Raw genomic sequence first — 128,699 nt, forward strand, 5'->3', positions numbered from 1 at the left:
GAAGTTGGCTCAAGCTCGACTTGAGTTCGATTTCATTAGCTCGAGCTCAGCTCGTTTGTCTTGAAAGGAAGTTGGCTCAAGCTCGACTTGAGTTCGATTTCATTAGCTCGAGCTCAGCTCGTTTGTCTTGAAAGGAAGTTGGCTCAAGCTCGACTTGAGTTCGATTTCATTAGCTCGAGCTCCACTTGAGTTCGATTTCATTAGCTCGAGCTCCACTTGAGTTTGATTTCATTAGCTCGAGCTCGACTTGAGTTCAATTTCATTAGCTTGAGCTCCACTCGGTTTGAAATTCTTCAAACTCGAACTCGACTCAATTAAACTCGAGTATACCCATTTGACCGACCAATCCTTTTTTTTATGATTTTATAAAACGTATTGTATATATTTCCTTTTTCGAGCTTAGCCTAGTTTAACCGAGTCGAGCTCACTGAACTCGAGCTCTACTCATTTAGGTTGCCGAGTTCGAGTCAAGTTTATCGAGCGAGTTTGAGTCTAGCTAGAGTTAGCTCGACTCATTGAACAGCCCTACCTAAATCTCCCCGCATAAATCTCAAGGTTGGGAAGTTAATGGAACCAGAATTTTCAATCAAGAATGCTGCAACTTCTTCCAAACCAGTGTATAGCCATCCGTCCAAAGATCAACATAAATCTGAATTCCATGAGTTGGACTTGCTCAAGAAAACATGATTCTATTGCTGACCAGTTGTTGGAAAGAGATTCGGTTCGATTGCAATGCATTTTTACATTCAAATCTCTGTATGAGTCGGAACATAATGCAAGTCCTACCAAAAAACTGAATTTTCTTGCACGTAGTGCACTTCAATTATGGTGAATCCAAAATAATACAAGCTACTTAGATCAAATCTGACCCAGACCCATTTTTTCCCAATGGGAAACACATACGGCATCCAGGTAGGTTCGAATCCCAGCAAGCAACATAATATTTTATGTCAAGTACCCATTACCCCAGGTGTTGTTCGAAGTGATGAAAGGGGGAAGGTGAATGGTGTCATCAAGTTGACAACCCAAAGATCCAACTTGTTTGGGCAGGTAAGAGGTAAGAAGAAGAGATATTTTGAAGAGTCCGAAGTTTCGTATCTTCTCTTCTATTTTCGAGTTCAGGGCTTCTTTGGGGCCTAGGTGAGGAGCAGGATACTCGTCAATTAAAATGTCGTGCATCCATCATTTGCACCGTGCATCCATCATTTGCACCTGGACTTTTACTGATCCACTAGCCTGACTAGTTATGTAATGCCCATCGAAGCTGGTCTAAGACTCTAGCTCAGACTTTTCCAACTTATTCTGACGTTTGTTAATCTAGCAATGGAAATGTTTAAAACAATATTATTGCCTTAGAAATCGCTTAATCTTAAACCAAATCGGCTCATCGGCCCCCTCCACTGGTTCAGCTAAGTCAACTATGCATCAGTTTAAAATATTGAAGAAACACGTAAAATCAGTAACTAAGCTACATATAAGCTGACGTGGGAAGTTGCAGTTGCCCACACCAGCAACAATTTTTTTTTATATATATTGATGTCTTACAATTATTTACGTATTTATATGTATTGTGTCCCATAAGAAATGAAAATTTCTATGCCCTAACCAAAAAATTCTAATATATTCTTATCACAATCAGACAAAATTATGAATATGTCAGGTGCTACAGGGAAAGAGTGAGTAAGACTTCACAGTATGTGCTATTCTTTGCATAAGCAAAGAACAGGCAGTAGCCACTCAAATCAAAAGGTCCATATCTTAAGTGTCGTCACCTTGTTAAGGGAAAATTCATGCACTTCTTCAGGAAACAGTGACGGAAAGAATTACGTGACAAAAGGCTTAGACATAGTATCTCTCCCTTTGCTGCCTCTCTCTCTCTCTCGATTTTACGTTATCTTGCTTTCATCAGCAGTTCGCCATGCTCTTAAGTAGTTCATAAATTTGTGACCGACATTTGTTTTCTGTATGCACGCGCAATATTTGGTTCATTCGATGCAGTTCTGCTAACATCATTCACGCATACATTTCGTCACGCGGCAGGTAAGAAAGGTAAACGAAATTTGCTTGATTTTGCATCCCTGCTTTTTAGATTTTTTTTTTTTTTTTTTTGCCGTTTTTTTAGGTCATGAATGGGAAGTAAGTGATTTCTTAGTATAGTTGGCAAACTCGCCGACGATTGAAGTTGAAAGTTAGCTGATCGTTCATTTACTGGGTCACGAGTTAGGGTTCGCCAAGTCACCTGAGATTATATGTTTTCTTTGCCATGCATTGTTGAATTTTGGTGTTTATTGATTTCCAAATTATGAAAATATTGTCACAAACCTTATTAAATATACATAAATACTCAATTACATGTTATCCAGTTTTAATTAAAGGAAAAATAAAATATGAAGTCCTGATAAACTTACCTTCCTCATCTAATTAGAGAAAAAATGTACCATAAAAATGTAGGAGATAATTCCCCAAGTCGACGAGATCAATTCTGTGACCCGGCAAACCCAGTCTTATCAAAAGTTTTGCCGTCTATGACTCTATGTTTAATAATGCCCTTCGATCTTTGTTTCATTCACAAAATTTAGTGATCTAAGTTCCTGCTGAATATTTCTTTACGGGTACGTAGTGAATTAATATATGTAATAGTATCTTATATATGGCCGATGATTTTTTTCATAAAAAAGGACGCTCGAGATTTGGGCAACTTAACAAAAAGGCGATTAACTTTTAAGAGCTTCGCAAAGAACAGTCTACTGACGGAAAACGTTGATTTTTTTATATAAAATGACAAAAGTTAGAAACCCACTCCTTCCCTGGTCGACAAATGGGTATTTTTTGTCATTTAAAAGTTTAAAAGTGATTTGTTATTTTGTTAAACATTAGACACCTTTTTGTAAATTTTTTTCCCCAAATATTTCATCCTCCAACACAACAAAAAACTAAGAATGTATGTCAAACTTTTCCATCTTAGGGTGCATTTGTTTCTTCACGGAAATGAGTTTTCCAGGATCTTAAATCCATGAATTTAAGGTTGGACCTTAAATCCAAGATTTTAACATATAACCTGGATTTGATCTACATTAGAGAGATCTTCGGATTCATTAAACTGAAAATCTTGGGAAGCACATCTTTTAATGCATCCTTGGACTAGGAGAAGCAACGAAACCGACACCTGATAAAATAAGGTGATCCGAACTTACACGAGTCCATTTAAGGGTGGCTGGTTTAGATCCAAATATGGATCGTTTCTTAATGAGAAGCGAAGAATCATACTTTGATCTACTCTTTTACTTGTTTAGACCCAAAATTTGCAAAGCTTTATCAGTTTTAGATCTGAAACGATTTCCTTAAACTAAATCCAGTCCATTTAGTACTAACCCATTCTTGTAACCTGAACCAAGTTCCTAAAACCCTCTATGAAAGAAGATACCTTTAAAACTTTTCATAGTTTACGACGTTTTCCATCCAACTTGATTCTATATATGTTATCTGTGCCTGTGCAGGCCTAATTTGGTTGATGTACATATCTAACATGCAGAAATATACAAAAAGATTTCGAACTACAAATTTGGTATTCGATCTACGGCGAATGGTATTCGGTTATTTGAAATACTATGGAAATACGGACCAAATTGTGGTGAGTTGAAATTTGATCATTACAAAATCAACTATATATATCAAACACCACACTTTCATGGGTAAAGATAGGTAGAATATTTATGGGCTGCTCTCGAATCCACACTGGTTTCCATATCTTATCTTGATTCTAAGTCTCTTGTCCAATCAGATCGATTGGTGCCAATAAATTTATGTCAGTCTTGATTTGAAACTTCCTTTCTAGTTTGTATATCAACTAACGCCTACAGCGTTGGCAGTATAAGTTATTATGAGGTCTATTCTTATATAGTCATGCCAAGTCCTTTGTAATATAATATGAGAATACTTATATGTTAACAGTCTGGTTTCTCAGAGAATCGGCTTTACAAAGTGGTGTTGCTTAAGATGATGAAAGGCATCGTTTCCTTAAGATATGCTTCAAGCTTGTACCAGAAAAGATTCCTAATATTTTTCACTTCTTCTCTATACGTTGCAAGAGAATCGGAACCTTCGGTGCCTTGCTGAGTGAATCATTCCCATTTCACGTGATGGCTATGAAGCTTCGCCTGATCGCTTTGTCCAGGTTGTAACCATAAAGAAACACAATCAATTCAAGTCCCGACTGATCCCAAGCTGTCTACATGATTTGATTCTTTAACAAAACTGGTTTCCTGTTGACCGTTAACCTTTCTTATGAGCAACGGTAAAATCCCTAGATTGTTACAAGTAAGCCTCGTTGCAGGTCCGGAAACAGCTCTGGACTTCGGGGTAGGGGAAGCTTTGGCTCTCACTCACTTGGGCAGGTGGGTTTCCTTCTGCTCACCCGATAAGTATATGTACAGAGAGAGGGAGATAGAGAGAGAGAGAGATGTTTTACCTGCAGAGCACTGCCATAGAACTAACAAGATCACAAATTTATTCCAAATTATTGCCTCGTGGACGAGTAGACAATCAATTGAAGTTTTAGCCCTGCTCTTCCAAAAGAAAAATGGACCTGTTATCCTGTGATGGAAGATAGAATTTTAACACAAGATAAACTTCAAAGGCTTGGTTTTCAATTTGGCAAACAGATGTGCCAATTGTGAAATTGAAATAGAATCTAGTTGTCGTTTGTTTTTACAATGCAGTTTGTGGTTCAATCTTGTATAGCTATGTTCACAGGGTTTGTGGTTAAATTTTGTAATGTTTTGCCATTTGTTCATGTTAATAATATGGATGGGAGCCTACCTCCCAGCAGTGTTGAACTTTAAGCCTCTCTTTTGCCTATGGAAGTTTTCTTCAACCCTATTTCCTTCACACTACCTATGGAAGTTTTCTGTCTCTAAAGTGTTCAGCATCATCCGAAAGCCCTGCCCAATCATCTAAAGCTTCATAAACATTGGATTGCTCAAGAGTCTTTCATCTAGACAGCAGCTTTTCGCAAATGTACCAAAGTCTAGTTTAGAAATCAATGTTTCTAGACGATGTATTAATTTTGATCCCCTTTTGTATTTACAAAAAGATATAATCTGGCACTCTACGCTTTCAACCTTCTTGCCCTTTCCCAAGTTACCAGGGTTGAGTTCTCTTTTTATCCAGAGCGATCGACTCATTAAGCATTCTGGTCCTTTATGGTTGGTCGCGTCCCTACCTAAGTAATGAAGTAAACTGATGCCAAGAATTTAGGATCCTGGTCGACCTTCGATTCGATGCTCTTATTATTGGTGTTTCGTCTGGTGGGCAGAGCCATTTTACAGTTTTACTGCTTCGAAACCAAAGAACGTGAAGGAAATATCAGCAGTAAAGATCTCAGAGGCACAGGTTGGGATAATCTCCCATTTCGCAAACGACGGAAAGTCTTTCCTCGAAAGCTTTCTACGGTTAGTTCCAGTTGGTAAGAAAAAGAAATCGCTCGAAGGGTTGAGAAAGAAAAGGCTTTTTCTTTTCTTTCTTTTTTTACGCGTCCGTTCGCCTTCTTTGACTTGGGTTGAAGGTCTCTGACACCAACAAACTATCTGTGTAGGGACGAACGCAATCAAAATGGGCAATAAGCAGAAGTGAGAACCATACCTTCTTCACATACCGAGTCAACCTTTTTCAGTTTTAATCAATTTTATGCAAGAATAGAAGGAGAAGGAAACGATGGAGGAGGTAGTTGGCTTCTCGTCCCACCAGTGTTTGTATGTCTCACCTACTCCCTCTGCCTCCTAAGTTCTTTTTTCCACCAAGATAGATCAGTGTTTCGGTTCTTTTTTTCTTGTTCCTCTTCTTTTTTTTGGGGAGGAGGCGGCAATTTTTTCGTCCTGCAATTATCACTTCTGTCGATTGCTCGATATTCGTCAGTTTTTTCAAGATAAGAAGAAGGTCTTCTGGTTCCGGGAATTCTAGCCGTGCGATCGATGAATTGGCCTTGTTTTTTTGTTGGGGTTTTGGTCGAAGAGTTCGCGGCTTATGGAATTTGGAATCTGGGCTCAGTTGTCGTTCTTCAAAAAATCGAATCGCGTTTGATATTTCGTGTGAATTCATTCTGCAATTAAACTAAGCTCACTCTTCGTACTCTGTTTGGGTTTTTTACTTTATAGGTAGCCTCTCTTTTTAGTTTCCTGAACTGACAAATCCTCTGGCAATTTAGGGAATTAGTTATTAGATTTGAGTTTGGTAAAAAGGAAATAGAGAATGGCCTCAAACGCGGATGGCAAACACTTGGATGTTGTTCAGGAGGAAAGTGAGTTCGTTATTGAGAACAAGACCCAGATTCCCTCTCATGCTTCAACATCAAACGGAGAACCCTTCCTCAGTGATCAGGAGACACTGGACGTATCCAATATCAGAAAAAAGTCTCATGGATTTGCGTTGAAGTTTCCGAAAGCAATGGAGATTGTAAGACTAGATTCTTCTCGCGTGCTAGCTTCGCCGTCTGCTAAATTCAAACGATTTGCAGAACAGAGGGATGAATTTTCTCGCTCAGTTTCATTCATTGGCGGCGATGAGGATAAGGATGGACGAGTACTGAGCGTGCCCTTTCTTGGAAAGATCAGTTGGGACTCTGTGGCGTCCGCTTCTAATAAATGGATAAGGGACCCCATGAACATGGCGTTGTTTGTATGGATTATAGGAGTCGCCGTGTCTGGTGCTATACTTTTTATGGTCATGACCGGGATGTTGAACCATTCATTACGGAAGAAATCACAGAGAGATGCATGGTTTGAAGTTAACAACCAAATTCTCAACGCACTATTCACTCTAATGTGTCTTTATCAGCACCCAAAAAGGTTCTACCATCTTATACTCCTGTGTCGATGGAACCGTGAAGATATTTTGAAGCTTAGAAAGATCTACTGCAAAAATGGCACTTACAAGCCTCATGAATGGGCACATATGATGATTGTGGTACTTTTGCTTCATCTTAACTGCTTTGCTCAGTATGCTTTATGTGGTCTTAATTGGGGATATAAGAGATCACAACGACCACCAATCGGTGTTGGTCTGTGTGTCTCTGTTGCAATTGCAGCTCCTGCAATTGCTGGCATATACTGCATTGTTAGTCCACTTGGAAAGGAATACTTATATGAAATGGATACTGAAGCACAAACTGTTTCCCAAGGCAGTCCCCCTAGTGTCAAGTCCCTTGAGAAAAAGTATTCTTTTGCTTCACAGGGTGATCAGAGTATTCCAGTGACGAATCCAGAATGGACAGGAGGTTTATTTGATCTTTGGGATGACATTTCAGTAGCATATCTTTCTCTGTTCTGCAGCTTCTGTGTCTTTGGATGGAACATGGAGAGGCTCGGGTTTGGAAACATGTATGTTCATATTGCCACATTCATTTTATTATGTTTAGCGCCTTTCTGGATCTTCAATTTAGCTGCCGTCAACATCGATAACGAGTATGTCAGAGAAGGCTTGGGAATTACAGGTATCCTACTTTGTGTCTTCGGTTTACTCTATGGAGGGTTCTGGAGAATTCAAATGAGAAAGAGGTTCAATTTTCCTTCCAATGGCTTCTGCTGTGGAAAGCCTGCAGTGACAGACTGCATGCAATGGCTATTCTGTTGCGTTTGTTCCCTGGCACAGGAGGTTCGAACAGGTAATTTTTATGAAATTGAAGAAGATAAATGTTGCAGAAATCATATTGAGGATGGCAGCCAATTTAATTTTTCACCTGTAACTCCTGAAGATGGTTTAGTTCCATTGTTCAGATCTGGCCCCAGTTCACCACTTTGGGGTGGTATTCCCCTGTCTGAGATGAGGGCTTCAAGTCCTAATCTTGTCCAGAAGAACAGTCCAAGCACCGCGCATTCTTCAACGTCTGATGTTTTACACAGCAAATTTCAAAATGATACCACTATGAGAGCTCCTGTTCCTAATTTGATTGAGAAGGAATAGAATCAGTCTCATTTGTTTCTACAATGCAAACGGAATCTAAAAGAACAAATTGCTCATTCATGGCTTTTTGGTTTCATGTACAAAGTTCACCTCACTACTCTGGCATTTGTTTTTCCCTCCTGTAATATTTTTATCTTGTATGTTTGGATTTATTAGATTCCATTGGTTGTTGCTCATCTCTTATGGTTTACTATTGAAGACCAAGTATACATTGAACGGGAAAAGGGAGTGTCATCTTTCGGAGGGGTCCCCATTCCTTAACAGAATCCTAGATACGCCCTCTAGGGCACCTGAAAGCCCATACAGTAATACATTGTCACTGAATTTATCAAAGGTTTCCTTTCTTATATGCATGGTGAAAAGCATAAGTAATCATCTTTTAGTTTGATGCTTTGGTTTTATGTCCCTCGGTGTGTTATCCCATTGAAAATTTGGGACCTGGTCAGGTATCAAAGTCATGTTTTGGCAATGATTAACCTTCAAGACAAATAAATGGAAGTTACTTCTATTCTATCCTATATTTTTCTTTAATCTGCAGTTTGGTGTATCATGCTACACATCTTCCACTAGATATTTTATGTAGAACTCTGTATTCAACAGGTACGACATCTCAGTCAAATTTTATTATTTTCTTCATATCTATTGTCTAGAAGATAATATATATTATTCATATATATTATGTATTTACATGTGTCATCTCTCTCTCTCTCTCTCTACATATATATATATATATATATATATATATAGAAAGAGAGAGAGAGAGAGAGAGAGTATATATGCACACACACACACATAGAAAGAGAGAGAGAGGGTCTTTCCCTATGGTTGGTGGCATTTAGTTGGCAACTTATTGGGGCTGTTTTCTCCCACTGGAGATTGTATATTCATGTGAAGAGCCTATTCCTGCTTCTTGTTTAAACCTCTTGACTGTCAATTGACACTTTGAGAGCATGTGTTGAGGGATGAAATTTGTCTTTCCTTGCGCTTCCCAGGAGTTGAAAAAAGATCAGGTTCTGGTTATACTATCGAGATCCCAAGGATCCTATAAAATGTTTGACAAAAACTGGTTTTTTATATCATGGGGTACAATTTCTGAACTTAATTGTGTGGATTTTCTAATATTTGATCTTTAGCTTTTTGTCATTTTGAGCTTTCTGTATCTTTCTGACTAAGGATAATTATTTTTTATATTTGAGGCAAAAAAGCAAGGTCCGGGTTGCAGCATTAAAACGAACTGCAGTTTGGTGAAAAGTGTCATCAACCTGTTTAAATCCTTACAATGTCAGGCTGTTAGAAAATTTTGAGGTCTAGACATGAACTTCCAATTTATGTTTAGCTGATCTAACCGCAGGAATCAGTATCTTGAAAGATAGCTGTTTCTAAGCTTTTATCCCCATTAAACGGAACTATATCAGGGTTTGCTTCGTAGCTAGCCAAAAAACTGAAACAGAATTTGTTTATTCACACACACACACACACACAGAGCACCTTAATATTGTGTTAAAAAAATTTTGTATTCACCATGTTTGCGAAAAAAAAAAAAATCATCTGTACTATAATATTTTTTCTATAAAGTTCCCCACATTCAGTGCCCATGATATACAAAAATTCAAGGAAGATCAAATTATGGCCTTTCCTCTTTTTCTTGGTGTTGGCAGTTTCGAGTACCTTCTCCTCCAATTGCAGCAGATCGTTGGTGAAGTTCTGGAGGCTATCAACCAATCAGTGTTTTCATTAGAAGGAAAACAGAGAGATACAAATGTTATCAAAATCGGGCTACCAATCAGTGACAAATTCTTTCAATTCAAGCCGCTAATCCAAGCATGCCACCAATCAGTAGCAAACTATTTACATTTAAACTTTTTTTTTATGTTTTTTCATTAAAAATAATTGTTCTAATTCATTCACAACCAGTTCAGCTGAATCAGTAAATCGGCCAATTGACAGAATCGGCAGCTCCGACCATTCAGTTCACAAACTAATTGAATGCTGATTGAAAAAGATCAAAATGTGTGGAGCATTCATTCACAGAGGCACGATGGCTTGAAAGGAGGAAGCAGATTCACGTGGAGGAGAGGACGCACCTCCGTGAGTGAATGCTGCGCGGACATTTTGATATTTTCCCATTTGGCGCAATTTGGTTCACAAGTGAAGGCATCCTTATTATTGCAATAATGCAATCAATGATTCTAGCAGGTCGCAGTCTTCTGTGGCTACCTTCGCACAGATTCACAACCTTATTATTGCAACAAATAATGCAGTCAATCATGCTCCAGTCTTTTCGTGGCGTGCCCATTGCACAGAGCCACAAACATTTATCACGACCTCTCTCAATCTTGATGAGGCTTCCTGTTAAGCCAAAACCACCACCAAAAACCGGGAAAAAGAAGGAGCAGATGCGCCAAAAGAGCTTTGCATTGTCTTGTCCCTTAAAGTTGATCGATGATCTGCTTTACTCTTTCTTTTGATGCCAAAATCCTTAATCAACACCAAGGCAATCGAAGCACTTAAATCAAATATTGATTATTAATCACAACGGATACTTAAAGGCAAGTGCAATTAAAAAACTGAACCCCAAACGTCACCCCTCCTCAATCAAAGGCTTTGATTTCGGTATATCTTCACACTGAAAAGGTGAACACCCCAAAAAAGGGAAACAAAAAGAAAAGTTATCCTCTTAATTGATCTGTAATTTGTTCATCATCTTCTACTTTGCTAATTCTTGCGAGGGAGCAGTTAAGCGGCCAAACATGGAGAACACAAGACCCACTGTGCCAAGCACTGCAGCTTACTAGCCTTTGCGGATTCAGTGGGCTTGGTGTGAGCCATCGGGCTCGTTGCCATCAGGTCATATCTTGTGGGGGTCACTGTCTTTTTGTTTTTATCTCTTTCTATTTACTGGGATGGAGATGGTGATGTAATCGTCAAGAACGTCGCATTCATGGTGTTTTTAGATGTGGTTTGGCATCAAGAACACCTTGTGAGCTTTCCATGAATTTGGTTTATATATTGTTACTAATGCCAAATGAAATGTATGACAATAAGAACACTGGTACAATGTTTCTTCATTAAGCACTATAGAGAATGGCTCTATCACGAAAATTGAAGTAAATTCATTAAGCACTGTAGAGAAAGTAGGTGTTTCTTTTACGTGGTTAATATAGTTGGCAACTCTATGACTCGAACTCAAATCGGCGGCCAAGTCACGGGCAAGTCATGGGTGAGACAGACCAACTTTGACTAGTGGTCAGGTTTTCTAACGATTTAGGTTGACTCGAGCAATTTCAAAACTAACTGGTTTCGAAACTAACCAGATGAGTCTGCCAACTAAGATGTCTAAGTTTTTAAAAGGCAAAAATTTTAAAAAATAAAAAAGTTGGCCGCCATGGAAGGGCTAGTGGGAAGGAGAGCCCACTGGTTTCCCACTCGCCACCAGCCGCCCGACTCTTTGGCTTTTCCGGAGCACCATGGTGATCACGTGGGCACGTTTTACATTTGATAAGCTCAATTAGGTGGGTAGATCAGAAAACTAAATCGGGTTTGGACAAAGTTTATTATTTGATGTGCACCTGCCCATGGATTATGATGTTATTTATTAAGCATTTGCCTCAACTTTGAATTCTCTTTCTTTACCGGAGTTTGTGGCTCGTCTTGTGCAGGAAGATGTTCATTTTGTCATTCGGCTACAGCGGCGTCCTCCTTCTGCGGCTGGATGATAGTGTCTTTCTGTTCTTCCAATCTCTCTCGCCCCCTCTTATTTCGTTTTTTGTGAGTTGTAATGTATATTTTATCTTTTGCTTTTGTCTTGCAATTTGTTATTGTAATTAGGGGACTTCTTGTCTTTAATTTTTGTAATTAGAAGACTTCTTGTCCCTAAATTTTGGTATATATTCTCATTTTACGGGTTCAACTCTGAATTCTCATGTAAAAAATCAAAATCGGGTAGAATATCAAACGTGAGTTGCATCCTTAGCATGTTACACATTAAAAGACATGAAAATTATGGTTGTAGAGGGAGAAGGCCACATTGCATATATCCACACAAGAAAAAACGAGCTCTTAATTGCGTTCTTTCTTTACTTTTTCTTTTTTCTTTTTTTTTTTTTTTAAGTTGGTGAGCCAGACGTAGAATTACCACTTGCTACTTAAAAAAAGAGAACCCAAACCCCTTCATGTTTCTTGGGACAAGGACTAAATTGGAGCCTCAACATAGTGCCAGTGTTTTGTCAACTCAGTTCACTTATTAACGCTCAAAAACATAATATCCATATGAATCAATTTAATGAGCCCCAACTTGGCAGCTTTACATGAAAACATGATTTAAAAAAAAAAAAAAAAAATCAAAACCACCTACCTATTAAATTTTTAGCCATATGAACATTTTTTAAGCCACCGGAATTTGCAAAAAGATTAATTATATGAAACAAATTTGATCAAGTATTCTTCCTTTGAAACCTCGTTCATTGTGGCATGCTTGTGATAGAGCCATTAAAAGGTAGATGACCCTCGCGTGATTAAAGGAATAAATTGATTAGGATTATGTTGCGATGTGACTCTTTTGGAAAGGTTGAACCAAAGCTCTCCCATTCTTTGTTTTGATTTATTTTCCCCATGCCATAATGCAATGCCCATTGCCCATTCAAAGTGTGGTGGGCCGCCTTGCTTTTGCTTCTTCTCGAGAGTTCTACTAATATGGAGAGCCAAGCAGCATTGATGGGTAGGCGCCATACGTTGGACATGCTTTATTGCCAATAATACAGATTGTATTTTCAAAGCAAACTGTTGCTTGATTTTGCATTATATATGTTTGGGATGGACCATTGTTGCCGTAATTCCGATGCAAATCGGCCGGAAAAGCTCACAATTAACAACTCAGGCACCAACCCCGTTCTTTTGTTGCCTGAGGTTTTTTTTTTCTCCTTTTTATTGGTTCATAAGTTTGCGGTCTAATCTCGCTTTCCATTAAAGTGAAAGTGCACAACACTAACAATGGATCATTGTTGCCGTAATTCCGATGCAAATCGGCCGGAAAAAGCTCACAATTAACAACTCAGGCACCAACCCCGTTCTTTTGTTGCCTGAGGTTTTTTTTTTTCTCCTTTTTATTGGTTCATAAGTTTGACGGTCTAATCTCACTTTCCATTAAAGTGAAAGTGCACAACACTAACAATACTATTAAAATCCAAGCACTTCAATGAGGAATCCAAGTAGGGGCAAAGCTAAGATTTTTTTTTTATGAGAGGGGTTGAATTATACTTTTTAAATTTTGACATGAGCAGAATATTATTTTTAAAAAAATTTATAATAAGATAAATAAATTTTTTTTAAAATTTACATTTAAATGTTTTTAAAACAAAAAGGTTTTGAGGAGTGGCCAAAGCCACTGCTCACCCCACCTTGGGTCCGCCCCTGAATCCAAACACTTAGCACAATACTAAAGAGAGCCCTAAATTATTGTGTCATGTGTTCTACCTTAAGAGGCGTTTGATAGCGATTTGAAATCTTCAGGATTTGAAAACCATAGACTTAAGATCTGACCATCTCTCTCGAACATTTTCTCAATGTAAAAAGGTAAAATAAAGATTTTGAGTGTTGAAATTAGGTTTGACTTGGGACCCTTTAGTTTAATGAACCATGAATTTTACATGACATATCTATGGATTCAAATATGGAATAATCAAATGCGTCCTTATCAAAATGAGTTAAACATTGTGCTTTTGAAAACTATAAGGAACTTTCATTAATATTATCTACAAGTACTTATTATCATTATTATTGTTATTTAAAAAGAAAAAAATATATGAAAATGAAGGGAAAAGTGTCATGTTGATGTTTATCACTTTTGAAGCCACTATATAGGATATACTCAGTCTAAATGATGTGAGGCACATATAAAAACCATCAGAAGTATTCAACAGTTAAAAGAAAAAAAAAATCACATATGTGAATTAATTTGATAATCAAGTAAACAAAGTTAATGTCGTATTAAGTAGTAATTTACTATCGAAACTGTCCATTTCACCTTTCTTGTTTTTTCCACCCGCAGTCGTTTTCCACCTACCCAACTTTCAATTATTAAAGGCTGCAGAAATGACCCGTTCTACGACCTTTATCCATTAAATTAAAAAGTTTGATGCGTGCACAATGTCCAAAAGCCGGTTCTTGCTTTATTAGCAAATATTAGGTAATATTCTTTAAATAAATTATTTTAAAGAGTAAAATAACTACTTTAGAACAAACTCATTATTGAAATTGCAGGATTTGTCAACGTAAATAACCCATTTGGAGCTTGAGAGAAGAAAACTAAGTTTTGGCCTTCAAAATGTCATTTTTCTTTTGGATGACATAAAAATTAGGTTTTGCCAAATCCAATTTTTACAAAACCTCATCAATTTCATAAAAAGAGCATGAAAAACCTGCCTTCTTCTTCTTAGTTTCTCACACAAAACTAACCTTTACCCCCCAAATCAAGAATTTATCTTCTCATTTAAACGTCCGAACCAAGTTTTAAAAACTGGTTCTTTAGCTAGATTTTTTGAAGATGTCATCCAAACACCAACTAAAGATGTTGCATACAAAAAAAAAAAAAATACTTCGTTTATTCGATCTAATCTGCCAAACAATGTCTCCTTGATTTACATAATGTTAAATATCAATTGTTGCCAGCGACAATAATGAAATTCCGTCCGAAGCTTGCTTTTCATTTATTAAACTCACTCTGTTTGTTCCTCTGTGTCGTTGAGCTTTGCTTTTTTCAAATGATCTTTGCGCTTCTTTTGATGGTTTAAAGGCTGACGGCAAATAGGTTCTTATCATGCCGCATGGATTGAAGGAGTCTCTTACCATGCCGCATGGATTGAAGGAGTCAGCCTGTGACACCACTCATCTCTTCTGAGATCATGTCGCCGTAAAAAGTTTCGTAGCAAAAACGAGTGAATGCTTGGCTAATAGACTTGTATGAGTTTGGTTTATAACGTATCCCCACAGCTGCTTTCAAACACAAAGGAGGAGTGTTGAGATACAAACGCAGACATTAAAGAGGGTCAGAGAGATAGAGGCAAAGCTCGGGTCCCTCCCTCCATTTCCCTACCAAGCTCATAATGCATATTGGTCACATAAGATTCTCAAAATTCGGATTCACCTCCACACCAGGGCCCTACCTGGATGAGTTCTATCACACATATCTTATTTTTAGTTCATTTTTTTGGAGTTCTTTTGGTCGGACTTGGTAAGTAATCATATACCAATAAACAATCTTGCAACTGAATAAATTTGAATATCAGTTGTTATAGAAGGGTATGTGTTTGCCTTGGACTTGAGAAGTGAGGTGTTCTCGTATCATTGAATGTTACATAGGATCTAAAATACATGGGTACTTCAATAAGATTCATGTACTTGTGTCATCGTACCGGTATCTAAAGTGAGTACTTTTTAGCTTGAAATTGATCCAAACTGTTTAATTATACGTGATTTCATATACCACACTTTCAATACAAGCTGAGTCCTCCCAACTAGAAGCTAAATCGTTTACATCACTGACCATAACCCAATAAAAACAAGGAGACCTCATGTTGGTTAATCCAAGATTCGACGGACTTTTAAATAAGACTAAAATCCAAGGCATTCGTCACCATACAAATTCTATCCAACTGGAGGAAAAAAATTGGCAGCCATGACGAACCAGATCGGCCGGCCTAGAGGGGGATCGACCTACTTAAACACCAAATTTGCTTAGTTTTGTTTGGATGGAGAGAATGAAAGGAAAAGGATGGTTATTTTTATATTTGGTTCGCTAATTAACAAGGAAAATGAACAGAATGCCGAAAAAAAACTTGTTTGAATGCAACCTAAAAAAAAGATATGACAAATAAGATAAAAAAAAAAATCAAATGTAAATCCAATCACTCTAAAATTGGTCATTAACGATTCCTCCAAAAATAAAGAGATTAGAACATTAATTCTTTCCTTTTTTTTATTTCTTTTCCTTTTTCCTTTTTCCTTTTTCTTTTTTTTTCCTCCTTGAGCAACACCTTCGCGGCTCCTTCCTTCGGACGCGGGCCCCAAGCGTCGCCATCCTGATCCGAACACTCAACGTCCATCGCTGCAGCAAATCGAGGGAGATGCTGACACGTGGAAAGTATCGTCTCCCCGGCTCTCCGACAAATGGACAGCTGGAAAAGGCGAAACGTAACGAAGAGGTCAAACCCGGGGACGCTTGACCTGATGTGGGGCCACCCGAGTGGGACCCGCACCACTATGGCAGAGAAAATGGGGCCCGCCGCCGCCATGTCTATATAAGCGACCCCCCGCCTTGCCTTCCACCTCCATTGCGGCATTGCCATTTCCATTCTCAAGCTTCGTCGTCTCGAAGCACAGAACAGGCGGCCTTTCCGATCGAGTCGTCGTCTTCTTCTTCTTCTTCTTCTTCTTTCTTTCTTTCTCCAAGAACTGGCTAACTTAGCGTGTGAATCGAGTCTGGAGGAGGGCAACCGGGAGAGGGTGCGAGCGCTCTACGACGCGTTGAGCGGCGGCGACGCGGAGGCGGTGCAGCAGTTGCTGGCACCTGACATTGAGTGGTGGTTCCATGGGCCGCCGGCTTGCCAGTATATGATGCGCATGCTCACCGGCCAGCAGCAGAGCGACGAGTCTTTCCAGTTCGAGCCGTCGTCCGTCACTGCGATCGGCGACTGCACCGTCGTCGCGGAGGGGCGGAACGCCAGCCTCGTTTGGGTGCACGCCTGGACGGTCGCGGATGGGGTAATCACCCAGGTGCGCGAGTACTTCAACACCTCGCTCACCGTCACCCGCTTCGCCGCCCCGTCCTCCTCCTCCACCTCCTCCTCGTCCAAGCGGTCGGCTCATTGCCTGCCACTGTGGCAAAGCAGTTCGCCGAGGGGTACGGCCAAGTCCATGCCCGCCCTTGTTCTCGCCATCTAAGGAGAAGACTGGAATCTCTATCTGTCGCTTGCGCGTGTCTTTCTGAGAGACGGTCGTAAACCGGCAGTTCCTCCGATGGGATAGAACCCCCTTCTTTTCTGCTTCCTCTGTTGGTTGATTCTGCTTTTGTTTTTGTTAAGGATAGTTAGGTTGCTTTCGCGTCCGTTGGTTGTTTTCTCATTTTCCTTGTTCTGCTGTCCCCTGTGTTTTTGCGTCTTCCTTTTTCGTGTCTTATGGACAGAAGTTGGATTCCTGTCGATGTTTGGTGTTGTAGTATTGTTTCTCTGAGTTCAATGAAAGGCTTTCATGGCTTTGTTTTAAACATAACGAGAAGAGAGAGAGAGAGAGAGAGAGGTGTGGTGTGCTGTGGATGGGGTCCTGGGGAGCAGGACGGAAGAAGACAAGAGTCGTCTTCAGACCTGTCTTCCCTATCATAAAAGAATTGCAGATTCCATTTATGAAATGGGTAGAGAGAAGCACGAGCTTGCCACAATTTGCTTTTTGTTAATTTGAAGTGGTTGGATTCTTTATTCGACTGGTTTCTGGTGGTCGGGGAAACAGGGGGATTTCACGGGAGGGAGGTGATGGTGTTCATAGTTCAGATTCTCTCTCTCCCTCGTACCGGAGACAGGGGAAGAAAGCCGCCAAGAAGCAGAAAATGGGAAAACGAAAAGTCACTACCCAACTCCCGAGGAAGTGGATGACTACTGAAAACGACTCTCTCTCCCCTCCCTGCGTCTGGACTTTACAGTGGTGGGGACAGAAAAATCCGAATCGCAGATTCTTTTAGTCTGATGTCTGGTCATTTTGTTCGTTTTTCTCTTGACATTTGGCCGAATACTTCAGCACCCAATGTTCGATTGCGTAATGATCATTGACAGATTATCATGGAACATTTTTCTGTCGTGGCCAACATAATTCGTTTTCGACTTCGAAAGCGTACCAAGAAATGATACGCCAGCATCGTCCTTCGAATCGAATTCGTCTTCTCTAAAGTTAAAAAATTATCCAAAAGATGGAATCTCGAATCGGTGGTGTCAACCTAGGCAAGTTGTAGTTTGGTATATAAAACTTGAATGGCGAAAGAAAATGTCAATATGAATCCTGCGCATTGGCATCAAGCAGCGGAAAAGCCAGCCGAATTCTTCTGAATTTTTTGAGTTGATACTTGTTAGTATCAATATTTTTGACAAATGGGTCTACAAGATGGTATGTGAAATTGTGAATGATTTTAAACAATCGGGTGCGGTAAAATGGACGGAATATGTAAAGGGTGTGGACTTGAGTACCGAAACGGCGAAACCCTCAGATCAAATTTACAGGAGACATTTCCTTACCGCTGATTTTGTTTGATCTTTCAGGGATTTAAGATTTCTTTATTTGCTCTGCTCTGATAGCATAAGTTTCATAGTAACAAAAAAGCAAGACGGAGACTCCAAAGTTAGAGACTAAAAGAAAAATGTAATGACAATACTTCACCAAACCCAAGTCACATCAAACTGATGAATTCAAGATCAAAGAAAATCAAACGGACATTATAATGCTGTCGGTGAAGGTGGGGAGAGTTTTGGCAGCAATCAAGGCAAGACCTTATAATCAAGCTTAAACAATATCTCGCACGCATCTCAAGGACGCTGGCCTCTGGCATGACGGCTGCAGCCTGCTCCAGGTGCAATCACCCCCGAGAGAAGCCAAGGCATGTTCTGGTTTGAAGGTGTTACAAAAACAGGCTTCACTTCGCAATTTAAGGGCCTAAAAATTAAGTGTGAATAGACCATTAAATAAATAATTCAAAGGACAAAAAAGAAACTACAACTCAAGCTTGTACGCAAGTTAGCATGCCTTAAAATTCTTGGTTCCTTACTATCATTTTCAAAAGAAAATATCAAACAGATAACAAGATCACAGAAAGTGAGACACATGTCGCGTGATGAATAACTCTGCTCTTAGATATAAGTTGGGCCAATCGATTTTACCAGCTGGGTGATTTGGCTTGCAAGGTGACTGATTATCTTTCAGCATCATCGCCCATCTCTGTCAGCCTCCTATACAGATCTGGAAAACAGCTGTTTGGGGAGGCTTACGGATGGTCTGGTGGTATCTGGAGTGTAGTCGGATTGACGGAACAATCAGCTTTCCGGTCATTATATCTCGACGGAAATGGTCCATCTTACTCCTTCAATATCCACTTCTTTTGCTTCGTCTTCCTCCTTCCATCCAACTGATGGTCCACATGACCAGAACCTGTAATTAAGCCAATTATAGAATATTTGCTATTTTCTTATGTTTGCCGCCACGTTCATGTCAAACTCATCCTGGTTTTATAGTAACATAAAGTTCGCACCAAGAGTGGTCCACTAGCCTGTTTTAGATTGTTTACAAAAGTCTCTGAGTTGATGGAGCATTAAAGAAGTTCAGGATGCGATCCTGTGATGTTGGTTGTGCTAGATAAATCGAACTTGGTGTCATTCGATTTTGGGATTTTTCCTGAACTGTTGCTTCTTTTCTTGTTTTCTGGTTGCAGAAAGATGCAGAGATATATGTACCTAAAACTTTTGTTGGCAAATCGACTCAAAAGGTTTCCCACAAATGTGTCATTCTTATCCGGTTGTTCTGATTTGGCATTTTACGTTCTTTAATTGGTTTCTTTTCTTTGCCATACTTTGGTTTGTGAAATTGCGGGACGTGATAGCAACTGATGCTAGCAGGGGCAGCCATGAACAGAAAGTGGAAGCAGCTCCACGTCATTCCCACAAAGTAAGGCTGCCCAAGGCCCTGATACAGACGGCCGTTCCAATTGTGCTTCCCCCTTCACCAAGCTACCTCTATTATTGGTTCTTTTTGCCATTCTTTTCTGCAGGGATGCTACTTCTTCTTCGGTTGATGTTGAAAGAGGGAAACTGCAGAATAGAATAGTTCTACCAAAAATTTGGCCATCAATGTCCTGTCAAGAATGGTGCTGCTGCTGGGAGCTATTTGTACCATTTTCTGTTTTTAATGCGAGCAAAACCTGGAAATGAAAAGGGCTTCTTGATGGCCTACGCCATGATTGTCGTTTTCAAGTTTCACCTATTCCTTTTCAAGTTTCAAACTTGAACCAGAACGGTCTTGCCTTTAAAATTCTGGGGACGATGATCTTAGACATAAATCGAACGGAAGGTATAGTTTTGACAGTTGACTGGGAAACAAGATATTACTAGTGTTATATGCAATCGCCATGCTTTGGAAACCTAAGAAAACGGGATTTCAAGAGAACTGAAAAATCAAAGGCTCATCGTTTTCTAGCATCCACATAATGGGTGAAGACTTTTATGTGATCAGTTCCTAGGATTTTGATATGACGATCATACTTTTGTGACTAGGTTCATGAAGAGGAAAAAAAAAAGAAAAAGCACTTGCAGAGCTGAAGAAACTGCTTCTCATTTGTTAAGGCATGGGTAATGGTGGGAGGGCAGATAAAGGGTGGTTCTGAACCTTGAACATGTGGTTCTCTCAAAGAAGCGGCCAAACATCCCAGTAGTTTATTTCTCTGTGGGCAGCCCTGGCATTTATTTAACTTCGATTCCCAAAGATATCTACGACTACTCTCTCTAAACATTAATTGAAAAGGGAGATAAAAGCAACTAGGAAGGCAAAGTAGATTTTGGACTACTCTTAGTAAGACACTAAATGACTATTCTCTTCAACTTTTTCTTCTTGGAATGTTCTTATTTTCTATCATTTAGTCCATCTGCCATTTCATATATTCGTTCAGAAATTACTATCAATGGGCATTTGGTCCACCTCTATTTCTAGATGTAGCTGTCATATTCTGTATAGTTTGCGTAATGTGCTACCATTTTAACATGATATTCGAGTACCAACATTGGTAGCTTCGGCATCTATTAATTGGTTTCATCTCTCTCACCTTCATTTATGTTCTGTTCTTATCCCCATCTATTGAATGAATATCGCATATTCTTCCAAACCGGTGTGCAGATGAAATGTGCTTTTGAAAATCGAGGTTGTGAGCGCAGTTGCAGATGAATTTATGTGTATGTCCCAGACTGTTTGGCATCCTTACGAGAGGCAATTGTGGCATCATAGCTGCTGCCAAACAACAATTGGATTTGGGAAAACTGCAATTCACTGCTCCCAAACAGCAGTGTTGTCTGGACTTTGGACATTCAAAGAAAATACACTAGAGGCTCCCCAAAAAAATGCGTTGGACGGGAAGATTCATGCACCAAATGCATCATACATACCAAAAACTGAACTTTCTTTTACTTTTTGTTTTGTAATAAGCAGGGACCATGATCGGATCGGAAATGTCATATAGGCACCAGAAAGGGTGGAAGAAAAGACAAAATGTAGAGTTGCGTAGATCAATGAAACACCATCAATGTCCAAACTCCCCTTGACCCATCGACTGTCATCCCTTCCAAGTCTTCAAGTCAGTCAACTGTGGACCCGAACCAGACAGAAAGACTGATGCAGAGGGTGAACCCGAATGTGCCTTGCGCCCACACGATTCGTTTGGACCTATTTTAGCTTCAAGAACTAGTATTTTTTGTCTGTATTCTACTTGGAGACTGGGTCTAAATGATAGACCCATTAGTTGGAAAACTACAAGCCTATTTTGATATTTATTCTTTATGTAGTGAGAAATTACCTATTTAATTAACAAATTTTTGTGGGCACTCTTTCTACGGCTCTCATTCGAATGGTGGGATGAAATACTTTTTTCCCGACCCGCTACATAACCCAACTTTCTATAGATTCCCCATCCTTGGAAGCAACTTGTTTCCCTGATGCCAAGGCGCGGTGCACATGCAACTATCCTGTTCATTACCTTAACGCCCTTGACATGTTGTTTGGCCTTGTATTCCTTTCTCCAGTTGAGACACAATGCCCAATACGTACAGAAAAGGAATATAAGGAGGCAAAAGAAGTTGAGAATGATGATGATAATGAGGCCATATTTTAACCACCTTCAACAACATGGCCATAATTCTTTATGCCGAACTGCTGCAAGGGCACAATTAGATTCGTCTGGTGGACACTGTTCAGGATGCAAATGGGGCGCTTTTCCATATAGGAGAGAGCAAATTTGTTCCTCGAATGTGCCTTCCAAGTAGACACATTCTTATACTCGAATCTGGTTGGTGATCTTGTGTAGAACTAAAGCACATCTTGCCCTCAACTTTTTGTCACGAAACGACCGTGACTGCCAACAAAAAAGTTTTGGCATCTTATCTGCAACTGAAAATGGAACATTCTGGACCTCATATTGACTCTGTTTATGAGCCAATTTCATAATCAATACCCAACATCCTCATCTTTCTTCACAGATAAGAATTGAGTGAAAGCCTCTTTTTCTCTCTCGATCACCTAATATCCTTATTTTGTTTCACAGATAAGAATTGAGTGAAAACCTCTCCCGCTCTCTCTCTCTCTCTCTCTCTCTCTCTATAGCACCATCTGGAGAAGGGGTTCCTGATGGCCGATGGGGACAGGTTATTTCTTGTATTACACGTTGATGACATGGTCATAATTTGGATGAAGTAAGGGACGTCGACGGCCAGAGGGACTTGTTTTTTTCTTCTGCTTTTAAACATAGGTGAACAGAAAAGATATTTGCAGAATTTCAAAGTGATTTGCTTGGAAAGGACGACAAAGAATGGGCGCTTTCTTCAGTGAATCAGCCGTTTGGCAATAGAACGCTGACATAGTATTTTCATGAGTATGTTCCAAATATTAGGACAGATTCATAAAACTGTTATCAAATTCCTACAAAAGAGAAACACTATTAGCACGTTTTTAGCTGATTCTCCAAATCTTTTTGCTAGTAAATTCGATCGACAACCAATTTAAAAACATAAGTCTAAGGTTGGACACGAAGTTTGTACCCCGCCCGAGCTAGCTAGACTGACCAAAGAGAGAACAAATGCACCATATGGACATGTTTGTTACTGCAGTTCATCAAGGTGTGGCGTTCAACTTTGAACAGTCACAGAGGTGCATTTCAGCAACACACCCAACGATACGAAACTATTTTTCTGAAATCATCAAACAAGGCACACGTGTATTAGACGATTTGATTCTTTCAAACTAATCTCTAATAAAATTTAAAAATAATCTGTACCATCACATGGTCATACGTGCCTGACATGCCAATGGCCAAAGTCCATGGCTTGTACTGCTGAATTAAATTTAGTTACCTCGTGTATACATGGTTAACATCAAACCGGTGCACAATACACATAGAAGCATATAGAAATTAGTGGAAGGAAAGCCAGAAATTCTAATGAGCAGAGACTAATATAGTTTTAAAATTTTAACATGAACCAAAATATAATTTTTCAAAAAATTTATATAAGATAAAGATTTTGTAAAATAAATTTACATGTAAATTTATTTTTCACACTTTTAAAAAATGTTTTTCATGCTTTTTTCTTTTTTTTGTTAATATCAGGATATACGTGACACTGAATCAAACAACCTTCTTCATCGTTGAACATTCAACAAGAGATAGACCCAACCCAATTTCAGGTCGTGTCAAGAGTAACGTCATCCCAGATTCCATACACCCAATGAGCTACTTCAAATGAACCAATTTGAACCCCTGCTTCGAAAATATCATGCTGGACCTCCCATTCTCCTCCTGGAACTTGTCCATCCAAAGAGCTAGCAGTTGTTATCTGACCCTTTAGGAGGCCTTTGATAAGCCTGAAAAACATTCGGGGTGAACTGAAAGGGTGAAATTTCACCTGCACAAACATTTTGATATCATATACGCTTTGATATATTTTCCTGGAAAAGATCCTACCTCTGTCCACATGGAAAGATTGATCTGTAAAGACGACAATACATGTTAAACTTGGGTGACTTTAGAACAGTCCAAGTCGTCGAAATTGGAAACAAGAGAGATCATTCAAAATCCTAACAAGACTGACTATTCAGGACTAGTCGGTCCGACAGGGTCCAAGTTGATCGTATAAATAAATAAATATATATATTTATACGGAAAATAAAATAAACCAATCAATGTACATATGTATATATACATATATATATATATACAAGTTGGTCGATAAATAAATAAATACATAAACACAAGTTGGTTGATAACCCACTCGACTAGTCAGACTAATCAGCCGATTAGTCAGGATCTCAACAAGAGAAAATTACAGCAAAGTTTTGTCTCTTCTTTAACGGAATTTTGCACTTTCGGAAAGCAAAGTACCATCACTCACATTTAAATAAGCAACAAGCAATAATGTTCTAAGCACAAGTACCACCAACAACATCAATGTCCCTTTCTCAATAAGGTTCGACACAGTTTCCTGGAAAGCAAAACCATAAACACATGAAGAGCCAACCAAAAGAAAGTTTAGACAGATCTCTGCATAGCCAAGTCAAGCAAGGTGCGGAAGAACTGCTGCGGGAACATAGGTGGATTCTCTGCCAATGCCTGGAAGGTTCATTTTAAGGTCAATGGTATGAAACTAATAGCACTCAAGTAGTCACTTAAAATATCAGCACCCAAAAGGAAAAAAGCTATGGTGGAGTTTTTGCTCTTGCCTGGTGGATAAGAACTGTGGAAGGAGTCATACCAGGCACAGTGTTAACCTCTATGATCATGACCTAAACATTATGACATGGAAAAGGAAAGGAAAACGAGGCAATGAGAGAAAATATGGAAAAATTCAGATAGCCAATAGTTATAAAACTGAAAATTAGACAACAATAGAACACTAAATCTAACTAGTAATCAGATATCTAGTTGGTTTACGTTCTTTCACTCATGCAACCAACCCAATGGATATCTAGATCTAGATCTAATTACATTTAAACGTCCTGACACCATCTTCCAAATCTAACGCCACATTTTTAAATCTCTTACATGATACTTGATTGATTTTAGGTGATATGAACAAGATCAACATAAATATACACTGTTTAAAAACCTAAACGCAATTGTGTACGTTTTTTTGTGTTGCATGTGCACGATATTTTGTGAAATTAAAAATAAAAAAATCAAGCAATCTATATGCTTTTTCTCAAAATAAATTTAGAAAACCTTCTTCTGTTGAACATACCAGCAGAATAACTGCAGCTTTGAACTTATGTTTCATGAAACAAACATCAGGACCACCAGTGCATGGTATGAGTTTTTTTCTTTTTTCCTTTATGATTACTATAATCTTTAGGTGGATTTAAATCTCATGAAAATAGATCTGGTATTGCAATATACATGTCAACCACAACCTATTAGAAGTAATGAAGTAACTTTGTTCAGATAAAACAAATTTGGTAGTCGCACTTTAACAAACATAAGCAACTTTCAATAAATAGTCAGTTTTTATCTCCTTATGCTTGACTTGATTATTTTTTCCACAAGAATAACTAAAAAATGTCAGACTCACAGCCTTGCCACAACGACATCCAAGCTTTTAAGAAACCAGATTGTGACAGCCCGCTCTACCTTGCACCACATTGAATACTCACTACTAGGCACTCTACTGGGAACGAGGTAGATTCAAGTGTTATGGTTGTTAGGATTATTGAAGTCAGGATCTAGATTCTAACACACATACACAACTGCATTAAAATGTAAACAATTGGCAAAGGGCTTGCAATTGCTTGTCCCACCCATAAACATGAATATGACTACATCAAGAAAAAGTTATTCCCTTGCTACTTTTCTGATGTTTGAACTAATTGCAGTGACCATGTAATCAAATTTTGACAGTACATGCATAAGGCAGTAGAGTATTAAAGGAGAAATGAAAAGTAAATTTCAGTAGTAAGCAAAATTTACTTCTCCAGTGTCTACATGGACAAAAGCATCAATCCTAGAAAACCCTTCCAGACCCAGCGTATTAGCAATGAGCTCGATGTGTTCCTTACACCTTGCCAAGGCTTCATTTCTGAAATGTATACACATATTTCAGGCACATTTTATAAGAAAAAATTCATATTTTGTCAGACGACAAAATTTTGATGGGATCTTGACACACCATAAAAGCATCCATAAAGCAGTTTTTTTCCTAAAAGAATGCTCAAGCTTATCGCCTAAGGAAAAGGTGCTCTTACCAGCTGATACTAGGGCGCTCTTCTTTCCAGTGTACACGATACATGATAAGCATTCAAGAGTCACTAATTTTGAAGATTGCAGAGGAAAGACAAAGTTGTATGTGAAATACAAAGAAATATGCAAGTTGCCCAAATTGACTAGCATAAAGCAGTTAAGAGAGTAGTTAATTTCATAAATTGCCAAAATCCATATGGTGATTGATGTAGAATGTAGATCTATGTCACATGACACAAGTGCTGGTGCAGTATTTTCCCAAAAGAGCTTGGATGTGAGACATGTAGCGTTGCCACAATGACATACAAGCTTTTAGGAAAGTATGTGCTGACAAACCTCCCTATCTTGCTCCACATTGAATGCTCACAGTTACGCATTGAATGAGGAAAGAGATAGATTCAAATGTTACAGTTGTTAAGATTATTAAAAGCCAGGGTTCTAGATCCCAACGCACATATGCATATATACAATTGCATTAGAGTGTACAGAATACATACATCAAATGACAAGAGCCCCACCCACACTGTCCCTATACCCAAATCAACTCAGGTGCAGCAGCCTGTCTTGCCATGTCATATAGAATTTTAGAGTAAGACATTATTACCGATCCCCTTCTCACCAAACTGTCATTCAAAATAATGCAATAACTATTTTCCAGGAACATCAGCTTTATATCCATTTAGATGCCATTTCTGTTTCACGGAAATGGCAACAAAAGCTGTTCTTCTAATGTGAAGTGGAAAATCCAAAGACAAAAAAGAAGTATTATGGACACACTTGTAAGAGAAATTAATGAAAACAATTAATGAGAATAACCAAAGGTCAAATAGCAACCACCACAAGGAAATAATACATATATGAAAGGAGCAATGGAACAACAGCTTTCGCAGACCTGATTATTGACTCAGGAGGTGGTGTAAGGTTTATGCCAGTGCCTCCTGTTAAAAAGCAGTATCACGCTTCAGATAGAGACAAAGGACAGCTAAACTTTTCAGGAGCAAAAGGATCATTTTCATTGGAAAATTAAAATTTGAAACCATCATTGATGGCAGTTACAAGAAATCAATGATGAAAACTTATCATATACTTGATAACAAGGGAAAGCACATACAAATGGTCAGTGAACATATTTAATCCTATTTGACAGAGATATGGTTATGATCATACGGTAGGATAATGTATAATGATATAAATAATAACAGCTTTCAGGTGCATCATAAATAATAAATTTAACATTTGGACAGCTTTCAGTACCATTTGCTTGAATATCAGAAATCAAAGAGAAAATTAATGAGAAGATTAAGGCTTACCTTGAAATTTCTCCTCCAGTGACAAAATATCCCCAGATTCTTTAACAGTGATGCTAGGAGTCAGAGAGTGTACAGCTCCACGCTTTCCAACAACACCAACCGTGATTTCAATCCACCTACTATGTCCTTCCCAATTGAGAACACAAGAATTAGCATCCTCCCGCTTGTAAGAAACAGTAATCTCATTGGTCTCTATGAAAGGTTCAAAGATTAAGAACTCAGGTGGCGGATTTGGCATCTCAATAACCCCATGTGCCTAAAACATAAACAATGATGTCAATGAACCAAGAGTAGGAACAGAAGAGAAATCTTCTCTGAAAACATTAGACAGCGGTATGCATGATAGTTGCTGCCTCCAATAAAGCCAGTTATGAATGCATAACAGAAGTCAGTTATGAATGCATAACAGAAACATTAGGAGGAAAGTCCACCAATCATTTAAGAAATCCCAAATTCACTAGTTGATCAATAGGCTATGACCTTAAATGTAACGAAGAACCTGAACATAAAATATTTTTTTCTATCAAGATGTTAGCAAGGTAACTAGACAAATCTACAGCTTTAAGACATTACTGAGGTGAAACATTTTAAGCACCTCATGTTTCTGCAACACCCGTATCATACAGAATTCAAGCAGTGGATGCAGTAATCCACATCATAACTGGAGCAGACAAGTTAATACTTGATTCATAGAGATTAGATATCAAAGACTCAGTCTACATTATAGCCATGAATACAGTTCCTTGCTTTATATGTGAGATTTCTATCAGGTATTTTTCAGCAAAAGATAATTTCTTGGGAAAAATCTCAGGACTAAAAAAATTAATTACAAAAATGAAAAAAGGAGCTTGTCCTATTTTTATAACCTATATACCAATAAAGGTTCAACATAGTTTAAAATGAAGAACACAAAAAGGAAACGTACACTAATTTACACTAAAAACTGACTTTTTATAGAAAAAGGGAAAATATTGTGATATAGTTATAATAAATATTTTTGGCAACAATTTGAAACCATTGAGAGATTTCATCTAAAACCATTTGGTGTTGTTGATGCAATAAAAACACAATTTTTTCAAAATATCGATGATATTTGTAACTTTATATAAAGTTGCAATTACCAAATAGACCAGCTTACAAAGACACCTAAAAGCAAAGCCAAAGCAGCATTTATTTTGAGAGTTCATAGTAAATGAGTGGACATTAGCCAATTGCTACTTACTTGCTGCACAAAACACTAATGATACCTGAATTTCCTTACTTTTAAGTCATAGTTATTAAGGGGAGAAGCTGGAAGTTACTCATGCAGAAAATAAGTTGGGTCTGAGATACCCCTGAGGAAGTCATGAATGACTTGGTTCCAGGAAAAAGGTGATCAGAATGAGCGTCCTTTGCACGTAACAGTAAAGAAATTCACTCCTTGTAAATGAAAGCTAGCTACATAAAAATAGCATTATTCTTTCACATTTGACCACAATCCTATATGATACACATTCAACTCAAGCTGAAGCTCATTTTTACAACACCAGCATTTTCTTTCTTGTATGCTGGTGGTACCCAATTCACTCCCCTGAGACAATCCACACAGGCAGATCCTATAACCAAATTTATGACAAAGCTCATCACTCCATCTTGCAGTGCTTGATGCCTAAACAACTACATTCCAGACAGAACCATAGGGAACATAAACCACCACTGCTACATCATCGCGGAGCCCCTTTTGAATGACAAGAAGAACCACCATGTCAACACATGTAACACCTCCTCTGGCAGGAGCTTGTACCCACAAAAGTTTCTGGCTAAAGGTTCATATACTATCAGTTATCCTGGACTAAGACTCTGAAAGAAGACATAAAGAGGGGATTGTTCACAACATTGCACAGCTCATCTAGGTCTGCTGTGGAGACCCGAAGTCTTTTTAGTCTGTAGTAGTTAAATATACAATACAAAAAAGCCACCCAGCCAAGATGGCCGCTCAAGTGCTCAAAGTCACAAATATCATTTTCGGGTATAAAACGATGAAGTTTTTCTCTTATATAATACAGCAAAGTTGTTTTTCTAAGGAAACTCTCGACAAATTTTAAAAATTAAAAAATAAAAAACTGGTAACCAAAAAATGTAAAAATTGAGAAAAAAAAGAAAGAAAAAAGGCAAAAAAACGTGAATAAAATGCATTTTTTTCATTTTGGATTTTTTTCAAAAAAACATGATTTTTTCCCCTTTTTTCAGCTGACTTGTTTTTAACATTTTATTTTGCGTTTTTTCCGAATAAAATATGTTTTCTGTGACACTGCTTTAATGAAACCATTTTCACACTGCACGTGATGAATCTTCTCAACATGACACTTATGCCCAGGCAGGAGTTACTTCAGCACCATAGCACCTAGTACTTGAGCATTAGGTCGGAACCAGGATAATAAGAAATATCCAAAATGGTAGTTTGGGGATCAAGTCATCTTTGTTCTTTTGGTTTAAAGAAAGGAAGGATATCTGAGAGAATAAATCTAATAGTTGTTGAATCTTTGTTTAAGTGATCAATATCTGATATTTATTTCAATAAGCTCAGCCACGAAAGGATTAATCATGTCAATTGAAAGGTGTTGCATGTCACCTATCAAACATGCAAGTTGAAGAGTGTAACACTGTGAATGTGTAAAGTTCATCCTCTCCTTACTATACCATAACAACTGATCATCCCGCTCAGCAAAAGTTGATTTACCACCTCCACTATAAGAAAAAACAACGGAAGGGCCCTCAGCATCTGGAAGGATGTGTCCCTCAATATTAGGTGCAAATTGGCTTGAGTACACCATAGCTCTCTCCTCTTCTATCCTCACCAATTAGTATGCCCAGTATATCACTTCTCCATTACAAAATTTGGTCTGCTAAATTCAACCAATCTTCAAATAGAAGTAGACACAGACATTTACACATTTGTTTTCTATTCATCCTACCAAGTCGCTTCATCTCTGCTACAATATTGCTAGAATATGTCCACCACTCTCTCAAATGATCAAATCCCAGCTGGATAAGATTCAGACTGATCTGAAGTCTGCTTTCTTATGGATTTGGCTTTGATGCCATATAAAATGGAAAATAGAAAGTAAAACACAAGCACTGTAGGCTGGTTTCATCTTCCTTAGTTGAAGCAAGCAGTAATAAGCCATGAGAAAATAGAAGGAATATATTAGAAACATATGAACATAAAGGTACATAAAAGGAATGCCAAAACAGCACAATCGATGACCTTATGAATTCAAAATTTTCCAAGAAAGTAATATCAACATTTCATGCAGATGGAAACAAATGCTACAACAGCACAATTGATGACCTTACAACTTAAAAGAATCCAAGAAATTAATATCAATATTTCACAATCAATAACTCTATAAATTCAAAAACATCCAAGAAAGTAATATCAACACTTCATGCAGATGTAGTAGAGAATCATACTTCACCTTAGACAAACAGTTCTTGGGCAATCGTGGCAAACAACTCTTTAATGCATCTACATAAATTATCAAATCCTCCGAACAGCTGAAAAATATATTTCCATAACATGTAACACTCAAACAATCAAGCATAAACAGATGCCACAGGAAATCACGCTGGTTGGATGACAAATACACGCCCACTTTCAAAATCACTTTTCTAATCCTTGAGACTTGAAAATTTGTAAATATTAGAAAGTGAACGATCAAGCAAGCAGTTGAATCAACAATTTCACTAGTTTGCTTACCATAACCTGGCAACTCCTGTTGAGCAGCCATCTTTAGCTGGCTTGACACATAATGTTTCAGACTGAAGCCTTGTTGTCAAATCATGCCAGAGTTCAGACAAAGCACCACTGAGAATGTCCTCTTTTCTTCTGACATCTTTGCATATTGTGAGGACTCCTGAATTTGCCAGCTGTAAGTAACAAGGAAGTTCAAATACGATCATAGGAAGAGAGAAGAAAAAATAATCAGAAGCCTCTATCTCTATCTAGTGCATTAGAAGAACTCTGCATGGAGATCCTCCAGCTGTCTAGCTCCATGCCACTTCAGAGCTAAAAAGCTCAATCTAGAACCTCAACATGGTGCATCAGAAGAAAAATATCAGCTAGGCAAAAATGGCATCACTTCAGCATAAAGCAGAAAATGAGTCATCTAGGCTGATTTTGAGTTCAATAGAAATTAAAAGCATTTTTCATCTGTGCTTGGAGCCAGAAACTCAGATTTGTATGAAGATATTGAAGCCTCATTGAAGTCCATTCAGATGTAAAGAATCCATATAAAACATTAGTGCAAAACAGGAATCAAATCGCTTACAGTGTACTGGTGAATTTTATATACCAAATAGAAGATAGATCAGGTTCGCCTACATGAAACATTAAAACTCAAATTCATGTCCAAAGCTGAAATGAGTTTTATATTTGATGAATATTGGAAATTGCAGGTGACTAAGCTAAATCTAGGTAAGTTACTGATCAAATTTTTGCTAAAATAAAGCACCCACACCCTTCACCTGCAACGTGCACCATCAGTCACATGACATCCTAATGCTTCCATATTTATTTCCTAGGATAAGAAAAAATAGTTAAAACTCAGTTCACAGGATATGCACGAAGAGGTTCAAGACCATCACATGGTTCTCACTGAAGGGGGGAAAACCTCAGACAGAGGATCCATCAACACTTAGACCCATGCACTCTTAGAAGTTAAATGTAAATTTTAAGTTTAGACCATGTATGCAAAGCCTTTGAAAAAACAATTCTGCAGCAAAACTAACCATGAAATTGTGAAGGATATAATCGTTTGCAGAGTGATGAACCAATAGCATCATAGAAAGCTAATGGTTTCTTCAGCTACAAGACTCCCAAAAATGATAGAAAAAATGTAGAAAACTAGCTAGCTATGTGCTCGAAAACCAAAATCTCATTTTGCATGAGTAAGTTGCCCAACAGAAATACAATTAGCAGCTGCTACATAAATTGCTCTATTATATCATTCCTAAGACTGTAATAATAGTCAACACTCCTTTATGGCTGTATCTTCTGTTGCAGCGGAGAAGAAGAGAGTGAGAGAGAGAAGCTGCCGTGAGATTGAACCTTTTGATCTTTTCATTACGATAACCCTCATCTCTCTTATAAAAGAGATTAGGGTAAAAAGGGATTTACAAAATAACTCAATGGAAAATAAGGAAAATATTAAAGAGATCTTATAACTCTTTAATATTACAAGGAACCTCCTAAAACATAAAACTTTTCTTGTTCAACACTCCCCCTCAAGCTGGAGCATACATATTAAACATGCTCAGCTTGTCACAACATCTAGAGAAATCACTAATAGGAAGAGCTTTGGTGAAGATATCTGCAGCTTGATCTTCTGAAGGAACATGAACAGTGGCAATGGTTCCTGCTTGAACGAGATCTCGAATGTAATGGCAATCCACCTCAATATGTTTAGTTCTTTCATGGAAAACTGGATTGTTTGCAATGTGTGTGGCTGCTTGATTGTCACAATACATCTTCATGGGAAGTGTGATTGACACACTTAAGCTGGATAGCATGGATCTAGCCCACGTCATTTCTGTTGTTGTTTGAGCCATAGATCTGTATTCGGATTCTGCACTAGATCTTGACACCACACCTTGTTTTTTGCTTCTCCACGATATGAGATTGCCTCCCACAAATACACAAAATCCTGTGGTAGATTTTCTGTCCTCTACTGAGCCAGCATAATCAGCATCACTATAGGCTTCCACTTCCAGAGTCTTGCCTTTTGTGAACAAAAGGCCTTTGCCAGGAGAAGATTTCAGATATTTAACCACCATCAAAGCAGCATCCCAATGAACTTTCCTTGGTTTTTCCATAAATTGACTTAGTTTTCCAACTGCAAAACTAATGTCTGGTCTTGTCACGGTAACATAGAGAAGTTTTCCAATAAGGGATCTGTAAGATCTAGAATCCACTAATTCTGTTTGGTCATCATGAAGATGTATACGTGGATTCATAGGTAAATTTGCTGGTTTAGCTCCTAGCATCCCTGTGTCCTGCAATAAATCAAGAACATATTTCCGTTGAGAGAGAACAACACCCTCCCCATTGCGAGCAACTTCTATTCCCAAGAAGTATCGTAGAGGACCCAGATCTTTCGTCACAAAGTGTTTTTGAAGAAACAACTTTGCATCAGAAATTTCTTGATCAGAATCACCCGTCAGGATAATATCATCAACATAAACCACGAGAACAGTTATACCTCGGGAAGCCTTCTTGATAAACAAGGAATGATCAAGAGGAGATCTCACAAAGCCACACTGTGAGACTACCTCGGAAAACTTGTGAAACCACGCACGAGGACTCTGTTTGAGTCCATAAATAGCTTTCTTCAGCTTGCACACTTTTCCACACTCCCCCTGTCGTTCAAATCCTGGTGGTTGTTGCATATAGACAGTCTCATCAAGATCACCATACAAAAAGGCGTTTTTGACATCCAGTTGATACATGTGTCAGTCATGGTGGACAGCCACAGAAATAATAAGACGAATGGTTCCCAACCGAGCAACTGGAGAGAAGGTCTCAAAGAAATCCACACCGTAGGTCTGCGTGTAGCCCTTAGCAATCAATCGAGCTTTGTATCGTTCCAAAGAACCATCAGAATTATACTTAACTGTGAATACCCACTTTGAGCCAACAATATCACATCGAGGAGGAGGATCAACAAGTTCCCAAGTGCCCCTCTGCACTAAGGCATCCATCTCATCTTGCATAGCCCGTCTCCATTGGGTGTCTAATAAGGCCTGCTGGTGACACGTAGGAACTGTATGAGCAGCCAAAGCATGAATGAATTGTTGCATATTTTTACTAACCCCATCAGTAGACACAAAATGAGATATAGGATGTAAAGTACATTGCCGTCTGCCTTTGCGAAGAGCAATAGGTAAGTCTTGACAAGGATCAGAATGAGTAGGGCTATGCGCTTCAGATGTACTTACCTCCTGAGAAACGGTTGGCAAAAGATTATGAGAAGGGTCCTGTCGACGTGTGTAGACCAGCGGTGGATCACGAAACTTGGACACAACAGACGAAGGAGATTCAACAGGGAACGACTCCAAAGGAATAGGAGGAATAGGTAGTGGGTCTGGAGACCGTGGCATCTCAGTAGACATAGGAGTGAGGCTATAATAAGGTTGAGACTCAAAGAATGTGACATCCGCACTGATATACTCTTTTTGAGTCAAGGGATCAAAGCATTTGTAGCCTTTATGGTTTCTGGAGTAGCCAATGAAAACGCATTTAATGGCTTGGGCTCCCAATTTGTCACGTGTGGGTCCAAGAATGTGAACAAAGCATGTGCAACCAAATACTTTGGGAGCCACTGGAAACAAAGATCTTTGTGGGTGCACAAGTTTAATGGGGATCTGGTTATCAATGGAGGATGAGGGTAAACGATTGGTTAAGTAGCAAGCAGTAAGAATAGCATCTCCCCAAAAATATGCAGGGAGATTAGTATGAAGCATAAGGGAACGAGCCACATTTAAAAGTTGACGATGTTTTCGCTCAACTATTCCATTTTGCTGGGAAGTATGGGGACATGTAAACTAAGGAGAAATGCCATTATCTGAGTAAAACTTCATTAAGGTAGATGCCTTAAACTCAAGAGCATTATAAGTGCGAATGTTTTTAACAAGAATACCAAACTGGGTCTTTATTTCAATAATAAGGTTTTTGAGAGTACATACGACTTCAGACCTTTCCTTCAAAAGAAAAACCCAGGTGACTCGAGAATAATCATCTACGATGACAAGAAAATAACGAAATCTTGACCTACTAGCAACTCTGCTAGGACCCCACACATCAACATGAAGAAGATCAAATAGTCCACAACTGGACGTACTAAGACTTGATGAATAACTACTACGAGTGTGTTTGCCAAGTTGACAAGCTTCACACTGGAACGACTCTGGTAAGGAGAGATGTGGAAGGAGATGACGGAGCTTGGAGACAGATGGATGACCAAGTCTGAGATGCCACTGGAACGAGGAGGACAACGATGTGATCGATGATGCTGCAATACCCACGGGATCCGACAGGAAGTAGATGTCCCCTTTCTCATAGCCTCCACCAATCGTCTTCCCAGTTGGCAAGTCCTGAAATGAACATAAACCAGAGTCAAACGTAACACGACAATGTAAATCATTAACCAATTGTCCAACAAATAACAAATTTGTGGGAAACTTAGGAGCATATAACACATTGGGAATAGTCATAGATTGAGAGATCTTGATATCTCCATATCCCATAATGGGTGACAATCTACCATCTGCAAGTCTCACATGACGTATCTGAGGTAGTGAGTGTAGCACAGTAAACATAGAAGGCGTACTACAAAAGTGCCTCGATGCCCTGAATCAATAATCCAAGTAGTACATATATCATGTGAGATAGTGTCAACAGACATAGCGCTGTCAGTCATAACTGTGGAGGCCGATGGCTGAGTAGATCTGTGTGCTAGAAAGTCCTCATACTCTGACTTATTGATACTCACAGTCATTGTCTCAGGCTGAGAAGAAGATAAAGACCCATTTACTACTGATGACGCTGCTTGGGCCGCTCCAATAGAAGACTGTAAAGAGTTCTTCTCCAGCTTTGATGTAACATTTCTTCCTAAGAATGGCGCTGCAGTAGGACGACCATGTTTATCCCAACATCTGTCTTCCAAATGACCTATTTTCCCACAATAAGTGCACTGAAATCTCCCCCGACCTCCTCCTGACCCACGGCCCATGCCTCTTCCCCTGAAGAAACCGCGTCCACGTCCTCCTGAAGCTGCTAAGGCAGAGGCATGGATATCACTGGCCGGTGAAGAGAGGGTCACAGCAAGACGACTAAGCCTGTTGTAGGCTTCAGCTAGATCAGGAATTTCTACTCCAGTCAACATCTGAGCCTTTGCTACTGCATATTCAGAGGAGAGACCCTGTAGGAATTTCGCAACCATAGACTGTTCACCATGGGTCTTATAACATGTTGGACATGGAGGACGTAATGCTTTAAGTCACTCAGAGATGGACTTAAGGGAAGCGAAGTACTGAGCAAGACTTTGGTCACCCTGTTGCAGATTAAGTAGTTCCTCCTCTACCTGCAATATTTTGCTAATATTCCTGTCATTCGAGTAAGTCTGTTTCAAGAAATCCCACATTTGCTTAGCCGAGGTGTAGTATGCAATAGTTGATGCAATTTGGGGTTGCACACTATTCATGATCCATGACATGACAATATTATTATCTCCCTTCCATGAACTATATTTTCCACTCTTTTCAACAGGTTCGTTTTCTTCTATAACATGCTCCTTTTGATGTCCAATCACAGACATCATAAACACACGAGACCAAATCTCATAGTTAGATCCATCTAACTTTACAGTAGAACCATACGAAAATGGATTTCCTCCACTTTTAACTTCATGAGAAAAATCAGATTTATTACTTTCAGCCATCATAAATCTGTCCACAAGAGATCAACCACCAATAGCGAGAGAATATATATATATTTCTATTGAAAAAGAAACTGATCAACAAGAACAGACGTCCCACACGGCAACGTTAGATGCGCAGAAACAATCAACCTGCTGTCCAACTGTTGACAGCAATACCACAACAAAGAAGACTGCAATCTGAAGACAGAAAAACGCTGCTACCAGCAAGCCCACAACTGAAAACGAATCCCCACTGTTTGTATTGTTTGCGCTGACCAACGACTTATCTATTTATGCATCTAACGCTGTTGTACCACAGTTTATCCTTCACAGATCATGAATAACGACAGCAAATAAAACCATCAACATAAACTTGCCATAGACGTCCTAGATAGCAGTCCTCCACTTGGCTGCGTTGATCATTTAACATATCAAATCATAGGCGATTAATCAGCGCAGACTCCCACACAGCTGCGATACTATATACACTTCTGAAAAATCCACGGCTGGAGTCTATTCACGCATCTCTCCTAGCGTGAATAGACTCCTCCACACTGTTCCGTTGCTGGAAAACAGCAACTAGAACAGGCGAGAGGTGAAGGAGAAAGAAAACGGAAGAAGTAGAAGAGATCAAGCCTGAAAGGAGACGGAGGATCGCCGACGGTGTGCGTCACGTCCGCGCGCTGGCTGTGTGCTTCAAGTCTCCAGTCACGTCCGTAGCTCTGATACCATGTTGCAGCGGAGAAGAAGAGAGTGAGAGAGAGAAGCTGCCGTGAGATTGAACCTTTTGATCTTTTCATTACGATAACCCTCATCTCTCTTATAAAAGAGATTAGGGTAAAAAGGGATTTACAAAATAACTCAATGGGAAATAAGGAAAATATTAAAGAGATCTTATAACTCTTTAATATTACAAGGAACCTCCTAAAACATAAAACTTTTCTTGTTCAACATCTTCTCCATGCCATGAATGTTTTTTTACTGTAGTTACATGTAGATTCAAATGCTGACTGCCCTATGACTGATTCCAAAAAGGGATTTTATGGCACCACTTCAAATTATCAATACGTGTTCAATCAGGAAGTCACAAATAACAAGGTGGTGCAGAGGTACGGAATGTACAATAAACAGAAGGAAAATAAACTATATCGTTTTGCCAACTTTCGTACATGAGAAAGACATAAGGATGTAGCCACTTTGTCCATGCAAGTCTTAGAAGCCATGACACCAGGACCTGCAGGAAGAGGAAGTAAGGACTAGAGTTAAGAACAAATTTTAAATGTTGCAGCATAACAAGGTTGAAATGTGTGCAAAATCTCTCACCTGTATAAGGTACTCCAGCAGCTGCCAGCATAGATTGAAGTGTACCATCCTCACCAATTCCACCATGCACTGTTGAAAGAGCAGATGAGAAAGTTGGATCAGACCATCCAAAGATCCACAATAGGACATCTTAAAACGTGACCATAAATTGAAGGTCCAAACTCCAACTGATGCAAATTATCATTACCCAGAGATACAGGATTGTCTGAAAAACGGATACAACTGTCAACACCAATCAACATATATCCAAAAAGAGTGTTGCCAAGAAACAGGTGAATAGAGTTACCTAAAAATTCTCCAGTAAGATTCCACGACTACATAATAGTAGGGTAATGGTTATGGCCCATTTACATAAAGCAGCCCTCCATGCCATGCATTCAGCATACAAATCATTGAAGATGACAAGAATGAATCCATCATTTACATTTTCCTTTACTCATAAAAGTTGCTACTTGAGGCCTAAGAGAAAGAAGCATCAGGAAGTTTATACTGGATTCATCATAAACCTTTCTCTGTTGACCTAGAGATTGGAAATTATGGTATCAGACATAGAGAAGCCATCCTTTATGCTATGCATGGACGTTATCATGTGATCTCCTACAGTAATGTTGCAAAGAATCTCCAAAGAAAAGAAAATCAACCTTTTAGATATTGAGTACGTTAGAAGGAAATTGACCTCTTGGAGAATACAAAAAACATGCACTAGAGGTCTATAACAAAGAAGCAATCTGATTTCAAGGCATTCATATCATACATCACTCCCATGTTGGTTATGCTTCACATTTCCTTTTGGCAGGACGAGTGGCAAAACTTCTCTACACCAACTGGCATTTTATGTGTCCACCACATAGTACCTTTCCATAGAAGATCAACTCTTTGGAAAGGGCACTTTAACTCAAACCAAGTGTCTTAGAAGACGCAAACAAACGTACTAAAGATTTTTGAAAAGTCAACCTGAAATGAATATGGTAGCATTTAGATCTTTTGCTTGCTGAATCCACTTTTCTAGGGTTAGTTGCTTTGGCAGATCATCAGATATATCAAACCCATTAAACCAATTGTGCTTTTGTAAACCTTCTTCAAGTTCAGTCATGACTTTGGCTTTCAACTGAGATGTCATTGCAGCTCTAACTGGTTCTAAAGCTTCTAAACATGCCTCAAGAACCTCTTCAGTGGTATGCCTCAGCACAAGAGGATAGCTGCACCCAAAAGACAGTGAATTGAACAACATCACATTAACTACAGAGTACCAACAAATTACCAATTTGCAAATGAAGACATAAAACAGCATACAGTAAGTAGTACCAAGAAGAATGAAAATAAAAACAATAGCAACACGAGCATAATTTCTGAAGAGATTAACTCAAACACCAATTTGTAGCTCAGCATTAGAAATTTATTAGAATAGAACATAAGAGAACACATTATCATGCTCTCCTATAATCTAACTTACAATATTTTAGGTAGTCTTGCTAAGTGATCATGCAAATGAAGCCTCCATGCTCCATAATATTTACTCAAGTTACAAATTATAAAATACTGAAGCAAACTGATCAATGATTTGATTGTAACATAAGCCCTGTATCTCCACTAAGGATTTCAATGGTACAGCTTAGGTAGGAACGTAAAGTCATTCAGTTGTGTTGAATTAAACACTTTCTTCTGACCTTGATATCAAATTTTCAGACATAGCTTTGGCCCATTTTCATTGGAAACAGAAAATCCAATCAATTATTTTCATGGATGTAATTAGTGGGAAAAAAAACCAAAAGCTTAAATTGGAAATGATCTGGTGCACCAGTTCCAAGACCTGCAACAAATGCAGTGAAGCATAGTACTGCAGTCATGGTAAGCGGAGGTATAAACATTCAACTGGGTACTTATCAGGCTTGCAGATATCCAGCCTAGGTCAAATCCTGCAGGGATCCAAAAGCTGGGAGGTTGCACAAATAAACCCAGGTCCAGGCTTTTCTGGCTTAGCAATCAAGCCTGGCTCAGTTGCATCTAGCAAAAATTAGTAGGCCAGACTGCTGAAACTAGTAAAACATTGCTAATATCCTGCAATGGCTGAACTACTAATTTAAAGTCTTATCAGACATTCAAATTTCTTGAATAATTCAAGCAACAAATGACAGCTTAACAAATATGAAATGTTGAAGACAATAAATTTATGCAGTATAGTAGATTAGATGAACTGCATCAGTTAAGGAACCACATAAAACTCACGGTAGCTTCCACACGGTTCTCAAGTTTACATCATTGCTTCTATGTTGGTAACCTGCTGTGAGACAACCATCTGCTGGGGCAAGCAAACAAGGAACTACATCAAGCTGCAAAATCAAATTTACAGACATGAGAATTAGATTCTTGACATGCTCCAGTATTCAAAAAGGGAGCAGTTATTCCTTGCACCAGAAGTATTCAGGCAAATTTTTACCATAATTTAGGATCCTAAGACATTGATCCAGTATGCCTCACTGTTAAATTTTGTTATAATCAATGGAAAAAAATTAATTATCCTAAAAAATGATCAGGAAGCAAGATATTTCTTCACAATATTTGTGAAACAGGAATGGCTTAAATAGGCAGTAATAGAATGTCAGAGCATGTATCACAGAGTAAATACTTCAGACTGGTTAACAATTTGTTGAGACTCCTTAAAATCATATTACCCCTATGTAAGGCAGAACAAATGGGGTAATGAGAAGTTTGATAGAAGTTCTATGCAAAATTTGCTACGAATGCATACAACCTAAACAAGAAAAAACACAAAAGGTACATAAACACAAAATGGTTTCTGAATATGATTGTGCAAGCATACCCTATCTTATAAGGATACACATATTGAATGTTAAGGTATTAGCATGCAAATCATTATTAATTATTGACATACAACCAAAGCTATTCTGCATCAATAATCTAAAAGCAAAAAAGATGTATGAAACTGAACATTCTGGTTTAGTCACTTATCTTTCCAAGGATAGCCTACCAATGTCGCTTCCATGTTTCATTAGCAGATGCAAGTTAGTGACTAACTTATGACTATGAATCATAGATAATGACCAGAAGTACAGACTTTGTAAAGATAGGGCAATTTGAATTATGCAGACCGAAAAATATAAAATATTTTTTTAGCAGCTTTTAGATTTAACAACTGTTGTTCTTCTCTTCTAAACTTGGCCAGTCATTAACTTGTTTCTGCTACATTTTCATTGTTTGTTGCTGCGAATGAGGGTTCTTTTTTCACAACACATTGGATTATATCAGGCAAGATAAAACAAGCATCTGGAATGAACATAATAGAATAATAATATAATTATCAACTTACATCATTGAATGACTGAAGGTTTAGCCAAACATTTGTTCCGCTCATGAGAGACACTTGACGCTCGGATGTTTCCCCACCAAAGATTACAAAAACCTTGTGCCTGATTTTGCCTTCATGTCTAGTTTTACTATGCTTCACAGAAGCAAACCTTTTAGCTATTGACTTCTTCTCATTGAACAGCAAGAGGGAAGGGAACCTCAAGCAAGCATGATGGATAATAGTGCGGAGGATATTTGAGTGAGAGAACCCGACCTGATATGTAAGACAATCACATCACCAAACATGATCAATCTCAAAACCAACAAAATGAAGAAAAAGGACTTCAACAAAAGTGCATTTCATGAAACAAAGTTCAGTTCTGATGCGATTTCTCTACAAAAAAGGGGGAAAAAAAAAAAGCAGCTGAAGTCTTGTCCAACAACTAGCCGTTCACCTAATCACAAATTTACTATTGAACAGAACACCAACCAACTAATCGCAATGATGAGGTGGTTTAAGCCCCTTTCTTATGAAAAAGGGCCTCTTTCTTACTGGAAATGACCAAAAAAATGCAGCAAAACCCATGTCTCATAGTTCCCCTGCACTAACAGGGGATTCCCTTTTCTCACAGATGCATCCTCCTACTACATGGAGCAGTTTTCTAAATGAGAGCAATTTTTTCAAAGTAGCCTTCCCATGAGCAGATATGAGAAAAGACATTCCTACAGGTAGGACAGTACACAACCAGAAAGTGTGCCGGCTTGAAAGACATGACCAAGTCCACAGGACTGTTGGTTCACTGTGGCACTATATCGTGACAAAAAGTTAGACAACAGATTATAATTGAAGAGTGTACCCAAAAGAGAGGGCACAATTTCCAAACATGTGAAACTTAACAAGCTAACATAGTGCATCAACCGTTTGGATGTTTTTTCCTGCTCATTGTAACAACCTCTCTCATAGGCTTGGATGCTGGCTTGGCAGAAAGCAATTACATAATTTGTTGACAGGTAGGAAGTCCTCTCTTTCCAGAAGTTATCAAACCTGGATAGGAGACTATACAAGCCAGGAATCTATTTTGGCCCAATTAAGGCCAATCATTACCATGACTCAAGTCTTAGGCTTGAGAACGATACAAGCCAGGTGAACTAGATGAGATAACACAAGCCAGGACCAAGTCAAACCAGCTCAGGACTGACCTGTTTAGATCCAAATGTGTGGTTATGCAGCTTATGCTGATCCAGTTTCAACAAAACTGCAGCTTAGTGGAACCTGATATCCAGGTCAGGATGTCCTAAATCTGAGTTACAACTTACAAGCTTCCTTTAGGATTGAGAATCAGAACAAAGCCTGGGCGACAGCATACTTAGGTCTGATTAAATAAGTACTGCCGCTGTGTCTATATCTGGCCTGCTTATCATCCCATCTAACTAATCAGACAATTCATAGTTGTTCCCATCTTCCCACATTCCAGGAGCCTGTTTTAGTGATGTAACTTATAAACCCAATGGCAAAACTATGTTAAAACTCATGATGTTTGCTGGGACAAGAAACTGGTTTATTTTTACTTGATGATTCTTGTTTTAGTCTGAATAAGCAAACCAATGAAGGTACCTTTGAAGCCTGCTGGAATAAGAAACTGGTTTGCTCCATCCCACTTATCTAGCAATAGAAGGAAAACACAGGAATCAAAGCAGTAGGTACCAAATCCAAGCATCAGTGATATATTAGCACAAAGAAGCTGGTAGTTTACCAGATTGATGTCAGTGAAAACGACCACGCCCGATTTACAATGTCCAAACTTATTTTTGTTTGATGAAGACAAGTGAGAAGAATGTGGCAAGAACCAACCATCTATGCGTGCAAAGTCAAGTAAACCAAACTTTTGAAACAGTAATGCTGCGCCTTTTCGTATACAATCAATCACATCATCTGGAAAGCGAGGTGGCATGTGATAAGCAACCTGAGAAGAAGTAACTGTTACTTCAGAAAAAGGAAGTTATATGCCAAGATCATTATTCTAGCAGTCTAGGAAGGATTGAAGTGAATAGTCACAAATAACGTCTCGGAGTTTTAAACAGCGAGGTTTTTCTCGGGTATAATACAGGGAGCTAAAAAAAAGGAAAAATACGGGAAAGATGCGGTAAATTTTTAAAAAAATTTAAAACCAAAAATGGGGGAAAATAAAACAAGTGAGAAACTAATAACACAAACATCAAAAGATAAGTACATTTGAAACAAATAAAAAATAGAAAATGAAAAGAAAACTGTTTTGACATTAAAAAAACTGAAAAAACCGTGAAAACCGCTTTAAAAATGAGTTTTTAACGTTTTTTCAAAAAAATGCGTTTTTTTTTAGTTTTAAACGGCCAGTTAATTTACCACGTTTTTTTCGCATTTTTTTCGAAAAAAACGCGTTTTCTGTGACTATTTAATTTAGGATTCACAGAATCGGCTGAATTAAATTATCTGAACAATAGTTTTGTATTTTAAAAATTTAAGATTGTTAAAAAAGATCTACAAAGAAAAAAATTAAGAAAATTTAACAACATATGTTAAAAGTTAAGGAATTAAAAAGTGATCAATTTAAAAATTAAAAAATAATTTACACTTACTAAATAATAAAAGTTCAAAACTTCAAATAAATCACAAAAGATAATTCAACAGTGGTAGCTGAATCAGCGCACCTAGCTAGTATCCATCAATTTAATTTGAATGAAGCAACTCAAGGCTATTTAGATAGACTTTAACAATGCTGATGTAGGAAGACCCCTTTAACTACTGCAACAGTCTCAACCAATATGAAGTGAGATTAGGTAATAATGCACAGATTTAGATATGAGGATTGTGATTAGCCTAAGAACTAAGTAGTGTTCAATTAGTGAAAGAAAGGAAAAAGAATAGCCAGCTGAAATTGACAGCCATACATAAGAAATGGATTATTTGATGCAAAGTAAAATATGACTTTAAAAAGCAAAATTATGTCTACCTTTTCAATCATTGTCATGTATGACACTGACCTGAAGTATTTAAAACTGACACTCACCTTAGTGTCCATGCAACATAGCACCAATAACATGAAGTTTAAAAAAATGGAAGAGGAATGAAGAGAAGTAGTAGATGCTTTTAAACGTGGAAAATGAATTTTCATATGGTAAGCAAATAGAGATTTATTGAGTAAAAATACTTATAATGGCTCCACAAAGATCAAGAGGAAAGGATAAATAAAGTTCAGATCATAACAAAGGGAAAGACTTCCTAGCATCTACCATCAAGACATTGAAATTTAAAAGAGAAAAAGTAGTGGAGAAACATAATGAGAAGAGATCAGCAATCTACCCAATGGTCATGAAAATGGGAAAATGCAAACTTAAACAGATAAACTGCTCAACGTCTTCCAGAAGATTGGTCCAACTATAAAGCTATGAACAGCTTTCACAACAATGGTCTAAAAAAGTTAATCATAATGTGATTTTATCTTGAAAAAATCTGAACATGTTAAACACCAAAACTATCTTGATGTCACACGAAACTGATGTATGATAAGCTAAGTAAGACACAAGCTTAGTGAAAATTAGTCTTTGGCCTCAAACCAGAAATTAGTCTTTGACATCAAGCTGCAGAATGTCTCCACACAATGTGCTCATAAGAAATCAACACTCCAATATCTACCAAATAATGGGTGATGGATATGATATAATCAAGACCCTTTATGACAACAGAAATCACTTTCCTCTCAGCCGTCCAATAGATCTCATTATCAGAACTATTTCCAAACCGCCAAGAGAGACATGCAGCGACACTGATAGCCTAGTAACAGCAAAGAAATCGCCAATTTGCCATTGTTCCTCCATGACATACATGTGGCAATCTTGATTGCAGAACCTTGTGACTGCACAACCCTCTTTTCTCCTTGCATAGTGAATTTGTAGGCACTAATAGGGACTCATTTAGTGCCCTATCAAATCCAAACTGCCACGGATAGAACTATTTGTTCCTTCAAATTGACGTGGATGGATTAATCTAATTTGGGTTTCACATAAATCATTTAACAATTGCTTCACTACTTAATCACAATGAGGGAAAACAATAATTTGTTCATGCTAATGCCAAAAATAAGATATTAGTATAAAAAGGGAAAGCTTAAGATGCTGATCATGCCTGCCGTGTTGGAAGGTATTTACGTCGGTAGTTGAAGATCGCATCTTTTTCTGCACGACTCTCACTGTCAAGAAGTTGAAGCTCCACCTGTTTAGCAAACAGCATGGTGAAAAGTAAATTCACTTTTTCCCAGCATAGCACAGAATAATTTCTAAATGTCATTTCAAAAAGATTCTGATATTCATAACCATTAGAATTGAAGCGCCAACTCATGCTTGCAGAGTTTGGTTCTGAAAAACAGAATTCCCAAATGCAACCAGATTTTGCCTATCAGATTTATGTGCTTGGTGAGCCAAGAGATTTACATACTGTAATCCCTTGTCAGGCTCTCCGAAATCTGGTAAAAACAAGCCTAGCTTATGCAAGCTGGAAAAACTGCTCCCTGCAGATTCCTAAAATCCATGTGTTTATATGCGCAAATATCTGAAGTCTAATAGCAAATTAGCAATTAACAACTCTCATGTTTCATTAATTCTATTTTTTGAAATTAACAGGTACACCTTGAGCAGTTAATGCATTTTAAAGCTAAACATGTCACAACTAAAAATCCAAATCCAAGGAGCGTAAATCAAATTATGAACAAAATATGGTTACTATAAAAAATTAAAGCAGCCAAGTTGGGTCTGTTATATAATTTAAAAATAAAATCTACAAGTAAATAGCAGGTACTCATTTGAAGGATACTTGAGAACAATAGACAACTTACTTCTGTAGGAAGAAGAGCTACAGGTTGTGAGTTGAAACCAGTGCCAACATCAAGAACAATGGCTGTAAATTCATGCCCTCCATCAAGAAAAATCTCAACTAAAACCCTGTCATCTATGCCCTACGGCAAAGAATGCAATAATTAAAAATAACAGTTTATACGAAAGAAAACCTACAGAAACTTTCACATAACAAAATACCTCTGATATCAGAGCACAAGTTTTCTTCATGCAATCATGAACACCATAAGCAACACAGACACCTATGCTTGAACCTGACCGCACTGGCTTAACCTTCAGTTAAAGCAACAACCCAGCATCAGTTTCTAAACCTGTTATGCTTCTTTACCCAAATATGTATCATGAAATATCATCCACTTACAGTCTTACCACAACTTTCCCGCGGATGGGATCCAACTGATTATCTGCAAACCACTTTGACAACCCAAGTATTTCATATTTGTATCCCTGTGAAAATTAAATTTAAGAAATCTATAAACATTAGTAAAGGACTAAGAGACTTTTTGATGTAGGTAATCAGGCAAATCAGAAGGCTAGCATTATACACTTCTACTGCTAGTTGCGCACTGATCCGACCTCTTTGAACCTGAATTAACAGCTATTAGTCCAACTTCCACTAGAAAAGAGTCTTTTGGGCAGATATCACAATCTTGAGTGAAGGAGATTCTGTCACAAACTCAGGCAAAACTGTGGGGTCAAACAGGCTTCCTACTCTTTCGTTCAGAGGTTTCTGATGGAGGTCCAAAAACAGACTCAAAGAAACATGTGGTTGGGTCCTGTACAAGTCAGGTTGATTACTCTTGCCTGTTTATAGAAAAGGTAGATGTAGCACACGCATGCATCCACACACACACATATATATTGCTAACATATCTACAATTACTACTTTAATAGAGAACACATTTAAATTCAAGATACTTTTACGAAAATTGTTTTTTTTTCTACTACAATATTTTAGTATCATGAGAGCTGTTAATTTTTTTATGATCAAATTCACACATCTAAAACCCAAAAAATCATCAACTTATATTTATATATATATATATATATATATATATATGCATGTATATATATAGTTGCTGAATTTTTTTAGATTATTTATTTATTACTATTTAAATAAATATTTGACAACTTAAAGCGATGAAACTACCACTTTACCTTATTCATGTAAGAGTTACTTTGCATGGGTTAGCTTGTGTTGTCATAATGAGGACATTAACACGCTAACAACACCATCCAAATAATTAAGTTTTTCTTAATTTTCTTCCAAAAGATGGTGGCAGTTAGATATGCATTTCACAATGTCCATTGAACTCAAATATATAACAGGCCACTAGTATCACAAAAATGTGTCTTCACCTGTCATCCACGATATAATACTAACATGCCCTGTCTAAATTTCTGTGTAATTCAAGAGGGAAAATATTTTCACATGAAGAAACTTGGTCCACTACTACAGTTCTCCCATGTATAAAGGTGGATAAAAGGAAAAATCATCTGGTTTTACTGTAGCAAATAAATGTTTGAGAACTTCTAGAGAGGTCACGCACTGATTGCAAGTCCATCATGGATATTTGCAATTTTAAATAAGAATCAATTAAAAGACTTTTAGAACAACCATAAAGTTATAGAAGATTAGAGGAGTGTGTTTCTTGTATATGAAAGTAAGGTGCATAGGTCCATGGACCTTGTGATGGAATTCATACAGAGGATCCTGTCATATAAGCCTATTAAATGCTGTAGTTTCTTGGTAAACTTTATAGTTCATGGCTTTGATTGAAAATTGAAATTACCTATTATGAAGATCACTTTCGCGATCTGAGTGCTAGACAATCTACTTGAGATGGTCAAATGATGAATAGATAGTGAAATTGAAATTTAAGGCACTTAGTTTTGTCATCTTCCAATTCTGGGTTGGACAGAGAGATAGAGTTATATCAGCAACTAACAAAATCAAAGAGCACAAATACCAAGAATGACTTCATATATTTAAGCACAAAATAAGAGAGAGCCAGAGATTGTGCATAGACATAAAGACACTTGAAGAAGAGTAACATGAGTAACTATTGCTACATCAAAAGAAATCTTTCCACAAAATGGTTCAACACGACCAAAAGCCATGCTGGCAACCACTTAGAACCCTGAAACACTTTTAATGCCCAAATAAATATATCATGAAAAAAGAAAAATACTGATTATTACTTATTTAAATGGAGCAACTAAACACATCTGAGAAAATTTCTTACCTGCAGTAGGATGCTAGGAACAGTCAAAAAGCCTTGTTTCTCAAGCTCCAAAGAGGCATTGTACTGCAAATTGTATGCAAAAAAGGGAAACTAGGAATAAGATGCAATATCCATAAAACAGGCTACATTGGAAAAAACCATTTTACAAGTTTCTCTCATACCAAAAAGGTTCAGATTTCACAATACTGAAAACAGGGAATGATGACAATCAATTGTTTCCTGAGCAATACTGGACAGCTTGATAGATGTAAAATTAGAAGGATTTAGATGCCATTGGTGCAACTTTCACTAATATAACTCATCAGCAGTTAGCATATGCCTCAGGCACTAGAAGTCTCATAAGGTATGCACTGTGTAAACTACAACATCGAGCGCCATATTTTCTTTTGGAAATGAAACATCTGAATATCTGATCAATTTGTACAGAATATTCAGATAACCAATAAAGGTAGATGAATAGGAAATAGTTAGCAAGTGAGAAAATTTATTCATAAGAGAGTCGGCAAATCAAACATTATGGACAATGTTTCAATCCTGCACATATCCAAGTCAAATTTTTACAACGGTAAGAGTACCTTGTCAAAAGCATTTTGACATGCCTGTGATCCTGTACCAACAAACGGAATATATGCTTTCTCTAACAGCTCCTGGAAATACAATTAACAATTATTTGGGGAGCTGACATTGTATTCTGTAGAGTCTAGTATCAATGCTGAAAACTGAAAAGGATAACTAAGATTATTGGAAAACCTGAATTCTACCATCTTCACCAAAATGACCATGTATGACAGGAAAGACTATATCCACATTGACAGCAAGATGCTCCACAAACTCGTTCAAAGAATTGAAACTTTGGGCAAGGCTGAAAATCAAACTAAAAATGAATGCCAACAGTAAAGCATTGTGGACAAAACATTTTGGTAGAGCTGCAGACCTTTCTAGCTTGAAATCAAAATCTGCTGGTGTGTTGGAGTACATCTGCAAAAGTTAACTAAAAAAAAAGAATAAATGGATATGCACATTTCCAGCTCTCTGCTGCAACATGACTAGCAAAGGCTATATCCACATCATATAGTTTAATCCTGGTTAGCAACAGAAAGAAAATGAACTCACAGTGGTTTGCAGTAAGCACAAAGGCACCAGCAAATATAAATCTTTCACTTAACAAGCTCAATCACTTCCTGATTGATAATGGAAATAACTACATTTTTAATATTTTGAACACTACCTGCAACTTTTAGTTGCTTGAACTCTGAACTTAATGTAAGAAGAGATATGTGCTTGAATGCTTCCGTAGTATTTTACTAGTTAATTGAATTTAACACGAGAACACTTTGGGGTCTGGATATCTGAAATAACATTGATTTTAGGGATTTAACATGATTTATAGCTAATCTATGATTGTTTCTTAAACTTTTCACTGAGTTATCCATATACCATGCCCATGTTGATATTATGCTAAATTGCTAGTGTATATGGACAGGCCTCACAGTTTTTTGTTTTTGGCTTTTTGCTGTTAACAGACTGCACTATATACATAAATCCTGTTGCACGTAGAAATATGCCTGGTACTATTCTCTCCCATGTATCTTGTCAAAAACGAGTTCTTAGTCTTTGGTTTTTTTTCTTTCTCCTTTAGGTAACACATTTCATTGGAGTATTGGACCAACTAAACAAGCACATCTTGTTCAGTCCAGAATTAGCAAGTCGGGGAGGTTACTCTACCAGCCTTAGAATTTTATATAAACATGAAAGATTATAGGATGCTTTCTTGCACATGTTTTTTTTTTCGCCATATCATGGATATGGCATTAGGCAGGTAAGGATCGCGACTGAAAGTGAAAGTCGGCATTAGAGGTTATGACATAGACCAATCTCAGGCAATTTTACCGTTCAAGAAGGACCCCTCTGCTTGGACATGCATAACAACCACAACTTCGCATGACGTAATACTCAAAGCGACAAGCAGGGCACATGGACTAAGCTGTGTGTGCAATACGACTTCCAACACCCTGCATCTCATGCCCTGGGCAATTTTTGACAGGACAACGGAAACTGTAGCTTCTTTGTGCTTTATCATAAAAATTATAATAATATATGGATTTCACAATAGAAAAGAAGTAGTGAAATTCTGCACAGGAGCTTATTAAGCGATGGTATCAAACAAAATGGTAACGAATTGTATGAACTAAACCTGCGGAGCGGAGATTCCATACGCTTTCAAGTCTCTGTCAATGTAATAGCATTTAACGTCCACATCATCTCCCTGAAAAGACAGAATTACGATATTAGAATCGCCATGTTCGGCCAATGTCCGTATAAGTCACTTAACTGAAAAGTAATTTATTTTTTCCTGACTTTTGGAAAAGAACCATTTGCGCCGATCCGATATGACATAACAGACTGCTTCCTTTCGTCCATTCGTAAAACGAATCACATTCGATAAACATTGACCAGAGTGTCCCCAATCGGATACTTACTGACATACAAACATGTTAAAACTGAGGGTTAAATGCAGTTATTCGTATTTTAACCAGTTGCTCTCTTGTTTAACGATCCTATGAAATGAATGTTTCTGTTTGACGGTTTGTTCTTCGCTCACTTCTTGTCAGCGAATAATCTAGTAACGTTGTTATTATTCTCTCTATGGGGAACGTAGAAAACGATAAAAATTCAGCGCCCATACAATAGCGATGTCGGGTCAACCATGCCGGGACCCCATGATAGAGCCTCCAGCGGAGAGAGATAGAGGGCAATCGGTTAGCTTCACACGATGGAGCGATAAAAGGAAAGAGATGCATCAGAGTCCAACAACAGGAGAAAAAAAAAGCTACGTAAAACTTTCGAGAAAATAGTAGTGGTTTTTTCTGCGTATATATTATACATCCGATAGGCAATAAAACGTGTAAAGTGGTGATGAGAGGGCGAACAACGAAGATGACTAGTTTTCCTTTTTCCAGTATCCTGTATCAAAATAATCAATGAGCTATAAAGACATCTTGAAGGTTTTGGATGCAGACCTACTTCTGGCACTTTCTTACCATCGAAAAAGAGAGAAACGAAACCAAGAGTTCTGCAATCCTAATGCAATAATCACACGTTTATTGATTTCATTGCAATCATCTTCGAAGTCAGCGCACTGTTAATCGGAAACAATGCTATACTAGAACAACGGATGGAGCCAATCACAGCAAGGAATATTGATGGTTCAACGACAGCACCTGTATGTGATCCAAAACCGATCTTGCCGAATTAAGCGAAATGCCTCGCTCGGAAGAAGGCCCACCGCATATCAACCCGACTCTTAACACCCTCCCATTCTGCTCCTTGCCGTCGGAGACCATGGTATCGAGAGCATCGACCGACGATCTTGGAGTCTGTATCCCGTAACCGCATCTCTTCTGGGTCGAAACGTCTGACATATTCTTGGAGGAACGGCTTAAAGGGGACGACAAACCTGAGGTTCTTCTGTTGAGAGGCGCGGGAAGAGTTTCTTTAGCGCGATTTCCGCAAGGGAATCGGCCATCAGCGACCGGCATAAAAGAAGGGAGCCGGAAAGTGGACATTGGGAGCACCGATCAGACGAAGTTTCCCAGTTCGGTGTGCTCTGGGAGGGGAAGAATAGGATAAGCGCGCGAATCCTCTCTTTCCGTCTTCTCCCTCTCCCTCGCTCACTCTCTCTCTCTCTCTCTCTGAGCGAACACTCGGTTCTTGAAGCCGAGAGAGTGGTGTGGCAAGTGGCAACGGCCCTTTTGAGGGAGATCGTTTCGGAGGAAATATTCAAAAATGCTCTAAACACGCAAGCTGTGCGATGTTGAAATGCATTTGGATTTGTTTGGAATTTGTCATAAGGCTAAGTGGTTGTTCTTCTTCAAGTGTTCACTTGTAGATCAGATGAGTAAGGTTTTGTCACAGATAAAATGAACGGATATCTTTATCTAGCTTTTAATTTAGATGATGAAGTATTATTCCAAAAAGTACGTTGGATGTATGAAACAAAGCCATCTATAACAACAGGTAGGATAACCCCTAACCATGCTCAGTTATATTTTTCAAAACATGTGTAGGGTATTGAACTACTCGGTATTTAAATTCCATATTGGTGAGACATGACTTTACTACAAAATATTAATAGTAAAATGAATTATCCATTAAAGTAAGAATTTAGATCAGATTTAATATTTATAATTAAATTAATACCCCTATTTTATTTTTTTTTATGTTGGAAAGATGTTGGGTTTAAGATTAAAGGAGGGAGGGCATGGACATTAAGTAAGCTTAGGCATTAGGCCAGACTCACCGAGTATCCGATACCCACTCCGACTCTCAGGCTCGGGTCCAGATTTGGGCTTGAAAAAAATGACACTGATAAGCTTGGATAGGCTTGATAACAGTTTTTTAATATATATTTTAATATATATATATAATATTTTATTGTGAATTTTAATATCTTATATATTAATTTATATTAAAAATATATATGAGCTAAGGCTCGGGTTTTGGGTGTCAAGCCGAGCTGAGCCAGCCCGATGCCCAGTCCTAACTGGAAGTCCTTTTATCAAAAATTGAAATAATCAATATTTTACTTATAACTTTTATGAAATTCGATTTACTATATAAAAATTTTGAAGTCCTCAGTAAAATTTTGAAGCTATAATTGAACAAAAAAAAGGAATCTATCTATGTTGTTCGAAAGGTTATATCTTAAATTCATGGTTATCATGTCTGGAAGATCTTAAATTTAAGGTTGGCAAACGCCTTACGAAAGTTTACAATTGAACGGCTTAAGAAAGTTTACAACGGGTTGTACTATCTCATAATTACTTGCTTTTAGATTTACATTTTATTTATAATAGCTTAAAAGTTTAGCCATTCGTTGAATATTGTGAAATATCTCACATCGCTTACAAAGGAGTTGTTAAAGTGGTTGATTGTCATGATTCATGGGTTGAAACCGAATTTATTAATGATTGGGTTGCGACCCGTCGAACTAAAGGCCCGAGGTATGATGTAAGAGTGGTTGAGTTTTTATTCAACTCTAGACTTTATGCCACATGTGCAAACAAGTGTGCGTTAAGATGAATGGACCGTAATACTCTAAAAGTTTAATTTCATATTTAAGGTTATGAGATATCTTAAATAGCTTGTAAAATATTTGTTGAAATGGTTGGTTGTCATGGTTCTTTATCATTTTTTAGTTAGAACTAAAGTTGCAAGAGATCGGTTGTGATGAATCTAACAAAAGGTCTAAACTAGGTTAATTATGCACGACATATTATTACTAAGTTACCAAATAATTGAAGTGTAATGGATCTCCATCTACTTCTTGTAGTAGTTTAGGCCATTCAATCAATGGGACGATCCCATGACGTCAGACTGTTATTGAATAGTTAAAAATAAAAAAATTATCACTAAAACAATCATTATATTGACAGTAATAATGGTTTACAATGCAATGACAGTTTATGATAATTTATAACAACGATTTATAGTCTGAAATTTTAAATTGTATGAATCTGACGGCATCTAAAATGATAGATTTTATGCGAGACCAACCCAAAAGAAAATAATAAACGAATGTTACTTGAAGTGTTTTGAGTTCCAACCTCAGGGAAGTTTTAGATTGCTGGGGGCACACAAATAACAGCTTGCCGCTTAAACGTTTGAGTAGAGCATGAGCCCACCCTTTCCCCTGTTTCTTTCCCACTGATCGTTGCCCTCTTCGAGAGATGCTGCGCGCCGTCATCCAGCGTGCTCGCTGCGCGGTCGCCGTCACTCGAATTCCCACAAATCATTCACCTTTTTTTTCCGTCCCTCGCGTCATCGACCCAAAGTTCGACTGCGGCCAATCTCCTCCTTCCTCCCATTCTCATCCCTTCTCCTCCGCTTCCAAATCCACTGGAGCCAAAGGCTCCAAGGCCAAGCCCAAAGAGAAGACCAAGGGCGAGTCTCCTGCGAAATCTGAAGATGCCGCTGCGCTTGACGACCTCGACTTCGATCTCCCATTGGATGATCACGAGAGAGCCTACGACGAAGACGATAAGAGCTTGGACATTGGGCCGAAGGGGCTGCCACTTTTCACCCAGGCGACGTCTATCGCCGAACTCACCCGAAAGGACGTGTGCAGCTACATGGATTTTAGGTCGTCATGTTTGCCTCTACGTACCCAATTCATTTTAGTAGTTCTACTGGGTTTCTATCTCAAGGTTGGTCATTTTCTTCGGTTTTTCTTTCCGTTATTTTTTTCATGGGCAGCATGGACGAGTTGATTGGAGTGTTGGCGGAAGGATTGCCTCTTGGGATAACGAAGGAATTCGAGGAAACAAAACGAAGTGCTCTGCTAATTAGGCAGAGCTTCCTAGACCTTCGAGACAATTTCAGACGCGTGGTTGATCCGCCAATTCAGCAAGATAGTAAATGTCAGTCCTCCATTTTCTTTATCTTATTCTGGTAGTTCTTTTCTTTCTGGTTTTGCTTGCTTTATCATGGATCATGTCATCACGATTGTCACACGGTACTTCGTGTTCAAATTCACCAGCGGGACGGGAAAGCTTGGGTAAGTAAGAAAAAAGGTTGTGAAGAGCGAAAGTGGAAAGGCATACTAACAGTTAAGAAGTCGGGGTTGCGACTCTTCGAGAACACGGATCAAAATGATTAAAAGGCAGTAAATATGATAAAAAGCAGATATCACACGTAAAACAAGCACCTGAGGTAATGGTTCCAGACGTGTTACGGTTTACTTGCTGATGCAGCTAAAGGGAAGCTGATAGAAGGGAGAAAAAACCGTTGTACCTTTTGTTTGTCATATTACTTTGCGTTGATCATAGAAATCTGATCCGCGGTATTCGACAACATGGCAAGATGAATCTTTAGAACAAATAGCGCAGAAAGTAAGAAAGCATGGATGCGGTATGCAGCTGTGAGCGGATGAAGTTGTGAGAACATGTACTGTTGGAAACAAAAGGATCACAATGACTAACTTATAAAACGGGCTACAGTACACAGAGTTCAGTTTAGTTTTATGAGTGCATTTTTACTAGTTTGTTCCATCACTGCCTATGGCTCTAAAGACGACTTTAGTGTTGCCACTAGTATGGCACAGCATTTGGTAGACTACTTTACACTATTTAAACCAATGTACTTACTGTGTTACTCATGATGTCAAGAGTCCTTTACCCACCTGTTTTGTCATTCCAACAAGTCTTGAACTAGCTTCAAACTGACCCATGGTTGGACACATGATCAATAACCCATGGTTTCACTAGGGTGTTTGCTTCTTGTATATTTTGCAAGTCAATGAAAAGTGGCTCATATATCTATTGCATGGATAAAAGTTACTAGGGCAAGCTACAGGAGAGATCAAACAGGGGAAAGAAAAGGGAACAGTTGAAATATAACCTACACATATGACAGATCTGTTTGGAACTGAAAACCATAGCACTTATTTGAAGTGGACTACTGCCTGCTAGACTTGATGTGGATCTGGGAAATGATATGTACTATAATCTGTTAATATTTAATATTCTGGAACTTATGGAATTGTTCCATGACTAAATATGTACTCAACTGCCCCATTTTTATGTCTACTTCATTTTCACCAGCGCTAAAAGTAAGGAAACAGATTGTCTTGGATGGTCCTATTAGCTGTGGAAAAAGTATTGCCCTTGCTATGCTCGTGGCTTGGGCGCGAAGCCAAGGTTGGATTGTTTTCTATGTCCCATATGGAAGGAATTGGACCCATGGTGGGTTTTTCTACAAGAATCCACAGACCGGCTTGTGGGACACACCTATTCAGGCTACAAAAATTCTCCAGGTACATGTTTATTTATGAATATTTTTATTTCAAACTTGGCATTGTTTGATGATCTAAAAGTGGATGCGATGTGCACTTTATAGGATGGCTACATGATATGTATCCATGTAATGTTCTCAATGTTACTAACATGCGTCACATTCCAGCTTTTCCAGTGTTTTTTCTTATGTTATTTTCATGTACATGGACTGCTCCCGTGTTGCGTTGTAACTCTTATCAATAATTTACTGCTTATTTCCTGATGTTATTTGTGAACACATAAATTAATGACATGATGCCTTCAATTTTAATTTTTGATAATGTTTTTTTTCAGGATTTTCTTAAATTCAATGAAGCTCAGATGCAGAAATTACTTTGCCAATATTTAGAACCTATTCCCTTGGGTGAGGGTGCTGGTGTTGGAATGATGAAAGGTGTTGACACGATGGCAATGCCAGAAGGTTCTACTTTGTATGATTTAATTCAAACAGGCCTTACATATTCACATGCTTCTGTTGGAGTTGTTGTGCACTTGAGGAAGGAGTTATCCCTTATTAAAGATATCCCAGTGCTTATCGCTGTTGATCAAGTAAGTTACATGTATCATCATTAGTGTCCTTGATGTTTCTTAAATATTTACCAGTCAAACAACGCTATCCTGCAAAAGCATATGTCATTGTAAGTGCTGCTGAAGTTGCTAAAGGCTCCTTTGATTTCTTAGTCTTATCTTATTTCTGCTGTACTCCAATAATGTTGAGAAGATGTGGCTATAGTGGCAACACTAGGTATATGGTATACCAATACACAGACACTACAACAACAACATCATCATCATCATAATAATAATTATAACAATAATAAATAATAAATTGTGCACTAAAAAACCCTCTCTTTGGGCAAGTCTGGAGATTTACAAAATAGAAAAAAAATTCACTAGATTGAATGTGGGTCTGACCTGGATCTAGTCCGCTCCATATTCAGGGTGTGCCCTCCTCCTATACCCATGTCTAGTGTTTCACTTATTTGCACCCATACTGAATTATGCCCAGGGAACTAACCACTGTCTCAATGTCAAGTATCCTAGCACTCAGTGACTTGATATGTGGGCCTTTATGGCTGTATCTGAGGTGAGTCAACTACTGTATTATAGTTGGGTCTTTCTCTGAGGTGATAGTATCTGAGACAATAATTTGTTGCAGTATTGAAAATCTATATTATCTGACCACTCTAATGATACCTAGACAGTTTAGTGATGATCTAAAATCCTTTTTGTTTTGGGTTTCATTCTGCAGTACAATAATTGGTTTACATTTAGTGAGTATCAAGAGCCAGTAACAGCCCGTTCTTGTCGGCCAATCCATGCGAAAGAATTGTCAACAGTCAGTATCATTTGAATTTTCGATTCTTTTATTCTGACCTCTGGAGTCTTTGTTCTTTTTTATTGATAACAAACATTATTTTTCCTCCAATTGTCTTTTTTTTTTCCCAAGGTAAATGCTTTTCGATCTATGATGCATGAGGATATGATGGTCGGTGCATTTTCCCATTCCACAGCAGTAGGCAAACTGAGGAAAGACTTACCAGATGTTCCACTTGATGCACGCATATTCTTTCCACGTTACAGCTTGGATGAAGCTGCTGCTGTATGTCATTATTACCGTAGGTATGCTAGTTATCTAGTTGAGATAAAAACTTTTTTGACAACATTCTGTAGAAGGTGCTTTTTCTCATTTTGTCTCTGTTCTTTTTTGTTTGTCATACTGCTTACTTTCATATATCAGCTGAAATGAGTACATTTTCCTGTTCTTGCTTGTATGGCACTTGCCTAATTTTGTTGTTTATTGGTTTTTGCTTAACCTAATTCTTGTCTTGAGAGAGTGTTTCTATCATGTCAATTTTTTTCGTTTGTGCTTAATTCTTTTATGTGATCCCTAGAATATACGGCTGAGGAAAAGTTATGAACCGCATGGACTATTGTCTGTCGTCCATTGGCATTGGATTTGATGGACAAGATATTAGGAGTGGGAGACATGAAAAAGGAGATTTATTGACATTCAAATCTGCAGCATGTCTGAACTGCACATACCTTTTTTCCTTCTTGTACTCTTGAGAGGGGAGGTAGTTCAGGCATGCAAAAATATTATCTCCTTGCTCCTTTTTAGCTTTAACGACTTCTTAAAGCTTAGCCATCAGATCTTAAGAGATGGATGATGGATAGTGGTCCACACAGTCCACACCTTTTTCCAGTCCGTATACACACACACACACATATATAATATAAATAAGACTTGTATATATAATTATATAGTATATACATATATTTGCATATATACGTAAGATATGCTGAATATATACATGATAAACAGAAAGGCATAGTATAACAAATACAGAGTATGTAGATTGTAGAGTACACAAATACAGAATACAGAAATATATGTATGTATATGCACTTGAACACAAATATATTATAAACACAGACAGAGATTCATGTTTTAGAGAGCTAGATTAAAGGAAGCTAACTAAAAAACAGAGGATGCAAGTTGGTTAGAGGAAAACTGTTAACAAGGAAAGACGATTTTTTGTAAACTCTTACATTTGATGGTTCAGAACAGTCAGCAAATAGTCATTGACTAAGTTGACCAAGTTGGTCGACTAGCCCCTATCATGGGTGCGACAGACTAATACCTAGAGATGAGTGCGTCCTGGGATGAGAGGAACACTAGTTGTCCATCCTGTTGGACCGACTAGTCCGTAGGTCGACAATTAGGGATAATTTTGTGTTAAATAGTATAGAGAATTGTTACTATCCTAATGGAGGGTATATGCTGGATAGTACATAATGAGTATTATAAACCTGACTAACAGATTAGGGAATGAAACATTGCAAACAGATCTTGGGATCAAGTGCGTATATTTTCCTTAGAACTTAGAACATATTTTGACTTATGCTTATTCATTATGTCTATTTTAAAGGAATCATGTTTATGCCTTTTTCAGTATTATCCATGTAATGTTCTTTTGGACTTTTGTTGCTCATTGGCAGGCAGCGACTCATTCGTCGGGATGGATTCTCGGAGGATAAGTGGAAGAGAATATACTATCTAGCAAATGGTAATGGTGCAGAAATGAGGTGGTTGGTTCCCTTTATGTAGGACTGGAGCTCATAATTTTGAAGTTCAACAGAGGTGATGCATTTTTACTTTCAAAGTTAACATATTTATCTTGTCTCTTCCTGCCCAGCCCCACCCTCAAAAACCACTTTTACACACCGACGCACATGTATAAATCTTATTTTTTATAACAGTTTATGATGAATTATGATTGTTTAGATTGAAACTGTCACCTCAAAGTCATCTTTTATTTTTATGATGGGGGCATATAGGAGCATGCCTTTATCGAAATTTGAATTAGTTATGGAATTCTAATTTTTTATTCTGCAGTTTTTTTTTTAATTTTTTTAAAACTTTTATGTTCTTGAATTTTGGCCATACATGATGTGCATATTTTGCGATCATTAAAATAAAAGTCAAGATATAGATGGTACCTACTTTTGAACCACCTACTTTGAACACAAAGGCATATGTTCAACTTCTCACAATTTCTTTAAGGATATTTTGAAGTCCTCAGAATCATGTTTTTCCTAGGAAAGCATAATGAGTTGATTGGTTTCCAAGGACTACAATGAAAACAACAGCCAGGGTTAGATCTGAAAGGTAGAAAACCAACAGTGCGATCTATGTTATGTGTGTGTGAACTAGTTTTTATTAAAAAAAAAAAATCTGAATCTGGTAATGCAGGAGCGATAAGTATAAGTTGACAATTTTGGTCATCAGATACATCTTTGCGGATGCTTCATCATCTTATTCGGATCTTTCCTGTGGCTGAAGTTCTTGGCGTTTAGAGCTGCAATTTTTCTTTTTGCTTCCCCCCTCTTCCACTAGGCGAGTCATCATCAGATCAATTTTGTTGTATTTCCATGAGCTTCAGCGCTTCTTTGCTTCCTTCATATTTCATATTCTATCAGATTCTCGGATCAGTCAATCTTGAATATGTTCAAACTCCTTCTGTGTATGTCTCATCGGCCATCTGGAGAAAATTGTATTTGGTTCCTTTTTTTTCTTTTGATAGTCAAGCTGCAAAGCTTCCTCTGATTTGTATGTGAACTATAGGCTCTTTGGTTAATGTGGCGGGCTCCAAGCAATCCGGCTGCCTTATTCAACTCACTTTCATCACAAATTTAACGTGCACTTTTAGTTTAACTTGCGCCATTGAATCTATATGGATGTAAATGAACATTACACAGTATTACCAGCAATGAAGCCTTTGATGAATGCAATGTTAATGTCATTCAAGTGGACATGTTGATGTGCTGTTGTCATTAAAATGAGAGTCATTCGTTGTCGTTTGAATTGAATTTGGCCTGAGGGACTGATGGGGGAAAACATGGGAACTTACGGGTGTCATGGAAAGCTGATCAAGAGGCCGTTGTGGGTTTTTTAACCACACGAAGGAATTGATGCCAATTATATGGTACTGGTACACGCATAAATCTTCACCATCAAAGTCCGGTACTTCCTAACTTCACCATTTTCCTATTTATTTTGAAAGTGCTGTTACACAGCTCTGGTTAAATATATATTTTTTTTCTTTTGCAAAATTCTATAGGTTTTCTTTTCTGATGGTTGAAAAAGGAACTCACCCTCGTGGGAGCAGCGTAAAAGCCGCTCTGTTTTCTTTGACCCTATGAGGTGCTCAGCTTGGACTTATATTGAAGGAGTATGTTTACAGGAAACTAATCAAAGGGCGTTAGTTCATGCAGGGCTTAAGATGTCCGGCATGCTGCTTTATTCGCTGACGCTTGTATCATTGTAGTGGCAGTCGTCCTTCACTGCGGAAGGACTGGGGATGTCAATGGGCGACCTCGGTCTCCATGACTCCACCTGGTCAGGTCTTGATAGAGATCAAGTTCGTTTAATAGTTGGAAATAGGTGCAGTATACGATTTTGCGTCCAGTCCATGGGTTCTCTAAATTTCGTTAATGTACAAAGGATTGCATGATACCTTTTTGATATTTCTCAAGTAGTTGTGTCAATTAGCACGGGATATTAGGCACGTTACGAATCGACTAGAACAACAAAAAAAATCAACCTAGAATCTGAAACAAGTGAGATCTCTTGATGTGCTTAACTGCCTCAAATGCGGAAGTCTAAAACCTACATGGATGGAAACTGTAATAGAAATGGAACTTGACACAGAGATGTCTCATCTTTTCATTTTAGCATGAATATCGGGCTCTGCCGGGAAAAAGGTGGTCCATTTCCAAAAGATCCTTTTTTACCCAAAGAGTTAAAGATGGGCCATGGATGTATAACCAGAGCACGTAGAGAATTATGTTGGCATGGCATGGTGGGCAGAGTGAAATGACTCTTCCCCGGAGAATTGATTGCGTCTTTCGTCATTTTGTCAGTTGAACACTATGTGAGTATTTTATTTCTAATGCTTCATGAATTTACAGTTACAAGTGTTTGTTCCAGCAGCCAAATGACCCATTATTGTTAACAGATTTTAAAGAGTACGTATAACAAAGAAGCAAAAAGTAATGTTCAAACGAGATAAAAGCATGGCATGGACAGAGGTAAGGGATCCCAAAACAGTATAGGAAAGAAAACCATGCTTAACACCTGACCTTCCATAGTGAAATGACTTTAACGTGAATGGTCCACAATAAAACTAAAAAGTTCTGAGTGCAAACTATTGGTGTTACATTGGGGGTTCTTTTCAGGTGCACTGAACAGCGACTTCATCCGGTTTTAATACATGTATTTTAAAAAAAATCTAGTTAGCCAGAACATGGAGTTTTCAGGACGCAATAGTTTGAATCTTAGTACATGGTGTGGATAACAGTCTCGGAATATTCAGAAATGAAATAAAGTCGGCCAAGCTGCCAATTTGAGGAATCGGCCGTTTCAGCGATTCAACTGAATTGGTAAAGAACATATCTTATGCACCTCCTTAGAAAAAATAATAAAATAATTGGGGAAAAAATAAAATCAATGAAAACAAAGGGTATTAGTCAAATCCATTCGCCAATACTTTGGTTCCAATAATTGATGTAAGCTGATTTTGCAATACTTACCATATACAAAAAAATTGACCAAAAAAAAAGATAGGGACTATGGTTTGGTTATATGGGCATGCGAGCACGCGTAGGTTAAAGTCGGGCGTATTCTGTAATCCTTTAGTCGAGTTCTTATGGAGGTTTTCCCTGAAAAAAAAAACATGGTTTTTTTTTACAAGGTGAATCTATCTAATCGTCATTTTGTTGAGTCTGAAATACATGTATCATGACATATTATATCATAGATGATTTAGACGCCCGAATTTATAAAAGGAATTGGGAAATTATTTATAGCGTACTCAGGAATCTAATTTTAACAAAAAAAGCGTAATTAGTTTTTGACTGAGGTGTGAGCTATCGCTACTTTGTTTCTTAAGCCGAGCCAGTTCGTGTTGGGCTCGTGGCTCGTGGCTCGTTAGCTCGGTGTGACCTTCGACTGATTCGCCTGCGGCTTTCCGCCTTCGAACGCGTCGGATGTTTGACGAATGCCGACGCATAAGTATGCCGAATGCCGTTTGGGGCGGCGTCAAGAAATTTCCTTATTCGGCTTCGCGCTTAAACGGAAGAACTCTCTCTTCTCTCTCAACCCTGGGCTTTGCAGGTGCGCGGACTTGCTTTCATCGAACAGATTAATGTCTTTCGACGAATCGTAATACTCATTCAATCGGTGCTCGGTGCTCCCTTCAATTCTCTTGAATTTTCTTTGGTCGGCATCGGTCAGTGATAGGTTCTTTCTTTTGGGTCTTGCCCAAGAATGGGAAGGCAAAAAGGCGACGGAACGAGGTCCAAGTCTCGACCATCTAGCAGCAGGTCTGTCTCTCCACCCCCATCTCTCTCTCTGCTTTTTGGTCGCTCTTCAATCAATTATAGTCTAAGCTACACAACTTTTTCGAATTCACAGCTCCGCTGCTTCCCTGGTGCCGACCGGGGCCTCCGCCATTGGCTTTGGTGGGTACGTAGGAAGCTCTCGGGTTGACTCTCCCCAACAATCAGACGATGGATACCAACCTTCCGTATGCTCCCAAATCTCACTCGCTTGCTTTTTCTTTATTGCAATTTTCGGTGATTGTTTGTTGAACATGATTTGAATCGTCGTCAACCTTGGTTCTATGTCTTATTCAACGAATGAGTGCCTGCTTTTGTTTTGGAAGCATAAGATAAAATGGTTCATGCTAATAAAAGTATTCCACTAATCGTTTTACCGACCAATATTGGTGCCGATGGTATGTTCAGGAGTGTATGGTTATATGATGACATAAGTTTTGTTTATTATGTTATGCGAAGTTCTGTTTTTCTGGTAGTTTGGTTTCTTAATGCCTTATTCTGCTTTCATACAGGATGTGGACAGTGAAGTAGCGCAGCATTTAAAACGGCTTGGCAGGAAAGATCCTACAACAAAGGTACATTTTCAGCTGGATATTCTCTATTTGATTGCGTCTTTCTTTGTTGTAGTGTTATGAATCTGTTGGTGATGGAACAGACAAAAGCGTACGTTTGGCCATGATCGATTTTTTGTTCATGGCGTATCTGTATTAACATGAAGCATTTCAAATTTCTTTTTATGTTTTTTTTTTTTTGAATAGCTCTTATCGTTTATCGCAGCTCAAGGCACTATCTTCTCTTTCTGTGCTCTTCAAGCAGAGACCTGGAGAGGAGATTGTTAAAGTTGTTCCACAATGGGTATGTATTTTATGCTTAAGTGAAAGCTGGTACCAGCTATAGATTTTTTTTTTCATATGCTATCTGCTTTAGTTTAGTTTTTGTTCGTTAATTTATATTCGTTTCTCCCCTGTGATTGTCAGTGTGATTACTGCTGTTTCATGTTATCTTCACGTTTCAGGCATTTGACTATAAGAAGCTTTTACACGATTACAATAGAGAGGTCCGTCGAGCTACACATAATGCTATGGCCAGTCTCGTGACTACTGTTGGGTACAGAATTCAACTTTTAGTAGTGCCAGATGCTTTCACATGCACACACATTTGCTCCATGGTTATTGATGTTGCTGGCGTTTAGGAAGTAAGAAATATTATGACAATTTTTTGCTAGAACTGGTTTCCTTTTTTGTAACTTTAAATAAGTAATTGTTATTTTTTTTATGGATGTAACTTTAAATAAGTAACCTTTTATATTGCTTTTGTTTTATACATTGAATATCTTTCTAATTTTTTATGCTTTTGCAAGAAAGTAGACAAGAACTGTTATTGTTGCTGTTTTTCGTATTGATAATTTTTCGAAATTCTGAAATTTTCTGAAGGAAAACATTTCTTTAATAGAAATTTCTCACAAAGACCTTGTGAATGAGATTGGTGGCTGTAACATGTACATGTATGCATGGACACATACATAATGTACAGTATGTACTATGTACCTAAGCCAAATAGAAGTAGGTGGTGCGTGTAGGTTCATACATCTACCTGCACAGTATGTGCTTACTCCTGTCTTAAAGGCACTTACAGAGCATATACATTAGTGTTGTAGGTATTACTTTTCTTAGCCGCTTGATTATATCAGCAGATCAGAGCATGCAGTTTACTGTAGTTTCTTTCCAAGAATATGGAAGGCAGGGTTATATTGTTGGACCTGTACATTTCATTTTGAGAAAAGGCACTGGGTGTTTAGACTGGACCACTGATGCACTTCTCAGGTGCTTATAAATAAAAAAGTGATCTCATTGAGATACATGAGCACAGCAGCTCAAACTGTATCAATTTAGTTTTCAAGATTGGGATACATATCTGGTTTAAAAATATCATAGAAAATATGAGCTTGCATTTCCTTTTTCTTATTATGTTTCCCTGTTCTAAAATTATGTTTGGCCAAAGTGCTTTATATAGCTTGTTTGTCCCAACAGGAGAGGATTAGCTCCATTTTTGAAGTCTTTGATGGGACCATGGTGGTTTTCGCAATTTGATCCCATTCCTGAAGTTTCTCATGCAGCAAGAAAATCATTACAGGTGTCAGAGCACTTTATATTTTACTTGTTTGCTCATTTTGATACAGCTTCAAGTAAAGGATATCCACTGACCTCTGATTTAAGCCTGTTTTCTCCTGCACACTTTACTAGTTAGGCCATGCTGTCTAATGGAAAAAATGTCGGTCATAGTTAATTTATGTCCCAAGTTTCTTGTTTTAATAACGTCATTCTTTTTTCTTTGGAGGACTTGCTGATTTGGGGAAAGTATGATTTTGCTTTTTGCACAGTAGTTGCTAACAATGCATGGTAAACCTTCATTTTGCACTTTTCCTGGTGTTCAATCGTACAAAGATACTGAGGCAGCAACACTTTTGCGAAGTGTACTTTTTCTGTCTCAATAAAGAGATGCCTATTTTTTGCTTCCAAAAGATTCTCCTATGCAATGGTTTTGTCCAAAGGAAAACTTCTGCCACCAATTAGGCAACTTCAAGTATTGCAGTGTGATGGTTTGTGAACCTTCCTTTTGTTCTTCTCTTATGAAGGGTATGATAGGAGAAAAGTTGGAAGTTCAGTGTATGTCTACTTTTTTTCCTTATTTCCTGCTTGTGGCTCTTCTCTCTTTTCCCATTCCAATTTCATGATGCAAGTATAAGCATGCAGCTGTAGTAACTCAAGTAGTTTCATCACCATTTGTTAGTGCAGTTGTTCCCAACATATTTGTTAGAAAACGGACTTGTGATGCGGTTGATCTTTGCTGGTGATTCCCAACTGCTTCTATGAGCTGCTGGTGTCTTCCACCTCTAGTTAATTGATTGTTCCTTGTAAAGCTATCTCAAAAGCTGCTATGAAGCTGATTGAAATTTCCTTTGTATGGTTTCTTACTTTCTTTTGAAGGTAACAAGCATCTAAATGACATGCAGGCTGCATTTCCAGCAAAAGAGAGAAGGTTGGAAGCTTTAATTTTATGTGAGAAGGAGGTCTTCCTGTACCTTGACGAGAATTTGAAGCTTAAACCACAGTTTATGTCTGATAAAGTTACTCCTGTTGATGAACTGGATGAGATGCACCAACGTGTAAGCCTCTGCTGGTGCACCTTGTGAGAAGACAGATGCAATTTCTATTCTCATTTGATGCCTTGTGATCTTCAGTTCTACAATGGTGGTGTTGCTTGTAATTATAATAATGTTAAGAAGTACCAGAATAGTAGTAACAGAAAAAGAGGCTGCACTATGAAAGTTTATAGCAATCATAATTATCTTCTTAAATGTTTTATTTGGAACGTTTGGTTTTTTTAGAAGATTGAAAAGCAGAGCCAAGTATGCTCATTACATTAAGTTGCATGTTCTTGTGGAGTTGTTCTTACCAGTTAAAGTGACTTTCTATTTCAGGTAATTGCTTCATCATTGCTGGCATTAGCTGCACTAGTTAATATGTTCCTGGGAATGCAGTACCAAAGAACAGATTTTGAAAGTATAACCTTGGAACCAAAAGTTGCTGCAAAAGCCCGAGAAATCGCCTTGGCTTCTGCTGAGCAGATCTTTTGCACTCAGAAGAGCTTCCTGGAGTTCCTCAACTCTCAGAATCCAGGAGTTCGTTTGGCTGCATATTCTGTAATAGGAAGCTATGTTAAACATATGCCTAGTGTTTATAATGATGGAAACATGAAAGAGACTGCATCTGCTATTCTTGGGTCATTCCAAGAGAAGAATCCAACATGTCACTCCTTGATGTGGGATTCAATACTCCTATTCACTAGAAGATTTCCTGAGAGTTGGTCAACTGGAATTATCCACAAGATTGTGTTTCCTCGCTTTTGGGAATTTTTGAGAAGTGGGTGTTATGGGTCACAGAGGGTTTCTTACCCAGTATTAGTCCTTTTTTTGGACTCCATACCTCTCAATGTTATATCTTGGGAGAAATTTTTGGACAACCTTTTTGAGAATCTATGGGCTGGCAGAAACCTCTCTCTTACCTCATCTGAAGATCGTTCTGCATTTTTCAAAGCCATTGAGGAATGCTTTCTGTGGGCAATTAACAATGTACCAAGGTTAGTTTGTAATATGACATGCGTTGTTTTGGCATAGATAAGTCGGTGGTTGGAGGCTTTTCAGTTCTTTTCTAATCCAACTTGCTAACTAGGTAGATCTTTTCCTTAAAATTTGAGTTATGTTAATTCTTATATCTAAAAGATAAAAAAAAATCTCATATTTGAGATCTCTTTTCTCTTCTTTTGCAGATTTGCTGATGGGTCAAACATTGACCAATTTGAACTGAGGCTTGTGGAGAAGGTTCTTGTCGAGCTTTTATGGCATGATTATATTTTTCCAGTTTACTCTACCCGTCCATGTGAACTTACATATAGCAAGCTTGGAAGTTCAGAAAAAGATAACGTTCAAAGTTGTGGAAAGGGGCCATCAGATGCTTTGAATACCAAATATTCTGCAAATTATATTCAGGAATTAGGGGATCACATTGTAGAGATGGCAGCTGCAATTTTCTCTAAGAGTTCTAGGTTGTTGGTTACATTTTCTACAGCATTTCTGCATGATTGCATTAACATCATCAAGCAAGCAGAGCTGGGTGTCTTTCCTGAACTTGCTGAACGACTTGGAAATTTTTTGGTGTTGCTTGCAAAACAAAACACAGAAGCTGCGGGCAAGTGGCCTTTGCATCACTTTGCAGGGCCTTTAATGTCTAAATCCTTTCCACTAATAAGATCTTCTGTAAGTGCTAAGTATAATTAATACTTTTGGTTACGTGTTGTAGGAAGTTGCTTTGTAATGTTTGTTATTATTTCAGTTTTTCTCACTCTTCTGCCATGAGAAGGCAGCGAGGCTTTTTTGGGCAAAAACTTTTCTGAATAGCTTGGACTTGTCATGAGTGTTACCAGATCTTGTCCAAAACATGCATCTTTTACTTCTTCCAACCTTGTGAAAAGAAATTCAAGAAGATCTTTCAATTGCTCTATTTTGCTTACCAGACAATTTGGTTTCCATGGAAAATATTATTTGTCCAATGTTTGAAAATTTGTATGTATAAATATGTAATATCTATGAAAAGAATTATTTGTTTAATGTTTTAAATTTCGCACATAGAGAATTATGGAGTGACATATGGATACTACAAGATGTCTTCCGGAGGTTGTTGACGGCTTATTGTGTTTTGCTTCTAGCTTGCACATGATTCTGTGTTCTATACTCTTTATTTTTTTATGGTTCTATTTTGATCTTGCAGGATTCACCTAATGCTGTTAAACTTTTGTCTGTAATTGTTGAAAATTTTGGATCAAAAGAAACTATCTTGGAATGTGCATCGGATAACAGTGAAGAGTTTCAGCTCCAATGCGATGGAGAAGGGGAAAGCAGTTTGAAATCTAACCATTTTGTTCAGGTTTTCAATCATGTTTTTGTGCCATGGTGCCTAACTGAAATCAAATCCTCCACAACTGCAAGAATGGATTTGTTACTTGCATTAATTGACAATGAGTACTTTGCTGAGCAATGGGGTAGTATTATTTCTTTCCTTACCACATGCCAGCAGTCTCAGAGTTGCTCATGGATTTCGAATATGGATTGTGTAACTATGTTGGCAATGCTTGTCGAGAGAATTAGGTATCGAACTGGTCGCAAGTATGGAACTGGTAGTCAGTTGGAGTTTAACATGGAATCCTGGCAGCATGATTGTTTGGATTCAGCTGCAGTTTTGATTGCCACTGCTCCTCCCTCTGCACACCAAACTTATGTGCTTTTCCTTTGGTATGTAGTTAGCCATTAGAAGGTGATATTTTGATTGGTTGTTCTGTTCTTTCCGATGTATTGTCATCTTTGAATTGCTATGCCTTCCTAGGTTTTTCAGCATGAACACTATTATGTATATTCACAAGGCGAAACTGAAAAATTTCTGTGATTAAGAGCCAAACTTCTGCATATTTTAGCAAGCTTTCACCAGTGGGTGAGTCTAGAAATGTCAAACATTGGGAAAAACAACCAAGATGGTGACATTTTTTAAGGATATGGATTTTGGTCATTGTTCAGTGGTAGTATACACATCGAAACTATTTAGCTGTTTCACCGGTAAACCTGCTTTGCAAGCACCAAATTTGTATATTTTGTTTGTGGATGATGCTGTCTTTTGTTCTTTCCTCCTTTTAGGTAAGGAAATACACAAGAGTGGGAATTGTAATTGGAACCAACAGATGCTTAAAAGATCAAGTGGTAGTATTTATAAAGAATCAACATTCTTAGGGGATATTAAGGTGCACAGACATATGGTTGCTGAATGAATTTTCAAACAGCTATTGTGTCCTTTTTACTGAGCTCATGCTTCATTTGGTTTACTGGCTTGTTTTCATCATGACACTGACTATAACTGAATGAATTTTCAAAGTGCTGTTGTGTCCTTTTTGGCTTCATGCTTCATTTGGTTTAAGGGCTTATTTTTCCTGCTGAAGAGTTATCTTAGTCTCAGATTTTCTCTTTTAGTAACCTGGAAGATGGTAGAGGAAAGGAAATTGCAACCAATTAATATGTTCAACATCATCCTTAAAGCTTTGCACATGGACAATGTCTGGTTGCATGCCCATGATTTGATGTGCATATGTACTTGTTAGGAAACTGAAGCAGGTTTTGCATATTTTTGTATGGATTAGTACATTTTTAATAAACTTTTTTATGTCAATGGTTTGTGATTCGAACATATCAAGTGATTTGTTCTTTTCGACTAAAAGCTGAAGCATCTTTCCATGTATGTTGTATGTTGAGAACAATTTTGACCTTGCAAGATAAACCCATATCACATACCCTCACATCTACAAAATGCATTTTAACATAGCCTTAAAGCATTGCTTGCTGCCTCTACCATTTCCTGAACTTCTATTAGTTTGCCCTCTATTTCTAAGGCAGGAAGAAAGTTCAATTTTCTTTTTGTGGAGGCTGTTTCATTACCTAGGTTTTCTGATCTTTATGAAAGAAGACAAAAATATGGATAGCTCTGAGTCATTGGATAGACTCTGATTCTTGCTTGAGCGCCCTCTCACTGGTGTTATCACTGAGGTGACATTTACATACTGCTTCATTGATCATACCTCTTTCTTAGTGATTGATGCTATTCTCTTCGTCAAAAGCTTGTTTACAAGTATATGCTGTCTGCATCAGCATGTGGATAGTTCTTGTCCATCATTTCAGCATAATAAAGCAGTATTATGTATTGTTCCAGACATCCAGCATGAAGTTTATTAACCATATTTCTATCTTCAAGAGGTATGGGTAGAATAAATTTGAATCTGTCAAGCTTATCACTTTGATTGATCTTATGTGTAAGGATTTGTAAACTCAGTGCCTCCAAAAGACGGTTTGTAACTTCTGAGCTTGATCTGTTCTTAAAGGGTTGTTTGATTCTTTTGTTGAAGCTGAGCTTTCTTCTGAATTTTAACTGTATTTGTGGATCCGAGTCACATATACTCTTCTTTGACTTTGTCCTATTTGCCTTGATCGTCTGGTTCATTTTCTGGTCACTTTCTTTATCAGTTTATACCTTTTTCTATGCATGTTGTGTCTTCAGAATGGGCTTCAGTATTGTCTAAATATCTGATGTTGGCAGTGCATTTATTATTTCACATTGATGAAATTGTCGTATTGATCTGCAGCGCAGTTCTTGGTGGCATCGCAGAAGGTGTTAACTTTACTTTTATTTCCAAAGAATCCATAATTTCTGTCTATGAGGAGCTCCTTGATAAAGTTGTCCCTCTGTTTGTGGTTTCACCATTTACATGGGCTATCCATGCAAGTAGTTTGATATCCTGCAGAAAAAGGAGGGACATGATTTGTATATCAAGGCCATTTCATGAGATTCTTGAGATGGCTAAATTTGCCTTTCAAGTTCTTGATGGTAGTCTTCTTTGCCTTAAGATGTTGGATGGAGAAAGTGAGTTGGTTCCATGTATTTTAGCTGCTGTCTTATTGATTGATTGGGAATGCGGCATGATGGCATCAGTAGCATTAAACGGGAGGCAGGACCAAATTAAAAATCACACTGATACAAATTCACCTTCAACTGGTATGAGACAGAAAAATATTTTAATAGCTGAACTTCATTCCATGTTGGCACTTGGAGAATCTGTGCATGCTCTTCATTGTAAAATTGTTATTCGCTTTTGGGAAAGTCTCAGTAAATTTACTGCTCAGAAAGTGCAAGAGATCTTGCTTCAAACTGTTAGGCTCGCTGTCATTTCAAGTGATGACTTTGACACAGAGAAAATTTGCATAGTGTGTTCAAGTTGGGTTCTGGACATTCTTGGTCTCATGGGCAATGATGAAGCCGAACAGCAGATTATGCTGGACAAATTGCTATCACCAAGCAAGTCTTGGCCACTTTGGGTGGCTCCTCAAGCCGACGAAACAACAAGAGGGCCAGTCCTTGTAGCTGAAAGTCCAAATATTGATGTTTATGTAAGTAAGCTACTTCAGTATGTAAAGTTTTAGTCACAGATGTGTTGTCAGTTATTTTTTAGGTGATTGTAAATCCCTTTACTTGTTTTAGATGATGATGTTTCTCTTTTTCCTTTTTGTTGGATTTCGAGGGCTTTAACTGAAGATCCTAAAACTTGGTCATAGAAAGAAACTAAGAAAGTTATTTTAAGTTTCTTTAAATCAGGCTTGGATTCCTTTTCATTTCTCTTTTAATCAATGTACAAAGGTATGTAATTTGGGAAATTGGGATTTTCCCGGGTAGTTCATGTCTGGCTGGTCAAATTTATATGATTCTATTTCACATGAAAACACTACGTTATTTATCATTTACTAAGTTAAATTATGCGAAACCAGAGTCTGGCTGTACTTATTTTGCAATGGGAAACAGAGCAATTTGATGTCATAACTTTCTATTTTTTAATCCAAGTTACATGATCGTTGTTGGATCTTATGTTTTAGTCTTTTAGATGATTGACCTGTGCATGCAAAGTAAGCCTGGGCATTGGAAAAAAATCAGCCCCGGCCTGAATCAGCCGGATTTATTTTTTTAATATTATTTTTATTTAATAATGATACATATTTTATTATTAAAAAATTTTATATTTAAAAATTTTATTTTATATTTAAATTTTTGCTTTTTTTAACCGGGCCGGGCCCAGGCTTGGATGTCGGGTATCGGGCCAGGCCCGGACTCGATTTTCTGGGTGTTGGGCCGTCCCAGGCCAGCCCGATGCCCAGGCCTAATGCAAAGATGGTGAGGAAACTGTTAGCGTATGGAGGTTCGGGTCTATTCAGACCCGATCCACTTGTTTTCTAATCCACACGCCTAAACATACTAGGCGGTGGCACATCTGTAAATGTTATATAATTTGTGTACATTTTGTTATAACCTGATTAGGTTTATTCTTTAATATAGCTTAAGGATCACACGGCTAAAACTGCTGTGACCCTCTTTCTCCATTTGTCTTCTCTTCTACTTCTTCTTCTCATTCTAGCAGATTTCAGACGGAGAGACGTGCATAAGCAAAGATTCTTACATGGTATCAGAGCCAGGTTCCCTCGTCCTCCGGTGAGTGGTTTCAGTTTGACGTGATTATCCCTAATCTGCCCTAAGTACTCATTTCTGGCGTGGATATCCCTCATTTCTGTTTTTGCCTTGAATCTTGTGTGGTTTGCCCTAAATCCATTTGCCCTAATTTCAGTCCGTTTTTTGCCCTAATTCTGTTTTCTGCCTCAATTCTGTTTTCTGCCCTAATTCTGTTTTCTGCCCTAATTCCGGTCCGTTTTTGCCCTAATTCTGTTTTCTGCCTCACGTTGTCTGCCCTAATCATCTTTATTCAGTCATGGATCAGCCGACGCCCTCTCTTCTATCCTCCAGTTTTCTCTCCCAACTTATTTCCCAAAAATTGAATCATAGTAACTATTTGACTTGGAAACATCAAATTGTTCCATTTATTAAAAGTCATAGACTCTATGGGCATATCGATGGCACTACTCCAGCACCTCCAAAATATATTTACCGTGAAGTGAAGAAGACCGTAGTGGGAGATCAAGCTATTGGGGCTTCGGCTGGAAGTGAAACTAGCATTGAATATGATACTCTTACGGCAAGTAATCCTGAATATGATGTTTGGCTGGCCCACGACCAGTCACTTGTCGCATATATTACTTCTACCTTGTCAGAGGAGGTATTAGGAGGCATTGATGATGATTTGACAGCCTTTGAATTGTGGTCTACCCTTGCCACAACGTATTCTCAAGTATCGGAAGCACGGTTTCTGCAATTAAGAAGACAATTTCAGGATATCAAGCGTGGGACGCGTACAGTTTTGGAATATCTGAATGAAATCAAAAATGTAAGTGATCAACTTGCTGCCATTGGACATCCTGTCAGCGATAAAGACAAAGTGCAACAAGCCTTGAGTGGCCTGGGAACAGAGTTTGATATTTTTTGCACAGCCTTGGAGGTTTTACCTATCCTCCCATCTTTTGAAGATCTGAAAGCCAAGTTATTTCAACACGAAGCTAGTCGTGTCCAGCGACAGAATTTGACTTCTCCCAACAGCCACAATATATTGATTACAGGAACACATGCATTGCAAGGGAATCGTACTCGACCTTGGACTCCTCAGGCAGGAATGGGAAGAGGGATTCTCCCAACACCACCAGGCATGAATACTACTGCTGCCACATCTAGAAGGGTTCCAACTTGCTTTTATTGTAATAAGAGGGGACATGTGAAATCAGAATGTTGGCACAATCCTCAGAATAAGAATAATCAAGTCAGGCGTGAAAACAAGGCAGCAGCAGGGTCCGTTTCATCCTCATCTAGCTCAAATCCAACATCAAATGTTTCATCGGAGGTGCAACAACTTCTTATGACAGCCTTATCTAAGCTCCACTTGAAGCAAAATGAGCAAGGAGAGTGGTATGTGGACTCTGGAGCAGCAGCCCATGTTACTGGTGACACAGGTACTTTATCTAGTGTTTTCCCTTATTTAGATCAAGGCTCAGTTGTCACGGGAGATGGTTCCCATCACACAATATCGCATATTGGAAATGCACAAATATCTATGGGTTCCTCTTCCATTCCATTAAAGGATGTCCTTGTTGTTCCAAGTGTTAAGAAAAATATTATCTCAGTGTCCAAACTGATTGATGATACTCACTCCTTTGTTGAATTTACACCGTCTTCTGTTTATGTCAAGGATGCTCGAACCAAGAGGACGTTCGCTGAGGGCACTCGCAAAGGTGACATGTATGTTCTTGAAGAAGCTCCAAAGTTGTCAAAATCTCACTCTTCAGATCCATCCTTTTCAATTCATAGTGAAATCAATGTCGCAGAATATAATAAGCCATCCATTTGGCATGGTCGGTTAGCTCATTGTAGTCAGTCTTTTGTTCGAAGTCTTGTTGCAGACGGGCTCTTAGATAAGTCCAGTCTGAGTTCAGTCAGTGAGTCCAGCATGTGCTCGAGTTGTCATCTCTGTAAGAGCCATGCCCTTCCTTTTCAATTAATAAATAAAAGAGCTTCAAAGGTTTTTGACACTATACATTGCGATGTTTGGGGGCCTGCTCCAATTCCTTCTTCTTCTGGGAGTAGATATTATGTTATTTTTATTGATTCATATTCCCGATATACTTGGATTCACTTCATCAAACACAAATCAGAAGTCTTCCGCCTGTTTACTCAATTTCATGCTTTGGTTCGGAACAAATATTCCAGCAATATTGTGCATTTTCAATGTGATGGTGGTGGTGAATTTATTTCTAATGAATTTACTGAGTATCTACTAGATAATGGGATCACTAGACAAACTTCATGCCCGCATACACCTCAGCAAAACGGAATTGCTGAAAGGAAACATAGGCATATTGTTGAAAGCGCCCTTAGCATGATGCATGACACAGACTTACCTATGACATTGTGGACCGAGACTTTTCATACAGCTGTTCATGTTATAAATCGACTGCCATTGGCTTTGCTTGATGGAAAATCTCCATTTTTTCTATTACATCAAGAACAGCCGTGTTATGAAGATTTACGTGTTTTTGGATGTGTGTGCTATGTACATGTTGATGTTTTCTTACGAAACAAATTTCAAGATCGTGCTGTTTTGTGCAGATTTATAGGGTATGCAGAAAATTACAAGGGTTATAGGTGTTACAACCCTAAAACTGGGCGTGTACATATTTCACGGCATGTTGTTTTTGATGAAAGCAGGTTACAGGACTCCAAGGCAACTTCTTTAACACTCAAGGACAAAAATGAGGTTTATGATACTTGGTTACATGCTGAAATCTTAAGACAAGGGGCGGAAAAGTTGAATGAACACAAGGAGCAAGCTGTTAATGAACCCGAAACACCTGTCAGTAGCTCCTTGGACAGCGTGCCTCCATTTCCTCAACCCAATGATCCACCTCCATATAATCGATTTTCAGGCCTGGTGTATTCTAGGCGATCAGTTCCTACGGCAGAACCTACCGCAGTTCCACGCCAGTCACAACGCGTGAGACATCCTATTGATAGATGGGTGAGCTATAATACTTTTTCTTTGGATTTTCAGTTGTTTATGACAGAAGCTATGTCACACGGATACGGCTGGGAAGGTCAAGTACCGGCGTCGACACGCCGACACGGGGATCCCGACACGGGGACACCGTAGGATACGTTTTGGATCGGGTCTGGGTCAGACCCGATCCAAACCAACCCGATTTTCTTTTAAACCGTCGTTTTCTCTTTACGCGACTTTACCCTCCGACAGTCGACTTTCCTTACCTCGACGACTTCCACGGCAGCACAGTTCGGCAATGGCGGGCGACGGCGACGGCGACATCTGGTGGCGTCCGGCGGCAGCCGGTGACAGACAGGTAAGTGTTTTATCTATTATTTTCGACATTAGAAGTTAGGGTTTCAACTTTCATTTGGGGATTTTTTAGATTGGGTATTTCTTACCGATTTTGGGATGTTTTGGTTTGAAGATTGGACGGTTAAGGATCCTATTCTTCACTGCTATGTGCGATATTTTCTTTTTTTTGTTTGATTTTGGGATTTGGGGATTTTGCCGATTTGGGGATTTTGCCTTCGTTGTTGTTGATGATGCTAGATATGTAGCCTTCGTTGTTGTTGATGATGCTAGATATGTAGCCTTCGTTGTTGTTGATGATGCTAGATATGTAGCCTTCGTTGTTGTTGATGATGCTAGATATGTAGCAGGTTCAGCTACATAGTCGATCGCAGCTAGATATTATAGATGAACTCGGCTGTTGTTGGGAAATTAATGATTCTATTGGCTTCTAGCATGCAATCTAGATGGCATTAACATATAAAATGTTAATTTTAGAAGTTTATAACATGATAGTATGCATATTTCCTCGGTTGTTTTATTTCAGACGTTTTATGTTCATTATATGTTTTGTAACTGCATGTTTATGTTCATTATATGTTTAATGTAGTATGGCGAGGAAAGGAAAAACAGTGTCTCAGTCTCAACCTACAAGTTGTGGTTCTGGAGGTTCTGGATCAGCTGCGTCTATTGCACAGCCACTTTGTTTGAGACTTTCTTGCTTATGTCTTAGCAGTTATCACTTTTGAGATTGGTGATGAACAATGTTTTGTTTGAGACTTTCTTTATTATCATTTTTAATTTTTTTGAATATAATATTCGCCGTATCCGCGTATCCTAAAATTTGAAAATTGCCGTGTCCCCGTACCCGTACCCGTATCCATAGGATACCCGTACCCGTATCCGTGTGACATAGGACAGAAGTCAACAAAAAGGTGGAACCAAAATCTTATCACCATGCGAGTAAGGAAAAATGTTGGGTTGAAGCTATGAATGAGGAAATGGCAGCCTTACATGAATGTCAAACTTGGCAGATTGTTCCTCGTCCAAATACTAAGAATGTTGTAGGTTCTAAGTGGGTTTACAAGCTGAAATATAAGCCAGATGGTAGCATTGATCGACATAAGGCGCGTCTTGTGGCACGCGGGTTCACTCAACAATATGGGGAAGATTATGATGAAACATTCAGTCCAGTTATCAAGATGGGAACAATACGCGTGATTATTTCTCTTGCAGTCTCATATGGGTGGCCTCTTTATCAGTTAGATGTTAAAAATGCATTTCTTCATGGGATTCTTAAGGAGGAGGTCTATATGGAGCAACCCCCTGGCTATACTACTCATGATCCTCAACAATGGGTTTGTAAATTACAAAAATCTCTATATGGGTTGAAGCAAGCTTCTAGATCATGGTTCGATCGTTTTTCTCATCATATACAACAAGTTGGTTTTCTCCGAAGCTCTCTCGATCACTCTTTGTTTATCTATCATTCCGGAGAAGCTACCACTTGGTTGCTTATATATGTTGATGATATTGTTATCACTGGGAACTCGACATCACATATATCCTATGTTAAAAATATGTTGAAGCAAGAATTCAAGATGAAGGATCTTGGCGAATTACGGTATTTTTTGGGTGTTGAGCTTGACAGGACAAATGATAGATTGACTCTTACGCAGCACAAGTATACCCTAGATGTTTTGGACAAGGCAGGCATGACTAATTGCAAACCCATAACTACTCCTAGTGTTCTAAACACTAAGTTGACTTCATCTGATGGAACTGCAGCATATTCCGATCCTACATTCTATCGCAGCATTGTTGGTATGTTACAATACCTCACTTTTACTCGCCTAGATATAGTATATGCTGTAAATCAGATTTCTCAGTTCATGCATGCCCCCACAGAAGGACATATGGATGCCGCTAAGCGGATATTACGGTATCTCAAAGCTTCTCTTGGAGATGGACTAGTCTACACAAAATGCCCCAATCTTTCTCTTGGACATAGCATATATACATATACTGATGCAGACTGGGCAGGCGATCCCGATGATCGACGATCAGTTTCAGGCTTCTGTCTTTTTCTTGATTCTAATCTTATCTGTTGGAGCAGTAAAAAGCAGCGTGCTGTTGCACGATCCAGCACTGAGGCAGAGTATAGAGCAATGGCTGCAGGGACCGCTGAAGCATCATGGTTACGACATTTGCTTGGAGAGCTTAATCTTCCTATTGCCCAATCATCATTACTATGTGACAATCAAAGTGCAATAAAAATTGCCTTCAATCCCATTTTGCATAATCGTACCAAACACATAGAGATTGATCAACACTTCATCCGTCAGAAGGTTGAAGAAGCCGAGATCGTGCCTACTTATATATCCACCAGTGAACAGATAGCTGATATCTTTACTAAAGGACTCACGGGGCAGCATTTTTGGGATTTGAAGAACAAGTTATGCATGGTCAAATCTCATGCACAACTTGAGGGGGGCTGTTAGCGTATGGAGGTTCGGGTCTATTCAGACCCGATCCACTTGTTTTCTAATCCACACGCCTAAACATACTAGGCGGTGGCACATCTGTAAATGTTATATAATTTGTGTACATTTTGTTATAACCTGATTAGGTTTATTCTTTAATATAGCTTAAGGATCACACGGCTAAAACTGCTGTGACCCTCTTTCTCCATTTGTCTTCTCTTCTACTTCTTCTTCTCATTCTAGCAGATTTCAGACGGAGAGACGTGCATAAGCAAAGATTCTTACAGAAACATCTTTCTTGTTGCGCTTCTTATTTGCAGAAAGAGCGTTATTTGGAAGCGCGATGCTGTCAGCAAAGGGTCTTTAATAGCATTAACATACTTAACAAGCTGTGTGTGTGTGTGTGAGAGAGAGAGAGAGGGGGAGAGAGAGAGAGAGAGAGTGAGATTCTTGTCTGGTCCATGCTTCATGGTTATATGTATACTATTATACTTCCTTTATTCTTCAGCCACCCTGTTTTTGATGTTATCTTGGCTTAGTAGTTAATATTAAGTATTAACTATCAATTCTGCTGTGTTATACTGTGTGGCTTCTGTATATATTACTTTTTGGGAGTGGATATGGTCCTTGTATTGCACGACCGGTCTGCCTTAAAGCCATTCAAGTATACAACTAAATGCAGGTCACTGTGCGTTATAAATTGTCACACTTGTGGAAAGATATGTTGCAACTCTTGGATCTTATAGCATTGGCGCTGGTCCTGCATCTGGAAATAATAAAATTGAAAATTGCGTCCCTGATCTTGTTACTTCTATGCAGATTTTTATAATGATTTCCTGAATTATGTGAAGCACATGGCATGACTGTCACAATATGTACTTCTTTTTATTTTAGCATGAAGATTGGTGACCTTTTCTTTTTTATTACTTTCTATGGTTTCTATGATTGCCTTTCTTAAGGATATATAAACTGAATGCAGGTCCCTGTGCATGATAAGTTTGTTTCTTTTGTGGAAAGACTTATTTCAACTCTTGGAGCCGGTAGGGTTCTGTTTGGTTTCATGACAGAAAGTTCAGTTTCAGCTTCAGAGAGCTCAAGCATGTCTCTCTCACCATACACTAGAGCATGGCTTGTAGCAGAGATGTTGTGTGCATGGAAGTGGTATGGGGGAAATGCTACAGTCTCCATCCTGCCATTTTTATGCGAATATGCAAAATCCTGCCCTGACAATAAACTTGTGCATTCTGTTGTTCATATTCTGCTCGATGGTGCAGTTCTCCATGGTGCCAGGATTCAAGCATGCACATTTAATGTTTGGACCATATGTGATGATGAACTGGAAAATATTCATGATCCTTACCTACGAGCACTTGTCTCTGTTCTATTAGCGCTCTTTGTCAGAAGTCATGTTTGGGGAAAAGTTGATGTTTTTCGACTTCTTGACTACATCAATGATAGGCTCTTTGTCGGCACCAGTGTAAATCAATGCTGTCTAAGGATCATTCCCTATTTCATGGGTATCCTGATTAGGTCACTGTATGCAGATGGCAATGCCTTTACTGAAGTTAATAATGATCTCCCAGCTGATACCTCAAAAGAGGAGCAAGTGAACACCATGATTTTAGGTTGGTTGGGTTATTCTCTGTCTGCTTTTTCGGTTATAAAGGAGTCTGAAGAAGAAGGTAACATTGATCTTTTTTTTTTTTTACAGTTTTCTTGTAGTAACTTCGTAAGCAAAAACTATTCCTAGAAAAGCTAATTTTTTTTTTTTGTATTTTGTACTTTTTATGTTTGTTTTCTAATGTTTCAGATGTGAATGATTGGATTGAAATAGCAATTTCTTGCTATCCCTTGTGCACAACAGTTGGTATAGCAACATTTACATTTGAAGCAATTAGAAGTATTGGTCAAGAGGAACAAAAATTATTATTGGATTTGTTCAAAAAGCGCAGATCTTGTATGGATGACTTATCTACAAGCTATCCTGCTGGTCAGATGCCATCAAATGTCTGTTGTAGTGAAGAAATGTCTTCGTCAGTGTCAGATGTGATGACATTTTGTAAGCTAATGGCAGTTTGTGTAAGTTACTGTTGGCCAGAGTTCAACGAAGAGGACTGGAAGTTTGTTGTACTGCAGCTCCATAAATGGATTGAAGCTGCTGTTGTTGTCATGGAAGAAATGACTGATAATATTGATGCTATATCCCAGAGCAGTTCCACTGATAGCTTTGATATGAATGTAACGAAGCTTAAAGAAGCAGTTGAGTCTTGGAATTCCTTCCCAATATATATTGCTAGGATTGCCCTTTTGGTTTTCATGTTTATTTATGACCTTACTGAATTAAGTGAGGCGAAACATACTGAGACTCTAGAATGCTTATATGCTGGTGAGTGGGGCATTTTGAGAGATCGTATACTTGAAAGTGTTCTTCGGTTGTTCTTTACGACAGGTCTTGCTGAGTCGATAGCAAGCTCTTTAGGTGAAGAAGCTGCATCAGTTGTGGCACTGGTTTGGCATGCACAGACTTACTTTTGGGATCTTGTAGCTGGGGTTTCTTATTATTCTCCTGAACATGTTAGAAAGGCTGCAATAGAATCAATTGGGCTTTGGGGATTGAGTGAAGGGCCAATTGATTCATTATATGCAATTCTTTTCTCATCTAAGCCTGTTCCATCATTACAATTTACTGCTTACGTTTTTCTTTCTTCTGCTTCTCTTTCTCATTTGGCTATTATGGAGGAGAGTGACAGTCTAAGTGAAAACGTTAGTGTGGACAAAGAATCCAGCCACTCGCAAATTGACTTGCCTTCAGAAAAACCATTTGCGCTTAGAGATGAGATCTCTTGTATTATAGAGAAGTCATCTCTTCAAACTCTTGAGGAGGACCTAGGCCTGGATCAAGTAAGTTTATTGGTTAGTACTTTTAATTTAGCCTCTTTTACTTTATCATGATATTTTTCGGGGTGTTTGAAGCATGCACACTTATGATTCTCATTTTCAGGTTAACTTTTTCCTTGCTTGGTCCTTGTTGTTAACCCATCTACAGTCACTCCCTCCTTTATCATTGGCAAGGGAGAGATTGGTTCAGTACCTGCAAGACTCTACCAATCCATCAATCATATTGGATGCTGTCTTTCAGCATATTCCACTAAAGAGTGGGTCAAGTCTTAATTTGAAGAAAAAAGAGACTGAGCTTCCTGCTGAAATTTCTAGAGCTGCTGCTGCTGCAAAACAAGCTATTACATCTCGGTCTTTGTTATTTGCTATAAAGTCACTTTGGCCTGTTGGTTCTGTTGAAATGGCTGCCCTTGCTGGTGCTATATATGGTTTGTTAATCTGTGTTCTGCCTGCTTATGTGCGTAATTGGTTTACTGGAATACGTGATCGTTCTACATTGTTGTCAGTTGAATCATTCACAAAATCTTGGTGCAGTGTTCATCTTCTATCTGATGAAATGTCTCAGGTACCTTTTTTGTATCCTGCATACAAGTCTCAAAATGATAACTATGAGTTTGGCTTATCAAGATTCATATGTTCAACCTTTTAGGATTCATGATATTTTATGGGTGATATATGGAAATTTCAGGAACTGGGACATAGTGTTGAGTTTTAGATACGAGACTATTGCTGAGCCATTTCAAGCATGAAAACTTATGCTGTACCCGTTAAGGAACAGACACCAATGTGTGTTGGACCCTGGGTCTAGGACTTGAAATGAGTCAGATACCCAGATGTTGATGTGACTGAAAGTTTAACCCTTGCTTTTGGTTCCATTGATCCCAATCTACCCATTAGCCTGCTTTAGTTTGACTCCCAAGGACTGATCTGTGATACAAGGTGTCAATATTGTTGAGGTATATATGGAGCTTGAACATTTTATGCATCACAACATTCTAGTCATTGCCAAGTATAGGATGTTAAACTTGTATTAATGAGATGCTGAATTGACATGTTGATTCTCCTCACATTAACTATTTCATGTGTGTGGCCAGAGTCCAGACATATATTTTCTAGGGTTAATGACTAGCGTACTCTCTCCTCTAGACATACCATGTGAACTGATTTTTGTAGTATGTTTCTCTTACTTGGAGTTGCATGGAAGTTGGAAGTTCTGTTTACACATCTTGGTTCTGTACATTACAATATTATTTATCCTGGAAATATGCTTTGGCTGATAGTGTTGGCGATGCCTTTAGCTTTTGATTGCCTGTAGCCAGTCTTAACCTCTATAGGATCATTCTCTTTCTCTCTTCTCCACATGTTTGATGCTGACTTTTCCTACCTTTATTTCTGCACATATTTTCCTTTTTTGTTTTGCCACTTTCTCTGCTGAATTCTGTCTATCCCTTTTCTGTAATTTTAGAGGAGATTCTTGTTTCAGTACACACTCTTCAATACACTTTGGACTCCTGAAATAAAGTACCTAGGCTTGTTTTGTCAATAGGGTACTCAGTGACTACTATATATTTGGCGGGCATAATTTATCTTTGATATGGTCTCTTACCTATGCACTTAAAAGTAGAAATATTTCCATTGGCTTCTGAATAGCCTCCTTCAGATGGCTTTCAGTATCATAGGCTAAATACCTTTTTGGCTTTCTCTTCGAATCTGTCTCCTATCCCAATGTTTTGGTTCTGGATTTCTCCTTTGATAGAGTTCCTGTCAAAATAGGTATTCCCCAGGGACTCCTAGAATAAGGTATCTAAGATGGTTTTATCAACTGGATGCTCAGTTGCTCTTGTATATATTTTATAAAGATAAATGTGCTTATGTACGTTTTATACAGAATGTGCATATATACAATTTATACAAATAGATTATCTTTTGAGCTCCTGCCTATGTTACATCTATGCCTGTATAGGTTGACATGTATGATACAGAAAATTCTGAGAAGTACACTTAATTTATTTGCTGCATAATTATGATTATCTGGTAGGTTTTGGTCAATGCTTTACCTTTTATGTTGCAAATAGGATACTAAATTTTCTTTAGTTTATGTGTTTTAACAGGCAAGGTTAATTTATTTTCCTGTTTTCTTGCTTTAACAGATAAAGGGAGCTGGAATTGCTGATGAAAATTTATCAATTAGTGTTAATAAATTGGCATACGAGATAACTGCAACTTATAAGAAGGAAGAGACATCGATGGACTTGGTCATACAACTTCCTTCTTGTTACCCATTGCGGCCTGTTGATGTTGGTTGTAGTAGAAATCTTGGCATAAGTGAGACTAAACAGAGAAAATGGTTGATGTCCTTGACTGCTTTTGTCCGCAACCAGGTATTTGTGTTGGTCTTTTTATTAATATAAGACAATATCTCATTTAGTTTAAACATTTCCAGCTTCGTTTTGGTGTAGAGGATGTATTTTTCCGTTACTCAGAATGAGATTGTTGCTTTATCAGTGCAGTGAGTTAAACAGTTTATATTTTCCTATTGCACCGAGTTATACAGGTTTAGATGCATGTAACAAATCTTAAGAGAAAAAAAGTGTTTAGATGTGAGATAGGTCACACATTTAGTTGTTGATCTTTGTAGGGTTTGGCAGTGATGAGGTGCAAGGTTGTGATATTTCGTGTCGTGCCTGAACCCAGCATTTTACCAGTTGAGAAATAACGGATTAGCACAAATCTTGCTCAGATGCAAACGATATTTGGAAGTAGAGATGGAGCAATTTAAAAACTGTAATAGGGGTGGTCTCTCTCTCTCCCTTTCTTGCACGCGCACACACACACAAATCGCTGTACATGGTCATCTGTGAAAAACTCTGATATACAAGCACATGTACACAAACAACCATGTGTAGTTGGAGACCTGTGGAGGTTCATATTAGATCTTTACTTTTGTTAGAACGTGTATTTTTTGTATTAAAATGTGTTGATTCTGCTTTCATATGATGTGGATTCTGAACATTAAGTTCAAGCAAATTGAAGGTTTTCTGCACCTATTTGAATTTTTTATTGATTCTTGGCTCTTAACAGTAACTGTAAGCATTCTTCTAAAGTTGCTCTAACTTTTAATGTAGAACGGTGCCTTATCTGAAGCAATCCGTGTTTGGAAAAGCAATTTTGACAAAGAATTCGAAGGCGTGGAGGAGTGCCCTATCTGTTACAGCATCATACATACATCAAATCATAGCCTTCCACGTCTTGCCTGCAAAACATGCAAACATAAGTTTCACTCGGCATGCCTCTACAAATGGTTCTCCACATCTCACAAATCCACATGCCCATTGTGTCAGAGTCCTTTCTAACAATCATTCTCCACATCCATCTACATCCACTTTTGTTGGAACAGATCATTGTGCATCAATTCCTTTACATCAACGTGAAAAGGTCCCATCTGTTTTGGTACTGCTGCATGGAAGAGGAACTTACAGAACATTCAGGTTTTCCAAAAAGGTGGGCAGCTTTCTACGTGTCAAGGCGGCATTTTCATGTACCGCATGTTGGGAGTGCCTCAACAGACCGGCATACCGTAATGTTTTCTGTGCTTCGGCAGAGGAGGTCACACGGTTTTTGAGTTCTGGCGTCAAAAATTTGTACAAAGTTATAGTTTTATACCATCTGTGAGAATTTCTCACACTTGAGGAACATGGATCTAAACTTTCACGGGAAGTCGCTGAAGAGTTCATATGCCTCCCCCTTCAATATTGTACGTTTGTAGCTTCTTGCCGAAGATTGACATGATCGGGGACGATCATACTCGGATAACTCGTACTTGACGGCTCATCAATCAGTTAAAGAGGTTAACTTGCATGATGGCAGACTCGAGTTTTGAGGAGTAAATGAGCAGAGCCGGAATTACCCTTGATTTCTTAAGGAGAGAAGTTTTTCTGTACTTATAAAATGATGATGTAGCATAGTGGTGCTTTCTACAGCTGTTGTACTTTAAAAATCTATTGATCATCCTGTCCTTCATACATGTTCAATTTTCTCTGTTTTAAAGCAGCTTGGTTGGGGCTTTTAGCCATGCCGAGGTTGGCTTATTCTGCTTGGTTGAGCGAGTTTTGGGTTTCAAACCGGCTTGAGTTGTGTAGTCTTAGCCAATTCTTGCAAGGCTTTTGAGTCAAGTTCGAGCAGCGGCTTGAACTCGGCAGCTGCCGGGTTTTGCTCACGACAGTGGCAGTGTTTCTAACCATGCTGATCCTTTTAGAGCTTGTCACTTGGTGCTGGTAAGATCCCACGTTGCATGCAGACAGAGATTTAGGTAAGCCTGCTCATGAATGATTCAAGTGTTAAAATTGCTCATCAAGATCATTCGCGTTGGTTCATTTTTTATTCATTGTCTTCATCACTTCCATGAGTCGCCGTTCCACCAACCAACGAAGACCACGCATTCAATCGGGGACATGCAAAAATTTGGAGGACGTTGGATCTGCACGTAATAAATGATATTTTGGCTGGGCATCCATTATCGCCATTTATGTGCTGGTGGCCAGTGGAGCAAGCCAGCTTGCAACCTCCTTAAAAAATGATTCAATATACACCAACAGCACGTTTCTTCATAATTGAGAAGTTGATTGCGGCAAGATCTCCTACCAAAAAAAGAAGTCTCCGATATATCTCCACCTTTAACTAGTGATCTTGAACCGTTTCTCCCGGTGAAACATATATAGTAAATATGTCGGTAGCATAGATACCCTGATTGAGGGCGCGAGGCATGGTTAACCTAATGGAAACAAGGATTTATGTCAAGATGCAACCATTGGAAATAAAGTTATTAACCGTAGTTAAATAAGGACGAGTTCGTCAATGACATACCAATTCATGGTTTACCAAGAAATGCCTAAAATAGTTAAATGTTTGAGAATGGAGCACCCAAATGGCGTCAGGGTTCCTGATATCATGGTGGTGGCCATTGGACATCTGTATTGAACACATGAAGTAAAGCTGAAGAATTCAGAAGAAATAACATCCGAATCATGGTGGTTTTGCACCATTCATGTTCCGGTGATGAATGGCAATGAAACTGCTTGGGGCACACCAGATCCAGGTTAGCTAGCCAATATGGGCACTCCTCTGGCATTGCCTGGTGGGTGGGAATGGATCTGTCGGTGGGAATGGATCTGCTGTCTGGGTCTCCATGAAGATTGTGGAGGGTAATGTGACCTCTAAGATGAACCTAAGCTTGGTGACTAAAAGATAGACAGGTGGGGTCAAGACGGATTCTAAAGAGATCAAACGAGACAGGAGTTTAGCTCCTGCAGAATTTGTTATGGGCAAGGCCTGCAAACCCTTGGATTGTAAATGCATCAGATCTAAGATGGCAAAACACAATTTAGAGTGGCCCCGAATAGGCAGATGCAAGGGCCAATAACTGGACAAAGACCAATGGCTTGAGTCTTGTTATTAAATTGTTATTAGACGCGTGACCAAGTTGTATATGTATCTGTTTCTTAAGCTCTATCTTGAAAGACTAGGCCACCGTATGAGCCCATCACAAGGAAAACTGTGGGAAGAATCGTAACTTGTGGGTAAGCTCGACAACGACCTCAGCTGTGAGCGAGCACTACTACCATGTCTTACAGCACCATTAACCAGAAAGGTTCAGCGTGCCGGCAAACTGACAGGGTTGAAACTTTTTTTTAGAAATTTGATCTCTATCTTCATCTCTGTTCTTTGGACGGACACCTCTCCACTTGTAGTAGCAGGTGGAGATTGCAAGGAGTTTTGTTTTGAGGAATCCATGGGTTGCCATCATAACAAACTTACAAGACACTGGGATCAGGTGTATTGTCCCATCCCAACGAAAAGAAAATCTGACCCCTTCCTCTCTTTTTCCTTCTGCTAAAAAAGGAAAGAACATTTCGACATCATCAAACGCCAAAAGTCACTATTGGATATGCAAATAGAATGAAAAGGATCGAGAAATTCGATTTGCCGTGTGCATGTGATTGTGCTAGTGATGTAAAGAAGAGTCATATATTCCTACATTGAGGTTTATATGAGATGGGCAATATGAATATTTCATCATCAATCACACGAAAATATGGCTCACCGCTGGTCGAAATCCTCCTCCTTTTCGATGAGCAGCAACCAGTTAAGCTGGAGATTGGCATTCAAAGCTCGACCCAAGGTAGAGGATTAGCATATAATTGGAGTAGGGTTCGAGCTTGATCGATGGACGGTGAAGATTTGTAGATTTCACTGAAAATGTGATTTCATCCCACCGTAGCTCAACTTCGCGACGCTTCTTAACCTGGCCGGCCTTCCGTCCAAGTTCATCCCACAACCCAGTACGTTCCACGACCTCCCAAAACCGTGAACCAACCATGTAACATTACAAAAATACCCCTAAGCTTTACACGTTTTATTGCAAGAGCCCCAGCCCTAAAGGAAATTACTACTACAGACCCCTGATGATAAGCTTTCTCACAGATTGCCAGAAAAAGATTTTATTAGCTTTCAACAAGGATGCAAGTAGGGTAGGAAGAGGAACTGCTACCCTCTTTCTCTTTTCATTTATATTCAGTTGAGATTCGTCGAACACCAACTTGCTTATTAGAAAAATGTGGAGCTGCATTTATCTATATAAAAATGACAAAAAATTTGTGTGAAGTCTGATCCATTTGCAGATTATTTGCTTGGTACATGTTCATCTGTTCTTTTCAATCTCTGCAACTATACATTACCTGCTTTAGACGTCTCTTGCTAGAGTAGGTCGACCTCCTACTTTATATCATCTTCTCGGAATAACAAGATTAAGCTCATGAATGAGCATTGTAGACTCGGTCGCTCGATTAAATTTATATATTTCGCACAAGATAGGGAATGAGACAAAACGTGTCACATGTCACTCCCCACAAAGTTGTTCGCATTTCAAAAACAGTGACCATTTTGCAATTTTTTTTCCTTTCCATTTCAAGAGGGACATAGTGGGTATTTGTTGAGAAGTGGGGGGCAGAGGAAGTACTCAACTGGCACAGCACGTGGGCCAGCCAGCGTCGTCAAATAAAGCAAGAGCCACTCCCTAATTCACGAAGAGCCAATAAGACGGCTCCGCCTGCGAGGTAGAGACAGAGAGAGAGCGGGAGAGGGAGAGAGATGGCGCCGGTGCAGCAGGAAGGGAAGTTGGTGGCCCCGCTGCTGCCGAGGGCGGCGGACGACGGAGCGGCGACCTGCTCCGGGAGACGCGTTGATGGCGAAGGCGCGTCGTTTCAGGGAGCGGTGCTTAACCTGTCGACCACCATCATCGGGGCGGGGATCATGTCCATCCCGGCCACCGTCAAGGTGCTCGGGGTTGTTCCCGCCATGCTCGTCATCCTCGTCGTCGCCTTCCTGTCCGACGTCTCCATCGAGTTCCTGCTCCGCTTCACCGATGCCGGCACATCCACCTCATACTCCGGCGTCATGTCCGAGTCCTTCGGTCGCCTCGGCCGCCTGATCCTGCAGATGTGCGTCGCCATAACCACCATGGGAACCACGACAGTTTACCTCATCATAATCGGTATCTTCCGCCCCTCTTTTACTGTTTACTGACTCTCCCTCTAGCTCTCTCTCTCTCTTCATTTATATCTTATATTATAACTATATATATTATATTATTGTATAACTCCACTGTGGATCTCTCTCTCTCCTCCAAGTGGTTGGCGCCATTTTAGGCATTACACAACCTGACCTAATTAGTTAAATAGATGCACTTAGGTTAATTATTGTTGAGACACCTTCGTATTTTGTAAGAGGTGAAAGATATTTAATAGCTTCCATTGCAACATTGCATGAAAGTATGAATGGAAGAAATTCAAATTTGTGCACCAAACTAATTTGATTTAAAGTATACTTCAGTTCTTAGCAATAGCATTGAAAGCACATCTACTACGATTGAGATTAGACAAAATAAATCCACTAGTTAACTATGCCTCTCTTGGGCATAAGATATATATATATATATACTAAAAGGCCAGTCACCATTCAAATTTTTTTTCTCTCTCTCACACACACATACACACATTTATATATATATACAAACACACATACACACATTTATATATATATACAAGGCCACAGCTAGTGTCACTTTGGTCAACGCCCAGTCAGACAGCATGTGATTTGATATTGCTAAAGAGCTGAAGGCGAGATACTGATTGGGATTTTTGAGTGTAGAACCGCCTTCAAGGTCCATGAAAGTTTCCCATTTGAAAAATTGAGATAAGCTGGCCACAGGGCTAGGAGTAACCTTTCTGCAACTAGAGCCAAACTGAGCTGAACATAAAGGGACTAATTCCCAGAATTCTTCAGGCGAAGAAAGGAAAAAGCCAAAATGTTTAGTTCCAGAGAGTTTCTTGTGACAACATTCACTAGAAATTAATTGTGCATTTACATTTACATTTTTTATTTTGAATTTTCATGGAATTGCTTTTCAGGTGATGTGCTATCGGGGTGTATGAGCGAGGGCTCGGTGAATGTGGGTCTGCTGCAGGAGTGGTTCGGGACACGTTGGTGGAACACCAGAGAGTGGGCCTTGCTTTTCACCTGTCTTTTGATTCTCCTTCCCCTCGTTTCTTTTAGGAGAGTAGGTAAAAACCAGCCACACGCCTTTCCCTTTCATCTTTTGCTTCCCTTTTATTTTTCAACTTTATATTGTTGTTCTGTTCGAGACTGAGTCGGAATTCAATGTGTATATACTGTGGAGAGAGAGAGAGAGAGAGTGCCGATAATTTTTACAGTGCTGTAAATATCGGTTACACGCTTAGTGTCGGCCTCCCCTGCAACAAGGCAAGGGCTGGTTCGGGCTCTTTCAATTATGGGCTGAATCGGACTCTTTCAGTGCAGGTCATATCGGCCTGTGTTGTCAGATTCAACCTCCTATAGGCCGATGTTCCAATAAAAGATTAATAATTATAAAAAATAATTGTTTATTTAAAAATGAGGTTTTAGGGAAGACAATCCTATGTGTATCGACCGACCCAGCATATCATTCAAGTTTCAGACACAAGTTGCCACCAACGCCTTAATTCACAGTAGAGTTCTGAAATTTGTGGTTCTCTAAAGTGCAGTTTGCTAAAACCATAAATTTAAGATGACCACATTTTAAAATCCGACCCTTGAACCTAATACATTGATGCTTGTTATCCCGTAACACCGACCATGCTCGATGACTTTTGTAATTCAAAAACGAGTTTCTGCTTCTGGTCGATTAAAGGGTGAAAATCAGTGCGTCTAGGAGGGGCTTCATGTCCTTCACAATTTTTGGGAAGGGCCGTTTCATTATATTTTTTTCTAATCTTTTAGAGGTCATAAGGGCCTTTAGTCTTTTACTTAATATGATTTTGAAATTTTTGAACCAGACAAGGCGTCGGTGCGTGGCCGATCAATGGCTGTGCAGCTGAAACTTTGTCTCTGTCCATCTGGCGTTCATGTCAAGCCTGCTAGGCACCATTTGGGTCAAGTTTGATTTTGCATGTCCATTGCTAAAGCATGCATCTTTGAATTTGTTACCGTTCTTAGGCTTTAGACCTCGATTCATTTCATTATTAGGTGGGGAAGGAACCCATTTTTCATGCATGAGAACTCTGGAACCAGTGTCCCGAAAGGTGTGAGGTACAGACTGGATTGAGTCTCAATTCTGTAATTCTATGGACTGAATTCTATAGTGCTGTTCAACTCTGAGATTCTACAGTGAAACTGATTAAGTGTTCATGCCTTGAACATTAATGGCCATGTTCCCGTGCCCAAAACGGCGATCGTGTTCCACTGGACTATGCTTTAAAGTAGGGCCAAGTGAAAAAAAAGGGTTTCTAATGTTGCACATGTTTGGTAAGTGGAAAAATGTTTGGACCTTGCAGTGGGCAGGATATACAAGACACACCAAGTTCGCATATTCATCTCTTTCTGGAGAATTGCTTTTTGTTGGCACTTCAAAAGAATTAAAATCTTTCTAAGATATCATATTCGATGGTGTTCAAGATGATAAGATTTGGCTAGAAATTATTGCTGGCACTTCAAATTAATGAGTATCTTTCTGATATGTTTCATTTGCTTTGGAGTTTGGATCTCAAGGACTTGTTCCGTTCATAACATTTCACTGCTAGCTATAAAAGTTTTCTGCCTGTTGTTCTTTGTCTGTTCAAATGAACCTTCAATGCATTACGATAGGTAATTTCTTTGTGAATTTGTGGTCGCAGCTGCTTCTTGTCATGATCTAAACAAATCGACTTTATATATGTTTGGCAGATTCTCTGAAGTTTAGTTCGGGGTTATCAGTGCTTCTAGCAGTAGTCTTTGTGTTCGCAAGCGCAGCAATGGCCCTAATGGCTCTGTTCACAGGGAGGACAGAGAAGCCGAGTCTGTTTCCTAAGATCACAGACCGATCCTCCGTTTTTAAGCTGTTCACCACCATGCCTGTTCTTGTTAGTGCCTTCACTTGCCATTTCAATGGTCTCTCTCTCTCTCTCTCTCTCTCTCTCTCTCTCTCTCTGTGTGTGTGTGTGTGTGTGTGTGTTGTGTGTGTGTGTGTTGTGTGTGCGTGCGTGTGTGTGTGTTTGTGTGAAGACATTCAATCTTAGGCAAGAACATTTTAACAGAACTCTAAACTTAAATGCCGCATGGCTGATGTGTTAAATGACTGACAGTAGAAATTGTTGGACTTAGTGTGCCAATTTTTGTTTGTGCAGTTCATCACATAAAGATCGAACTGAGAAAGCCATCGCAGATGAACGCCGTAGCACGCTCATCACTTCTTCTATGCACAATCATTTACGGAGCCACCGGATTCTTTGGCTACCTTCTCTTTGGAGAAGAAACTATGGGAGACATTCTCTCCAACTTCAATGCCGACTCCGATTCGTCGCCGCTGTCCGTATTGCTCAAGGATGTTGTCAGGTTGAGCTATGCAGTCCATCTGATGCTGGTGTTTCCCCTCCTGAACTTCTCTCTGAGGATCAACGTTGACGAACTCCTCTTCGTCAAGGTGAAGAAGCCTCTTGCCCTTGACACGAGGCGTTTTGGAATCATCACGGTCTCTCTGCTTGCCTCCATATACTTGATAGCTATATCCATACCCACCATATGGATTGTTTTCCAATTTATCGGCTCAACGACGGCGGTCTCCATCGCTTTCATCTTCCCTGGTGCAATCGTTCTGAGGTATGAAGCTATTAACAGTTAATTTTTAGTGACTACCCTCTTGAGGCCAGATATATATATCAGTTAGTGCTTGGTCCCAGTATTTGATCTGCGTCTTCCGTCCTTAGTTACCATAGTATACTCATCGGCGCTTCCGACTATGTTTTCTTTTTCTATTCATTAGGGACGTCAATACCATATCAAGAAGAAGAGATATGATGTTGGCAACCACCATGATCGTTGTTGCTGCAATCTCCAGTATCATCGCCATAACAAGCAATGTGATGGATTTCACAAAAAAAGTTGATGCCATCTGAGAGGAATAGTCTTCTGATCATGTCCTGATAGATTTGAGAAGGCAATGTTGATAAAGAGGAACAAATAGGCTTTTATTATGTCTGGTACAAGGAAACTTCTTCTTCAGTTCGGAATTCAAAATTGGCGCAAAAGTTGGTGTTCATATTCAATTCGAGATTCAACATAAAGCTGGAGCTGAGAGGGAAGCTTCACTGACGCCTGCCCCATTGTATTCCTTTTTCTCTTTCCCCTGTTGTAAGTAAATGCAGATAGAGCAGTTTCTACAAAATTAGATCTCATTTTCGTTGAAGGTGAAAATGTATTGTGACCTTCAACATGGTGTATAAATAAATGTTTGAAGTTGCCCAAGAAGTTCTATTTCCATGACTAAGTCTTGTGCCATGGAAAAGTGATCTGCAAAAGTGACCTGATCTTGTCCTATGAAAAGATGGTCCCTTGACGTTGTCTCCTTTTCCTTGTTTGGGAGCTGATGGGGATCATATCGTCAAAGTGAGTCATAAATAAGGACTGCATAAATTAATGGCTGACAGATGAACATCTAGTTTCTGGCCTTCTGAAGGATAAGAAAATTTTCATTAGATTACAGCTGAAGCCAATTAACTCGTACAAAAGAAAACGAATTGTAGAACTGATTCACTAAGGTGTTTGATGATTTGGGATTTTGATTCAAGAATAAAAATTTCAGAATCATAATTCCTCCTCAAACTGAAATGGAACCAAAATTTTCAGGTTTTAGTTTCTTAATTGAAAAACAAAAATACGTTGTTTTTTTAATAATTTTAATTTCTTAAAAATTGAACATTTGATTCTAAAATTCCTTGATTCTGGATATATGAAACGCCTTTAATACAACATGAGCATTAAGAAACTGGTGAACAATAGCTATGCCTCCATTTGGTTAGAACAATGAAGAGTTCCATCACAACTTGTTCCAAGAGTGTTTATTTGTAAATGGTTACATCAAATCCTGCAGTTGTTATAAAATTAATTCATTTTATTGTGAAACCCATATGAGACAACGAGAGATAGTTATCTCCTCTTTTTGTCAGTTGCATTTGATGAGAGAAGTTAAAGCTCCAAAGGGTATTAATTGCAGCAGTAATAAATAGTTTACGTGCAATTGCATTCAACATTTACACCTTCAATTTGGAGAAATTGAACTTGACAAATAGGAGTATCATATCCTTCAATTAAAGATATATCTGTCGTATCACTTTTACTTAGTTGATTAACCATGAGGCTAAAATCCTGTTGAATCTTGATCCTTCCAAAATACTACTCGCGCATCCATATAAACTGATTAAGTGTAAATTTTTAGGTTTTGACCCATCAAGGTCAAATCCATATGGTTAAAATTCTGAAAAAACTAAAAAAATTAAAGAATTAGTTTATAGAGTATGTCTCACCAGGGGCCGAGCCAGAAAATTTTCATGAGGCAGGCCAAATTAAAGTTTCTAAATTTTCATATCATTTTTCAAAAATTTTATATAAAACAAATAAAATTTTCTAAAATTTACATGTAATTTTTTTTTTCAAATTTGAGGTGGGGCCAGGGCCCATGCGGGGCCCCCTTGGCTCTGCCCCTATGCCGAACGATTGTGCAATTGCATTGCCTGACTCTCTCTCTCTCTCCAGTGTTAAAAAGATAAAGTTCTCATTGAAACAAAGTGTAGTAACAACAAAGCACTAATTATTCTTGGCTTAATGTAGTGCTAACTGTGTTCCCAACGGAAGTAGTTGATAGCCTTTTTCTAGACCCACCAACGCTTTAAAGGTTTGGCTGTGATCATGAAGTCACTATTTAATGAAGTGCAGTGGTGAAATTAAGTCAAGAGATTGTAAATGATGAAGGCTCGAGAAAGCATGCAATAAAACAATGAGAGCAGCAACGTCAGAAAAGCACTGAACCGATGGTCTCTCTCTCTCTCTCCCTTCTAAATACATAATTACTGTAAGCTACCAACCATAGTTAAACTAACAAAAATGATTAAATTGTCCTGATTATAGAGATATTATTGGCCATAAGACATGCGCATATCCACATATTGAACGAGAACACCTGCTCATTCATTTTGTGTATGTATGATTAAATAAATTAATATGAGAAATATAAAGAAATCATTATCCCTAAGCTATGAAACTGATAGACTGCGCAGTGAGGGGAAACCAAGGGGTGGAAACGAAAGAGATGTGTACCAAGAGGTGTGTATCAAAAGGTACACGCCAAGAATTGTATACCAATGGATACATGCCAAAGAGTATGACCAAGAGATCTGCACACATCTATCTACTTATGCCCAGCACTTCTATGAATTCTAACAGTCCATAGAGAGTAAGACAGATCAGAAGATTTGGTCCCCGGCCTTGAAGAAAACCTGCAAAAATCTTTAAAATCACCATTTGGTTTTCTATTTTATATACGTCTCTTTCGTTTTTTGCTTTGCGTGTTTTACTCTTGCAGTTAGTGCATCGATGAGATCCTGGAAAAACCGCAAGTTTCAACAAGTTAAACTAATGAAAAGGATTGAATTGTCCTGATTATAGAGATATTATTGCATCATGGATGAAATTATCAAACAACAATACGAATGAATCTATCAATTGCCTACAAGTCACAGACGGACTCGAAAAACCATATATCCCGCCAAAACGGAGAGGGAATGTGTAGCTTAGAGCAAACAAAACAAGACGAGGGCTTGCCGATCTTCGTTGGACCCACCGTCGGAAACGGACATGTCTTGCTGCCGAGCATTACTGCATGTTTATCTTCGGGAAAGAACTCTCTCACTTTTTGCAGTTACGAAGAAAGAACAATGATCTCACCATGGACCCCCAAGGAAGGGCGAAGAAGAAAACTCCATGTTGCTTAATTCATAACCATCCTTATTTTGTAGCCCCGAGTCATGCCATTATTTTGTGATCAAGGTAAGGACTTGGGATCTTTTCATTTCTAGAACAAATTAAGACTCATTAAGTTCCAACCATCAACACTAAATTTCAATATTTTATCCCAAACTGTGAGAAATTTCCACTAGAGATATAACTATCCCCATGATATGTTCACAAGCATCGATGGTTTTATTCATGGATCCTAACCTGATTCAGCATCAAGGACAACATTTGTCAGTCTCTTCTGCAACTGAAGGTAACCAATGGAGAAGGGCGCAACACATTTCGCGTCTTTCCTCATTTGATGGCCATAGCCAGATCTCAAATCACCCTGTGGAATCATTCGCAGGATAATCATGGATGGTCGGAGAAAATCAGCCACCAACTGCCTCTGCAGGAAACAATTGTATATTGTAACAGTAACATCTGTAGCAGTAACGATAAAATTTAAGCAGAAGAGACCGCGATGGTGCTGACATATATGAACTCGATAAAATAATACAAATAAATCTCGATACGGACGTGAGGGCAGTGCCTTTACAGCACTGTTCAGCGGCGTGATACTGGAGATTAGGTGCTGGTTTTGCTTCTCTCTTACAGGTAGGTTGGTACTGTTGGTTACTTGAGATGAGGACGAACAACCAACCACTGCATCACGAAGGATCCAAGCTAGAATTCAACATCAAAGTACTACAACTTTAGAAACTGAAGTGGAGAAAGTTAGAATATTTCTATATTTTGATTGTTGAAAGGAGAAAAATTTGGTAATTAATATACAATGAGGAGAACAAGATAAACAACAATAGCAATTTTCCTAGCATCCATTAACAACCATATCTAATCTAATGCTGGAAAGCTGCAAGTTCCCAGAAATTTGAGCTAAAAAACTAGTTCGATTGACTGTCTTGCAGATTGAGAAGGGGTAATCTTCAGAAATGCTTCTCCTTCATCATAGGTGTAAGACAAGGAAGAACCCTTCTGTCACGGACCCTTTAGGCTCCTTGGATTGGGATGTCCTATCCACTTCTTGGCATTCCTCGTAAACCACAAACACACAATTGGGTTCTAATTTCTTGCCTTCTTCAACTGCAACAGCATGCTGATCAACGATCTAGCCGATTCCAAACTGGCCGCAGCTAATCTGCAAGAGTAATATGAGGTGAATGGAAGGATTTGCACAACCTTCAACCGAAAATACTTTTTGTTTAATCGTTCTTCCAGAAAACTCTTACCTTTTCTAGTATATGGTGATAAAACTCCGAACTGCAAAGATGTTCAGAAGTCCAGCAGGAATAATACTTACAAAGCTACGAGAGAGTGAGCGAGCTACGATCTTTGCTTACATGTAACGGCTGAGAATTGAGGTGGGAGGACCATGATGGAAAAGATGGGCACATGAAGAGCCAACAAAAGCTACTTCTTTGAGATGGCAATGCACGTGCCCTGCTTCTCCATCGTGCACCTCCCACCTTAGAAGCACAAGAACACGACCGCCATTGCTGCTTCTCCTGCAGCAACTAAGCATCTCTTTCGCGACACTTGCTTATGATAGGCTTCTCAAGAGAGATTGAGGTGTTTTTTCAGATTGGTGAGCTGTAACAAGATGTCACCATTTGCCTCATAAATAGAACAGAAGGAAGAGGACGCAGTCGATAGAGATGGGTGGTTTTTACCTTTGGTATGCAAGGATTGGTGAATGACATTAAGAATAAAGGATATGAATTTTACCACTATTTTCCTATTGCGGGCTTTATTTCAATCATGCAGTAGATCGGTTATATTTATCCAAGCTCCGGTAGGAATTATTGGTTCCAAAAATTAAATGCCCTCGACTGATAGAAAAAATTCACACACTTAAAGTCTTGGTCCCCACCTTGAACAGCAAAAAATTCAAAGGTAAAACAGTTCCAAAGTTAAATTGCCCTTACAACATGTTTCACGCAAGTCAAACATTTTGGTAGAATGCCTCTAGAAAATGTGCATGACAAAGAACGATTTCCCTCTCGATTCCTTTAGATACTGTTGCATCTATCATGATAAAAAAATTGACTACCATGCTTCACCCCTCAGTAATTCCATGGTTGTTAATTCGGTAGAGACATTCCATGGAGGGACACCAAGCTTAAGAATATGTTCTCAACTATACCATCTGTTGAGGTCTAGGAAGCACTTGCATGGTACGTCATACTGCTGCTGCCACTGCACCGACAGATTAGATCCATCCATCACTTTTACTGTGAAAGGAAAATAAAACAATCGAAGAACCTGAATTAGAGAATAGAGATAGATAAACAACACGTTCATGCAAGGGGGGAAGTTGTGCTCTTTCTTTCTTTTTCGTTTATGATGTAAACGGAAGAAGCAATATGCGACAGATATCGAAGCGAATCTCATACGATTATGACAAGATAATGATGGATGAGACCATTTTTTTGGCCTTCTGAAAAGAGAGGCACACCCCAAATATTGAACTCCTCAACTGAAAATCTTCCTTTGGATTCTAGTAGCTAACATCTCAAATATTGTTGCAGTAATTGCTAGCACCAGCGAGGCAGATGAACCTCTCCAAGCTTTCTTTAGAAGTAAATCACATAACTAAATGTCATTGCAGTGACCCCAAACAGCCCAGTCTTGCTTAAACCCCTGGAAAAATGGGCAAAAGTATTGATCATGTGGAGAATGGAGAAGATGGGCTGCCCTAAAACTCAGGCAAAAGGTCAAGTTATAACTGTATGTGGAAAATAGTAACCACAGAACATGCAAGGCCCTACAGCCACACAACTCACTGATGGTGGATTCGAAGGACAGTGTGATAACACCAGAGAAAGGAGACCCCACAGTTAGGTGTAGGCACAACTGTAAGGGCAACTCCGGCGCCTTGTTGGGTAGCTGTTGTGGGGACGCCCTTGTCACTTTCACGTTGAGAAGAGTGAAGGGGAAGGTGGGGTTCCTCCACCTATAGCTCATTGGCATGTGCTTAATGCTTGAGCCCACTTCTTTGTCTTAATCTCTTGCCTTTTGATTCTTTTTGGGTTGTAAGAGGACGAGGACTAGGAGTCTGCAGCCCCTTGATCTTAGCTTCTATGTAATAATACGAGGGCCGGACAGGCACAATTGTAAGGATACTCGGGAGTTTGTTGGGGTCTGACTCATGTAGGCATGGCCGGCTGCCAATTCCCACTGACTTCTCTCCTTTTACTGGGGCCCTGATTGTCAGGCTGGTACCCACTTACCATTTCCTGTCGCCGGATTTACCGGAAAAGGGATCTAGTAAATGAATCAGGTACTTTTTCTTCCCTGTATAAATACTCTGTAGTTGGGGTCCCCTATCATCAGGACCAAGTATAATCTGTCTTATTCGTGTGATGTGCATGATCATACTAATATTTACATTGTCCTTCGACTCTAAGTGAAAAGTTCAGTAACTCAGAGTGATCTGGATGAATTGTTTTCGCTAACTTTTTGGGTTGAAACGATCGATCGATTTCACATGCTATGAAACAACAGCTTTAACTGGGCGGCACTTGGAGTTACCTTTGAAAGCTAAGTCTGTTTTACAAAAAAAGAGAGAATCCAAAAAGTAGGTGTCCAGAACTACCACTCTGAATTTTGCTTTTGATTTTAGTTCCCAGCAATGTATTTGGCATATTCTTTGTCAAGTTGATGAGGCCCAGTTTAAAATTGCAGTGGAGCTCAGTTTTGGCACTCGCTTTTGCATGCTCAACTTTAGAGGAATAGGGCCACAAGATCCCAAGAACGGGTCCATCGCATCTCAGAAGGGGTCCAGTCAGTAGGCGAGCTACAAACTTTTCTGCTCAGAGGCACTAGTACATAGTAAGTTAAGTTTAAACCCTGGAGTACATAGTAAAATATTTAGAAGCACTAATATATGATCAATCAGATTGTAAGGTCTGTGTGGGCGACTGCCCACATAAGCCCATATGTGGCTCTACCATTGGATCGAGTGCTAGGCATAGCTAGGGTGCTTGACCCACTACCAGATTCGCTCCCTATTGAGTTTGACAGGAGCCCTGGGCTAGGCTTCCTACTTAACTACAAGCTAAAAAATTGTGATACCCATCACTTTATATGATCTGCGGAATTATATTTCTAAAAGGATCTATGATTTCTACCGTCCATGTTGGTTGGCCCCGCCACTTACGTTGAAAATGGTGTGACAAAACTATGGCACTGTCTGGAAAGAGCAAGTCGCAGGCAATGAGAAATGAGACATGCACTATTTATTAACAGGGTGTCATACTGGCAACGAGAAATGCATCACCATATTTGCGGAAGCATATTTAAAGGCCATCTTAAATTGGTAATGTTTGATGACGCAGTGCTTTGATGTGGTTTCATTGTCTTGTCGACAGAGGGCAGGAAAGGGATCGGATCATCACTTGTACTGCTCTGCCTAATTTATTTTGAAAGCCAGAATAAGCTTTCGAAACTACTCTTGCCCCCATTGCAACTGGTCCAATTAAAAAATTATATATTTTTCCACTTGTGCTCTTTACATATGGTGCTAGTTCCTTGGATCCTCTTATTCGTTGAATTTTTCATCGTTGAGAACAATCCTATTTACACCTCCAAGAAAAAGTAGTATAAGAACTTTCCTTCAGTAATGGAATGGGCCCTCCCCAGCAAGTTCAAGTGGAAGTGATCTATGAACTCAATCTATTTAATACTTTCCAAATATAATGATCACATTCATATCATTAAAGTTCTTTAAAATGTAAGATCTAGTATCTTTTTTTTTACATTGTTGCCATTCCTGTAGATGATGAGAAAAATGGATCTAAGTTGAATTGAGCTCAAGTTATGGCAAGTCAGCAGAGTAAGCACATTTAAAATATTCTTTCAAATTAATCAAGCACATCCGGCAATCTGGTCCATGAAGAATATTAGGCCGGAAAGCGAAATGTCAGCATATCTTGCACTTGAAGATTGAGAGGGACGTGAGCCACCAAAGGCTGGTGAAGAAAACCAAAACATCAACATACATCGAATTGGATGAGCTTATGCGTGATACGCATCTTTTTTTTTTTCTTTTTTCTTTTTGGGAGTCGTTTCTTCCAATCAGGATCTCAGACCTAAGGATCTGATCTAACGTGAGACCCACTTTAACTTTATGATTCTATCATAATGTTGGTTTGAGAATCGTGTATTCAATCAATCTCTACATTAGGAGATTTCCAGTTAGAAAGTGAAAAGCTTGACTAAACATTGATGAACTAAAGATGCAATTACGAATTTATGTTACAATCCAAGCATTAAAAACAACAATTAAAGTGGTTGCTGAAAACCAAAAACTTATGAAACCTTCAAATCTACTGAGACCTGAGCTAACTAATCAACATGACCTGCTGCTGATGCCCATCAGCATCATGCCAAGGATATTATCCAGAAAACAGACAAAAGAAGACGAAAAATGATTAAGCAGGACAAGGCATCTGGTTGCCGGCATGAAGATGTGGGATATTTTACTGCAAATACTATCGTGGCAGTGCTTGAACAGTCTCTTAATTTCAGGGTGCAGTTCTTAGGTCGTCGAGCAGGGGGTCTGTTTTCTTGTCTGATGCGTGATGTATGATTGGAGCAGATGCGGAAACAACGATGGGACGTTGGTGATTCGGGCAAATCTGAGGCGTTGTTTCTTCCCCTAATCCTTCCTAAAATTTCAACGTGTTCTGTTCCATCAGTTCCTAAAGTCGATCGTCAAGCTCCCACCTTCAATGTGGTTAGCTTTTCGTCTTCTTCTCGAGCTGCAATCTGGATAGCTTTTGTCTTCTTCTTTTGCCTTTTCCCCCACTTCCAGCTTCTACATCTGCTTTCAGGTTTTGATTCTTCAATAGCTTTGGCTTCCTCGATCTGAATATTCTTTCAAAGGGTAGGTTCTTGATTCTAGATCCTGGGAGGTAATGAAATGATGGGCTTTATGGCATCAGCTTGGTATGAACCGTTTTGCCAAAAGTTTTGGAGAAATTATTTCTCTGCAAAATGATTGCCCAATCAAAACAATGAAGAAAAAGGAAAAAGAAGCACGCCTATCGACCTGTCCTTCATTTTTCTTGAAGTCTCTGGTCTCTCGAGGTTTCTGATTGAATGCAGACATTATTCTTTCATTAAAGTAGCAATATCATTCTTTCGGATTCTGCACTGGACCCGTTTTTTTCTAATCCCTTGACTAACTTGTTTGATATCTAACGTGCTTAGAGTTGCTGAATTGGTGGTTCATGGCGCCTGATTTCTTCCGATGTACAGATTGACAATGCTGCGTTCATCATGTGATTAATGATTCTCATTCAGATATACTGCAGCAGCTTTTCTTGTTGTATTGTTCTAAGGATATATAAACGAGTACAGTTTACCACAATGCATATATTGAGCATATCATATGAGTTGCAATTGGGCAAGTGTATATTCAGCTTATTTGGTGGAAGAAACAGTAAGTGGACACCAGAGGCGATGGCTGGATCTGAATCCAGCAGGTTGTGGAAGGCCACGGTCTGCTAAGAAATTGACATGCTGTTGGTTTTTATGACTGCCAATCGGCGGCATGGAGATTGAAATTGCTTCTTTTTTATAGTACAAGGGATGTTTGAAGAATACAAGTGATGATTCTGTGGATAAATACTAACAGAAGATGCTGACTGATCTCCTTACGATGAAGTCAAGCATGTACGAATATCGTTTCATATAGCTGATGAGGCTAATTGGAACTAATTAATACGAAAATAGTTTATATTGAAGCTATTGAGTCACTCTGTCCCATTAATCCAACTTAAAGTTGCAGGCAACCCAGGTTTGCAATCTTCTTGCATTTGTTTGTTCCGGTTAATCAGATATTTCAGATGCAAAAGCAGAACCTGCGCTTCTGAAACAGATTCGGCAACGAAATGACCTAGCAGATGGTGTGGAAGCATCTGCGGGTGATAACTCTTGAACAAGATTTCAGTGTAAGTAGGACTAATTCTTCGGGAGGATTCTAGGATTTCATGAATGTCGTATGATCAACCAAAAATCTCTCTCCAGTTGATATTATTAGTGTTTTAGTTTTGATCATGCTCTCTCTTTTTTTTTTTCTCTGTAACCTCAACTGGGTAACATAGCTGATCTAATAGGGGGCACATATAAGGCGTAGATTCCTGCTTGTGCTATTCTTCTGAACCATAAAAGGTGGGATCACAAAACTCTAGTTTACGGGTATACCGTACCCTACCTAGTCTAGATGCAGCCCAAGACCCCAAAAGCAAAAGGAATGGAGCATATTGGAACTTCTTCAGATGGTAGATTGTTAACCTCATGCTTCAAGCCTTGAAGCTCTTTCTTCCTGTAAACAGACAGCGTTTTAATAGGGTTGCAATCACAAAAAAATAGTTCAGCTTTCACCCTACAGTTCAAACACAAGAAAAGGAAAACCGGTATAACTTATCTGGTTCTTCCAAGCACCACACTCCATAGCCTTGGATATTGAGGTGCCACTTTCTATTCAATCCACCCTTGATAACATTTCCAGGGAAATGTTATCCAGGACGGTTTAATGGCAGTTGTCAAACACGAGCTATCATAAGTATGGTTTCTGCAAGTGATACTTAGTTTATGGTCTTATCAGGCCTAACAAGCACGAAGGTTCCTCCAATTCACATTAGTTTTAAAAGGTTGAAGATCTTTGTCATTCATGCTTGTGACTTGTGAGGAACAGCCTATGAGTATTAATTTAGCAATGCTCTCCATCTCTCCTTCCTCTTCTATTGGGAATGAACCGATGAAAACTGGTTAGGAGAACATTTGGTTAATTTTAATGGAATATAGGAGTCTGTCAACTGATTCAAACTTTCGTTTTGTGTGTCCATGGATCAGCTAAATACATAGAATCGATCTGAACCAAATCCAGTACCGTAGGAAATCTGCAAATCTCCCATCGTGGATCCGATCCATTTGCAGGTCCTGATATATTTGAAAAATGAAGTTCTTTCGGTTCCAAAATTTTCGGACATCTATATTGACTTGTCAAAGAATCCAAGCGAGTGTCAGCTGAAGTTCAAATCTACATGGATACGTCATAAATTTATTCAACTTCAAACTAATTGGACCTGACCCACACCAGGTGGGTCAGTGGCTTAACCGGCTCAAACTCAAAAAAACTAGGCCCTGAGCAGGGGCATGGGGCCATAGCCAAACCAACGTGGGAACTAGGCTCGGTGTCCGGACCGACCAAGGGCAAGTGCCTTTCTGCACGTACCGACCCAAAACTATGCTCTAGCTTGGCTACTGGGACCGAGCCAAACTTGAACCTGAGCTCCCAGAGTAGCTTGATCCAAGTTCAATAGGGGCCAACTGAGTCTCAATCGCCTGGACCATCTGATCAGTTTCTCAAACAAACGGAAGACGCAGTCTCTCCTCCTCTCCCTTTGAAGTTTGAACAGTCACCCGGGGTCGTCTCCGAGGTATCAGCTCCCCACGGTCGACCTTCAGAGAAAATATTCCATGGTATGATTCGAAAGGCCTCTTCTCTATGTCTTTTATCTTATTAAGGTGTTTTCTTGTTCTCTCATCGCGTTGCGCAATCGTTATCTTAGTTCTTGTTTGTTCCAAGGGTGCAAAAGTTTCGTTCTTCGGCTGGTAATTCACAATCTCTGCGTTTGAATCAATTGAGGTTTAGTTTAACACCGCATAGAAGTTTCTGCTTGAAGTGGGTGTGAATGAATCGTTGACTTTTGCTTTCTAGGGAAGAGAACAGATTACGGGAGTTCCCCTGTTTGGGGTTCTTTCTGTAGGTGGGGATTGTGGGGTAGTCTGATTTTTCATGTCCTTGGACTTACGTTGGGTGATGCAGGAGACTTGCCCCTCAGTGAAGAACGTCCTTCTCTTGGATTCGGAAGGAAAACGCGTGGCCGTCAAGTATTATTCCGATGACTGGCCCACACTAAGCTCGAAGCTGGCATTCGAGAAAGCTGCATTCTTGAAGACCCAGAAGACAAATGCACGAGCGGAAGGTGAAATTCCGAGCTATTGCTTTTTAATCTCTTTGCATGCCGGGATGTGTTTGTGTAGACTTTGACAACCGTATGGTCGGTACATTTTATCGTGTAGCAGTTTGATTTTCGCATGAAAACGCTACCATGTATTTTATGTAGGTTTTGTTAAATGATATTTTTGTAGAGGAGTTCTATCACGGGCACAGATCATTTCGGGAGGTGGTAAAAAAAGAACATCATGACTGCTGAACTCTTCACAGATTAGAAAAGGGTCCATACGATCAGAATTGAGCAATGTGGGACTGACATCGCCTCTGAGAAATTCTCCGTTCCTGTGTTTCAGAAAGGACCTGGTTACTGCGGTTTTTATTGTTTATAGAATGCGTATTTCCTTTGATAGTTATTAAGGTCTTTTTTTTAGTCAGTGCTTTAATGGCTACAAGCCTACAAGTCTTCTCATGGTTTGAGTGACATGGTTCTTCCACAAAAATTTTTCCTCCTAAATATGGGATCGGCTTAGCTGAGTTCCCCAGAGATGACACTGACGACATCAGGTTGAGTTCTCATGCTTGATCAAGATGATGCTAATATCCAAGAGGGCTCTCATCTTGTTTGCTAGGGGCTTATAGGGAATACCTCTTTTGCTAACCTATGGCATAGTTCTTTTATCATTAAAAATTGGAAACTCTGAGCTACTCGTTTCTTGGTTGTTAGAGTGATTACACGTGCTGACCTGTTTGATTGCCTAGATATCTGTCTGTAGTTGGTAGATTATGCAGTACTCGATGATTTTATGGTGTGTAACTCTGTCCTCTTAATCATAATGCAATGGCTTAGTGCACACCATTCTCACATCAATTATCAGGTCATAAGTTATAACATAGTTATGAATTTCACAATCTGATAACATGGTTTTTATTTTGCTCCTTGTTTTTGCAGCTGAAATAACTATACTTGATAATTATGTTTTGGTCTACAAGTTTGCGGCTGATCTGCATTTCTTTGTCACTGGTGGGGATAATGAAAATGAGCTTATTTTAGCGGCAGTCCTTCAGGGCTTCTTTGATGCTGTTGGAATTCTTCTCAGGTTTACAAATATTAAGATAACTGTCTTCAAGGGTTGTGGAACACATATCTTCTGTATTTCACAGCTATGGCTTTCTCATCTTTTGTCTACTTTGTTTTGTTCCAGAAGCAATGTTGACAAGAGATCAGCTCTGGAGAATTTGAATCTCATCCTCCTATGCATTGACGAGATTGTTGATGGGGGGTAGGAAAATCTGTCTGTTGTGATGCTTAGTTGCAGCTACTGTTTTTTGCTTTTAATTTGCATAAATTGCTTTCACGCTATTCTTCGTTTTCCTTTCTCTTCTTGATGGAAAGGGGACTTGCTGTATGTGGCTCTAATGATTTATCTCAAAAACTTTACACAAGATATTCAGTGTCTCTGTCTTCTATATTCAATATCTCTGTGTTACCTTTGGGGCATGCAACCACCATAAGTTCACTCTGTAATTCTGTGCTATTAATAGTAGACTTAGTAGTCTAACTCTATGCAAGTTGAACCATGGTTGGGAATACTTATGTATCCTCAGATGCTTGAATCTCCAGTATATACTTCCAAAACAAAACATGCAGGCATCCATGGACCTGCATCCAATGTCATGTTTTACCATGAACTAGTTTGGAACTTTGTTCATCCTTTCTAAGGTGGGCACACTTTTAGGAGTTTAGGAATTTTTGCTACGTGAAATAGAACTGCAAATGCAAATGGCTTATTCTAGTTGAGTTGAGGATGCTATCTTCACATGTGATATATCTTGAAAAATAGGGAGTACATATCTTTTTGAAGGAAACATTCCCCTAGAAGTTTTAGAATCCTAAATTATATAAAAAAATGAACTCCAATTACCTTGTTCTTCGTTCCAATTTTAAGGTGTGAATCCTCACATACGATTGATACATCGAAATCATGAAAAAATGCTTTATGAGTTTTCTTTGGCGAACATAGCCTGCATTCTGGGGTTATATGTTGGCCTTATGAAATTTGTGTCACATAAAATAGCTAGTGGTGGCCTGAAGAGCCCAACTGGCTGGTTTGTATGCTCAAGAGTCTGTATTTATCAATATATGGCGGTGGAAGCTCTTGTATCACATTTAGTGGTTGCCATAGTTGTTGAAACATAAGTATGCTGTCTGGAGACTCCCTTGAGATTGGACAGGATGTGCTTTTTTGGACTATATGTTCTCTAATTTGAAAGGATAAATCAAAACAAGATGGATTATCTGTAGAATAGAGATTATTAAGACCCAATTTAGTGTTTTAGGCTACGTCGGTGCTTAAGTTCTTCTAGGTAGTGAAATTGTTGCTGCAAGTCCCACTGGGATGTTTTTATTCCTTGACTGTTTGGCTCTTGTAGCCAATTACTGGGAGACATCTGGGATACCTCTGCAGGTTGAGTTTTGGATTGTGAAAGATCCTGGTTGATATTTATGTCTTTGATGGCATTAGGTCAACAGTCACCGATTGGGAAGTGGGCAGAATTTGATGTCAGAAGTTATAGGTCAACAATCACCAATTGGGAAATATGCACAATTTGACGTAAGCAGGATGTGTTCCCTGCAGTGCATTACAATGACTCTTCCGTAACTTGGAAGCTTCTGTTTGGTTTCAGTAGAGATTTTCTTCTCTCCCAAGAAAATCTTATGGAACTCATGCATCTCCCTCTAATTATGGTCAAGGCAAAACTATGTCTATTTTTTCCTCTGATGGGAATGTTAGTGCGGTTATCCATCCTTATGATGCTCTTATTATCATCGTGCGCTTGACTTTGGTTGTTATGGAATGCTTACTGGTTAAAATGGTATAAGGGGTTAATGTTTTCTTGTTTCAAGTTTTGACTGTATATTAGGCAAAAGGGAAAGGAAAATTTCCATGGATTATGTGAAATGCTAATAGTATGTGTCCACTGTTACAGTCGGTTTGAATTCAAAGGTGCTATAGCAGTTTGTAACTTTGTTTTCCGTTTCCTTTTGACATGTAATAAATTCTTAATTATCTATATAGTTTGTGTGAACATCGTATGGATCCAAAAGATTCCCCCTGGTTCCCACCTTCCATACTGCTTGATATTTTTGCTTGCCCTACCATCCTCATGCCTTTGGGATTTGAGAATGATGCTTGTGGGGAGTCTGGGTCTCATGGTGAAGCTCTACAATCTGTTCAGCGGCTAAAAGAATTGTCTGCTTTTTCTTTTATCTCTTCTGTTTCCCTCTATATTTGAACTTGAAGCTGCTTAAATTTGTGCACTATTAAATTATCTTCTTCTTGTATATTGTTAGTTTTACTGTTTAGAGAATCAGATTGCGTGAACCTATCTGCACAAATCATTAGGCTGGCTGAGAGCTGAAATGGAGATTGGAGTGTTGGAAGATTGAGATGGGAGTGAATTGTCAGGATTGTCCTTGTAAGGGGGTACTTGCAAATGGCCAATTTCCACCCTCATCTCTTCTCCTTCTTACGTTCTTAACTTTCAAATCCCTACTCACAAACATGTACTAAGAAACCATTGCATAAGCAAACGTGAGGCCCTGTGTTCCCTAAACAGCTGCCATATTAGGCATTCTTCAATAATCAACTTGTTGCATAAACAAATTAAGGTACATATTCATTCATCAGGAATATCCAGGCATGTACATCTCTAGCATAGGGCACATTGTTAACATTTTTCCTTTTTAACTTATAAATATCCTTGATGAGCCTCAGCATTTCCTTCTGTTTTTGTTTTCAGGATTATTCTTGAAACTGATGCAAATGTAATCGCCAGCAAAGTAGCTACAGATGGCCTTGATGGATCAGCACCCTTCTCCGAACAGGTGCCATCTTCTTGCTTTTCCACACTGATTATTCTGCTCTGTATGTCTACAAAATTCATTTGTTTCATGCAATTAACATCTTGCATCTCTTGCTTTTGTTGCAGACGTTATCCCAAGCCTTTGCCACGGCAAGAGAACACTTGGCTAGGTCACTACTCAAGTAAAAAGCCGGTCTTCCGTCGTCTGGATCTCTTCCAATGTGGGATGGATTCTAGGACAAGAAGACATTTTAAAGATACTTCACATGGAGTTTGAGGCTGGAGTTGTCTTTAGTTCTAGGATTTGCATAATCATCGTGGGATTCTGTTCAAACGTAGTCACGTCTCTCTCTCTCTCTCACTCTCTCTCTCTCTCTCTCTCTTTCACACACACACACACACACACACACACACACATTGTCCATTTTCCCATATGACCGCACAGGATTTATGTTTTTAGTGGACATTATTTGTTCTAACAAAATAGTGGAAAGTTTTCTTCAGTATGACTGGAGTTTGATACATATGATGAACTTGGCACTCTGCCTAGAACGAAGCGACAGAAGATCGCGGATTTAATGGGATGCTAGCGGCGAATTTGCTATTGTTGATTCCAATCTCCATACTTTTCCTTCTCTGAAGAGGGGACGTACGGCCAACATCAAGATTCGTTCAAACGTCTAAAACGCTTAACCAAGAGATTCTCTATTCTCCCAAGGTCGTGGGTTTGAATTCGGCTTCCCAAAATAATAATGGAACTCTTGTTTTTTCTGTATAATCAAACCTGGACTCGGTTGATGTTCTTTTATGCTCTGATTTTCCGATCTAGAGTGCTGGGAGAGAAGGCTCCCATAACCCTTTCGTTAACAAAAAATATTAAAGAAAAAGGCAAAAAACAGGAGTTCCTGTTACCATGTCCAGGTATCATGTTTGGTCTTGTGATGGGCCACGGGTGATGAGAATGAGTTGTCCATTGGCCCTTCCATTTAGAGAGTAGATATTTTGGATAAATACACTGACAAATCTTGGTGTATTCATCCAAGGTGTGGAAGATGCACTGTTGACGTCTGATTTTTTTCTTCTTTAACATAAAAGAACTAAAACGATTCTCATGTTTCATCTTTCTATTAGATGCATCATTTTCTTTTTCGAAAATTCTCAGGTAAAATCATTCTTTCAGTTTCAAGGGAAAAGAAAAACTGGTATTGGAACATCTAAAGTGATATACTTTCTGATATTACCCTTTCAAGCCGATGAGAGATTTTTTTTACTTTTGTTAGAAAGAAAAGAGAAACTGATCATTATTTCACTCAACCTGATTCTTTTAACCAAGGTCATGGGCAATGGTAAACATGGTTGCATATTTAATGGTTGTGAGCAATACTGATGCAACCATCCGAAAAAAAAGGGAAGTACCGTGCCTGGTTTTACTGAGCTTCAAAGGCAAAAAATTGGGCTCCTCAACTGCTTCACGTTCCCCACAGTTCATTCTCTCAATTCGACATGTAAGTTATGGGCATGTTGCTGGCCGTCGTCGGCCACACTAGCCTTTTTTGGCCACCGGAGGGGAGGGCGATTCATCATCGCCTTGCTAATTTTGTTGCTTTTGAAGTGCGGTTCCTTGACTGACGGGGCTTGCTTTTCTGACTTCTCACCCGCACAAGTCGGATGCCACTAATCATCAAGTTGGGATTCTTCCTGATGTGGATTTAGTATGAAGGTAGCATATAAAAACTATGGTGCATGTTTCCGAAAGCTAGTTCTTTTTCCTTTTTTAATTAGTTTCACATTTGTCTAAATCAAGTGCGTATCACTATTATGCTATAAACCATCTAGAGATGAAGCATTCTTGTTTATATATACATATATAGAGAGGGAAGGTGTCAAAAGGAACAGGCAGTGCTACTTTTGACGTAAGTTTCCTCCTTGCAAGTGGAATTAAAAGTACAAGTTGATCCGGATACAAGATTGAGTGGAAGCAGTAGGTCTTCATCTTTTGAAAAAAATGGGGGTCGGTGGGTAGGTGTTTCCCCATTCTCATTTCTTAAACAATATTTGTTCTTTCACTCAGATATAAAATTGCAGGACGCAATGTTTGACCTTATCCCCTTACATCGATCGAATGCAACAGACAAAAGTTCAAGGTAAAATATTGATAATCCCCACGTTGTTAGCTTTCTTAAATCAATTATTTCTTTTTTAATTTTAATATTTTTTTAAGTTCTTCTTTTCCTTAAACGGTTGGAAGGGTCATGAAATCAAGAAAATGTGCTTATTCTTTATCACACAGGGCATGTGTTCACAACATCTACAAGTTCCATAATAAGTATACATTAGGGAACAGTAGTATACTTGGAATGGCTTTTGCTGTTTTTGTTTTCATCAAATAGAAATATTGTATGTGAGGCAAAAAGGTTCAGAAAACGAAGCCGGCGATGGCGCCACCATTGACTGCGTGGACAGCAATACTAGTGAATATGGCGAAAGCAGTGTGCGTTATGTACCGCAGTTCTCTATATAAAGGCCCCTTAGTTGCAGTACTCATTATCCGCGTCATAGCAAATAGCCATTGAATCTCTTTCTGCATTTAGTGCATCAACTCGATACCTGAGTTTGGTGGAGATGACAAGCACCTTGCTCTGCAAGATCTTTGTCATGGTTGCAGTGGCGACCTGCGTGTCTTCTCAACTTTCTCCTACATTCTATGACAAGGTCTGTCCACGGGCACTCCCCACGATCAGAAGCGTGGTGATGAATGCCGTCCAAAAGGAGGCTCGCATGGGTGCATCCCTCCTGCGTCTTCACTTCCACGACTGTTTTGCTACCGTAAGAACATCCTCCCACTTAGTCATCTTCTTAGATTTACACCACTAAACGTCGTTAGGTCGAAAAATCATGCATCTAACCTTTCAAAAGCTGCATTAAAGCGTCTTCATGGTTTCAGAGACCTCAACAGTTCTGGTCTACAAAAACAGCCGTCTAAATATTTCAACTTCAAACTAAACGGATTAAGTAATCTAACTGCGTATACTAGTATTTTTTTTTTCCTTCTTTGAAAACATTGTCCATTTGGGTAGGCCTCCACAACATTTAGACAGATCCACAGGCATGCACATTATTCTGTTTTGATTGGAATTGATACTCAAAGGTACTTGGCTAATTCGGGTAGTAAAGGCCTCTCTCTTGTATCAGCTGTCAAGTTACTAAGCAGCACTCCAATTCTATAAGCAGGTACAACAATGAATTGAGACTAATAGTCACGGGGTTCCACACTGCTGTAAGTGCAACTGATCTCATTTTCACATGCGATTTCCTCTTGTTGGAAGCCAAAGGCAGCCACAACCTGCCGGACTATGCCAAACGTAGTTCTTTCTTGTCTAATTCTGGTTATACAAGTGTAAATGGACGTATGGTTAGCTACTTATGTAAACTAATTTTCTTCCCGGTTTTGGTGATTCGGGAAGGAGAGAAAAGTAAGAGAACAATTAATATTTAGTGAAGTACCTAACTTATATTTAGTGAAGCCTCCTAATTTACAGTTACTGTGAAGATATCAAGCTATCGGTGGTACTACATAATGAACTAACTTGCTTTGAAGTTTGATATTGGTTGTCTTTTATTTAGCTGATCATATGATTTATGAATATATTGGACGTGTATATGTCAAATACATAGGGCTGTGATGGGTCGGTGCTGCTGGATGACACGGCCAGCTTCAAGGGAGAGAAGACAGCAGCTCCGAACGCCAACTCTCTCAGAGGGTTTGAGGTGATAGACAGCATCAAGGCTGCTGTTGACCAGGCCTGCGGCGCCCGCGTCGTCTCCTGCGCTGACATCTTGGCTGTTGCAGCCCGAGACTCTGTGCTTGCAGTTAAGAACCCACATGCCCATGATTTATTTGACTCGTGTTGCTTTAATACTTTTTCTGTACTTTTAGAACTTTTTCGTAGTCTTCTTACATGTTATTTTGGAGACCAGCCTTTCAAATTCATCCATTGTTTTCATTTTTGATAAAGGAAAAATCAAAGCTTCTGTCCATCAACTAGCACTAACATGGAGGAAAATGAAAGCATGGACTAATTGGAAAATGTAAAGTGGGGATAATGGATCTAAAATTGGATTATTGAAAGGAACTATTAAGAAAAAAAATGGTTTTTCAATAGCTATTTTTCCATCTAACAAGTAAAGAGTATCAAGCCAAAGAAGCGGCTCTTTTGCTTGCTTCTTGGTAACCAAGTGCAGCCAATAGACTCTGTTGGTGGTACCAATCTTATGCACCACGAGAGGGATCTTCTCAACGTTGATGTTGCGTATGAACCCATTTCTAGCTTGTACACAGCAATAAAATTGGTGTTTGAATTAGGAAAGAATTTCTCTTTTAATCACAAGAAATTTCAGATTGTTCTTACTCGTTGTCACTCTTTACTGCTTTGATTCTATGTATATAGCTTGGAGGGCCTTACTGGCAAGTGCCTTTGGGAAGGAGAGACTCAACCACAGCCAGTCTGGATTCTGCAAACAAGGACATCCCTTCACCCACTAGCAGCCTCTCCGGCCTCATCTCTGCTTTCCGAGCAAAGGGTCTCAACCAGCAGGACCTAATTGCACTTTCCGGCGCACACACCATCGGCCAAGCACGCTGCCTTCTCTTTCGAAACCGGATCTTCAACGAAACCAACGTTGATTCCGACTTTGCTACTGATCTTCCAGATTCGTGCCCGGCCTCCGGCGGTGACAACAACCTCTCTCCTTTGGATCCGACGACGCCGTACGTGTTCGATAACAAATACTACGCCAACTTGGTAGAGAAGAAAGGGTTGCTCCACTCGGACCAGGAACTCTTTAATGGCGGATCTGCTGATGCTCAAGTCAGGTCCTATATGTCTGACCCAATCTCTTTCGCAAGGGACTTTGCCAACTCGATGGTGAAGATGGGCAGCATAAGTCCTCTCACTGGGACTGCTGGCCAGGTTCGCGTAAACTGCAGGAAGGTGAACTGAAGCGGACGTTGTTGGACGCTTTTGTTATGTATTATGAACTAGAGAATGCTACATATATGAAGCATGAAGGAAACCAGAGACCAATGCAAGCTGTATGTCTGGTTTCAGTAATGAAATATAATAATGATCGATATGGTGTTGCACTTCCCATGTTCTGTTACTGTTTCACTATATCTGGTCAGTCTTGTTTTCAGAAAAAAATTCGTGCTATTTTGAAATATTTTACTGCAAGGCAGAAATAGAGATAAAAATAGGAACAACATATAACAATGACAAAGATCAGCATTTTCAGGCAAGTATGACGATCATGTTCATTTTATAAATAAATAATTATTGTGTTTCTCTTAGTATTTGTCAGCTTTTAAATAAGCTTAAGCCGAACATTCTCGAACTACCAACCCAAGAATCACCGATGTTGGGCCTGTCGCGTGACTTCCCATTCAGAAAACCATGAGAAAGTTTTTCCTTTTTTTTTCTCGCTCATAATTTTCCGCTCTTTAAATGCAGATAGCCAGATAGGTGTACTACCGATGTAAATCCTAACGATCAGAAATTGCAGAAGGTATGAATCCCAAAACAACAAGTAAAGACAGAGTTATGGAAGAAGAAGAACGCTGAGACGGCAATGCTGATTTAGAGTGGAGAGAGAAGCGCAGAACATGGAAAGTTGAACCTCCTCAAAGTATCCTAATAATTGATCCACTTTTGAGTTTCTTCTTTTCAATTTCATTTGGTCCTCCTATTAATTTTTATAAATTGGTAAGTGCTAGCCATCTCCTACTTGATTGTCCTCGCGACAAAAAGGTTCATTTTAAGTATGTACATATGACAATTGACACGGACAAATTTCAAGCAATAAGTTCGTTTCTCATTCCGTTTGGGATAGGCAAGCCAGGGCAGATCCGACGCTAATATCCAAGACAAGCCTTAGGTATTGAAATCTTCAAGTCAACCCACCTAACCAGGTAAAATGGAGCTCCAGTAGATATGCCCATTCTTCCAATTTAGTTCGAACGCTCAATAATTGCAATTAAACAGTACTCCTCTTCTTTTTATCAGAAGAGTTGAGGGGGGAAACCCACTAGTGGACCCTCCTAGAAGCAGCAGTAGAGCTCCTCTTGCACCTCCGCGCTCGCTCCTACTGCACCAATCCCCTTGTGTCTTCTCCAACTCTTTCAGTGAAAGCTGACTACCATGAGACTTGACCTGCATGTATCTGCCAAAGGGAAGCAGCTCGCTCCCACTGTGCCAACCCACATCTTCCTCCCCTCCCCTGACTATCACTTTATCCTAAACCAAAAGCCTGGCATTTAACCAGATGTCCGCCACAAGGCCAATGAAAGGCTGGTCCAGAACAAAGTACTTTCAGAGCCAACATCAATGGCAGAATGGCGGTACGTTTTCATGCTGCCCATGTGCAATTTTCAATAAATAGAGATGTCAGGAGACTCAGGACAGAAACCACCCTCGGATCTGAGACTTCAAGATGACGAAAGCATTCAGCGGTACATGGACTTGTGGATCTAAGTTGGAGGATCTCTAGCATGAACCTCCCTAACCTGACCCACTAGAGATCCTGGGATCCCAGGCCATCAAGTCAGGGATCGGATGAATTTTATGCGGCAAAATTTGGCAACCCTATTTTGCAGCAAGAAATGCAAGTGCATACTATAGCATGGAACAGTGTGTCAATGGGGTTAGGTTCCATTTTGCCCGTTTTTCCACCTAGAAGGACCGGAAAGTCTTTGTTTTTTTACCTCTCTCTCTCTCTCACGCTACACAATGAAGAGAACAGCAAAAAAGGTAATTATTTCCAATTAATTCCATTGAAAAATATTGCAACTAGCGCTACAACGAGAGCATGGTCTATATTACAGTAGAAAGTCAGCCGAAACTTATGCCGCCATAGGACTTTTTTCCCGAGCTGGTGCAATGCACTGGACTGCACAAAGATACTGTAAATTATTAGTCCAATCAAACTGTTCACTAGCTGGTCATGTCTAGATAATCGATTGCATAAACAGGACATAATCATGAAATAGTTGCACAGGCCCACTACTTAAACATAGATGGGCTTACAGAACCAATCCCAAACACAGATGGGCTAACAGAACCAATCCCAAACACAGATGGGCTAACAGAACCAATCCCACTACTTGAACACAGATTGACTAGCAGAAAATTAAAGCATAAACAATCCAAATTCACATATCTTGGGTTAGATACAGCGGTTTCAAAGAAATTTCAGAAAGATACATCTGATTCCTGCCTCCATTCGTACATATATGTCGATAAGAAAAAGAAGATTGCAACCAGTGCATTTATGTGCCTGAAAATTCTGGAAAGCACCATTGACATGCCTATTTGAACAAATTACCATTGTTCAACTATCAAACAGAATATCAGGGACAGAGACACTCGTACATCAAATCCCGCACTTACTCCAAGTAACTCTCATTCGATGGAATTCACTGGAAAAATGGATAATCAGTGCGACAGTTTGAATGTATGAGAGCAAACCTTAGCATGAACCCACCATGAGTTTTCTTGAAAAAGTAGTTGCCAATTCACTTAAACATGAGCCCGTAGACCAAATGTCACCATACTACGCAAGGACAATATTTGTTTATAATCAATTTCCAGCAGAAAAATCCCTCCTGATATTAAACCATTTTGAAGGTCTAAAGGTTATATAAGATGAATATTCATATAGCAAAGAAGTAACTTTTACTTGACCTGTAAATTATCTAAGAACCTACATGATAGACCTTGTTACCCAATAAGCACCACTCCTTTTCAAACAGTTGCTTTACATGATCTCGCAAATGTATGCAACCTAGGCCTTGTGAATCATGATGTGGAAGACTTACAGGTCAGATATGATGTTAATCAAGATCGTCTTTGCGGTCGTAAATCTAACAACATGGATTAGGTGAATTGTTATCCATTTAGACATTGTGAATCATGATATCTTGAAGGAAAAAGAAAAACATTTGAGTTTGTGACATGCAAAATAATTTTATTGGAACTCCAACTTTTATTATGAATTTTTTCCATACGATACTAACTCTAAAGTCTATACCAATTGGATCAATTAGTTCATATATCACTGAGAATGAACGTTTAAGCAATAACTTTGCATAAATTTGATCCAATAAAGATAACTAGAGTAGACTAAGAAATACCATTCACTGCACTTTCTTCTCATTTACTTATTGGCAATTCTGTGATTGGCATCAGAATGGACATAACAATACTCACAGATTAAGGGGAATGATAACCATTTCAATGTTGATATTTGTCATTCGTCCATAATGAATGTTATGTCTCAAGCCATAGGAAGTTATTATGTCGCACTGTTAACAGATTTCCATGAAAAAAGTTGAATCCACCTGAGACGGATATAGTGCAGGAAGTGAAGACAAAATAGATTTTCTCATTAAAGGTCGGCAGGATCTGTGTGATAAAAAGAATCAGGGTATTCCTATATCAGCATGGCAAATATCACCAGCAGTCCTGCTAAGTAAGGTTCCCCTGTTTATTGGTCGAGCAGGGTGTTAACATGGATAATTAGTTATATAAAACTTGGAAGTTGATGATGGCCAGTTTCATTGCCATTGCCTGGGATTCCTACTTATGCCCGTTATAGCATCTCAAAAGGATAGAAAGGATACAAGCACCCCAGTCTATGTAACCAACCTGAAGTGCTCAGATGGTGGCGTTTGCTTGTTACTTTCTGCTTATCAAGAAAGCAAGACAGCCACGGCAAGAAAAGTTCGATTGAAGGAAGAAGAAAATGCAGAAATTTAAAGGGGAATATCTGAAAGGTTCACACGTCACGTAGTATTCACATGGGGAGCCATTTTCTCAAGCTTGAGAACCGGATCCATGTGACGTGAATGTATAATCTTTGGGAGTTTCAATGAGATTTTTCTTACTTCAGCAAACAGAAAAATGTCGTACGCATGTGAATTCTAAACACATGTGAGGTAGCAAAGCAAAAAAGTGTGGAAAACGGAGACAGACTTAGATACCTGAGCAAGGATGTTGTTGCCCTTGTAGATGGTACATGATCTCGCAAAAGGGCTGCCTTTAACTAACATGTCCCAAGGCGTGGAGCTCATCCCAGTGCAGTAACATCGTTTAGGATCTAAAGATTCTAAACCAAGGTATATCTCTAATTCCTTCACCCACTTGCTTGCTTGCTGCCTCTTCCTTGCACGGAAAACCAACTCTTCGCATCCAAACCAGTTCCTTCTACAACATTCCCAGTCAAATCCTCCCTGAGAAAGTACAGCGTTGCATTGAAAATTGAAGACCAACAATTAATGACTACACCGATGCAAAAAATGCAAGCCTAGCCCATAAAATTACAAAAAGAGAAAACAATGCCAAAGAGAGAGAGAGAGAGAGAGAGAGAAAGAAAGGGTTATGGTATTCACAGGTTTCTGATAGAGAGATAGGAGGGGGTTCCCCGATGCATCAAGCACGAAGAGCTGCTTCTGCTTGGTGGCGCTGCCGGTAAAGTAGGAGCTGCTGCCACCCCGCACCTTGAAGGCAAGATTGCCGTGGGCGTCCTCCACCGTGAAATCGCCACCGCTAAGACTAAATACGTGCTTCCTCACGGTGTAATCTAGAGGGAGGGGAAGCTTTGCTGGAACGCCCACCTGCTGCTGCTGGTAGGTCGACGACGCCATGGATGTTCCTAATCCTGGCTCAACTATTTCAGGGAGACGAAGAAATGAGGAAAGAGGGAAAGGGTAGACAAAATGGAGATTGGAGAAAAGTTCTTGAGATTCTGAGAATAAATTGCGATGGAGGAGAACGACCCTCCGGTGGAGCGGTTGAATTTGAGTGCACGACACCTTTCCGCCTTTCCCTTGTCAACAAATCTCATTGAAACATTGGTATTAATTATAAGAAAATAATGTTATTGTTGAGAACATGATTATCTCATACTTTCCGACGAGAAATTTTGGTTATTCTAACTTTGCTCCAGGCATTCACCATGCCAAAGACTGTAAAATTTTTAGGCACCTTGACCCTTCAAAACTTTTGGTTAGATTGAAAGAGTTTCTAGAACAGGCGAAAGAGTTTTCAAAACTTTTGCTTAAGCAATTCAGATTTGGGTTGAACCAGGCTTTAAAGAGTCTGACTTATTATGAATTCTACCTCATCATATTCGAATTCAATCTCGGTCACAAACTTCATTTTTTCATGATCGAATGTGGGTTGAATTAATTTTAAGACCACCGTTCGCATGTAATGGAGTAAAATCTTTACCGAATCTTTGTCAAATCTTGATCACTCATTCGAATTCAAGAAACATCATGTCATTTGACTAATATTGGATAAAAAATGTTCACCGAATTCAACGAAACAGGTTAGCAATCGAATATGTTCGACTCATTAACAACCCTGCCTACCAAGAGCTTTTGAGTTCTAACTTTTTCATCGGTGTATCACTTTATCATGGTTCTTGTTGTTGCTGCAATCGAAATGATTAATGAACCGTGTGTGGCACATGCGCCCTTGCCTTAACCGATGAACTGAACTGATTTTTTGCCAATTTGATTCAAATGCCCTTTATTATCCTGTGACTTGAATCATCTTCTGATCTATTTGATTCAGATCAGCAAAATTCAAAGCTAAGAGAGGTCAACTTGTAGGTATTGAACTTTGAAAATAACATCCGTAATGGGTTTTGTGCAAACCTAGTTTTTTGGACCAATTTTTGAAACTTGATTTGTGTACATGGTAACAAAATCAAAATGACGTTTGTTCTTAATAGTTAATGAGGTGTTTGATTACTTCATATTTTAAATTCATGGATTTGATATGACATGCTTTTGTTAATATAGCAAAAAATACATGGTTCATCAAACGAAGGATTCTAGGTTCGATCGTAAGATCCAATTTGATGGATGGTCTGATCATAAATTCACTGTTCTCAAATCTTGAACATTTTATATTAGTGACAATCAAACAACTCCTAAGGAAAAGATGCAAGATGAAACTTATTGAGCTCAACCACCTTTCGGCTAACTAATGAATGAACTTTTGTTGATAAAAATAATTTATTATAAGCACCAAGGCAAAGGTGTAATGGTTATCAACAATAAATTGCTCTAAGTCTCTACCCAAATGTTAATTCTTAATTTCTTATGAGTAGGAATAAGGGGGCGTCAAATGAATGTCCTCAACAACACCCAAATTTATTGCGATGCATGTTATTATATTCATTTCATAAATATGATTTGAAAATCGAAAATAATTCATGAAACACCTTACAAAATGTTTCATAAACAATTACAAACAGATTCATAAAACAGTTACAAATTGTTCGGTTTACAAAAAAAAAACCATAAGAATTATATGTACCTGATTCAAGTGACTTAAAAACCTCTAATTAACAAAGATCTACAACTCAAATGTCCCTCACAATTTCAAGCTGACAATATAAAGCTTTTATTATGAGTTGCCTAAATATTTTTAGGGAAGACAAAACACTTTTTGTGGGGCGTCCGGAAATCACTAGTAGCTTGGAATTGGAATAAAATTAAGAATAGCTGTTCAACTTTTGATATACAAACAAATAACTAAAGAGCGACTTCGGAGTTGGGACATTCCACCGAACCACAATTTCAGTCAATTGAAAAGAAAAACTTAGCAATCTTAGAATCTTTTGACGCCATCTCGACTTTTGGAGATAGCCCTAGAATAAAGTTGAAACGCCTTCTGAGTCACGTAGAATTTAGTCATAATTTATTTTTTTTAGCAAAACTTATCAATAATTTTAAACACATTCCATTTATTGTAATGGTCGAAGCGGAGGTTGGTAGGCAATTAATTTTAATTTCGAATTTTTGTAGTGTCATTACTAATGTAAACAAAAACTTAAATACACAAAAAAATATATAACTAAACGCTTACCCCAAAGCACCACATGAATTCTAGTGAAGAAGATGATGAATTCTAGGGAATTAAGAGAAAATGAGGGCTTCAACCTTCATTCATTCAAACAGTAAAAATTACCCTCCCACTGACTCATCCGAAAAACTCCATTTGGAGTTGGCAGCGAGCCGCAAAATCCGAAAGAACGAGCCCGTCCTTGGGCTTACTGCCAAAGTGATAATTTTTCTTTTTCTAATATTTTCAGAGAAGGGGTGAGCATGACATTGACGGCCACACCACAACAGTGGGACCCGTGATCAGCTCGAGGACCCGAAGAGGACACGTGTCGGTTCCACTCTAACGTTTTACAGTAGCCGGTACACCGCCATCTTACGTGATCCTCCGTCCAGGGACGCTTTGGAATATAACCTCACCATGTTGTCATGGTGAAGCCAAAGGCGAGGGAGCGTTTCGGGAAGAGGAAAAGAGATGGAGAAAAATAGTTGGTCACGAATTTTGTGATGGGCAGCATGCATTTGATGGAAAAAAACAAGATAAAAAACCAAATAATTGAGAGAGAGAGAGAGAGAGAGAAAAAAAAAAAAGAGATATGCCCACATAAATGCAATGAACGGTGAATTCTGAGCGACCTTTTTATTTAATTCTTTTTCTTTTTTCTTGCATTCCAAGATTGCACAAGCGATCCTTCTTTTCCTTTCCTCTCTCTTTTCGTCCGATTTAGGCAAAAGGCTCCTCTGGTCTTGCTTGCCATGTGCTCCTCTCCTCCGAGTTCTCCATTGGAGGCCTTTTGGGCTTTCGGGGGGTCCTTGGCTCCTTAGGATCTTTGGTGCATTGACGAAATATTTGGGGTTGTCGGTGGGGTTCTGGAAACTTGGCGTTGGTGGTAATTCGGAGTTTTGAGGGAAATCGGATTGGGAGATTGAGGAAGAGGGAAATGGGAAGGTTGTATCTGAGCCAGTTGTCTGGGCAGTTTTATTGCTGTAAAACATGCCATTGCCCTCTTGCTTACATTGATGACATCGTTTCCAGGGTATTTTTTTTTTCCTTCTGTGAGACAATCTTTGTTTCTATCTATGTCTGTAATATTTGGTTGATTTACCTGATTTGTTTTTCTTAACAATTATTGTTTTATTTTGTGGGTTTTTTGGTGATTGGGGTTGCAGTACTCTCCGGTTGTTCTGTTGGTGTCTTCTTTTCTTCTTGTTTCTAGCTGTTGATATTGTTTTGCGATTATCGGTTTGGATACTTCTTTTGTGAATTTTCATTTTCAAGTTTGATGTTCGTTTGGAAGGTTAAAGTGTTTCTGACGAGTACTTTTCATCTTTATTCCTACTAGTTAATGGATTTGATGGTACAGGAACCAGAGAGGCTTATCGGTGGATTCGGTTGATCTTTTGTTCTTTGTTTACGTTTGTTTACGTGCGGTCTTTTATTGGATCACATTTGAAAGATATATGCTTTCAATAGTTTCTGTAAGTAGGAAGATATCGACCAATGCTTCCTGGCTGCCGTTCCGGGACTGAGCAGGACCTATCAGGACTAGAAAGTATGAGTTGATGTTGTTTTATATTCTGGTAATAAATGATGGAATGTCCCGCATTTTGGTTAAGAATTTGTTTCTGCGTATGAATCTATGCTTGGCTGCTTTGCCTGAAAATTATGTAATGAACTACATTTGTCTAGCTCACCTACGTAAACTTTTCGTGCTGGTCTGGTCCAGAAATCTGAAGTTGTGTCTGCAACGTCTCCTGTTGGTGCTTGTCATGTTTTCTTGTCTCCTATTGGTGTTTGTCATATTTTCTCTTGAGGTGATCAGATGCTAATGTCCAAATGCGACACTTGTAGCAAGAAGGTATAATACTACAATCACAAATTTCAGAGTTTTTTTTTCAATTTTGGTAAACTTGTATTGAATTTTCAAACTGAGAGTGATTGACCTGGTTGTATTGTATCAATTTCAAGGAACCTAGCAGTTCTGCAAAACTGTAGATTTAATGGAAACTGGAAAGTGCAACACTCTCATCTGTTGTTTGTTTATGATCATTAATTTTACTACTACTGGAATTCTGAACTTTTGCTCCTCAAATTATGCCCACTCTAGGACATGCCTGGAGTTCATGATTGGCAGCGTTATGAAGATTGCTGAAGGTTATTGCTCTTTGAATGAATGCCTAATCTGGAGGATGGCAATCAGTTAGTTGGCAGTCTCAAAGTGTCATAAGGTCATACTGGTGTTTGTTTGCACGATAAAAACAAGCAGCTTGCTTTTGCTGGTTGAGGCGTCCTGTACTCAAGGGAAATTGGATGTCTGCTTGCTATTTAATGCACAAATTTGTGCTCTTATCATCAGGAACAGAAAAACTGTCTCCTCTGCCCTTTTTTCCCCTCCCATTTTGTTTTATTCCTTCTTGAATATGGTTTTGGAAGGTTGAGAGACTTGTGCACACAACAAGGTTGGCTAGCTTGTGGAGAATAAAGATCATTGCTTGTCTAATTATGAGTACTGAATTTTGTAGGACTATTAGCTTATCCGCTTTCTGTCAAAAGAAAAGTAGGAATTCGCAGCATACTGCACTCATAAGATGATGACATGGAGTTAATATTATTTCATAACTAATAAATGAAGCAATAGCTTCAATGTCATATACATGCAGGCATTGTGGTTAAGCAGCATCTTGAATATTATATACTTATGTCATGGGCATTATATTGGAGTGCATGTAGCTGAGTTGACATCATCCATCTTGGCAAAGTAATGTGGTAAGTGCTTGTTTTCCAGAAAGCATCAGAAATTTGTCCTTAAGAGGTAGCGAGAAGCCTTGGAAATTGATTTTACATTGATATGGACTAGATTTGTGGCTTGAAGCGATTCTTTTTGAAGCAGATATCAAGGTGGTTGAGATGACATTGAATTCAGATATCAACCATGAAACTCGATGTTCAAATTCCAAAAGAATGCTGAATAATGCATAAAATAGTAAAACTCTAGATTACTATTAAGAGTGACCAGAGATAACTATTACAGGGACACTGTGAAATTCATTTCTTTATGGCTGTGGTATGAAAGAGACGCTAAACTAAGGCTTCCATCTGATAAAATCAAGTCACAAGGTTTATACTTTATGGTGTAGAGCTAAGTCACATGGGTACTTGGGTACAGCCCTTGTACCTGTGTCGCTGTTTCGGCTTGACAGAACATTTGCAATAACGTTTGGAGAAAAAATTGAACGATCCTTCGATTGGAATTTATTATGTCATGTGCTGCCAAATAATTTAATATCTCTTTTACAGTAATGGTTGGTGGAAAAGTTGGAGGAACCTTTAGTTGGACTGTTTTTTGCCGTGTATTGGCAAATAGTTTGGAATTATACCCAGTGACCTAGTTTCAAATCTGTGAAATACGAAGTATAAAACAATATTCTAAAGCTGATAACATCCGATATATTGATGAGAATTGATGAAATGAAGCAGATGACTGGTCTGTCATATCATCTAGGCGAGTGACTGCTCTCTCTCTCTCTCTCTCACTCATGTGTGTGTAGGTTACTGCAATGACCTTGTGTACCTAATGATGCACAACCTGCATATTGATGGACCACAGCCCTTGTGGCTCTGGGAGTCTGGCTTGTGTGGTATGGCCTAGTAATGTTTACTGAAAATCCATGTTTGCTCCTGAAGCTTTGTTTTATTGTTTAGTGTTCTGTTCATTCTAATGTGGTGGGTGCAACTCAGATATTGTCTGTAAGAATTATAATGTACTGGCACTTCTTCTGCGTATACTTATTTCCATGGAGAAGTGAATATTTGTTCTTATTGTAGTTTTTTTCTTTTTTTTGCTATGTTAGACTTTTCAAAGCCGACGTGGAAAGGCATACCTCTTTGAGTCTGTGTAAGGCTTCTTACATAAACACCTCTTATTTGTTTTTATTATTTGGAAAGCAAACTCTTCGTGCATTAGAATCACTAATGTTTTCGATCATACATATTCCATTTGATTTCCATTCTACAGCCCCTTGTATACAGTTTATACTGGAAACTTCACGAAAAAACGGTCTTAGCCTATATGCATCTGTATCATGGACATAGGTTTTAAGCCCTATGATAATGTTCTTGTGAGCTTCGTCTGTGTGCATGGATTGCCTTGCTTAATCTGACGCTTCTGTTTCTTGCATTTATATCTGGAATGTGGGCTTCAAGTTGGCAACTGTTTTCTTTATTTCTTGCCTGATCAATGACTCCCAATGAACTTTTTTTTGTTAGCTTCTACCTAAATGTTATTTGTGCCAGGCAGGAAAATTATTTCATGCTCACATGTACATTGTGGTATCTTTGTTTTCTTTTTCTGTTCTAGTGAGCTTCTATGAAGCTAAAGAGGATTGAGGATGAGAGTTGCAAGCTCTTTTTTTCATGAAAACCATCTTTGCGATCCTGAAGAGGTTGTGCTGAAAGATATCAACAGGGAAAGCAGTTATAAATGTATGTTGTAGAATGTGTAGTTTAGTAGTGTTACAGGAAGTTGGAGGCACACTTGTAGATTAAGGGACTCCAATACCTATTATATTTTGTATCATTGTTCATAACGTGGTGGCACAGTGACCTACATCAATCACAACTGGGGAGATGTCCAGAGAGAAGTGGTTGCACTGGATAGTCAAGTTCAAAGAAGGGAGAGCGCATAAACTTATCAAGGTTTAAGTTCAGGTTGGGCATTACGACTCTAGACTGACCCTAGTTGTGAAAGGTCTTTAGTCAGGGTTATCAATTGCTATCCCTCACTTGCATGTGTTGGTCACTGCAAGTTGCACTTTTCTTTGCAGTCATGCCACATCAGATTGCTCATTTATACATACCTTGATCGCTTTCCCAGATTGATTGTGTATCCTATGGCTGAATGGGGACATGGTGCTACAAATTGAGATGTCTCTGGAAATCCACAACCCAAATGCAATCACTGCCAAGAAAACGTCCAGGTTTACTTTGAGAAATCTTGCTTTCTCACTGGTAATCATGTTCTGCATGCACACATCTCTTTCTCCATGCATGCCTATATGGGAGTTCAAGAGAATAACCGTTCCCTCCAATTAGGTTTCGATCCTGGCCTAACCCATCATGGCTAGAGCCGGAGCTCAAAATCAACAAATGTTCAGTCTGGAAAGTTATATACAATTCTCACTGTCCATCCAAAGAAAACAGTCTTACTGATTTTCCCACTGAGAGGAGCTGATGTAGGTGGAATGCATCCTCTCTTTGACATTGTTTTTAGCACACCGTTTCAAGTATATAATGATGCTAATACAGATACTTCTAATTTGGATGTGTATCAAATATCAATATTATAAATTTGTATTCTATCGTATGACATAATATGCTGTGACACATTATGCTGTACCTTACCGTTTGATATGAGCTGCATCACAGTATTGTGTTATGAAACATAAAATTAGCCTTGGGATAGTACTAGTTCTTTTGTAGGATGATTTCATATCATTCTGGGTGTGCAGTATGATAGCATCACATCAAATTGTATCTGCCCCATAATTTGTAAACAATTTTTTTTTTGTTTCCAAAAAAAAGCAACTGCTCTCACAATGGACTTCTTTTTTTGTTTCAAGGGCCATTTTGGCCTTCTTTTTCTGCATTCCCCCTCATTCTTTGACTCTTTAGTATTTTTTCATCTTTTGGTTTTTCACATTCTTTTGGCTCTTTAGTATTTCTTTTAGCTTTTGGTTTTTCACATTTTTTGAACTTATTTATCGTATCTTATGATGTAATGTGATATGATATGATTTAATAACGCTTTATCTTTAACTTTTTCAATTTAGATTATGGTACAATTTACAATTGTGATAAATGAAGAACGAAATAAGCAAAGGTGATTGGTCTTCTACTTTCATTTTCACCTGAGAAAGGCATTTTAACCTGTTGCACTTATAAAGCAGCATAAATGAATGAGGAGAAGGATGCTTTGTTTGCCAAGCCTAAACTTTTCAAACAAGTCATTAGGATTTAAGCTTTATTATAGTTGGAAATCTCCATCCTTGTGCATCATCTTGGTGATTGAAGCCAGTGTAGTTGAAATATTCTCTTTTAGGTCCCTTTATTACTATCTTCTGCTGTCTTGGTGGACCAACCTCTCAGAATTTTCAACTTCCCACTTGTTGAGTAAGGTTAGCATATGTCAACTTCTGCAGTCTCTGGTGCTGAGTTACGTGTTTTCTTTCTGTTCTATGATAACTTTCTGTATAGTGTACATTCTTAGTTGGCTTCAGATTTCTAAAGGATGGAGCATCTTTGTGATTGACCTACGCTAGAATGCTGGCATCAGATGTTGACTTACTAACTGAATTCCCCTTGTATACTGCAGTGTTAATGTTACAGTTGGGATTTTAGAAGATAAACTAATGCTTACTGGTTTACATACTGTTGCTGACATCTATTGCAACTCTTGTCATCAACTCTTGGGGTGGAAATATGTAAAGTCCCTTCTGATTTTTGTGCCAGTCAAATTTTAGTATGAATAGTTAGCTTATTCATGACAGCTAGTCCCTTTTCAGGAGAAAGCTTATTCGAAGGCCCAAATGTATAAGGAGGGGAAATTTATACTTGAACGGTAAGTCTTGTGAGATCTATAATCTGCTACTTACCATCCAAGAACTGCATATGGCTGATGTTTCATCTGCACATTCTTTTTACAGTGACAAGATTGAACATGGAGATGGATCGATTTCTCCAGAGCACTCAGACGATGCATAAATAAGTCTAGATACTAAGACCATGGATCAAAAGACGAAACTGTAAATTTACTGTAAATCAACTTAATCTGAAACTGATTTAACATGTTCGAACTGCAAAGCACAACTGGAAATGGACACATTCTTTCTGGCATGAACCTCTTGCGGATTACGTCAGTTTCTATGTAGAAGCTGCCAAATAGATCTGTTATTGATAATATTGATGTGACATGCTGTGCTTCGTGGGAACAATTGCATAGGAAACACGAAGTACCAAAATGAATGGATTTCCTTGTGGCCTTATCTTTATTTTTGAAATTGTTGTCCAGAAACTTAGAAGAAATTAGCTCTTGATCAATGATCGAAGGATATACAAGAATTTCCAACGTTCTTATGTCTCGATTTCTTTGACGAACCGGGAACTGCGAATCCTTTGGCCTTGCATTATTATTGCTATTATTATTATTTTTGCATGATGCAGCGGACAGTGGGGACAGAAAGGGGCCAAGGCCAAGCACAATTTAGCTTATTTGACCACTCTTCAAGAAAGACGAAAACAGAAGGAAAGAGAAAGCCGTTGTTTTAGGATTCGGAGGGCACCGAGACAAATCCAGACACTTGAAAGCAGCACCATACTTGGGTTGATCTAATCGCATTTATGGATTCATTATCTAGCAGTATATTCCTTCTAAAATCACATTAATTTGAAAGAATCTAAAAAAAAAGTTTAAAGAAATCGCTGAATCAAATTGTCCAAGCCCTCTACCCTTAGGAGGACGTGAATCAGATTGGTGGATTTAAATATTCCAAATAAGCAACGTAGGAGGAAATTTCCTACACTCAATCGATGTTCTTGTCAACGAAGTTGGCGATCGTCATCTTTCACGGGCAGAGCAAGGACGACCCACGATTCATTTGATTGACTGCCGAGTTTCCACCTGTAAAAACCCTGACCGCCGTTTCTTTTTCAATGTTTCGTAAACGAAGTCAGGGTTTTCGGGCGAGGAAATATTTACTGGTCCAGGCGCATCAAACACGCGCGAGGATAACAATGGAAACGCCATGCTTAAGAAAAAGGTAGGTGGATCGTTGACGCCGGACCAGCTAGGCTGCGCGACACTAGACCGGCGCTGCCCAGAATCTGCGGAGTCTGGTCAGAAAACGTATTTAAGACGGGCCATGTTATCATGGTTTTAATTCATCAATCAAACCATCAAAAGCAAAGGAAAACTACAACTGAAAGTTTCGTTCTAATTTTAGTTTGAGGTGAAATTTTGTTCCTTTAACAAGTCCCCTTCATATACATCAACTCAACGTAGAAATGGATTAT

The 128,699-nt window shown here is 38.8% G+C and overlaps 10 protein-coding genes and 1 long non-coding RNA gene across 26 annotated transcripts; 8 read left to right on the forward strand and 3 right to left on the reverse strand.

Annotated features, from left to right (window-relative positions):
• The first annotated feature begins 5,177 nt into the window (after nt 1-5,177).
• LOC116263047 (uncharacterized) lies at nt 5,178-8,134 on the forward strand. Of its 2 annotated transcripts, XM_050080298.1 has the most exons (3): nt 5,178-5,464; nt 5,594-5,750; nt 6,203-8,134. In XM_050080298.1, the coding sequence occupies exon 3, from the start codon at nt 6,247-6,249 to the stop codon at nt 7,954-7,956; it is 1,710 nt and encodes a 569-aa protein (XP_049936255.1). In that variant the 5' UTR covers nt 5,178-5,464; nt 5,594-5,750; nt 6,203-6,246; the 3' UTR covers nt 7,957-8,134. The 2 variants fall into 2 exon arrangements, with proteins under 2 accessions (XP_049936255.1, XP_049936254.1); XM_050080297.1 differs by having other exon boundaries at nt 5,179-5,450; nt 5,594-8,134.
• An 8,150-nt stretch (nt 8,135-16,284) lies between these two features.
• LOC116261935 (wound-induced protein 1) lies at nt 16,285-17,229 on the forward strand. Its single transcript, XM_031640889.2, has one exon. It carries the CDS (start codon nt 16,564-16,566, stop codon nt 16,891-16,893), a length of 330 nt encoding a protein of 109 aa, XP_031496749.1. The 5' UTR covers nt 16,285-16,563; the 3' UTR covers nt 16,894-17,229.
• Nucleotides 17,230-23,966: 6,737 nt separating this feature from the next.
• LOC116262317 (uncharacterized) lies at nt 23,967-52,223 on the reverse strand. Of its 6 annotated transcripts, none has more exons than XM_031641565.2 (24): nt 51,715-52,223; nt 50,688-50,759; nt 49,428-49,471; nt 49,244-49,355; nt 49,069-49,140; nt 48,494-48,556; nt 46,617-46,694; nt 46,428-46,520; nt 46,229-46,348; nt 45,523-45,609; nt 43,115-43,324; nt 42,976-43,023; nt 41,383-41,634; nt 40,281-40,384; nt 39,009-39,253; nt 38,055-38,123; nt 37,901-37,965; nt 31,016-31,185; nt 30,735-30,813; nt 27,277-27,532; nt 26,859-26,904; nt 25,697-25,805; nt 24,457-24,519; nt 23,967-24,346 (listed from the first exon to the last, which is right to left on the reverse strand). In XM_031641565.2, the coding sequence occupies exons 1-24, from the start codon at nt 52,057-52,059 to the stop codon at nt 24,266-24,268; spliced, it is 2,883 nt and encodes a 960-aa protein (XP_031497425.1). In that variant the 5' UTR covers nt 52,060-52,223; the 3' UTR covers nt 23,967-24,265. The 6 variants fall into 6 exon arrangements, with proteins under 6 accessions (XP_031497425.1, XP_049935949.1, XP_031497427.1 ...); XM_050079992.1 differs by having other exon boundaries at nt 49,244-49,367; XM_031641567.2 differs by having other exon boundaries at nt 49,428-49,484; nt 51,715-51,781.
• A 1,894-nt stretch (nt 52,224-54,117) lies between these two features.
• Nucleotides 54,118-60,504, forward strand: LOC116263253 (uncharacterized). 2 transcript variants are annotated; one of them, XM_031642913.2, is made up of 8 exons: nt 54,118-54,635; nt 54,749-54,912; nt 56,095-56,306; nt 56,620-56,874; nt 57,578-57,664; nt 57,776-57,948; nt 59,329-59,470; nt 60,083-60,504. In XM_031642913.2, the coding sequence occupies exons 1-7, from the start codon at nt 54,223-54,225 to the stop codon at nt 59,435-59,437; spliced, it is 1,413 nt and encodes a 470-aa protein (XP_031498773.1). In that variant the 5' UTR covers nt 54,118-54,222; the 3' UTR covers nt 59,438-59,470; nt 60,083-60,504. The 2 variants fall into 2 exon arrangements, with proteins under 2 accessions (XP_031498773.1, XP_031498774.1); XM_031642914.2 differs by having other exon boundaries at nt 60,119-60,504.
• Nucleotides 60,505-62,925: 2,421 nt separating this feature from the next.
• On the forward strand, nt 62,926-85,535 carry LOC116262888 (E3 ubiquitin-protein ligase listerin). 2 transcript variants are annotated; one of them, XM_031642421.2, is made up of 17 exons: nt 62,930-63,004; nt 63,125-63,213; nt 63,305-63,416; nt 63,741-63,803; nt 64,006-64,083; nt 64,244-64,335; nt 65,259-65,361; nt 66,242-66,394; nt 66,710-67,368; nt 67,558-68,044; nt 68,556-69,076; nt 70,966-71,767; nt 79,597-80,299; nt 80,428-81,518; nt 81,619-82,080; nt 83,666-83,896; nt 84,641-85,535. In XM_031642421.2, exons 2-17 carry the CDS (start codon nt 63,158-63,160, stop codon nt 84,866-84,868), a joined length of 5,841 nt encoding a protein of 1,946 aa, XP_031498281.1. In that variant the 5' UTR covers nt 62,930-63,004; nt 63,125-63,157; the 3' UTR covers nt 84,869-85,535. The 2 variants fall into 2 exon arrangements, with proteins under 2 accessions (XP_049935756.1, XP_031498281.1); XM_050079799.1 differs by having other exon boundaries at nt 62,926-63,213.
• A 3,067-nt stretch (nt 85,536-88,602) lies between these two features.
• On the forward strand, nt 88,603-93,369 carry LOC116263278 (amino acid transporter AVT6D-like). Its single transcript, XM_031642953.1, has 5 exons — nt 88,603-89,064; nt 89,981-90,133; nt 91,791-91,994; nt 92,231-92,702; nt 92,866-93,369. The coding sequence occupies exons 1-5, from the start codon at nt 88,662-88,664 to the stop codon at nt 92,996-92,998; spliced, it is 1,365 nt and encodes a 454-aa protein (XP_031498813.1). The 5' UTR covers nt 88,603-88,661; the 3' UTR covers nt 92,999-93,369.
• A 2,207-nt stretch (nt 93,370-95,576) lies between these two features.
• Nucleotides 95,577-98,570, reverse strand: LOC126410426 (uncharacterized). 6 transcript variants are annotated; one of them, XR_007574385.1, is made up of 3 exons: nt 97,121-98,570; nt 96,411-97,029; nt 95,577-96,279 (listed from the first exon to the last, which is right to left on the reverse strand). It is a non-coding gene; the product is annotated as an uncharacterized LOC126410426 (long non-coding RNA). The 6 variants fall into 6 exon arrangements; XR_007574387.1 differs by lacking the exon at nt 95,577-96,279 and having other exon boundaries at nt 96,600-97,029; nt 97,121-98,122; nt 98,347-98,570; XR_007574388.1 differs by lacking the exon at nt 95,577-96,279 and having other exon boundaries at nt 96,600-97,029; nt 97,121-98,122; nt 98,314-98,570.
• A 5,652-nt stretch (nt 98,571-104,222) lies between these two features.
• LOC116262501 (coatomer subunit zeta-2-like) lies at nt 104,223-109,229 on the forward strand. Of its 2 annotated transcripts, XM_031641943.2 has the most exons (6): nt 104,223-104,381; nt 104,728-104,887; nt 105,809-105,956; nt 106,062-106,139; nt 108,661-108,745; nt 108,850-109,229. In XM_031641943.2, exons 1-6 carry the CDS (start codon nt 104,379-104,381, stop codon nt 108,907-108,909), a joined length of 534 nt encoding a protein of 177 aa, XP_031497803.1. In that variant the 5' UTR covers nt 104,223-104,378; the 3' UTR covers nt 108,910-109,229. The 2 variants fall into 2 exon arrangements, with proteins under 2 accessions (XP_031497803.1, XP_031497802.1); XM_031641942.1 differs by lacking the exon at nt 104,223-104,381 and having other exon boundaries at nt 104,722-104,887.
• A 2,056-nt stretch (nt 109,230-111,285) lies between these two features.
• On the forward strand, nt 111,286-113,853 carry LOC116262500 (cationic peroxidase 1-like). The gene is made up of 3 exons (XM_031641941.1): nt 111,286-111,549; nt 112,399-112,593; nt 113,172-113,853. The coding sequence occupies exons 1-3, from the start codon at nt 111,346-111,348 to the stop codon at nt 113,721-113,723; spliced, it is 951 nt and encodes a 316-aa protein (XP_031497801.1). The 5' UTR covers nt 111,286-111,345; the 3' UTR covers nt 113,724-113,853.
• A 1,659-nt stretch (nt 113,854-115,512) lies between these two features.
• LOC116261830 (protein LURP-one-related 7-like) lies at nt 115,513-118,620 on the reverse strand. 2 transcript variants are annotated; one of them, XM_031640714.2, is made up of 3 exons: nt 118,166-118,620; nt 117,758-118,006; nt 115,513-115,678 (listed from the first exon to the last, which is right to left on the reverse strand). In XM_031640714.2, exons 1-3 carry the CDS (start codon nt 118,418-118,420, stop codon nt 115,619-115,621), a joined length of 564 nt encoding a protein of 187 aa, XP_031496574.1. In that variant the 5' UTR covers nt 118,421-118,620; the 3' UTR covers nt 115,513-115,618. The 2 variants fall into 2 exon arrangements, with proteins under 2 accessions (XP_031496574.1, XP_031496573.1); XM_031640713.2 differs by having other exon boundaries at nt 115,513-115,665; nt 118,166-118,619.
• Nucleotides 118,621-121,074: 2,454 nt separating this feature from the next.
• LOC116262345 (protein yippee-like At3g11230) lies at nt 121,075-127,678 on the forward strand. The gene is made up of 5 exons (XM_031641629.2): nt 121,075-121,668; nt 124,484-124,527; nt 127,003-127,111; nt 127,193-127,248; nt 127,334-127,678. The coding sequence occupies exons 1-5, from the start codon at nt 121,573-121,575 to the stop codon at nt 127,389-127,391; spliced, it is 363 nt and encodes a 120-aa protein (XP_031497489.1). The 5' UTR covers nt 121,075-121,572; the 3' UTR covers nt 127,392-127,678.
• The last annotated feature ends 1,021 nt before the right edge of the window (nt 127,679-128,699 follow it).

Source organism: Nymphaea colorata, chromosome 10 (assembly GCF_008831285.2).
Source record: "Nymphaea colorata isolate Beijing-Zhang1983 chromosome 10, ASM883128v2, whole genome shotgun sequence".
NCBI classification, from domain to species: Eukaryota; Viridiplantae; Streptophyta; class Magnoliopsida; order Nymphaeales; family Nymphaeaceae; genus Nymphaea; species Nymphaea colorata.

Excerpts from the sequence above, each read along its gene's own strand:
- LOC116263047 (XM_050080298.1), top strand. The coding sequence starts at position 6,247 with ATGGCCTCAAACGCGGATGGCAAACACTTGGATGTTGTTCAGGAGGAA.
- LOC116261935 (XM_031640889.2), top strand. The coding sequence starts at position 16,564 with ATGATGCGCATGCTCACCGGCCAGCAGCAGAGCGACGAGTCTTTCCAG.
- LOC116262317 (XM_050079992.1), bottom strand. The coding sequence starts at position 52,059 with ATGTCCACTTTCCGGCTCCCTTCTTTTATGCCGGTCGCTGATGGCCGA. Across the intron at positions 46,349-46,427 it reads CTTGTGCTCTGATATCAGAG|GGCATAGATGACAGGGTTTT; the intron begins GTATTTTGTTAT and ends TCTTTGCCGTAG. Across the intron at positions 38,124-39,008 it reads TGCTACCATATTCATTTCAG|TGCATGGTGGAATTGGTGAG; the intron begins GTTGACTTTTCA and ends CTCTTTCAACAG.
- LOC116263253 (XM_031642913.2), top strand. The coding sequence starts at position 54,223 with ATGCTGCGCGCCGTCATCCAGCGTGCTCGCTGCGCGGTCGCCGTCACT. Across the intron at positions 54,913-56,094 it reads AATTCAGCAAGATAGTAAAT|CGCTAAAAGTAAGGAAACAG; the intron begins GTCAGTCCTCCA and ends CATTTTCACCAG. Across the intron at positions 56,307-56,619 it reads AGGCTACAAAAATTCTCCAG|GATTTTCTTAAATTCAATGA; the intron begins GTACATGTTTAT and ends GTTTTTTTTCAG.
- LOC116262888 (XM_050079799.1), top strand. The coding sequence starts at position 63,158 with ATGGGAAGGCAAAAAGGCGACGGAACGAGGTCCAAGTCTCGACCATCT. Across the intron at positions 67,369-67,557 it reads GCAATTAACAATGTACCAAG|ATTTGCTGATGGGTCAAACA; the intron begins GTTAGTTTGTAA and ends CTTCTTTTGCAG. Across the intron at positions 80,300-80,427 it reads AAAGGAGTCTGAAGAAGAAG|ATGTGAATGATTGGATTGAA; the intron begins GTAACATTGATC and ends CTAATGTTTCAG.
- LOC116263278 (XM_031642953.1), top strand. The coding sequence starts at position 88,662 with ATGGCGCCGGTGCAGCAGGAAGGGAAGTTGGTGGCCCCGCTGCTGCCG. Across the intron at positions 89,065-89,980 it reads AGTTTACCTCATCATAATCG|GTGATGTGCTATCGGGGTGT; the intron begins GTATCTTCCGCC and ends ATTGCTTTTCAG. Across the intron at positions 91,995-92,230 it reads CTTCACTTGCCATTTCAATG|TTCATCACATAAAGATCGAA; the intron begins GTCTCTCTCTCT and ends TTGTTTGTGCAG.
- LOC116262501 (XM_031641942.1), top strand. The coding sequence starts at position 104,722 with ATGCAGGAGACTTGCCCCTCAGTGAAGAACGTCCTTCTCTTGGATTCG. Across the intron at positions 104,888-105,808 it reads GACAAATGCACGAGCGGAAG|CTGAAATAACTATACTTGAT; the intron begins GTGAAATTCCGA and ends TTGTTTTTGCAG. Across the intron at positions 105,957-106,061 it reads GCTGTTGGAATTCTTCTCAG|AAGCAATGTTGACAAGAGAT; the intron begins GTTTACAAATAT and ends GTTTTGTTCCAG.
- LOC116262500 (XM_031641941.1), top strand. The coding sequence starts at position 111,346 with ATGACAAGCACCTTGCTCTGCAAGATCTTTGTCATGGTTGCAGTGGCG. Across the intron at positions 111,550-112,398 it reads TCCACGACTGTTTTGCTACC|GGCTGTGATGGGTCGGTGCT; the intron begins GTAAGAACATCC and ends TCAAATACATAG. Across the intron at positions 112,594-113,171 it reads CCCGAGACTCTGTGCTTGCA|CTTGGAGGGCCTTACTGGCA; the intron begins GTTAAGAACCCA and ends CTATGTATATAG.
- LOC116261830 (XM_031640713.2), bottom strand. The coding sequence starts at position 118,420 with ATGGCGTCGTCGACCTACCAGCAGCAGCAGGTGGGCGTTCCAGCAAAG. Across the intron at positions 118,007-118,165 it reads TATCTCTCTATCAGAAACCT|GGAGGATTTGACTGGGAATG; the intron begins GTGAATACCATA and ends GTACTTTCTCAG. Across the intron at positions 115,666-117,757 it reads GCAACAACATCCTTGCTCAG|TCCAGTGCATTGCACCAGCT; the intron begins GTATCTAAGTCT and ends ATCTTTGTGCAG.
- LOC116262345 (XM_031641629.2), top strand. The coding sequence starts at position 121,573 with ATGGGAAGGTTGTATCTGAGCCAGTTGTCTGGGCAGTTTTATTGCTGT. Across the intron at positions 127,112-127,192 it reads AACTCTTGGGGTGGAAATAT|GAGAAAGCTTATTCGAAGGC; the intron begins GTAAAGTCCCTT and ends GTCCCTTTTCAG. Across the intron at positions 127,249-127,333 it reads GGGAAATTTATACTTGAACG|TGACAAGATTGAACATGGAG; the intron begins GTAAGTCTTGTG and ends TTCTTTTTACAG.